General features: G+C 47.8%; 5 protein-coding genes and 2 long non-coding RNA genes across 7 annotated transcripts; 6 read left to right on the forward strand and 1 right to left on the reverse strand.

Annotated features, from left to right (window-relative positions):
- Positions 1-4,574: 4,574 nt before the first annotated feature.
- Positions 4,575-21,710, forward strand: LOC135808233 (uncharacterized). Its single transcript, XR_010552068.1, has 3 exons — positions 4,575-5,035; positions 17,741-17,884; positions 21,056-21,710. It is a non-coding gene; the product is annotated as an uncharacterized LOC135808233 (long non-coding RNA).
- A 4,469-nt stretch (positions 21,711-26,179) lies between these two features.
- On the reverse strand, positions 26,180-32,365 carry LOC135811008 (uncharacterized). Its single transcript, XM_065324373.1, has one exon. The coding sequence runs from the start codon at positions 32,363-32,365 to the stop codon at positions 26,180-26,182; it is 6,186 nt and encodes a 2,061-aa protein (XP_065180445.1).
- Positions 32,366-36,448: 4,083 nt separating this feature from the next.
- LOC135810706 (uncharacterized) lies at positions 36,449-38,641 on the forward strand. Its single transcript, XR_010552335.1, has 2 exons — positions 36,449-37,145; positions 37,718-38,641. It is a non-coding gene; the product is annotated as an uncharacterized LOC135810706 (long non-coding RNA).
- An 18,437-nt stretch (positions 38,642-57,078) lies between these two features.
- Positions 57,079-71,302, forward strand: LOC135808234 (testin-like). Its single transcript, XM_065321398.1, has 6 exons — positions 57,079-57,526; positions 60,713-60,801; positions 62,034-62,355; positions 67,543-67,773; positions 68,084-68,296; positions 69,953-71,302. The coding sequence occupies exons 1-6, from the start codon at positions 57,431-57,433 to the stop codon at positions 70,844-70,846; spliced, it is 1,845 nt and encodes a 614-aa protein (XP_065177470.1). The 5' UTR covers positions 57,079-57,430; the 3' UTR covers positions 70,847-71,302.
- On the forward strand, positions 62,994-66,989 carry LOC135808235 (uncharacterized). The gene is made up of 4 exons (XM_065321399.1): positions 62,994-64,263; positions 64,480-64,644; positions 65,074-65,151; positions 65,695-66,989. Exons 2-4 carry the CDS (start codon positions 64,633-64,635, stop codon positions 66,340-66,342), a joined length of 738 nt encoding a protein of 245 aa, XP_065177471.1. The 5' UTR covers positions 62,994-64,263; positions 64,480-64,632; the 3' UTR covers positions 66,343-66,989.
- A 9,660-nt stretch (positions 71,303-80,962) lies between the features above and the next one.
- Positions 80,963-92,168, forward strand: LOC135808236 (glycogenin-1-like). Its single transcript, XM_065321400.1, has 6 exons — positions 80,963-81,406; positions 82,930-83,104; positions 83,270-83,432; positions 83,795-83,921; positions 89,770-89,953; positions 90,754-92,168. The coding sequence occupies exons 1-6, from the start codon at positions 81,270-81,272 to the stop codon at positions 91,060-91,062; spliced, it is 1,095 nt and encodes a 364-aa protein (XP_065177472.1). The 5' UTR covers positions 80,963-81,269; the 3' UTR covers positions 91,063-92,168.
- A 17,411-nt stretch (positions 92,169-109,579) lies between these two features.
- LOC135808237 (RNA-binding protein FXR1-like) lies at positions 109,580-119,784 on the forward strand. Its single transcript, XM_065321401.1, has 15 exons — positions 109,580-109,883; positions 109,962-110,014; positions 110,113-110,206; positions 110,300-110,377; positions 112,091-112,170; positions 112,340-112,405; positions 112,682-112,775; positions 113,361-113,501; positions 113,992-114,177; positions 114,644-114,722; positions 116,437-116,534; positions 116,726-116,806; positions 117,134-117,260; positions 117,665-117,861; positions 118,072-119,784. The coding sequence occupies exons 1-15, from the start codon at positions 109,812-109,814 to the stop codon at positions 118,501-118,503; spliced, it is 1,878 nt and encodes a 625-aa protein (XP_065177473.1). The 5' UTR covers positions 109,580-109,811; the 3' UTR covers positions 118,504-119,784.
- The last annotated feature ends 8,482 nt before the right edge of the window (positions 119,785-128,266 follow it).

A 128,266-nucleotide genomic window follows, 5' to 3' on the forward strand; every position in this document is an offset into this window, starting at 1 on the left:
ACTGTCCCAGTGCTGAAGTGTACGACTACTGCACGACTACTGCACCAATACTGCTGAGCTTGGGTATACCGACTAGCATTGTTAGAGCTTGATAGGGAGGGAGAGACATAGAAAGACATCCATCATTGCATGGGTAAAAATGAGAGAATGAGAGAGAGGGGGAGGTAGAGAGAGAGAAAGAGAGAAGAGAGAGAGAGAGAGAGAGAGAGAGAGAGAGAGAGAGAGAGAGAGAGAGAGAGAGAGAGAGAGAGAGAGAGAGAGAGAGAGAGAGAGAGGGAGAGACAGCGAGGGGGAGGGGGAAGAGGGAGAGAGAGACCGCCTCCCTGATCTTCACGAAGTACAGTGAGTTCAGTACATAACTTCAAACCTGGGAGCATCATTGCAGGCAGTTCCACTGTCACATTCCGCAAACCTTGTGTAGTTATGTGGAAGACATAGGAAAGTATGACCCAAGGTGTTTGTGACACATAAGGAAATAACGGTACGGAGCAGGAGTGAATGGCATGGTCCTTTCCGATGAGACGAGCATGCCCACATGCATGCTAAAAACGAAGACAGCAAAAGTGCAAAACTACACTGCCAAGGCAAGCTAAAGAGATTCTTAGCGACGTCGAGGTTATGATCGAGGAATGCTTAATAGTACTGGTGAGCTTGGTAGCTTGGACTAGGCGTCCAGTAGAAGAATGGGCTGTGTGTTCCTTTCTTCATTGAGTGCACGTAGTGCTGCTTATCGTATGCTGCTGGCATAGGAATTGCCATCCAACCAAGATTACCGCTATATTCTGTTTCAGAATTTCGGACACAATTTCGCGCTCATTATAAACAGCATATATTTGCCTGCACAAGTCGCTTCACTTGTATATAAATCAAGGATCATTGTCACTGTTAGGAGATCCTCCCGATAGGCTATGCCTTGGGGAAATCCTTTAAATAATAAATATAGTCTTTACCAGTTCGTCTCAGCGAAGCAACATACCTCAGCGCCCGACGAAGCAAGGAAAGCACACTTCCACACACCCATTGATCGCCTAGTCTCCCACTGTGGATAACGCGATTGTAAGAGCTGGGGAAATGTACCCATTAGTAGCATTACATCCACGGTGTGCACATTTTTTTAAAGCATGTTGCTCCTATGGCCATCCCCCCCCCCCGCCCCCGCAGATGGCATTTCTGTACCTGCATGTGTGTTTTAATGTCTGTGAGATCCTTGTTGGACTTTTTATTATTATTATAGGCTTGGAGTATATTCTAGTCACCTGTGCAAACGTGAAGCTGCTCTTACCCCCGTACTCTGGAAGTTGAACACATAGATGATAATATATTTGAGGAATCGGCACCAGCGTACAACGATGCCCTCAGAGAGAGTGGATACGTGGAACGAGTCGAGTACATGGAAGAGAGGAAGGAGGAGACAGGACGAAGAAAGAAAAATAGGCGGCGCAACATCACTTGGTACAACCCACCCTTTAGCAAGAACGTGGCCACAGATATCGCACACAAATTCCTCCGACTCCTCGACACACACTTTCCTCACGGCTGCCGATTGCGTCAGATATTTAACCGCAACAACGTCAAAGTTAGCTATTCATGTATGCCGAATATGTCCGCAATAGTCAAATCCCACAACAACCATGTTCAAAGGAAGAGACAAACACAGGACAAGAACGTCCCCGACAAACGATGCAACTGCCGAGACAAAAGCACCTGCCCAATGGACGGCGACTGCCAAGTACGATGCATCGTGTACAAGGCAACAGTCCAGCATACCGGAAGAGAGCAGAGGCACGAGTACCTCGGCCTAACGGAACCACCCTTTAAACAGAGATACAACAACCACATGAGCACGACGAGGCATGAGAGGATGGAAAAAAGCACGGAGCTGTCCAAGTGCATATGGAAGCTCAAGCGGAAGAACACTCCGCACTCTGTGAAATGGGCCGTCGTCACCAAGGCCCAGGCCTACTCGAACGCGACCAAGCGGTGTCCCCTATGCCTTGCTGAGAAACTGGAGATCCTGGAAGCAGACAAAACGGTCAACATCAATAAAAGGTCGGAGTTGGTGTCGAAATGCAGACACGAGAACAAGTATTACTTGTCCAGATTCTCACCATCAGTTACGTGAGTTTTTCGACATGGCGCAACCTGCACCAGGGTTGGCGCCATGGTGCTTTCTCTCTCCCTCTTCACTCTTGCTGTGGTCTTGCGCTACCGTCGCTATCGCCTTTAATGACTCGGTAACACTGCCCTGTTATCGCCTCTATTCTCACCTTTATCCGTTAACTCTCACAAAACAACTCAATACCATTGTCCCAATGCCACGTCTTCACTTCGCACATATGCACTAACTTCCACACTAGCATCAAATATCTAGGCCTGCTCGTAGAGAATTCGATAGTGAATGCTGCTGTCTGATGATCGCTCGATGCGTGAAACTTTAAGTTACAGCTAACACAGCCTTTCGCCTCTGTTGTGTGTGTAGATGATAATAATTATTATTGTCCCTGCATGTGGAACTTTCAAAAATGATTTCATTGCCAATCCGGGAAGGGCAGCACAGGTCCGCATTACTCCTTGCAACGAAGATCTCCGTGAAATCATTCTAGAATACTCGACCATGATAAGCCTATGTTGTCGGCAACATGGGCGATGAAGTATTTTGTATCACGGGTCGTAACTAATATCCGGTTCCTAGGTTTCGCCTGCTCATGAGGTTGAACTCCAGGTAGAGTGGTGGTAGAATATGGAATAATCAGAGCGGGTCTGCTTAGTTAGCTTAGCCCTGGTGACTAGAAAGCTAAAGAGTAAAGAGGTTCATGGCCAGTCCGTGCCGCCCAGTGTACATGTAAGCAAAGTCCGATAAAGCAGCTCCATCGAGACTAGAGTACTAGTATACAGTCCGTGCCGCCCAGTGTACATGTAAGCAAAGTCCGATAAGGCCAAGTAAAAAAAAAAGCTAGATGATCGTCCCCGTCCGCCCCAGTTTTTGTCAGCGCCCCAAGAAATATTTTATTTTTTAAATCGTGAGTTTTTGCCGAAATCGTTGGTTTTTTACCGATCGCGGATGCAGGAAACATGTGCACGCTTTGTTTAATACTTTCTTTACTATATGGACCACATACTACTAGTATATCACAACGTCAGTATCGATCTGCTGAAGAAAGAAAAAGAAAAAAAGAAAAAAAAAGAAAAAAAGAGAAAAAAACCTTGATGTTGTTGTGTACACTGTGTGCATGAGAGGGTAAAAAGTAAAAAAATAAAAATAAAATCCTCCCGCCCTCCCCGATTTTTCCAAAAAAAAGGACGATCATCTAGTAATTTTTTTTACTCGGCCTAAAGCAGCTCCATCGAGACTAGAGTACTAGTAGTATACACTTGCGGAACGGCACACTGGCTCACGTGTTCATGAAAACTCTAGAACAGAATGATCAAGGTACTACAGTTATGGATATGGAAGGGCTCCTCTGCCAGCACCTACTCACCTAGTGCCTAGCGAGAATACTAAACTGCTCAGTGGCGCAACGCAACGCATCAGACCTCGGAATCCTAGCTAGTGATCAGCTGACGTGAGGAAATAGTCAGCACGATGGGCAAAAGCTAAAGATCTTGATAGGCACCTCACGTAACTGTGTCGTTGCAGTTCCTGTTCACAGTTGCTGTTACTGCTACTGATTCTACTAATCCTACTTGAAGTACAAGTAAGTTGCGGCATCCAGCCCCGAGTTAGTTGGCGCTCAAACAATGACACGTCCGCGCGCGACCAAATGCAAACTCCATTGTTCTGTTTACCGATTACACGCAACGACACGTCCATCACGTCTCCACAATAGCGCTCGTGCGATCGAGAAACAGGTGCTATTCTGTATAGGGTGCAGGTGAAAGTGTAGCAACGACAATGGAATTCGAAGTAACTAATTACTTGGTCTAATAGACTGTGTGAAGGGTGCGAAACTAACTGTGATAGCAAAGCGCAATGGTTTACTTGCTCTTCGTGCGTCAACATGCTGACCATGGATGAAAGTATTAGTTGGACAAAGAGGAATGTCTTTGCAGTTACCCTCACTCCTAGTAGTGAGTACTCGTACCCAGTTGACCGTGGGTGTCGGCGCAGTTCCTAGAATGTAAAGTGGGCGTGAACGAGTGTGTGAACAAGTGCATTCGTGCATTCGAGTGCATTCGCCTACGATCGTCGTATGAGAGAGACTGCGGTCCGCTATCGCTACACTTGTACCCTTCATGTTGGTTGACAGCATGCAACAACGTGGAGGACACCGTGTTCGCAAACAGTATGTAGTACGGTTTACTACCCGGCCTTCTTCTACAAAATGATTTTGTCTAACGTCGACGCGTCACGAACCGTACCATGCGAACGTCCGTTTGACTCAAGTCATGAGGCCGCACTCAAACTCCGCAGTGCGGTACGCACTTCGCCATAACAATGCTTCCGACCTGAACGGCACCAGTAGGCAGTACACACAGTCATCGAGTCATCATGGTATACTAAGTACTAGCAAGAGTAGATAAACATTACGTTTATCTACTCTTGCCACCAGTACTACGCTTCACAGCGCGCGGTGTATCACCAAGATCACCGTTTACGTAATGATTACGTTGCAGGAAACCAGCACTGCACTCTGTAAGAAGACCCTGGCCTAGGCCGGGTCTGTTGGGAATGCCGAAGTAAAAAACAATACAATACAAAATACTGCAGCAGTCGATCACCTGTATTGGCGTGGATCAGAACTATCTTGTCGTTGTGGTGAATCGTATCCCCAGACCATAACTTGCTGCTGTTCTTTGACCGAGCCAGTCACCTCGCTTGTTTTGGCTACCATTGTGGTCGAACTCTTGGAAAACGTATAGCCAAGTTCCAGAGACTCGGTCGGCTGTTTTCACTGTCCTATTGTCACCAACTCACTGTCCAAAATGTCTTCCTCCCCGAGCACGTCAGAAGCAGAACTTCCGGGAGATACGATGCCTTTTGATAGTTTCCTGCCGGTCTCACAAGGTCCAACGGCGCCTACTAGAACTGGACAGGGTAAGTGACGAAAGTCGAACGTTTTGCAACCTGTATGCTCTGTACACGATGTGGGTATATTGGTTTCCGGCATGGGATAAAAAATATTATTATCCTGCTAGGCATCGATTACTGCCCTTCTTCTCCGATCTATTTTCTTTGTAAATTGTTAAGAACTGGCTCTCTAGCGGCTAAGCCTGCATGAGGCTGCATGCGTTTTTTTTTTAACAATGCAACACAATATTGTGGAAAGGTCACAAACAATAAGAGACAAGATCAAAAGGAAAGCGTTACAATAATAATAATTAGGGCTGAAACGATTATACCGAATAATCGAGTACTCGTTTGATAACTCTAACGATCGAGCAATCGTTTAGATTACCGATGACGATTATTTTTGCGTTTTTTGAATTTGTGTCCAGAAAGTACTGTAAACCCTCGTTTTGTGAAGTTTGAATCAGTTTCCGCTGGGAGTATGCAGTTTCCAGGGGTATGGTTCATGTTCTGAGGTTAAATTGACTTCAAAACTGCCATGTTTCGGAGCTACCCTTTCACTAATGCAGATTTGTTGGTATTATGAAGGCATAGTTTGTGGAAAAAGAGTAATGTTTGCACAGAATTATGAGACTATTTGCTAACGATTATAATCGATTACTCGATCGTTAAGCTGAAGAGTAATCGATACGTGAAAATCCACGATCGTTTCAGCCCTAAATTAATAATAATAAAACGTAGCCTGTAAAATGTAAAGAGTCACTGAGTACAGTTTAATTCAATATCCATGTCCAGTATTTATAATAAAAATAATCTGCTGCAATGTATAGGCTGCAAGCGTGTTGGGAGGGGGGGGGGGGAGTGTGTGGGTGCATGTGTGTGGGGTTGGGGGGGGGGGGGTGACAGCTAGTTCAATTGGCGGGTGCACTTCTGCCAGAAAATGTTGGGTCTGTTGCCAACTGGCTTGCTGCTTGAAGGTGTAATGTTGTACCTGTCACCTGTGTTGGTTTCAGGGTTCATATACAATTGCACTGTCTATTTGAAGTATACATGTACATACCTGTTGGCCATGGACTGCTTCTGGCTAGATTAACTCTTGTGTAATCATGGTGCTAGTGAAGCTTGTATCAGATCCACTCTGATTTAGCCACCTACACTAGTACCAAGTATTACCTTCACTGGGGGCAGGGGTAACTGCAGTTGGATCCCGGGACGGATACCTTGATGCCGTTGGGTGGTTCAATAGCCAGTTGAATCACCTTTCCAAGATTCCCTTTGTGTGTCTCTCCCCTCTTTGGGGGAGACTCCCGTGGCCAGTAAAAGTGGGCAAGGAAAAATAGATACTGAAAAACATGTGTAGAGTGTAAAAAGAAGCCATCATGCACAGCTGCAAGTCGGTCATGTTTTGTTCACTATCAAGTAGTTAGTATCAAGGTGTTCAAGTCCACTACACCGTACTCATACTAGTACTACAGTAGCTCATGACTATATTTTTCAAATGAAAGAGAGAAAATCCCCTTTTACGGGCAGAACTGAAAAACAATGTTGCACAATCATGTACACATGCTGTAGGAAATGCTCATTTCGCTAGAAAGTTCAAGAATCTATTTATTCATTTATTTCTTATTTGTCTGAAGTCACTAACTAACTTACATTAAAATTACAGTCTTCTCAGATATTTATTTACCGGTTTTCATTCCGTTTGGCTATTGCAGACGCTCGTTTGTAGGGTGCGTCTCGTACTACGTAACTGTTTCTGCGTACCGGTAACTTCTTCAGCGGACACAGATACGTGTAACGTGTGCACGTATAACTTGTTCTACATACGCGCGCACCCCTTTGTGTGTGCATGCTGTTCCTTTTTTGCTATGCTCTTGAAAAATGAAATCATTCTTGTTTTCGAGTTATCTGCGTCCATGTCGGCAAATGCTGATGACAGCCACCTTGGCAGCTGTAGGGTAGGTCCACCGTTGAGGGATTCGACTAGCTTGTACATGGTCCTTCGAGCTTCAGCACGAGCCCGAGAAATTTGATTTGTGATTATGGCCGAGACGGAGTCTGAGGATCAGCCAAAGACGACAACAGTGTCGGTCCAACGGTTAGTTCGATTGCGTGGAGCACATCGGTCAGCTGCCTCCAAATTGGTATCTAGAATCGATGATTTTGTGGAGAGGATTTCCTATGTTACGAGGAGCTCACCCGAGTGGCAAGGGGAAGATCTCAGCGTAAATGATAGAGAGGATTGTGCCTTGGACCTGAAGAAACTCCGGGAGAAAGTGGATTTGCTGGGGCGCTTGGACTCCCAAATTTTGGACGCCATCGAGGACGACGACATTGAATCTGAAATTTGTGATGCAGCGGATTATCTTATGAAGTACGAGTCCCGCATCGGCAGGGCTACGCGAGCGATTTCAGATGCAAGTCAACTGTTGGAGAATATCGCCAGTGTACGGGCTTCCCAATCCTCACAGCCAAAGTCAGAGTCACTGTCACCCGTTTCCGGAAAGGATGAGTGCTGCACAACAAGCAAGGCCAAGGGCAATCTGGACAGTCGGGAACCAGCTCCAGATGAGACTGGTGAGGACTCACCAGTTGTCGCCCCGTGTGTCTCGCGTTCCAGTGTAGTATCTAGTACGAGTGCCAGTAGTGGAAGCAGCTTCCACCACCGGATGAAGCTGCCCAAGCTCGAGATTCCTAAGTTCAGCGGTGACATCCGAGCTTGGTCCTCGTTTTGGGACATGTTTGGGTCGGCCATTGATGGCAATGACACCCTGGATGACGTTGATAAGTTCAACTACCTGAAGTCCTTGGTAGTGGGAGAGGCACGAGAGGCAATTGCCGGATTTGCCCTGACAGGAGCCAACTACAGGGCTGCAGTTGACGTCCTCAAGCAACGATTCGGCAACGTCCAGGTCATTGTCGCCAGCCACATGGAGGGCCTCTTGAATGTTGCTTCTGTCACCAGCGAGGATGATGTAACTGGCCTCAGGAAGCTATACACCACCGTTGAGACACACATTCGTAGTTTACAGTCCCTCGGGATGAGTCGCGAGTCTTATGGATCCCTGTTGACGTCTGTTTTGATGTCCCGATTACCCGCAGAGTTCCGGCTCATTGTCAGCCGCAAGATTGCCGGGACTGAGCAGCATTGGGAGATCGGTGAGCTGCTATCGGCTGTCCATCTGGAGCTGTGTGCCAGGGAGCGAGCGGCACCGGCAGCTAAGCCAACCATCCCGATAGCCCAACCCAGAAAGTCCGCACCAGCCACAACGTCAACACTCTACACTGGTGCGCCTGAGCAACTGAAGTGCTTCTTTTGCAATGGTAGTCACACTGCCGGGAGATGCGTAACAGTGACGAATGTTGCCACCCGTAGACAAATCTTGAGGAAGCAAGGCAGGTGCTTCCGATGCCTCAAACGCAATCACATAGCAAAGACCTGTCCAAATGCATACTCTTGTGTCAAGTGTGGTGGGAGCCACAACGTAGCCATATGTAGTGGCGAGAGGCAGCAGAAGGCAGAGGTGAACACGCAGGCTGTTGCTGCGAATGCTTCCGCGGACCCTCGCAGACAGGAATCGGTATTGCTACAGACCGCCAAGGCCGTGGCTTATAATGTCACACAGTCCGATCGCAGCGCCGCTATCCGACTGTTGATGGACGGCGGCAGCCAACGGACGTATGTTACGAGCGCTCTCCGTGACGCTTTGCAACTGCCGGTCCTGGATCAACGTAAGGTCATCATCAAGGCGTTCGGCCAGGACAACACAACGTCCCAAGTAGTTGATGTAGTTCAACTTGGAATCCGAGTCCCCGACGGCGAGGACATCACGGTACAAGCCTATGCTGTGCCGCTATTGTGTGACCCGATTACTGGCCAATCCATGCACACGTCAGTGGAGTGCTGTAGTCACCTCGATGGATTGGCGCTAGCCGACACCAGATATGACACAGGTACTCGATCAGTGGATCTGCTAATCGGCGCGGACCTCTACTGGACTATTGCAACGGGTAACATCATCCGAGGTGCCGACGGACCTGTGGCCATTGAGACAAAGCTAGGGTGGGTCCTATCCGGTCCAGCCACCGTACTTCCCACGCCAGAAGATACCAGTGCACTGGCCACGCACGTCTTCTCCGTCGAGGAAGAGGCATCAGCAGCAGATCGAGAGCTCACTGACTCCCTGCAAAGGTTCTGGGAAATTGAATCACTTGCAGACCAGGACAAGACGGAGTATGAAGAACTCGTTGAGACAATCAATTTCAACAATGGACGGTATGAGGTCAGACTACCATGGAAGGACGATCATCCATTGTTGCCGGACAATTTCCAACTCTGCAAGTCCAGACTCGTCGGTCTCCACAAACGGCTCCGCAAGGATCCTGAGCTGCTCAAGTCCTACAATGACACCATCGAAGAGCAGCTGCGTACCGGCATCATTGAACCCGTGGAGACAGAAGACAGCACAGTCGGTCGAACGCACTATTTGCCGCATCATGCTGTCGTGCGAAGTGATAAATTGACAACGAAGGTGCGTGTGGTGTACGACGCGTCAGCTAAAACAGCCGGCACGTCCCTTAACGCATGTCTGAGATCAGGTCCACCACTCACCGGCAGTATTGTGGATATCTTGTTGAGGTTCCGCACCCATGAGGTCGCGCTGTCAGGCGACATTGAGAAGGCATTCCTCATGATATCGATCGCCGAAGAGGACAGGGACGTCCTGCGATTCCTGTGGTTTGACGATGTCACGAAAGACAATCCCGAGATTGTTGTGTTCCGCTTCACCCGCGTTGTGTTCGGCGTCACATCCAGCCCGTTTCTGTTGAACGCAACCGTGAGACACCACCTCAGCCAGTTCAGCCAAGATGATCCTGAGTTTGTGCAGACTCTGGCCGACGGGACTTATGTGGACGATATCAATGTGGGTGGTGAAACGGATGACGAAGTGTACATGCTGTACTTGAAATCAAAGCTTCGTCTGGCCGACGGCGGATTCAACCTACGCAAGTTTGTTACCAACTCACCTGACCTCAGACGTCGCATCAAACACAGTGAAGCCAGTCTTGCAATGGTCAGCAGCAATGGTAACTCGCAAGTCCCGAGCTCACCTGATCCAACCTATGCCGAATTGTCCCTGGGACAGCCGCAGGAGACGAGGGACTCGCTACACAAGGTGTTGGGAGTCACTTGGAACTACCAGCAGGACACCCTCATCTTCGACATGGCACAAGTGGCGCGACTCGCCAAGGAAGTGACACCAACAAGACGTCACATTGTCGGCATAGCAGCGCGCTTCTTCGACCCACTTGGCTTCCTCGCACCGGTGATCCTGCTGTTCAAACTGATGTGTCGCGATCTATGCCAGAGCAAACTGTCCTGGGACGACTCACTTGAGCCTATTCAACTTCGTCAGTGGAACAAGCTAGTCGAATCCCTCAACGGTGGACCTACCCTACAGCTGCCAAGGTGGCTGTCATCAGCATTTGCCGACATGGACGCAGAGGCCATCAGAGCTTTCTCTCTGCGGGGTTTTGCAGATGCATCCAGTCAAGCCTATGGTGCAGTCCTCTACTTGTGCGTTGACAGCGGCACTAGACGAGATGTGCAGTTCCTTGTGGCCAAGACCAAGGTCGCACCACTGACCGGGATGACGATACCCCGACTTGAACTACTAGCTGCAGTACTACTGGCGAAGCTCGTGCAATCAGTGACGACCGCACTGGAGCCTACAGTCAGTATCGAGAATGTATTGTGCTACACCGACTCGCGCGTTACGTGGCACTGGATTACCGAACAGCGTGAATGGAAGCAGTTTGTGCGACGCCGTGTTCAGGAGATACGGGAGAGAGTGCCAGCGGCAGCCTGGCGTCATTGTCCTGGCAAGGACAACCCAGCGGACGTCGCTTCCAGGGGAACCACGCTAACTGAACTTGCGCTGGACGAGAAATGGAAATGTGGGCCAGCATGGCTAAAGACATCTGACGGACAGGAAATCAGCGCTAGTAGCATGCCCGAGGAGTGCCGTGCAGAGATGAGCAGAAGAGAAATGGAAGTCGTCGACAACTCAGCCGCCTTACTGACAACGACACATCCATCGTCAGACATCGGACTGGTCATCGACTGTACCCGCTTCAGCAATTACAACCGACTTCTGAGAGTGACAGCTACAGTGCTGAAGGCCGTACAGCGCTTCAAGTCTAAACGGCAAGAGAGTGAGAGCGAACTCACGGCTGGAGATTTAGATCTCGCCGAGAAGCTGTGGATCAACCATCTTCAACTTGCGCTCCCGTCTCATCAGCACTACAAGTCTTGGCAGGCAGAATTCGGTCTGTTTGTGGACAACGGTCTCATCCGCTGCGGTGGCCGACTCCAGAACTCTGATCTGCCTCTGACAACCAAGCACCCGTACCTTCTGCCGAAGGATCACCACGTGACTGACCTGATTGTTAATGAGTGCCATGCCTAAGTATCAAGTAAGTTCATTCCAAGTCCTGAGATACAAGTGTTTGACTAAGTTTAGTTTTGACATGCATGTGTACGAAATTCTCAACATACGAATTCCGTGGGAACTGGAGGATTAACTAAATTTATATCCTCATCACTGACATCAGGCTCATGCTCATTATTCCAACAAGAGAATACATCTTGACTCTTCCTTTCAATAATTATTCGCTCCAAAGAAGTCCAAGCAATGGACGACAGATAACTCGAAAACAAGAATGATTTCATTTTTCAAGAGCATAGCAAAAAAGGAACAGCATGCACACACAAAGGGGTGCGCGCGTATGTAGAACAAGTTATACGTGCACACGTTACACGTATCTGTGTCCGCTGAAGAAGTTACCGGTACGCAGAAACAGTTACGTAGTACGAGACGCACCCTACAAACGAGCGTCTGCAATAGCCAAACGGAATGAAAACCGGTAAATAAATATCTGAGAAGACTGTAATTTTAATGTAAGTTAGTTAGTGACTTCAGACAAATAAGAAATAAATGAATAAATAGATTCTTGAACTTTCTAGCGAAATGAGCATTTCCTACACTCCCCCCAATTGGCCAGTTATGGACAATTGTGAGTAGACCCAAATTAAATGCAGTTATTAGTGATCAGCGCTTGTCTCATCTCATTTGCGTGAGCAGCTGCGCGTCTCTGCGATCTTGGTCGGCGTGCTGGAGCGTCTTCATGCTGCTCAACGTCAACCTGCTGACTGTTAGACAACTCTACGGGATAGAGGCGCTGGACTGGTCTCTTCAAGTAATGGCGCTTCCGGCCTGAACCCATCTGAAGCGTAACGGCACGAACTTGCCCGTCTCTTCCCGTGTGCAGCTCATGGACCCTTCCAAGGTTCCATTGACATCGCTTGGCTGACTCGTCCTCAATTACCACCACATCATCAAGTGACACCGCGTCCCCGGCTGTAGTCTGCAAGCTGCGATGGCTGTCGCGAAGGTCAACCAAATACTCCCGTCGCCATCGACTCCAGAAATGGGTGAGGATGCTGTCGAGGTATGCCAGTCGCCGGTTGGCGTCTCCTGGAGTTAAGTCAAAGTCCGGGTCCATTTGGGGCACAAGCTCATCCGCCTGACCATGCAATCGGTGCCCACATAGCAAGTGGCTGGGGGTGAGGGGCTCCTCGGTGTCTTCCGACGATACATACGTTAGTGGCCTCGAGTTCAGAGTTCTCTCCACTTCCATCAGAATAGTCTGCAATTCATCTAAAGACAAATGCGCGTTGCCAATGACCTTCTTCAAGCAGCCCTTCATCGACTTGATTAGGCGCTCGAATATCCCACCCCACCACGGTGCCTTCTCGACATTAAATAGCCAGTTGACCCTTGAGTTGACCAATTTCCGCGCTGCGGCCTTGAAAGTTGCTGCGTTGTCGGAAATTACACTGGCTGGTGTTGATGTAGTTCAACTTGGAATCCGAGTCCCCGACGGCGAGGACATCACGGTACAAGCCTATGCTGTGCCGCTATTGTGTGACCCGATTACTGGCCAATCCATGCACACGTCAGTGGAGTGCTGTAGTCACCTCGATGGATTGGCGCTAGCCGACACCAGATATGACACAGGTACTCGATCAGTGGATCTGCTAATCGGCGCGGACCTCTACTGGACTATTGCAACGGGTAACATCATCCGAGGTGCCGACGGACCTGTGGCCATTGAGACAAAGCTAGGGTGGGTCCTATCCGGTCCAGCCACCGTACTTCCCACGCCAGAAGATACCAGTGCACTGGCCACGCACGTCTTCTCCGTCGAGGAAGAGGCATCAGCAGCAGATCGAGAGCTCACTGACTCCCTGCAAAGGTTCTGGGAAATTGAATCACTTGCAGACCAGGACAAGACGGAGTATGAAGAACTCGTTGAGACAATCAATTTCAACAATGGACGGTATGAGGTCAGACTACCATGGAAGGACGATCATCCATTGTTGCCGGACAATTTCCAACTCTGCAAGTCCAGACTCGTCGGTCTCCACAAACGGCTCCGCAAGGATCCTGAGCTGCTCAAGTCCTACAATGACACCATCGAAGAGCAGCTGCGTACCGGCATCATTGAACCCGTGGAGACAGAAGACAGCACAGTCGGTCGAACGCACTATTTGCCGCATCATGCTGTCGTGCGAAGTGATAAATTGACAACGAAGGTGCGTGTGGTGTACGACGCGTCAGCTAAAACAGCCGGCACGTCCCTTAACGCATGTCTGAGATCAGGTCCACCACTCACCGGCAGTATTGTGGATATCTTGTTGAGGTTCCGCACCCATGAGGTCGCGCTGTCAGGCGACATTGAGAAGGCATTCCTCATGATATCGATCGCCGAAGAGGACAGGGACGTCCTGCGATTCCTGTGGTTTGACGATGTCACGAAAGACAATCCCGAGATTGTTGTGTTCCGCTTCACCCGCGTTGTGTTCGGCGTCACATCCAGCCCGTTTCTGTTGAACGCAACCGTGAGACACCACCTCAGCCAGTTCAGCCAAGATGATCCTGAGTTTGTGCAGACTCTGGCCGACGGGACTTATGTGGACGATATCAATGTGGGTGGTGAAACGGATGACGAAGTGTACATGCTGTACTTGAAATCAAAGCTTCGTCTGGCCGACGGCGGATTCAACCTACGCAAGTTTGTTACCAACTCACCTGACCTCAGACGTCGCATCAAACACAGTGAAGCCAGTCTTGCAATGGTCAGCAGCAATGGTAACTCGCAAGTCCCGAGCTCACCTGATCCAACCTATGCCGAATTGTCCCTGGGACAGCCGCAGGAGACGAGGGACTCGCTACACAAGGTGTTGGGAGTCACTTGGAACTACCAGCAGGACACCCTCATCTTCGACATGGCACAAGTGGCGCGACTCGCCAAGGAAGTGACACCAACAAGACGTCACATTGTCGGCATAGCAGCGCGCTTCTTCGACCCACTTGGCTTCCTCGCACCGGTGATCCTGCTGTTCAAACTGATGTGTCGCGATCTATGCCAGAGCAAACTGTCCTGGGACGACTCACTTGAGCCTATTCAACTTCGTCAGTGGAACAAGCTAGTCGAATCCCTCAACGGTGGACCTACCCTACAGCTGCCAAGGTGGCTGTCATCAGCATTTGCCGACATGGACGCAGAGGCCATCAGAGCTTTCTCTCTGCGGGGTTTTGCAGATGCATCCAGTCAAGCCTATGGTGCAGTCCTCTACTTGTGCGTTGACAGCGGCACTAGACGAGATGTGCAGTTCCTTGTGGCCAAGACCAAGGTCGCACCACTGACCGGGATGACGATACCCCGACTTGAACTACTAGCTGCAGTACTACTGGCGAAGCTCGTGCAATCAGTGACGACCGCACTGGAGCCTACAGTCAGTATCGAGAATGTATTGTGCTACACCGACTCGCGCGTTACGTGGCACTGGATTACCGAACAGCGTGAATGGAAGCAGTTTGTGCGACGCCGTGTTCAGGAGATACGGGAGAGAGTGCCAGCGGCAGCCTGGCGTCATTGTCCTGGCAAGGACAACCCAGCGGACGTCGCTTCCAGGGGAACCACGCTAACTGAACTTGCGCTGGACGAGAAATGGAAATGTGGGCCAGCATGGCTAAAGACATCTGACGGACAGGAAATCAGCGCTAGTAGCATGCCCGAGGAGTGCCGTGCAGAGATGAGCAGAAGAGAAATGGAAGTCGTCGACAACTCAGCCGCCTTACTGACAACGACACATCCATCGTCAGACATCGGACTGGTCATCGACTGTACCCGCTTCAGCAATTACAACCGACTTCTGAGAGTGACAGCTACAGTGCTGAAGGCCGTACAGCGCTTCAAGTCTAAACGGCAAGAGAGTGAGAGCGAACTCACGGCTGGAGATTTAGATCTCGCCGAGAAGCTGTGGATCAACCATCTTCAACTTGCGCTCCCGTCTCATCAGCACTACAAGTCTTGGCAGGCAGAATTCGGTCTGTTTGTGGACAACGGTCTCATCCGCTGCGGTGGCCGACTCCAGAACTCTGATCTGCCTCTGACAACCAAGCACCCGTACCTTCTGCCGAAGGATCACCACGTGACTGACCTGATTGTTAATGAGTGCCATGCCCGAGTGATGCATGGTGGGGTCAAGGCCACACTAACGGAGTTTCGCGCACGTTTCTGGCTCGTGAAGGGACGTCAACGGATACGTCAAATTATTCACAGCTGCAGAACTTGTCGTCGCCACGACTCGAAGCCATACACAGGACCCAAAGCACCTCCGCTACCAAGATTCCGGGTAGAGCAGACTACTCCATTCAGCTACGTGGGAGTTGACTATGCCGGACCACTACACATCCGGAACGAGAATGGTCCAGCCAAGGTTTGGATATGCCTGTTTACGTGCTGCACGACTCGAGCAGTTCATCTAGATGTCGTTAGTGAAATGTCCACGTCGGCGTTTATGTTGGCATTTCGGCGCTTGTCCGCCCGATTTGGAACACCAGCCAGTGTAATTTCCGACAACGCAGCAACTTTCAAGGCCGCAGCGCGGAAATTGGTCAACTCAAGGGTCAACTGGCTATTTAATGTCGAGAAGGCACCGTGGTGGGGTGGGATATTCGAGCGCCTAATCAAGTCGATGAAGGGCTGCTTGAAGAAGGTCATTGGCAACGCGCATTTGTCTTTAGATGAATTGCAGACTATTCTGATGGAAGTGGAGAGAACTCTGAACTCGAGGCCACTAACGTATGTATCGTCGGAAGACACCGAGGAGCCCCTCACCCCCAGCCACTTGCTATGTGGGCACCGATTGCATGGTCAGGCGGATGAGCTTGTGCCCCAAATGGACCCGGACTTTGACTTAACTCCAGGAGACGCCAACCGGCGACTGGCATACCTCGACAGCATCCTCACCCATTTCTGGAGTCGATGGCGACGGGAGTATTTGGTTGACCTTCGCGACAGCCATCGCAGCTTGCAGACTACAGCCGGGGACGCGGTGTCACTTGATGATGTGGTGGTAATTGAGGACGAGTCAGCCAAGCGATGTCAATGGAACCTTGGAAGGGTCCATGAGCTGCACACGGGAAGAGACGGGCAAGTTCGTGCCGTTACGCTTCAGATGGGTTCAGGCCGGAAGCGCCATTACTTGAAGAGACCAGTCCAGCGCCTCTATCCCGTAGAGTTGTCTAACAGTCAGCAGGTTGACGTTGAGCAGCATGAAGACGCTCCAGCACGCCGACCAAGATCGCAGAGACGCGCAGCTGCTCACGCAAATGAGATGAGACAAGCGCTGATCACTAATAACTGCATTTAATTTGGGTCTACTCACAATTGTCCATAACTGGCCAATTGGGGGGAGTGTAGGAAATGCTCATTTCGCTAGAAAGTTCAAGAATCTATTTATTCATTTATTTCTTATTTGTCTGAAGTCACTAACTAACTTACATTAAAATTACAGTCTTCTCAGATATTTATTTACCGGTTTTCATTCCGTTTGGCTATTGCAGACGCTCGTTTGTAGGGTGCGTCTCGTACTACGTAACTGTTTCTGCGTACCGGTAACTTCTTCAGCGGACACAGATACGTGTAACGTGTGCACGTATAACTTGTTCTACATACGCGCGCACCCCTTTGTGTGTGCATGCTGTTCCTTTTTTGCTATGCTCTTGAAAAATGAAATCATTCTTGTTTTCGAGTTATCTGTCGTCCATTGCTTGGACTTCTTTGGAGCGAATAATTATTGAAAGGAAGAGTCAAGATGTATTCTCTTGTTGGAATAATGAGCATGAGCCTGATGTCAGTGATGAGGATATAAATTTAGTTAATCCTCCAGTTCCCACGGAATTCGTATGTTGAGAATTTCGTACCCATGCATGTCAAAACTAAACTTAGTCAAACACTTGTATCTCAGGACTTGGAATGAACTTACTTGATACTTAGGCATGACGTCATGCTATTCTGTCGCACGCACTGAGTATATACCACTGTACTCTGTAGTATTAGGCTAGGGTGTCTAGAGGCATGCCATTGACCCAGTCGATGATACTCCTGACTGTGTGTCCATGGGTAGATAATACTACTGAAGTACGTGCACAGTACAGTATGTGTCAGTAGCCATGTGGAACGCAAGCAGTGTTGTGTGATTGTTGTCATTGCACATTGTGTTAGGTTGTATGCAACATTAAGATGAAACCTGACAGTTGACGGACTAAATGTGCCTGTGTTTTGTTGTTGTTCTGATTCCATCTGGCTAACATGTAGTAACCACATCACAACCTGTGACTGACCTAGCGGATGCTTTAAAGCGGGTGCGTTTGGAGACAGAGGGCCCGGTCCACATTGGTACATCCACAAACAGTGCCAGTGGCACAGGACCCATTCAGACTGCCAACATTCTACCTGCGGGTATGTAGCAGGGTAACTGTGTGTATGTGTGTGTGTGTGTGTGTGTGTGTGTGTGTGTGTGTGTATGTGTATGTATATATATATTATGTGTGTGTGTGTATGTGTATGTATGTGTGTGTATGTGTATGTATATATATGTGTGTGTGTATGTGTATGTATATATGTGTGTGTGTGTGTATGTATATATGTGTGTGTGTATGTGTATGTATATATGTGTGTGTGTATGTATATATGTGTGTGTGTGTGTGTGTGTGTGTGTATACTTCGAAGTATATGTGTGTGTGTGTGTGTGTGTGTGTGTGTGTGTGTGTGTGTGTGTGTGTGTGTGTGTGTGTGTGTGTGTGTGTGTGTGTGTGTGTGTGTGTGTGTGTGTGTGTGTGTGCGTGCGTGTGTGAATGTGTGTGTGTGTATGTGTCACACACATTCACACACATGCAGACACGCACGCTGTGTATCTCCATGTGCGTGTCGTTGTTGTTGTTGTTGTTGTTGTTGTTGTTGTTGTTGTTGTTTTTGTTTGGCTTTATTTGCCGTGTATGTGTGCTGTAGCCAATGAAAGTGCCGATTTGTGTGTGTGGGTGTGTGGGTGGGTGTGTGTGTGTGCGTGCGTGTCTGTGTGCGTGTGTGTGTCTGGGCGTGTGCGTGAGTGTGTGTGTGTGTGTGTGTGTGTGTGTGTGTGTGTGTGTGTGTGTGTGTGTGTGTGTGTGTGTGTGTGTGTGAGTGTGTGTGTCTGTGTGCGAGCGCAAGGACCATTAATTTGATAAGTCTGTGCTGAGGGACAACTTACTATTGTAAACTAAACACACATCCACGGGGCAGGACCACTTCAGTCAGTGTTTTCCACCATCTGACAATTCCTATCATTACATGTACTGTAAAAGCCATATAACAGCGAAGTGCTAACTTTAACTCGGATGGTGAGCCAATAATATATATAAGTGCTAACGAGTAGAAATCTGTCGTTAAAATAGAAATCGTTATACAGAAATCGATACATATACTGTCCAATTGAGCGTTGAGAATAAGTGAGAATCTTTACCTTTGGTACACGTAAACTAGTCAAGTTTGGGAAATCGTTATATATGCGCCTCGGTAGAATAATGGCTTTTACAGTAGGTCATGCTCATGGCCAACAATCGAGGACATCTGAGAGTTGTAATTTGTGTACTCCTCCGAGGTGTGATTTTTGGCCTGCTGGGCCAAGCACAAGAAAGCCTTCTGCCAAAAAAACTGAAGAACTTGAAATGGTGGTTGTTTGATCCTTTGGTGTAATCTTTGTAGCTAGTCAAAGCTAGTTGCTGTTTGGGGCAGAAACCCTGAAGCTAACAATTTTCTAACTATTTTCTGCATAACTTGTACTCATGCATGTACTCGTGTACTCAGTCTCACTCGCATTTTAGCTGTTTTTCTGGAAGGGATGCTGCTCTGCGGCCCTCGGTGAACATTACCTGTGCTCGTGGAGCAGCTGAAAAGGACCACTAGTATGTCTGGTTCCAGTCTCAGCCTCTTTTACGGGCAAAATAAACACAATGAATATTTTTTCCCAAGTGTTCCAAAAACTTCAACTCTAAGTTCTAGAAAGAAAGAAAAAAAGAAAGAAAAAACACGCAAAAAGCAAAACAGCATAATAATGTGTATACCTACTTAGGTAAACAGCAGCAAGTTCAACTTCAAGTCAATATTCCAGTCACTATTACCGCTTGTGCACGCTAAGCCGGTACCCGGGCCTCTACCACTGCCAGCGGAGCAGAGGTATCACCCACAGCCAAGGCAGACTGGCTAGAGAGCCTTCTGCACCCTCGGAGGCACATGATGCAGGACCGCAAGAGTGAAAAAGCGATCCTGCACCTGATGAAAGCCATCACATGAGAGTACTGCTCCCCTCTTTTCGCCGCCAACAGAGAGGCCACTCGTTTGTAGAGGGCCGTTGCTGCCTTGCCCATGCCTCCGCTCGCAGACATCACAGCCGGAACAAAAGTGCCATGCTCCACTTGTCTCACTCTCTCTTCGTAGTGCCTTCGTTTCTCTCTTTCGTGTCGATGATACACAGTGGTACGTGGTGCAGACTGATTTGAGCGAGCATAAGGATTAAAAACCCGGACATCAATTAGGGTTCGCTCAAATCGACTGCCCCACAAACCACTGGCAGCGACATCAAGGCGTGCATGATCCTCCACGTTGACCGTTCGGTATTGCAATCGCTTACCGGTCAGTGGCTGCAGCGTAGGCTCCGTGGACACATTGCTACAGACTTGGTGTAGGAGCTGTGCGGTAGTGTCACGAATGACATTGTGTCGTATGGTGGGAAACCCTCCATGAGGACAGGATAGTGAGTGAGAAACGCTCACCTCTTGGCCACATGAACAATGAGTCGGTATTCTCGCCGGCGTACATCCATAGCGGAGACACAGCCCGTCCCAGAACTCTTGCATCGTGAAGCTGAAGCCGTACTTCTTCAGCGGACGACGTATGTCTGGTTCCTGGTTTGAAAGTGGACAGTCGACTTTTGTGCCTTGAAAAAGGAGTAGAGAGCAATAAAGGTACATTGTACGTCTGTAGCTTATTTTTGAGTGCTCCTCGTACATTTTGATGGTGATAGAAAATTCTCAGATCAAAGTCAGCGCAGCGGTGGGCGTACAGTTTTCTTGTGGATTTTTTCGTTTTTTCATCTCGTACCTATGTCAGTATTGTGATGGTGAATTGGACAGGGTGATTTTATTCCTCTAGGCTTCATTCGATCGACTTTGCTTCGTCCTCGTTGAAAAGTGGAGCTTGAAAAAATTCGATTTGCAAAATTATGTTGATTTTCAATGTACATGTACATGTACATGTAGGTGTAGGTGTAGGTGTAGGTGTAGGTGTAGGTGTAGGTGTAGGTGTAGGTGTAGGTGTAGGTGGTGGCATGCGATTGCTGTGGCTATGTACAGTCTACTTGGCTTATAACGACACTCGGCGGCGGGGCATCAAAAAGGTGTCCTTATTCGCGAAGTGTCGTTATACCCGAAGTCTGATGATAATATTATGTATTACAGTGGGATGGGACTTTGCTCTGGGCATGGAAATTCTGTCGTTATTCGCGAATTGTCGTTATATCCGCAGTCGCTATTAGCGATGTTGACTGTATGTATCTCATTTGCACATTGTCAATTTCTGCCTTGCTCTGAAACACAGCATTCGATGGGACACATCAACAGGTACAGGCAGGGTTGCAAGCTGCTGGGACATATGTCACTCCAGTACAGCCCTACGTTATTTTAATACCTCAGCCAGTTGCAAACCAACCGCAACCTGTTGGTCAGCAGCACAGCCATATTGGACAACCTGTCAACACTGGTGGCTTCAGTAGTGTTGTGCAGTTTCCATCATACTCAAGTGCGTCTCAACTCATCATTAGTCTCATGTCATCACCAGCACAACGTGTGAGTCCATACAGTCTGCCACCCAATCAGTACGCCGCCCAACCCATGCCTACTGCTACCACTACCAGTGCAACGCAAGCCGGCGACTTTCAACAGACCGCACTGAACCATCTAGCACAATGCACTGTACACCATCAATGGAGCAACCCCTCTGCCCCTCCATTGCCATTGAATGGCGGACATCAAGGAGATCTGTGCGAATGGTGTGGCGGACATCAAGTACATCTGTGCGAATGGTGTGTAGATGACAGTCTAAACATATGTGGGTTGACTTTCTCTGATGACACCGAACTAATGGAGCATGTAACGAAAGCTCATATCCAACTGACCAGTCATGAACTTCCTGAACAGGAGGATGGCAACGTCCACATCTGAAGGTGCATTGAAACCACTGGCAGCATCAGCAACAGTAGAACTCTCTCCCATCCCCACAGCACTCTCTCCCATCCCCGCAGCACTCTCTCCCATCCCCGCAGCACTCTCTCTTTCATCCCCGCAGCACTCTCTCCCATCCCCGCAGCACTCTCTCTCATCCCCACAGCACTCTCTCTCATCCCCGCAGCCGCTGCATTTCAAGCGGTCTTGCTCACAGCAAGGTGATGTAGAAAGTGAAACTGACTGATTTGGCTAATAGAGGCGGGGTGACACTTGGTGGCGAAGTAAAAGTCACACATGCATACCACATGAGTGGGTTGCTATGCACCCACATACGGAGGCAATAGCAAAGTCACACCTTAGTGGATCCAAAATGGAAATCTGATGTCAACTTACTACAGGTGTAATCCTGATAATTCGAACCTCAAAATGCCAGGAAAAAACTTCTAATTATCCGGACATTCTAATTATCCAAACATGAACCCACAACACAATATGTACCGTATTTCCGCAAATAAAAGGCCGTCCTCGTATACAACGCCTTCCTCGTATACAAGGCCGGGGCAGGGGGCGATTGAAAAAATAAAAGACCGTCTCCGATTAGAAGACCGGGCCTGCTAAATGAGTCTTTGTTCTTGTGTTAAAAATAGAAGACCGTGCTCAAACTGTGGGAAAATACAAGACCGTGCTCAAACCGTGTAGAAGAAAATGGAAGAACGGGGGTAAAACTGTGTGGCGAGAAATAGAAGACCGGGGTCAAACTGGGTTGAAAGAATAAAAGACCGTCCTCGGATACAAGACCGTCCTCGATTATAAGGCCGGGTTAGGACGAGGTTGAAAAAATAGTAGACCGGCCTACTATTTGTGGAAATACGGTATGTCAAAATGCTCTCATGGTCACGCAGAGTTGCGCTATGGACCTCAGACACAGATTTCGCGGATACTGACCTGACCGGCACAGCCTGCTCATGCAAACTGAACTGACCAGTACAATGTACAGCGAACTTCGAATTACACTTTGCTAACTTCGAATTATCAGCACAAATCCCACACATTTTCTATGTAAGTCAGTGGAATCTGTGGGACTTCGAATTAACCGGACATATCCAGTTCGAGGTTCGATTTATCAGAATTTTTTATGTAGGACTCGTATTGATAGAAATGGGTCCTGGAAAAACTTCTAATTATGCGGTATGTTCGAATTAAAGGGGAAGTTAAGGCAAAAATTAAAATTTCACCAGTTGTAGTCTTCGGGGTGCTGAGTCGAATGGTCTTGGTCCGAGAAAGCTGAGACGCTCGCTTCCTACTTGAATCCCAATCGAACTCGCGCACTTCCACCGAAACTGGGTGACTGCGCCCTACTAGATGGGGATTTGTATGCAAAATGTCACTAAAAGCGCCATTTCGTTCTTATAAAAGCACGGATGACCGCGATTGGCCCATATGTTGTAGTCTTTTGGACGCTGAGTCGACTGGTTTTGGTCCGAAAAGGCTGCGATGCAGCGTTCCTCCTTTATTCCCAATCGAACATGGTTGAACAAGCGGTCACGTGCTCCTGCGTACACCAGTCAGCTGGTCAACGTGCCTGCACGGTACAACTTACTAGCCTGTTTGACCTTTTTTGTGTGCAGTCCTGTCACTCGAGTTCAACCTTGGTGTGAAAGTTGTCGCCTGCTGGCGTGGTGACCATGTGATTTGGGCACCCAGGAGCACGTGACCGCTTCTTCAACCATGTTCGATTGGGAATAAAGGAGGAACGCTGCATCGCAGCCTTTTCGGACCAAAACCAGTCGACTCAGCGTCCAAAAGACTACAACATATGAGCCAATCGCGGTCATCCGTGCTTTTATAAGAACGAAATGGCGCTTTTAGTGACATTTTGCATACAAATCCCCATCTAGTAGGGCGCAGTCACCCAGTTTCGGTGGAAGTGCGCGAGTTCGATTGGGATTCAAGTAGGAAGGGAGCGTCTCAGCTTTCTCGGACCAAGACCATTCGACTCAGCACCCCGAAAACTACAACTGGTGAAATTTTAATTTTTGCCTTAACTTCCCCTTTAACTTCCCCTTTAAGCCATATTCGAATTATCAGGATTCCACCTGTACTCCCTGGCCGTTTTTGACGTCAGCACTCTCAAGCCCTTGCAGCTAGCTGTCCAGCGAGGAAAGTCTCGAGTGGAGGCCTCTTGATCTGCTCGCTCATTCGCCTGGCATTCAGTAGCACTTCATCGCCAAGGACTTCAATTCAAAACAGTTTTCACACTGCGCTTCGAGCCTTTTTCCTCGTGAACTTGCTGCAAACGTATGACTATGAGCTCTGCTGCGCGTGTTCCCTTTGTGTGAGGCCCAGAAACAGCTTGTATCTCCGTACTTCCATTGGCTGGATCGATGTCGTCCATGTTCTCCTCGCTATCGCCATCACGACTATAAACTGGAGACGATTTCTTCACCATTTTCCGCAAGCAGCAGCTAGCGCAGAAATTTCGCCATCCCTGAGTGTAGGAGATGGAATCCGTTCGATCAGCTCAAAACTCTTCGTTGTGACTAGATGAGTAGCAGGGAATATTCTACCGGAAGCCCTTTGACTTCCCTGACTGCTGAAACCCTTCCTGCCATGACTGCTACTTTATTATTTCACAATCACGATGACATAGTGCCAATAAGCATGTGATGCGGGCGATTTTAACCAGCCATGGTGGGGACAACTGAGAAAAAGAAGGAGAAGAAAAAGAGAAAACAAAACAAAACAAAAGGAGTACTATAGGAACCTGGAGAGAGCAGTATGAAGATAAGGCTAGCAATGGAAAACAACGAATTCAATTCAATTCAACTTAGGCGCGGGCAGAATGGAACAAAATGCAGCGAAGGTGTCACGAGACTTTACCTCCTGCGGAAGCCGAGACCAATGAGAATAGGACTTGAACAGAGGGGATTTTAAAAGGATCGATGACCTGGCAAGTGGGAAATGGAGAGAACATCTAGTACGCGAGCTATTATTGAACCAGCTTAAATGCGCAAGTGCATGAGGAGGAGCAAGTTGAAGCTTAATACGGTGAATGAATTTGCATGCCGAGTGGGGAAAGCGTTCTGAGAGAGGGGAGGAGGAAGCCAAAATGTATAGCGTCTGAGAGGAGGTCAGAGGGGGCATGCGAAATATTAATCGAAGTAATTTACGGTGGGTGACTTCTAACCGATGCATAAGAGCGGAGGATAGACCGGAAGACCAAACGAGAGAGCAGTAATCAAACAAAGGAAGAACATAAGAGTGATAAATTTGTATTCGACAACCATGGTGTAGATGGGAGATGTGAGGAGAAATGCAGCCTATCGCGGAGCAGACTCGCTTTTCAATATAGGTTACGTGCGAATCCCAGGACAAGTGTTCATCAAGAAATATACCAAGGTGTTTGTGATATATTTCTTGATGAACACTTGTCCTGGGATTCGCACGTAACCTATATTGAAAAGCGAGTCTGCTCCGCGATAGGCTGCATTCTACTTCTTCAAACAAGCGAGATTCTCTTTGGTTCCACTTCACTGCACTCGATCGAGCGTCGACGCGTCCACGCGCGCGACACAACTTTTTACAAAACATTATTTTTCTCAAAAAAAAATGTTTTCACCCTAAGCCTGGTACATGGTCTTCGCAGAAGTAAAAAAAGTGGGCCATTTGAGTACAGTACATATTTGAGTATAATGCCACTTTTGCGGAAATGTAGTGTTATAATGCTAGCATAATGCTCGTTGCAAATCGCACACTATAATGCTACTGCTAGCATTATCCGCCCAGGCCTAGCTACAACAGCATTTTCCACAGCAGCCAACAACTATTCAGCCATTATTATTTTTAACACTATTTTAATACGAGTTCGTATTGTTGTCCCTCACGCGGACGTGCGACTAGTTGTTGGAGGTGACAGCGTTGTGAATAGCTATACTGGCTCTCAACGTCTGTGTTTTTACCTCTCGTCTTGATTCACCATTCCACAAACGTAACGTCGTTACTGTAGTATTAGAAGACTGTATTATTACTCTTTCATTCTCATGCCAAACATGACACAACAGCTAACTCATACTAAAACAAGAATGACCAAAAACTAGTGACCTGCACCACCGAAGCAGGAACCTAAAACTCTCCCACACACCAAGGAAAACAAGCCCCCTCTACGCCTACGGATCACGGACTACAATCCCGATCCTAGCCTAGCGGCAAATGATACATACTCAGTACAAGTCGATGACAAAAGCGGTGCCGGTGTTAGGTGACAGCTGCATACGAATGCATGAAAGGGGTCAGACAGTTCATGTATCATGTGTACCGGCAGTTGTAACTGGAGCCGACTGAAAGTCAATACATCAATAGCAGTGTTAGTCATACATGAAGCCCAAACTACAGAAAGTGTAGCAGTGGATACAAAGTAAGTTGCATACGACGGGTGTTGCTTGTCGCCAACGTCGCCTACGGGGGCAACATCCTCTCCCCAGTGACGATTTATCCGTCACTAACACAACGGACGTCTAGCACGCAGAGCTTGGCTACCGGCCGGCGGAACACACCAGTCTGGGCCTTGACATCTGCTACCCGCACCAGGCCGTCTCTGCCGGGGATAGGTCGCCGTCACTATCCCCTTCGGCCATGTGTTCCTCACTGCGTTGTCGTCGGCGATGACCACCACATCACCTACTTCCACCTTCTTCTCTGTTCTTCCGTGCCATTTGGTTTGCCGGGCTAGCGTTGGCAAGTATTCCTTAATCCAGCGGCGCCAGAAATGGTCTGCTAACACTTGCACGATGCGCCACTGCCGGCGCAGATGTAGGTCATCACCACTGAATACTCCGGGCACTGGTGCTGCTGCTGGCGTCCCTAGGAGGAAGTGGTTCAGCGTCAGGCTGTTGTCGTCAGTTGGGTCAGAGGACACATGTGTGAGCGGGCGGCTGTTGAGTATCGCCTCAACCTCTGTAAGTAGCGTGATGCGTGTATCCTCACGCGGAGCACGTTCCTTGAGCACGGCTCTCAGGGCGGTTTTCACAGACCTCACTAGTCGCTCCCACGCTCCCCCCATGTGCGGGGCTGCCGGAGGATTGAACTCCCACTTGATTCCTCTCGGTATGAGCTCAGCTGTGAGGCGTGTCTGGTCCAGCTGGTCCAACGATTCCTTGAGTTCTCTTGCTGCACCTCGTAGGTTGGTGCCGTTGTCCGAGTAGATGACTCCAGGGCATCCTCTGCGACTGATCAACCTACGAATTGCCATGATGGTACAGTCTGTTGTCAAGTCGTGTGACAGCTCCAGGTGTACAGCTCGGGTCGTAAGGCAGGTGAATATCACGCCGTACCGCTTCTCGTGACGTCGTCCGATAGTGACTGTCAGTGGCCCGAAATAGTCCATGCCGCAATGTGTGAACGGGCGGATGAACGTGGCAACGCGTGCGTCGGGAATCTGTCCCATCTGAGGTGGTGTTGGCTGCGCGCGTTCATTTTTACACTGCTGGCATACGGTCCAGGTACGGCGGACGGCTGTGCGTAGTTTCAAGACCCAATACGTCTGGCGGACGTCGTTTGCCACACTGTCCTGACCATGGTGTCCATGCCAGACATGGTACTGCTGAAGGAGCATCTGTGTGAATGGGTGCGACGGGTCCAGGATGACGGGCTCGGGCGTCAGTGGACTTCCGGGTGGTGCACTTCGAATTCGGCCATGCATTCTCACCACACCGTCGCTATCTAGCACAGGTGAGAGGTCTCGAAGTTTGCTGCTGCTGCTCACATTGCTGTGCTTCTGCAGGTCGCCAATTTCCTCCCGGAAGCTGTCTTGCTGTGCTTTCTTCCACCACAGCTTCTGGGCCTGCTGGTACTCCGATGGCAGCAACTCAGAGCAAGTGACTGTGGGCTTGCTTGATGCTTTCGCACGCAGGTTGTTGACGTATCTGACGATCCATGCTGTCGTTCTCATCAGCCGAATCCAGGATGAGAAGCGGCTGATATCTGGCAGGGCTAGCTGCGCTTCTTTGGTGACTACCGCAGTAAACTCTGCCTTCATCTCGGCTTGGTCGTCGCTGGTGGTAGTGTCTCGCCCAGGATTCTCTACTGGCCACTCAGACTCTGGCTTGGTCAGGAACTCAGGACCATGTGTCCAGATGTGCTGCGCTGCTGATGTCTCAGGTGGGGCTCTGGTTGCTGCATCTGCTGGGCTGCTGTGTGTCGGGACCCACCGCCATTGCGATACATCAGTGAGCTCCTCAATCTCTCCGATACGATGTGCTACGAATGGCTTGAATCGACGGGCGTCTGCTCGGATCCATCGTAGGACAGTCATAGAGTCACTCCAGAGCACGATGCGGTCGGTAGGTAGATCATGCTCTTTCCGGACGGTGTCGGCCATTCTGCTGGCCATCAGTGCAGCTTGCAGCTCCAGCCGCGGTATGGATACAGGTTTCAGTGGTGCAACTCGGGACTTGCCAAATACGAATGCGACTCTGGTGCTGTCGTCAGGTAGCGATAGCCTGAAGTAGGCAGCTGCGGCGAATGCCGACTCACTGGCGTCTCCGAACACGTGAAGCTCCAGGTCCTTTCTGTCCGCAATAGCCGTGCAGTAGCAACGCGGAATTGACCTGCTTCCGAGGTTGTGCACTCCCGTCCACCAGTCCGTCCATCTTTGGACGAGAGGTCCTGGTAGGGGCTCGTCCCATCCGACGCCTGTGCGCCAAATGTCTTGTAGCAGAATGCGAGCCGACGTGGTGTAGTAGGTGAAGAAACCAAGGGGGTCGAACACAGACATCAGCTTGCGTAGGACTTCACGTTTTGTCACTTCTGTTGTGCTGCTTTGCTCCAGTCTACGGCTAAGACTAAAGCCGAACGCGTCTTCTCGTGGCAACCACTTCAGACCGAGTGTCTTCTCCACTACAGTCTCGTTGTCGCTGCTAATAGTGACTACCGATGGTGAGCATATATCTGGGGGTACGGCAGCAAGAGCATCAGGTGAGTTGCTGACCCAGCCTCTGATGGAGAAGCCTCCGGCTTCCTGGATTTGACTCACTTCCTTGATCCGTTGGGCTGCTTCTTCTGCCGTCGGCGTCGAGTCGAAGTAGTCGTCCATGTAGTGCTTGTCATGGATTGCAGTGACCGCATCTGGCGCGCTGTGCCGGAATTCGTCTGCATTTCTTCGCATTACATACTGGGCTGATGCTGGCGAACATACAGCGCCGAATGTCATGGCTCTCATCTTGTAGACATCAGGTTCACGGTCTCTGTCACTGCCTCGCCAAAGGAACCGCTGTGCAGGCTGATCGTCAGGTCGGATGTGCACTTGGTGAAACATCTGTCGGATATCCCCTCCGAACCCCACGCGATGTTGTCTGAACTTGAACAGCACACTGGTGAGAGGGTTGAGATAGTCGGGGCCTGGCAGCAGGGCATCGTTGAGGCTGACCCCGTGGCTTGGCGCAGCTGCATCAAATACTAGGCGCAGCTTGCCTGGCTTGTTGGGGTTAGTCACTCCAAAATGTGGCAGGTACCACACTCTCTGAGAAGGCATCTGGAGCTGGGAGGGTGTGAGCTTGGTGGCGTATCCGTCGTCAATATACTGTGCAATCTTGGCGCAGTACGCTTCAGAGAATGCAGGGTTCCTGTCCATCTTGCGTTCAATGGACAGGAGGCGGCGCGTTGCTGACGTTTTACTCTCCGGTAGGCTTACGTCAGCGTCTCGCCACAGCAAGCCGGTCTCCCATCGTTCCCCGATACGTCTCGTGGTGGATTCCAGGATCTTTTCCGCCTTCGCTTCCTGTCGCGAGCGTATTTTCTCGCTGCGGACTTGTACACCGAAGAATTCTGTGGTGAAGTAGTGCTTCACCTGTTGGTGGAGACCGATATCCGTGTCCTCAGCACTGCCTCCTTCCGCTGTGTCAAGTCGGGCATGCAGTACCTGATCAGCGCCACCGAGTTGGCCGTGTATCGACCATCCCAGCTTGCACCGGCTCAGTGTGGGTGCGTTGGGTGGGCCCTCGATCGTCTCCCTGGGCAAGATAACATGGCAGTTGTCTTGCCCAATCAGCAAACGTGGCTTCTTTGTCGCGCTGAGCGGGATGTCTGCGCTGCTCACGTGTTGCCAACGCTGTCGCTGATGGTTGATGTCGACATGCTGGGCTGGTAGGTGCAGCTCACGCACAGTCCGGGCCGACAGCTGGAGGTCTCCGTCCTGACCGCTCACGGTGATTGTGACCTCCCTGGAGTCAAGATCTTGCTGGCACATATCGTTCGTCCATGCTAGCGTCAATGGCCTACATGGCCCTTCTGCGCCCACCTGCTTTGCGATGTCTGAATCCAGCAGGGTGACCGTTGATGCTTCATCCAGTAGTGCGGCCGTGTTCACCACACCTTTCGGTCCGCGGATTGCTACCGGCACTGTCCTCAGAACGACTCTGCTTTGCTGCTGGGCGCTAGCTAGGTTCGTGCGTTCGACATCGTCCTTCCTCTTTGGTGGGTGCAGCATCGGATGGTGAAGCCGGTCACAGCCATCCTTCTTACAGGGTGTACTGTCAGGGCACTCTCTAGTGCGGTGGCCCTGGCCAAGGCAGGTGAAGCATCGTCGTTCTGTCTTGACCCATCTCCAGCGTTCGTTGCTCGTCTTGCGTGCGAATTCTCGGCACTCAGCCACCTTGTGGCCTGCCCGTCCGCAGAAGTCGCACTTTCTCTCGCTGGCCACGAAGGCAGTCTGCCGCTGGCCGCTCTGTCGAGCAGTCGGTGGCGGCTTCATATTGCTGCCTGTTGACACACACTTTGCTGCCGTCGTGTCGATTCTCCGAACACAACAGAGCGCATCTGCTCTCTTTGCGAGCCACTCTGCCAGTGTTTTCATCGTCACTGGATCTTTGCACTCTGCTACGTGCTCTCCCCATTGACGGGTCAAGCTGCTCGGTAGTTTCTGCACGATCTCCTGGCGGAGCTGCGGGTTAGCTAAGTGGCCTGTGCTCTTGAGGAGCTCCATGGTCGACACCAAGTTGCTAACCGAGTTCGCCAAGTCAATAAGCTGCTCGAAGTCGTCGTCTCGCAACTTAGGCATGGTCTTGACCTGGGCAATCATGGACTGGACCACATGGTCCGGCTGGCCGAACCGCATCTGGAGAGTGTGCATCACTCGATCAATGTTGTCCGGTACGACGAGCATTGACTTCACACTGTCCAAAGCCTTTCCCTTCAAGGCTCTCTGCAGACGGGTCATATTCTCCTGGTTGGAGAAACCACACTCTGCAGTGGAGGCCGTAAACGTCCGGTTGAACATCGGCCATGCTGTCGGATCACCGTTGAAGGCCGGCAGGTCTTTTGTGGCTGATTGTCTAGCCATCATTCTCCGCAGGTCCTTGTCCGAGGTGTTCTGGTGGGCTGGAGTGGTCGCCCTTGGTGGCGTCAGCTTGTCCGACAATACCTGGGCCAGCTGTGACACTGCCGATGCAACAGCTGTCTGTATGCTGTCACCTGATGTGGCCTGCGTCTGCAGGCTAGCAGGTCCATCAGTACTTGCTGGTCGTTTCGGGGGTCCATCGTCACGGCACCCTGCTCCCGCGCTCTTGGACGAAGGTAGATCGCATGTGGGGGTGTCAGCACCGGCCGCACCACGTGGCTCACTTTGCGCTTTGGTCTGCAGCTCGCACCTTTCCCGGTTGGAAGGTGCCATGTCCACCTGCATGACTGCTAGTTGAGCTCTGGTCTCCTCCAGCTCGTACTCTAGATTCTGCACTTGGTCCTCCAGGTCGCATGACGTGCTGGTGAGCTGGCTGATGCGATGGTCTCTAGCTACCAAGTCACTTTGGAGACGGTCGTTGCTTGCTTCGGCCTTGGCAAGATCTCCCTCCAGGGACTTGATCACCTGCACCTGGTCAGCATGCCTCGCGTCTTCCTGGAAGATCCGCTGCTTCAGGGTTGCAATCGTCTGTTGCTGTAGCTGGAGTTCGTCTTTCAGTCGTCTTTTTTCTTCAAGCTCCACAGTGAGCTTGTCGTCATAGGCTCGCTCAATGGAGCCAGTGTTCTGTCGGCATAACTTCAGCTGCCCCTCCAACTCCTGGATCCTTATCTCCGCAGCACACAGAGGCTGCACAAGGCTGGTGGCTGGAATTACTGCTGGAGTAGCCGCGTCATGTGGGTCACTGTCCGTGTACCCCTGGGCTGGCATGACACTTTGAGTCACTTCGACCTCCTCGTGCTGTGGGTGCTGTTCTGCGTCTTGAGCAGATACTGGTTCTTCACCGTCCCTCACGAAGTAGTGTGACTCCTGCATGTCCATTGCCCTCTCGCTGTGGCCGTAGTCGAGCACGGGTGCTGCTGTGCCTCCGTTGTCGACCTCCTCGTCGGCCTGAATCGCCGCCAGGTCCGCGGCGAGCTGGAGATTGGAGAGTCTCTTCTCGCTTTCCAGCCTACGGCTTCTCGCCTCCTCTTCAAGTGCAGCCACACGCTGCGCTGCCACCAGCTCCGCTTTCCGCTTCCTGGCTTCAGCAGCACTGCTCGAAGAGCGTCGAGAAACACTCGAGAATCGGCTAAGTGTCGAGGAGGAGATACTTTCGGTTTCCTCCGCGACGCTGCCTGCGACAACGTTACTGATATTGTCGCTCCTGCTGCAACAAGTCGGCTTCACTTTCCGGCCTTTGGTCTCACGTTGAGATCGCCTGACCTGTTCACTGTGCCGCTTGTCGACGTCCATTATCTTTCCGTCCGGCTGGTTCGAATCCGGCTCGAAGGACCAATGTTTTTACCTCTCGTCTTGATTCACCATTCCACAAACGTAACGTCGTTACTGTAGTATTAGAAGACTGTATTATTACTCTTTCATTCTCATGCCAAACATGACACAACAGCTAACTCATACTAAAACAAGAATGACCAAAAACTAGTGACCTGCACCACCGAAGCAGGAACCTAAAACTCTCCCACACACCAAGGAAAACAAGCCCCCTCTACGCCTACGGATCACGGACTACAATCCCGATCCTAGCCTAGCGGCAAATGATACATACTCAGTACAAGTCGATGACAAAAGCGGTGCCGGTGTTAGGTGACAGCTGCATACGAATGCATGAAAGGGGTCAGACAGTTCATGTATCATGTGTACCGGCAGTTGTAACTGGAGCCGACTGAAAGTCAATACATCAATAGCAGTGTTAGTCATACATGAAGCCCAAACTACAGAAAGTGTAGCAGTGGATACAAAGTAAGTTGCATACGACGGGTGTTGCTTGTCGCCAACGTCGCCTACGGGGGCAACAGTCTGTTTAGCACCACTCCATGAGCGACTCTGACTCACGCTGCTACCTTGGGGCTTCACGAGGTGTCTGTCGCGCTGGAAACAAAGACATAAGTGTCTCTGTAAGTAGTTTGTATCCCTGGTGATGGTTTGGCCTGGAGTCAGTGGAGAGCAGATAAGTGGTGCTTTTCAGGCACAATCTTCCTCAGCCTACTCAAGCTCAACTGATGAGGGGTGAATTCCCCGAAACACTGTGTATTGAGCAGGGAGTGGGGCTTTCTTGCAGGTTTGCCGAGTGGAAGGTGCAACGTGCTCCTTGTGTGCTCCGGATGGGATGGCAGTCGTGAGTCAGTCAAGTGTCAAGTTCGGCAAGAAGCGTGTGTTCCTAGTTGGAACAATCAACTAACTTACTTCATGACTATTATCGCCGAAGTCACAACTTCTAAGTAAATAAAATAAATAAATAAAATAATACATCGCCTATACAGTATACTGCTGCATGTATTGACTCAGTGTGATTTTGAGCGCATTTTTAGCATTATGTATATGTTATCGCATGGTTGCAAGGGCCTTATGGCATATTATTGCCCCGAGAGGTTAGCCCGAGGGCCGTAGGCCCGAGGGCTAACCTCGAGGGGCAATAATATGCCATAAGGCCCGCAGCAACCATGCGATAACAAATTTATCACATGGCCCACAGAGCAGACCATTGGGCTGCTGTTGAAATTAGCCCAAATGCCAACACATTATGACCACAATGTATATTGATGTGCTATCATTATCAAAACAGGAAAAATGAAGATATTTCTCCTACACCCTAACAAAAAGTCTTCTACAGGCCATCAGAGAGTATACAGTACTGAAAGACGGAGACAGAAAAAAATGCCGGCACCACATCGTCATAGCAATAGACATGGCAACGACAATAAAATACAGCAGAATCATAATTTCAATTGAAAATTAAGAGTGCTACCACAAAGAGTTTCTTCATGTTTACATGTGTATCAGGAAGTTGTCAAATACAGTACTGCAACAAGTGCAAGTATTTGACGACTCCCTGGTGGTGTGTAATAGATGACTTGCACAAAGATCCGAGCCGCGAGTGAGACGGGGCAAGTGCACCCAGGCTACACTGCGGGCACCCTACAGAGTACAGAACGAGTACACCGTCCGTAGTGTACTTTTTTTGTCAGCATGAATGAACGGTGCACGGCATGTACATGATGTACATGTACATGATCAGTACCGTCACTGTCTTCAGAAGCTCATGAGTCATGTGCACTTGTAGGGTTAGTGGAAGTACATAACTGTATATTATGTGAAGAGAAGCCAGGCGTCCAAACCAACCCAAAATACTCTTGCCATATTTTTCGGTGAAACAGTTATAAAAAAATTGTCTTACTAAACAACAGTGAGCATAGAAGCAACCTCGATGCACCCAATAATATGGCATCCGGGAACAGCAAGTGTTGCACGAGGATCCCACGAACACGTCAAGTTCCATGCAACCCGCCGCCATCAAAAGAACGAAGGATAACTGTGCTAGCCTAGTTCATATTCAATGTAACGCTATTGGTACGGGATATAGGAGCCTGTTGGGAAGGCGTGGGCGAGCTGTTAAAATCTTGTACGGTTCGTACAGCACAACATACATGCAGCAGTTATTGCGACGGTTAACGTCGATGGACGAGAGTCATAAAGCACAGTCCATGGGGGTTGACGTTTCTGGGCTTCCTTTCCGAAAGTAAATTTTTATTTCTTCTCAAATAAAGCAGAATCATGCTGATTATACCAGTCTGTTATGAAGACAAGAAAGCAGCCATGGACATTGTGCCACACTAAAGGAACGACAGGTAAAAGATAAAGCACTTCATTTGAAAACTCAAGGACTATCCATAAATACAGCAAATGATAATCCTAGCCTGGTAATGTCCAACTCCGTCATGTGAGCCATTCGATGGGAAGCATAATGTTCGAAATGCTGAAATTTGAACAGTTGCAGTTGTGTTCGTCGCCACACAATGCCCCCGCCAGTTCACATTCGAAATGTAGCCATTTTTACGCTTGTGTCCCTGTACACGGCATGGAAGGCTGAACAGATTCAACTCTTCCATCGCTTCCTGGTCTGTACAGTAGTGCGGTTGCGTTCCCGTTACTGACACTCACATCCGTCTCCGCTAACCAGCATCATGAGCACTCCAATGGTTCCCGCCGCTCCTTCTGTATCGTCCCAGCGCGCCCCGTCAAGATGTGAATTACTATAGGCAACGGAGCCAGTGTATGATGAAGGCGAATGCACTGTTTGATGATGCTCCAACAAACCCTTTCACCGTTGTATGGAATTTGTAAGAAGAGTAGTGGCTCAACTGTAGGTCCAACGCAGAAGGTACCGCACAGCGCAGTTATGTTACGTCCACAATAATGAACATACTCAGCAGACTGTGATGTGTATCAGACACACTCTGGCATTATTTGTTCCACATTCTCCCAGGAGGAGATGAAATGTAGTTCAATCATGTCTTCAGTACATGGGGTACCGTTGCCTCGTTGCAACTAAACAGGTATGCAAGTTACTTTCCCATGAGACCCAGCCGGAGCCGCATCGTCGCCATTACCAGCTAATCATGAAGAGGTATAATATGACTTTCCACCACTCCCTGATTCAATCATAGTTTGCGAGCCTGCACCAAACTGCTTTCTCACTGGAGCCAGGCATCGGATACATATGGCTTCAGTAAGGTTTACAATGCTATGTCTCTGGCCTAGATCCAAGTCTAGATACAGCTGCTCAGAGTAAGGGCTGATGAAATGTTCATATCGGAACAAGTGAGACTTCAACAGTAGCTAGTACACATCAGGCCTGAGGACTTCGCAGCGTTTCTCCAGCACACTTGTTCTCTCCTTCAACTCAGATACTACTTAAAGTACTACTAAAGGCCATCTGGCTCTCATACTCAATCCTTCCACCCTTCATTTTCGTGGTTTAGGCTTCCACTCGTCACTCGGCAGGTTCCTGGCCTCTCCGCAGTCTGTCCTCAGGAGAGGGTCGATCTGGAGCTAGTGCAGCCGATTGAAAGGGAATCGAGTTCTTTCTCAGACGTCCACAAACTTTCGTTGTGCTTCACTTCGCTTCCACTGCGGGAAAGTAGTCACACTTCAGGACCACGACGTGCTTGTTGTTGCAGCCTACACCAATGATACTAAAATAATATTCCCTCATTTTTCTGCCTCCCGCCCGGCCGGCTCGGAAAGGAACGTATGGAACGGGAGCCTCAGTTCCATCTCTCGTCTGCTAGTTCATTCAGGAGCGCAGCAGCGCTTCGGCATGACGATACAAGTCGAATCAAAACAACTCTACTCTCTAGCCAAAAAAACTAGCTCAGCGTTCGTCAGGCAAAAAGCGAAACTTCGAAAGTCACGAACTCAAAAGGTGGGGAAGTCAGAGCTAGAGTCAGAAGGTCCACTTGCCCCGTCTCGAACCCAGACAATCTTTGTGCAAGTCATCTATTCTGAGCACAATTTTTCTTCTTTTTTTCAGCTCCAGATAGCTGTATTTTTCATTGCAAAACATTCCTGAATTGTTGTGTTTGTTGTTCAAGCAAAGGTGAGATGAGCCTGGTAAGAGTTTTGCGTGGCACATGAAGACCACACACAGGCAGTGACTTTGCGAGGATTTGAAAACGCACGACGCTGAGTTGAATTTGTGTTATTTCAAATAATTGTTTGTGATCACAGTACCACTTCGAGCAGAACTGAATCTTATCCACAAGCTTACCGACGGTCAGGCTGCCAACATGACTGAACAAATGATCCCTGCAAGCACCACACGGCAGACGTCCGAGGCCATGTCCATTGCCGGGATGTCCATCTCCATCTTCGTCTCAATCGGCTACACTGCGACTCGTCGTACAGTCCGTGCGCCAAGGCCCTTGAGAGACCGATTTTCATTTTCTCGCGGGAATCGTAGCCTCCAAGGCGCCGCACCTGCGGGCTTGTTTTCTGTTGATTTCGCCTATCTCCGAATGGTGAATATTTCAATGAAATTTGCTGCTTAGAGCCCTTCTAGTCTTGTCAGGAGACCTTTCCTACACTGGAGAGATGGCTCGGAGTGATGTAGACACCTATGGCCGTACCCTGGAAAATTATTTTGGAGCTTGCAGTTCGTGAGCAGCCACCAAGGACGAATGTCTCACTTTTGTAATTGCTGAAACGAGGAATATGGTCACCAATTTCACACCAGGTAAGGCATTTACCTATCGCGGACACTAAAGCCGCTTTGTGGGGTGATAGACCAAAGCTTTATCTTTCGAATGCACGAGAAATTAGAGTGATACCTATGTGCCCCACAATTGCACCCGAAATAAACCACGCACAGGCAATATTGTGATTTTATGAGAAGAGACAATTGAGCATGCTCTAAATCGTCATGACCTGTTGTGTTACTTTTCAAACACCACTCCGAGTGAGCATCTACCAATCCTTTATCAATTTTACAGGGACATTTGAGCTTAGGGGATAGAGGTGGGATATTTCACCAGCTGAAGTACTAGATTTTTTTCTGAATTTGTTGACTACTAGGCCATAGGTTGCATAGTGTAAATATGTCAGTATTATGTACATTATTGTGGTGAAATTCTGAGCATCTAATTATTATAGGCACAACAGCACTGGTGCACGCCCTCTCCTAGATCCTGCTCTCTGACTTTTTTCTTGCATTGCACGGCTCAAATTCGTCGAATGAAATGAAGGAGTAAATTTGTTGCTGCCAATTAACTGCATCAGTTCTGTTTTCCTCTGCTGTTCTTCTTTCAGTGTGGTGACTTCTGATCCATGAGGCGATGGCATGAAGTCAATAGTTTGCAGTATGTGCAATATGGGGCAGTCTCTCTGTCAATGGACCTGTGACAGCTGAAGCCCAGACGTTGCAGTTTGATGTCTATGGCCAGCAGCAATCTAATGTTGTTGCACCTTTCCTTCCACACACAGCAATGCGGAATATGTCATGGACAGACATCGCTAAACTGCCTCTTTTGAAGAAGCATCGCAATTCTTGTCTGCCAATAAACAACAGACTAGCCAGCTATAATTACAATTTGGAGGTCGGAGACGCGATCCCGTGAACGTATTGCGCCAACTGCAATGAAGAAGGCCTTAGTGATCTGGATTTATTACCATTCTCGTGTGGATAACTGTGGCGTTGTGATCCAAGTCATGCAGACTATAAAATGCCTTAGACGTGAGATAGTGAAGGTACTGCCGACAGCAAGCCAACAGTGGATATGAACCACGCCGCCAGCATCATTCTGCACACCAGGAGAATCCAATACATATAGCTGCCAACTCTGATGGTATAGACCCGATAACTTGTTTTCTTACTCTAAGATTGGTATACAATTATACATGTACTAGTGCAATCTCTATCCATAATATGCGTAATGCACTGTTTTTGTTTCCGGTGACTGGAGGTAGTTTATCATAGCACTGTTTTATGTCCTGGTTTTGTTGAAGATAAGCAATATCCAGTTAACTTGCTGGGTACCGTATCAGTCAACTCTTTCAGCATTTGGCTTTGTGTCAGGGGTGGTTGGCGGTGTCGCGGGTCATTCCACAGTCCGCAAAGTTGATGTTCTCGGCAACGGAGCGACCCAGTAGGCAATTGATCACCAATAAATATACTGTCATTGGTATCACGGTGCACCACAATGGCATAATTATGGTGTGAATATCATTATGTTATTCTGCAGCGAGTCCTTGTCGTGTAGCTTGCGAAAGTTATTGCATTCGGTCATTACGTGCATAATGCATAGTACTGTGTGTACACTCAAGTTTCAAGTCCAGTCCATTTTTTGGAAATATGGGCTGGACACTAACGAGGGCCTGGTGACGTGTTCATAGGGCTGAGTTATGCCAAATGGTGCCATTTGCTGGGAGTGAAAGCCTTGCCCCACGCCTGCACCCTAAAAAATGTTTCGAAAATACTCAAATTCGACGACGGCTGAGAATCTAGGAAGATGCCGGACCACAGCGAAACAAGTCATCTGGCTGAAACACGGAATACACCATTGCGTTGCCACGGCTAAGGGCAATTTTTAGGCTCACCACACAGGTAGCGAAATGCCAAAACAAACGAGCCATAGACACAAAACCATTTTCCAAAATTGTCCACCATTGAGAATGCGACTCAAAAAGTACCCGCAAACTGCCCAGTGCGGAAAATGAAAAGTCAACTTTTAGACGACTTTTTTGAATCTGGCGCACGGACTGCGTAGAGTCGTACAGTCTACAGAGTCGACTCGTCGTACGATCGTAGTCACGCGATCACTGAAATAAACTATTTTTTTGCGGGCAAATAAACAATTTTTTTGCGGGCAATATCGCATATTATTGCCCGCGGCGCGAAAGGTGCTGATTCGCTGGAGTACGGGCAACAATCACGTGCCATGTGATAAAAGCTATAATACTCTAGTACGTTGACTTTCAAAGTCATAGTAATAATAATTATTATTACTTATAAAAAGTAAAAAGGACCAAGGAACTACAGTAGGTATCGGTTATAGCGTGGGTGTTTGAAAAACGACATTTGATTCTTATTGCCGATATTTCTTACACGCGATAAATCACGTGTGACATATCATAATGCACATTATCATATGCACGTGTGACATATCATATGCGCGCATTGCGCGCACGTTTGGCATGTGGACACGGAGTCTACACCGTCATGATACACACGGATCAGACTCGCAGTCGTGCTAGGCGACTGCGGAGCAGCAGATACGAGAGAAGTCGGACGAAAGAGTCCGACTGGACAGAAAAAGGGATTTTCCAATGCTCCCTTGGACATAACTCGCTTTTTGTGTTGACTATTATTGTATTGAGTATGCACAGAGCACAGATGTTATTACTACAGGCGATACACTTTGCACTAATCTGGCATATGTTGCTGCACAAAATCCATTCTTAGGGCCGATATATTCTACTATGCGATAATACTGCTTGTAAGAATAAATATACACATAAAATATGTGTTATGATTATGAAAAAATGAGTGTTCATTCTTGTAGGCAGTATATTCTTGTATACGACCACACTATAACCGATACGCACTGTACAAGTAAGTTACACTATAATGTCCACTAACACCACCAGTTACTAAACAATCAGCTCATGCGATAACATGCGATCCTTGGCTCTCCATCCGAGTTCATTATTATTACTAGTATTGTATGTATGTATGTATAACTCATAATCACAAGGTGATCGTAGAGGCATTAATCAGCGAGAGAATTGTGAATGATGTCTCTGAATCCAACTCTATCGTGTGCTGCATGAGAGAGAGCATGCAAGGGAAGACCCGTCCAACTTTTAATGTTAGAAATCCATGATGTCGCGGGCCTTCCTCTCGGTCAAGATCCAGGAGTTGATCCTTGCAGGAAGGGCTTGGAGAAAACGTCATGTCTCGTAACATGGCCAAACCACATCAACGTAAATTTCTTGACTTCGTTCGCTAGCCGCATCCTTGCTCCGATGATGTCATTGATTTCTTCCAGGATAGATTGGTTGGTACGCCGGTCGTGGTATGTTACTCCTAAGAGTCGGCGGAAGCATTTCATCTCGAAGGATGAAATTCTTCTCATTGATGAGGCAGATAATGTCCAAGATTGGCATCCGTATAAAACAGTCGCTAGCACAATAGACCTAACAAAACGAAATTTAGTAGGCAAAGAAAGTGATGGCGATTTCCAAATGAATTGAAGCTCAATGATCTTTTGCTTCCCTAGTGCTAAGCGTCTTCTTATCTCCACATCGGACTTGCCATCCGACGTGATTACGGCACCTAAGTATTTAAACTGGGATACCTCTTCTATTCGCTCATTGCCTACTTGAATGAACCCCAGATCACCACCGCCCTCCGACGCTGCCATTGACTTGGTCTTGGGAGCATTGATCTGCATGCCTAGTCTTGTTGCACTCGTATCCACGCGCTCGGTCAGGTCCATCAGCTCTTCCACAGACGATGCGATTAGATCTATATCATCCGCAAAACGTAGGTTGGTCACGCACATGCCGCCGATACATACTGACCCATCAAACTCCTCCAAAGCGTCAGACATGATGTACTCCAGGAATACGTTGAACAGACAAGGCGAGAGTAAACAGCCCTGCCTGACACCCACTGACGTGGTGAACCAGTCGGTGATAGTGCCATTAGTGGATCCAACAACGATGGCAGCTTCAGTAGTAGCGTAAAGCGCTTCAATCAGGTCCACAATTCTTGCTTCGATGCCATGCGCTCTCATAATCTTGAATAGCGCTTTGTACCAAACCCTATCAAAGGCCTTACGGAAATCGATGAAGCAATGATACACAGCCTGCTGATGGTCACGGTACTTTTCAATTAACATTCTGAGGTTGAAGATTTGCTCCACTGTGCTTCTTCCCTTCCGGAACCCTGCTTGCTCGTCCGCCAGCAAACCCTCCACTTGCGGCTGCAGGCGCTTCAGCAAGATCCTCAGTAGCACTTACAAGATCCTCAGTAGCACTCAGTAGCACTTATTACTAGTAAAATGGCAATAAATAAGATAAATTGTGCACTCATACCAACAGCAAAAATGAAGAAAGTCAAGTTCCATAACGTTTTCTTGTGACTGTCATCAGTGGAACGCCGTCACATAAAAATGTAATAACTAAAACACACACTTATATACATGTAGCTAATATCATCTCATTTATCAATTTGAATGCCGACAATGTGGTAGTCGGTATGTTGGCAGGACGCTTCAACACTTGTCCGAACGCATCAAGCAGCACGTCCCATTATCATTGTTGTCCCAGGCTGCCAGGTTAAGGTGGGACTATGCCTTCGCGGACCGGCATCGGCAAACGGAACGTAACTTCAGTCTCCCTCATTGGAATTGCACAAAATTTTCTGTGCTTTCTTCTAACATATCACACCGCACTCTGAGCACATGCCAATGAACCAAACTGGTCACTCTATGTACAAATTAGAAATTCTTCGAAAAATCACGCATACTGAGCTCTAACCGCAAAATGAAGAAAACCATGTAGAGAAGAGAGGAACAAGTTGCAAAACACAATTGCTACTATATAACTTGAGGTGCTAAACCAAAGAAAGGATTGATCTGTTGACAAGGAGAAACACAGTACCCAGAGCAAGAGATATACAAATTCGCGCACATTGACAACGCCTCCTTCAATGAGGTAAAAACATCATAAAACTTGCAGTAATGCATGGAACAATTGGTTTAGCACCTAGCCAAACATGTCACAGAGTTCAGAATATATACATTGTGGGGTGTGCCATGCACTGGCATCCTGCAATCGTGGTTAGAAGCTGCGGAACACCCCTAAAATAGGACAAAAAAGGCACTCCAAATCTCAGCATTTCACAGCATGATGATGTATTAGTGACCACCTGCCACATAGGGAGTGCCTTCTATCTCTTCTGCTGCATCCTGTCCACCCTTCCTCAACCTCCTGCGCTTTTTCCTGGACAGCTTGATGTGCCCCAACTGCTTTCTGGCTGCACCTGACCTTCTCTTGGCATCCAACAGCACACTGGTGGAGGCGGTGTATTTGCCTACGGGTAGACCCATCTTGCAGAATAGCATCTCAATGCTTGCAGCACCATCGTTGAACCAGCTTGCTGCAATGTAGACTGCAGTTTCTACAGTCAGAGCGGAGCAGAAGCTTGTCTTGGGGCAGAGCTGCCACACAATTCCGTTGAAGCATTCGTTCTGGTTCTGTGTGGCGCCACGCATACAGCGCTCGAGTAGTGGGCGTGCGGACAGGTCCATGAAGATCGGCTTGATTACAGAGAAGATTGCTTCAGGTGACGTTGTGGTGCTCGTAAGACGGTCCACCAGCTTGCTGTTGCTGCCACTTGCACCAGCTCTCCAGTCCCGGTGGGCAGTGCAGATGTTGGGGCTTCTCATCAGTTGACACTCGGTGCATCACGGAAGCCCATATGGCTTTGGCCATGGACTGTAGGTCGCCCTTGTTGCTGCGCACAGCCATACCATAGTAGGCTTGTAGTTTGTCTATAAGTTGGTCTGTGAGACGACCACGACCACTGATCCTGCCACCATCAGCCAACTTCTTCCCAGAGAGGTCCTTCTTCAGCTTCCGCAACCGATGTCCAACGCGTTTTTGAACATGGCCCACGCATTCTTCTTTTGTGATCTCCACGTCTTCGCCGTATGGATATGAGTCATGCACTGCCTTGAAACTCTTTGTATCTCCGTCCCCTATAAAGACACTGTGCCGAAGCTTCCTCGTTTCTCTGGATCTCCTCCATATCTTCAGGGCAGCTTCACATTCCATTGCGGGTGCTGAGCTCTGGGTGTTGGCACGGCATTCATGGTTGTCCAGCTTGTCCTGCAGTTCAGCATTTGTCAACTCTTTCTTTGCATGCTGGTTCTTGAAGTGGGCGCACTGGTGGCAGAATCGGGATAGAACTTCAACGTCAAGGACTTTGCCTGTGCCCAATGCCATGGCCACAAAAACACCATACAGCGATGCATAGCCTCTGCGCATCCAGGTTCCGTCATACGTAACGGCAGTGTCGGCAATAACGACATCTCCAGGTGCATTGTCCAAGACTTGTGTCGCTACCGCACTCATGCTATGCTCAGCAACAACCTTGGCCGATTTGTGTAGAGCCTTGGTATGTCCTTGGTATGCGGAGAAGGTCATGGGCACAGGCATATTCAAAGCAGCTCCCAACTTCAGCATTGCTCCGTGCCCGCGACCGATCCAGCGCATGCCAAACACAGCTCGTCGGTTTACATCCCAAACACGCTTATGTTTGTCTGACATATACTGCGATGTGTGAGCTTCACAGGTTTGACAGGTCAGCTCCAGGCAGGATGCAAACCCTTGCCTCTTCGGCTCACTCAGAGTGACTGGTGCATGACAAATTTGCAACACACAGAAGCCAACAAAAGAGTTTGAAGGCACACCAAGTCGACGAGCCTGAATCCATGAGGTAGTTCTGCATCATTGTCATCGTCCGAGTCTGAACTGGATCCCGAACTCGAATCGCTTGTGCTCAGGTCATCCTCGGAAGAAATCTCAGCATCATCAGAACTAGAAGGCAAATAATCGTTGAAATTTGGCAGAGATTCAGAATCGTCAAGATTTTCTGGCGCACATGCTGCAGCTTCATCTTCCGATTCGGCTCTCAGCGCCGGTTGATTTCCATGAAATTTTCTCTTTCTGGGTCTGCCTGGTCGGCCTTGAGCTCGCTTCTTCCCCATCGCAATAAAAAAACAACGCCTGCAAGCTTGTACAATTGTCACAGCTAGTACAGAACGAAACAACAAAGACGTTTCCATCAAATAATTTATTTGAATCAAATTTGAATTTGCGCATGCGCAATCACTCTGACGCCTGTCATGGTAACCAAACCCATGCGCAGAGGTCGCCAAATCACTCCGCGCACTGCTCCTGAGATTTCCACAAAATTTGAACTATATCAAGGAAGGTTTTTATCATAACACGATTGATTGCGTTCTAAAACGAAAAGAACCAATTGCAAAATCAAAATTGTGAAATTTGCAGATCTATCTCGATCTTTGAAATGCTCTATCTCTGAACTCCTTTGAGCGAATCCCCTCAAATCTTCAGGAGTCGTGCTTCAGCACAAGAGCTATCGTTTGAGATAGTTTTCGACGCTTTCTGAGAGATTTTCATTTTTGACCTTCTGAAGGCATAGTGCCACCTTAAGCAGGCCGAAGCGTGGGAGACCACGAAAACATCCGCTGCCTATTTCTACACCTAGCACGGCTCACAATTCGGAAACAGAAACACCGACTACTTCCATGGAGAACGAGCAGACTAATCTGGTTCCCCCCTCGGAAACCGGACCACGGCAAGGGAGGCCGCCAGACGGTCGCTCCTCGACAAACCATGTTGCTACAACGGTAAGAGCGGAAGGGGAACAACTTGAAAACAGAGCAGAACCGAGGAGAAGCAAGAGACTAGCAGAGGCACGACTGAGACTAGTGGAGAACACAAGGCAAGGAGACGCAGGAGGAAGCACAGGCACGGCACAGAACGAATCAAGGAGAGGGAAGCGGTGTCGCGAGGAGATGGAGACTGATGACGACGAATACGAGTGCGATGGGATGGACGGCGGCATTGGAATGGAGGTGGAGGATGAGAGTAGTGATGAGGAGGAGCTTGATGTTGACAAGAGGAAGTCTGCAGTGTACAAGCATTTGGTGTCCAGTCCAGAATGTCGTAAGGTGTTTGACGATTCCTGGTTTAGTGTTATTCGTTGCGCACGTTTCTTCAAGCAATTGCAGGTGTTGGAAGCTGTGTATATTCGTACTCGTGACCCTGTGCTATGTAAACAGAAAGAAAACGTTGTATCACTCACACTCTTCAAGTAATACACACGCACCATTACATTCATTCACACAGTATCACATTCATCTGCCACTACCTTTCTCACATACACTATATTCACACATTGCAAAGGTGCAAACTTCGCTTTTTGTACTTGTTAGCTGCTGTATTTCTACCTGAAACCATATTAGCTACATGTATATAAGTGTGTGTTTTAGTTATTACATTTTTATGTGACGGCGTTCCACTGATGACAGTCACAAGAAAACGTTATGGAACTTGCCTTTCTTCATTTTTGCTGTTGTTATGAGTGCACAATTTATCTTATTTATTGCCATTTTACGACTATTGTCTCCTCGTCGATTGTTTATTACTAGTAGGTAATAATTATTAGGAATGGGTTTGCTCCCACACTGGAGCTCACGCTATTCCGCCGACTTGACTCACGCTGATATCTGGTGTTCACGAGGTGTTTGTCGCGCTGGTAACGGAGCGCCTCTGTAATTTTGTATCCCTGGTGATGTTTGTGCCTGGAGAGCACTATTATACATGTACATGTAAGTGGTGCTTTTCAGGCACAGTCTTCCTCAGCCTACTCAAGCGCAACTGATGAGGGGTGAAATCCCCGAAACACTATGTATTGAGCAGGGAATGGTGCTTTCTTGCAGTGTAGCGTCTCTGACGTTCTCGCATCATGACATCATCATTTGTTTGCATGTACACGTCATATTTTCCTCATCATCACAAACACTGATTCACCATACTCTCGCACACATTGTAATACCTACTACACGTACTTCTCTACCATAATAATTACGTAATGTTTGGCTAGCATAGTTCCAATACACATTACGACATCTTTTGATGTTAAGCACTCCTCGCCTACAACGCTATTGTAGAAAAGTAGTCTTTACTCATCTCTTGTAAGTTCTGTTTGCATCCAAACACTTCTTCCAAACAGCACACGTCAGATATCTAACAAAACAACAAACTTCATTGCACAGTCTTCTATCACAATCTCTTTCCTATATAAACCTCCTTTCTCTTCACTTTCTTCATGACATTTAGTGTTCGCCAGTCTTGTAAAGATCTTGGAAACTAACACTCGTTGCACTGTATCTAGACTACTAAATTGGTGACCCCCGACGTGAGTAAAGTGCAATATGTCCAGCGACGCTGGTTCTTCCGCTTCCGCTCGCTTTCGGGCAGTAAGTCTCTAGACCCGACTATCCTGCGCGAGCTGTTTGTACAGCGTTTGCCCGTGACGGTCCGCCTGATTCATGGCTGCAACACCTGCAAGCCTCAACCTGGACGACCTCGCCGCGCTTGCTGACAAGGTGGTTGAAAGCACGTGCTCAACCCCACTCACCGGTACAAGTGTTCACGCTCTGAGTGAAGCCCCTAGCCCTGCTCGGTCTAGTACGGCCTTATCATGTAGATCTACAGCGTCCACAGATGCGGAACAGGCCTGCACCGCTGACAGGGCTGAGATGGCCCAGCTCCGAGCTGAACTCGCCAAGCTGACGTCCGCTGTGAATGTGATGACCCGTGACACCGGTGCCCCTTCCCAGCGTGGCCGCCAACGAGAGCGTAGTCCCGGGCCACCGTCACGCCACCCAAGTGCCTCCAGGTCTCCCGGCCGTGACAATCACGACGACCTTTGCTGGTATCACCGTGCGTTCGGTGCGAAGGCGAACCAATGCCGAGACCCCTGCCGATTCCTGTCGGGAAACGGGAAGGCCAGCCACTAGTCGCGACCGCTAGTGTGGTTGGCCCCTCGAATACCGCTACCGGTCGCCTACTATTCGTCAAGGATCGCTCCCAGTCCGTCGAGTTCCTTGTCGACACCGGCGCCGCCGTCAGTGTTCTTCCTCCGTCATTCGTAACTCTGTCTCGTCGTGTTCATCGCAATAGTCCTCGTCTCCGTGCAGCGAATCAGAGCAGCATCGCCACGTACGGTCAGCAGCTGCTAGATTTAGACTTAGGTCTCCGACGCACTTTCAAATGGGTCTTCGTCGTTGCTGACGTCAGCTATCCGATCCTGGGTGCGGATTTCCTTGGCCACTTCCAACTCACTGTCGACCTGGCCGCCAGATGTCTCCGGGATTCCACTACTCAACTTGCCGTTGTCGGATCCGCTTCGGATGTCAGCACCTCCGCTACCAACCTGCTGCACACTGACAGCCCTAGTGAGTATTCTGCCCTGCTGAGTGAGTTTCCTGACCTTGTCCGACCGACCACTGGTGACTCGCCTGTCAAGCACAATGTGACACACCGCATAGTCACAGATGGCCACCCCGTCCACGCTAAGCCTCGCCGTCTGGCACCCGACCGCCTTGCTGTCGCTAAGTGTGAGTTCCAACACATGTTAGATTTAGGCATTATTCGTCCCTCCTCTAGTGCATGGTCATCCCCTCTGCATATGGTGCCAAAGAAATCCGGTGACTGGCGACCCTGTGGTGATTACCGAGCCTTGAATGACTGCACGATCCCCGACCGCTATCCCATCCCGCATATTCAAGACTTTACGTCCCACCTGCATGACAAGATCATATTCTCTAAGATTGACCTCGTCCGTGCATACCACCACATTCCTGTGCACCCTGACGACATCTCGAAAACTGCCATCACCACCCCCTTTGGACTGTTTGAGTTTGTCCGCATGCCCTTTGGCCTTCGCAACGCAGCCCAGACATTCCAACGCTTCATTGACCAGGTAGTTTCAGACCTTCCCTTCTGCTTTGCATATCTGGATGACTTGCTCATTGCTAGCGCCTCACCCGCTGAACATATGGCCCACCTTCGCTGCATATTCTCCCGCCTTGCTTCACATGGCATCTTGATCAACGTCCGGAAGTCGCAGTTCGGCCAGGATGAGCTTGACTTCCTGGGACATCACGTGACTGCCTCAGGTATCCGACCTCTCGACGCTCGCATGACCGCCATTCGTGAATTCCCACAGCCAGCTAGTGTTCGTAAGCTCCGTGAGTTCATCGGCTTCGTCACGTTCTATCACCGATTTCAGCCACATCTTGCTGCTAAGCTCGCACCTCTGCACGCTATGCTTGAGAAACGCCACCGCACCAAAGGCGCGCTCGTCTGGTCCGACTCGGCCATCGCTGCTTTCAATGATGTCAAAGCTGCGTTCACCGAGGCCATCACACTTCACCATCCTCGCCCGGATGCCGCCTACAGCTTGATGGTCGACGCTTCAGACATTGCTGTTGGCGCCGTCCTCCAACAAGAGCTAGATGGTGAGTGTTATCCTGTTGCCTTCTTTTCACGCAAGTTAAAGCCTGCAGAGACACGCTACAGCACCTTCTGTCGAGAGCTCCTCGCTATTTACCTAGCCATTAAGCATTTCCGACACTTCCTGGAAGGGCGTGTCTTCCATGTGTGCACCGATCACAAGCCTCTGACACATGCCATCCACAGCCGTTCACAGACCCACATCCCGCGTCAACAGCGCCATTTGTCGTACATTGCTGAGTTCACGACAGATATTCGTCATGTCAAGGGTTCTCAGAATGCTGCCGCTGATGCACTGTCACGATGCCACCTACCCGATGAGCCCGTCTCTGCCATCACTGCCATTGACACAGCTTCCTTTGCCGCCGCTCAACAAGATGATCCAGACTTGCCCAGTCCTGGTAAGGATCCATCCACTTCGCTATGCTGGCAATCTATAGCTCTGCCCATGACTGATCACTCGCTCATCTGTGACACCTCTACTGCGTCTGCCCGCCCGTATGTACCTGCCAAGCTGCGCCGTGCTGTTTTCAATTCGCTTCACGGCCTCTCCCACCCTGGTACCCGCGCTACCAGGCACCTGATTACAGCTCGCTACGTCTGGCCCGCGATGAACAAGGATATTAGTGAGTGGTGTCGTTCCTGCCACGCTTGTCAGCAGTCTAAAGTTCAGCGCCACACCACATCTCCCGTGAGTGCATTCAAGCAACCTGATGCCCGTTTCTCCCATGTCCATGTCGACATCGTAGGCCCGCTTCCATCTTCTAGTGAGTCTCGCTACCTCTTGACGATGGTAGATCGCTTTACTCGCTGGCCCGAAGCAGTACCTATTCCCGACATTACAGCCGAAACCGTCGCTCGCCAGTTTGTTGCCACCTGGGTCGCCCGATTTGGTGTTCCCACTGTGCTCACAACCGACCGAGGTGCCCAATTTGAGTCATCCCTGTGGTCATCGCTCATGTCACTACTTGGCACATCTCGCATTCGTACAACGGCTTACCACCCTGCTGCCAACGGCATGGTAGAGCGCTTTCACAGACAACTGAAAGCTGCACTCCGAGCTTCCGACAATCCACAGCGCTGGACGGAACATCTGCCACTAGTCCTGCTCGGCATTCGCTCCTCCCTGAAGGCTGACCTCAACTGCTCAGTTGCAGAAATGGTCTACGGTTGCCACCTCCGCCTGCCAAGTGATTTCCTCACTGACGAGCCTGAGCCATTTCCGGATCCGACGTCCTATGTCAGCCGCCTCAAACAAGCCATGTCCGAGCTCCGCCCTACACAACCCCGCAAGCCACCCACCCAGCATCCGTTCATTCCAGCTGACCTCTCGACATGCTCTCATGTCTTCATTCGCACAGATGCAACACGAACGCCCCTCCAACGTCCTTACACTGGTCCACACCGAGTCCTGGAACGTCATGATAAGTACTTCCGCCTCGACCTCAACGGCCGCTCCGACACAGTATCCATCGACCGACTCAAACCCGCATTCCATGACAACCAGTCTGTCGACCATTGCCATCCGACCAAGCCGACGCCATCGCTCGCATTCGACGTGCCTCCGCCACGCCAAACACGAGCTGGTCGTCAAGTCAGATTTCCCGCCTATTTCTGACACTCTCTCGCTTATCCCATTTGCTTGCTCTCACTTTATCGCGCTAGTTATCGCTCATTACTCATTCACTAGGAGGGGAGCTCTGTAGCGTCTCTGACGTTCTCGCATCATGACATCATCATTTGTTTGCATGTACACGTCATATTTTCCTCATCATCACAAACACTGATTCACCATACTCTCGCACACATTGTAATACCTACTACACGTACTTCTCTACCATAATAATTACGTAATGTTTGGCTAGCATAGTTCCAATACACATTACGACATCTTTTGATGTTAAGCACTCCTCGCCTACAACGCTATTGTAGAAAAGTAGTCTTTACTCATCTCTTGTAAGTTCTGTTTGCATCCAAACACTTCTTCCAAACAGCACACGTCAGATATCTAACAAAACAACAAACTTCATTGCACAGTCTTCTATCACAATCTCTTTCCTATATAAACCTCCTTTCTCTTCACTTTCTTCATGACATTTAGTGTTCGCCAGTCTTGTAAAGATCTTGGAAACTAACACTCGTTGCACTGTATCTAGACTACTAAAGCAGTTTTGCCGAGTCGAAGGTTCGATGGACTTCTCGTGTACTCTGGATGACAGTCGTGAGTAGGGTCTAGCGGATAATTTAACTTACACGTTTTTTGCCCTTTTTCAAAACGGGGTGCAAATCTCACGTAACGACATTACGTGTAATTTTTAGAGGTCAAGTTACACGTGCGACGTGACGTGAAATTTTGTCTGGCGGATTCGGGTTTAGTTCGCACAAATATCAAATCTTCCAACAAACTTGATAAACTCGATAAAATTCCGGAAACTCGCCCAAATTCGGTCGGAATAACCAAGTGAAACTTCCAAAAACTCACGTCATGAACTTACGTCCGGGACAGTCAGCTCACGTAAAACACGTCAAATTTTACGTGAGTTTTTTCACTTTTTGACACACGGATGTAAGACTTTTACGTGAAATTTAACCTCTCTAATACTCCGAAAATGTTCGTATAATGCTAATCACAATGCCCCAAAAACTACCTCATAATGCTGATCATAATGCTTCAACAAGGGCTATAATGCTCTTGGTTTGGAACAAAAATGGAGAAAAGGCTGCACATTGTCAAACTTCCAGGAAAGGATGCATATTCGATCTGTCTCAGGGGAGTACGCAGGATCCGGAATGAGGGGGGGGGGGGGGGGTGCTCCAACATTTCCCCAAAGAACCGTCTGGTCGACCTGTCTCTGAAGCTGCTACATTATCTCTCACGAGCTCCGTCACTTCTTAGCACTATAAGACATGATCGCGTCTCCATTGGCTGCTCTCCATTGCAACTTTGATGTAGGGCTGGGGCTGAATAATGGGTGTATCAAATCTTTTCCCTTGCTTATCCATGTAGTGAGAGGTGAGTGAAACAATTATTGCTGGTGATCATTTGGGTGCTGGAAGATTATCATGGGAAGTGATATTCCTGCCTGCAGACAAGCTGTCACTGCTTCCACTCTGTGAAAAATGTTTTCATCTGAAACAGCTCACGTGAGACCAGTTCCTGAGAGACGATCTCAGATCGAGACCCCTCCCATTTGCAGAAATCCTGAACACACGTGGTCAGATGTTATTTTGCCGCTCTACATCCTCTGATTTTGCTGTCTTCTTCTCCTGAGGTTGCGTGGAGACAAATGGTTGGCCACAATACTCTTCTTTTCTGATAGCACTCGACTGTAGGCCTTGCATTACAATCGTCCACGACGAACTGTGCGTGCTTCACCAGGAAAGTAAGACATGCTCTGCTGAGCACTCAAATCGACTTGGTACTGCGTCCATGAGAAATTCTAGTTCTTTTCGAGCCTGCTGAGCTGGACTCAGCAAAGGCAGTTATTTGGAACAAGCTCTTTCTTTCTATAGCCGCTCCTTCATCCCGGTCCAAATTTATCATTGTATCAGTGTTTACTTCAGTATCGCAAGAGATGCTATGGCCAGAGCCGATGGCATAACACTTTTATTAGGATAATTCTTCTTCTTCTGTTTGATATTCACTTCCCGTAGGTATACTTCATGGCTAGCCGGCTCTACATGATTTCTAAAACAAACTCCTCGTAAATCATCGTTACGAATTTTGTGTAACAGCCTCAGTTGCAACGTTGGGCATGCTACATCACATGTACATTTACCTGACTGCATTGCTACATAAAGACTTTATGTAGCAATGCCAATGGCATTACGTGGTCAGGTATTAAAATGTAGCATTACCGTTAGTGCTAAAGGGACTTAGGTGTCTAAAAGTGTCTACACACTCGCAGTCATTTTCCGGTAGAGGGGACGGTTCGAAACCGGAACGGTTTGACAGCCAAACTTGTATAGACCCAAACTGATCATCAGCGTGGATTGTTCACTCGAAATATGTTCGTGGAAAGGATACTGGCATGTTGAAGTAACTCTGAGGCCAGAGTCAATCGATCTGAGCCACTCCTTTGTGTTGTCCCATTGCCTCCAAGTTGCCCAATGTTTCGCTTCAAATCAGAGGTGGCTCCAAACCGGAAAGGTTTTAGAGTGCACGTCAAATTCACTCTGAGTTCTGAAATTTGGTACTTGCTATCGCTCCACGACGGCCAGTACAGAGTAACAATAAGCCTTGTGTGTGCTTCCATTAGTTTTCATTGGTATAAGGTGCTTTATTGGCGAGATGCGAGCCGCTGTGTACCTGCGACAAGAAGTTGATTTTTCGAAAGACGTGAAACTCAAGTCGTAGTGCGAAACAGCACGGCAAAAACTCACCTGCTTGGTATGGCGCTTCTGGTCATCGCAGAGCCATGAAATTTTGGCTCGGAGTAAAACACATCGTAGTCTCACTGTGACATATGTTTTCTAATCAAAATACCAAGAGAGAAAGTGATTTTTTATTTTTTTTACAAAATACACAACTCACCGGCAGGCACATGCGTGGGGCTAGCATGGGGTGAGATGGTGCTGGTGGGGCTTGCCATGCTCAACTGGCCAGAGGTCTCGGCATCTTCACGTGGCATGCGTACCGAATTAGGGAGGGAAGCATAAGCATGAGGGGAAAAAGCACAGGAGAAAATGGAAGATTTAGAACGAAGGAGAGGATCTAATTTTGGAACACAGCAGAAAATAGCAAATAATCAAACAGATAATAGGAGTGAAAGGAGAGTGTCAAATGCAGGGTGCAATAGGGTAGCAGTGGAGATTGGCTACTCAGAATTGGCGACAATTAGGCTTGGGGTGGGAGAAGCAGGGGCATAATCCTGGAGGAGGCTAGAGGCGGCCGGTTGCCCAATCCCAGTCAGACTGCCTCAGGTGGTCATATACCTTCTTCTTGAAGGTCTGCATCGACTTCTGGGAGGGGCGAGCACTGTGGATAGAGGCTGGGAGGCAATTCCAGGTGCCAATCATACAGTGGGGGAAGGACCGAAGGACATTGTTCCGAGACTGAGGTGGGACAGTCTTGGTCAGCTGGAACGGATGGTGGCTCGCAATTGTGCGCACGCTGGCTCGGGTGCGGGCCCGGGCTGGAGCTGGCAGGGGTAGGAGGGCTGTGATCATGGTAGGGCTAGTCAGATAGCACTAGTGGAGCTTGAACAGGTAGCAGAGGGCAGCAACAGAGCGACGGATATCCAGGCTGGGCAAGTAGCAGCAATCACCGATGACGTGGAGTACCCTACGTTGGATGGCTGTGAGCTTGGCTAGTGTGGAGGGTGCTGTGCTCATCCATACCAGCGTCCCATACACCAGGATCGGCCGAACAAACCCACGGTATACTACGGCACGGCATCGTGGGTTGAGAGCCATGGCAGCCTTACGGAAGAAGCCGAGTCGCTGCGCACCGCGTATTGCGAGGGACCGTATGTGATGCTTGAAGCATAGCTGGCTGTCAAATGTTACTCCTAACAGGCGGAGCTGATCCACCTCAGGTGCGTCTGTCCCCTGGAATGTGATAGAGGGAACTGGGTAGTGGGGATCGTCAGTGGGTGATCGTGAGAGCTTGCGACTTTGTCGGCTCAGATCTGATTCGCCAGAGGGTGCCCCAGCCGGCAAGTGCGTCAACAGCCTGCTGGAGCGTTGCGACTCCATCTGGGAAATTGGCTCGGGTTGTGATACACTTATATACCGTGGTGTCGTCGGCATATACTGCGAGTTTAGCCTCTTCAGGTAGGTGGTCCTCTGCATCGTTGAGGTAGATCAGGAACAGTGTTGGGCCGAGGATGCTGCCCTGCGGCACACCTGACTGGATGTCACGGGTAGTAGAGACCTGGCCACCTACGACACCTTTGATCTTGCGGCTAGTGAGATACCTCTGCAGCCAACAGAGCAGGGACCCTTTGACACCGTATTGCTCTGCCTTGTGAAGGACTCCTGGGTGTGAGACCTTCGGCGGCTTGTCGAAGGCCCCAGCGATGTCCACTGGCACTGCGAGCACCCTGACAAGGCCTCCCGAGTCCGTTCCGGTTTGCGACATATCTCGTATTAATATTTTGAAACCGTCTCCTCTACAATACATGTCATTGCACCTCATGGCTTTAGCCGATTGTTGCCAAAAACCTGAGATTTCCCGACATTATCCACTATGAAACTCGGCATGCCGCTCAAACCTCCCATACTGCTCGTCTTGTTCCTATCTTATCTAATGCTCGGATAGTCTCATAATGCCGAAAATAATGCCGGCTATTAGTATTAGTATTACGCTGAACACCCACGGTCAACTGGGTACTCACAGCTCGGAGTGAGAATAACAAGGATGCAGTTTACAGGGTTATGGGCGTTACAGTTACACACCCGATTGGTTGAGAGACTAGAGAGGTTAATTAAGATGCACGTTATTTCCGACGTGACGCGAGAGTTCAGCTCGCGTTATTTGGCTCGCACGTCGAAAAATCAACGCGAGTGACCTGCAGCTCACGTCGAAATTTGGAGTTTTACGCCAAATTTGACGTGAAATTGCGTGTCACGTCGGAAATAACGTGCATCTTAACGTCTCCACTAGTGTCACCTCCTAGATCCTCTCCCCTGACTCACTTGTGAGGTCTGAATTCACCACTGCACTACAAAGCGGTGAACAGGCATAGTGGTGGCCTGCGGATGCGAAGGCTAGTTTGTGTGTTTCTGAACATTCAAGCGATGCCTACGCGGATCCCGCGAATATTTATTATATTATTATTACGTTGGACCCAACCGCGCCGGCCCGGCCGGCTATTCTCTTCTATGACAATACTTATAATATAAGTTATAACAAAGATTTTTAAAGTGCTCCCAAACAAATAAATTAATCTTCGAGTGCATTTTCGACCTCGCTCCCGCGTGTCGAATATTTTGCTGAATTTCTTTGGTGTTCATCTTGCATGCGCATCACCTGATCACCGGGCCGAAGATCATCGAAGAAAACCGTGGTTGCAGTACTATACATAACCGTTAAAGGGGAAGTATACCCTGAAATCAAATTTTCACCAGTTGTAGTCTTCTGGGTGCTGAGTCGAATGGTCTTGGTCCGAGGAAGCTGCGACGCTCCCTTCCTACTTGAATCCCAATCGAACTCGCGCACTTCCACCGAAACTGGGTGACTGCGCCCTACTAGATGGGGATTTGTATGCAAAATGTCACTAAAAGCGCCATTTCGTTCTTATAAAAGCACGGATGACCGCGATTGGCCCATATGTTGTAGTCTTTTGGACGCTGAGTCGACTGGTTTTGGTCCGAAAAGGCTGCGATGCAGCGTTCCTCCTTTATTCCCAATCGAACATGGTTGAACAAGCGGTCACGTGCTCCTGGGTGCCCAAATCACCTGGTCAACACGCCAGCAGGCGACAAATTTCACACCAAGGTTCAACTCGAGTTCAACTCGAGTGACCACACACACAGGACTGCACCCAAAAAAGGTCAAACAGGCTAGTAAGTTGTACCCTGCAGGCACGGTGACCAGCTGACTGGTGTACGCAGGAGCACGTGACCGCTTGTTCAGCCATGTTCGATTGGGAATAAAGGAGGAACGCTGCATCGCAGCCTTTTCGGACCAAAACCAGTCGACTCAGCGTCCAAAAGACTACAACATATGGGCCAATCGCGGTCATCCGTGCTTTTATAAGAACGAAATGGCGCTTTTAGTGACATTTTGCATACAAATCCCCATCTAGTAGGGCGCAGTCACCCAGTTTCGGTGGAAGTGCGCGAGTTCGATTGGGAATAAAGGAGGAAGGGAGCGTCTCAGCTTCCTCGGACCAAGACCATTCGACTCAGCACCCCGAAGACTACAACTGGTGAAAATTTGATTTTAGGGTATACTTCCCCTTTAATGTTCATTTCGTTGTTTCATCACTGCAGACGTAGACCTACATGTATGCCGGCATCGATTGGTTTATTTGTACTTCAGAAGTAGCTACACTGTACTGTAGTGATAATTAGGGCTGAGTCGGGTGGCATTTTCTTCGGGTATCGGGTCCGGGTAGTTTTCCACGGGTAGCACGGGCCCCTTCCCGATCCCTTGCGCACTGGGTACATGGGTAAACATGCGCTTATTCGTGAATTATGTGTACACGTACACGTGCACTGTAGTCTACATGATGTCATCTGCGACCTCGGGTTTTCGGGTACTATTCGGTACCCGACTACCCGAGGTCCTCACGGGTAGCACGGGTACCCGACTACCCGTGCACACCACTAATTTAGTAATTATTTTGAAACTACATTTTGTACTTCTCTGTGCGCGGAGGGTGCACGAAATTTCACTTCCATGTACATGCGCCTACATGTTGTAGTAACTGTTGCTTTTGTTTGAAGCTAGAAGTAGAAGCTACTGTATATCCGAAAATGGACTTCCACGCCTGTCGCGAACACGACCGTCGCTGCCAAATGTACGTCACTCCCCAACCGCTGCTTGTTCGAAGTTGTCGTTGTTCTGACAGATTTTACCAACGTCTTGTTCACTTGGTGGCTTGGTGAGATACTAGTACGGACGTACCGTTCAGGGCCAACGACTACCTCTGTACTGCAGAATGACGACGGACGAGACTGAACTAAGCCTGCATGCTGTTTATCATGGTTTGCTGACATGTCGAACCGAATCGGGCCAGTCCACTAGTGACTTGCATGGTCGGCCATGTTACAGTTATCGGACGGGACACAGATCTGAGAAGACAGGGCGCGTGGAGTGCGCTTGAACCTCAAATCAAAGCTGGCGTAAGCCGTTACTAACTAAGGCGTTAGGTGCACAACATCACATCGCTCAGCTGCGAACAGGTGGAAAGAGGTACCCGACGAGCGACATCAGTGGGAGGAGGAACAGCAGCCATGAGTGGGGGCAAGGCAGTATCGCGCGGAGTTTCGCGCGATCGAATGCTTACAACTCGCACCCTTGGCTCAGTGCGACGTCGTCAAACGAAGCAGGTAAGGCGAGAAGCGGTTCTAAGAATTAATGTAAATAATTCCTGTAAGCGCTCGCGCACCTACCGGTGGTCCTTCCTTGCCTAAGTCCTTGCATGAATGTATGCGTGATGAATCAGTGGTAACGGTACTTCGCCAAGTACACTAGTGGGTCATGCGTGAGGTGTCTGCTGTGATGACTTCGGAAATATTAATTACTTGAGATGAATCTCGGCTGAGTCTCCGGAAGGAATGCTGTGTGCTGCGTACATGCGTGTGTATCCAGAGCAGAGGTGTGCTTGAATGAGGGACAGCTGGATGGTCTGTAGCATGTGTACCTCTCAGTCCGCCAGATGGCCATCTCCACACCACAGAGCCAACTACAGTCCTGCTCCATGAAATCCGTTCACGTCACTCAAGTTTGCGCCTTGCACCATTTCGCAGCCCAGTGTTCGCAGGTCTAGAGCTGCGCAACGCCCGGCGTGCACTTGAGTGACACAACTTTCCACTGGATTTCATTGGGCGCTTTCGATTACACGTTTACACAATTCTGGAACTGGTTTTTTTAATTCTGGAATGAGCGGATTCCGGCCTTGTAAACAAACGACTGGAATTCACAACGCATTTTTATTCATGTCATGTCACAAACAAACTTGATGAATTGTAAAAAGAGATAACGTACACCCTCGCGCGCACGTGGACCCAGCATCGCGCACACGCCGGCCAGGGAGGCTCTTCGCTCGCTTGAGTCATGACCAGACCGGTAACACACCGACTGCGCAATTCCAGCGCCAGAATTAGAGAAATTCCGCCCTCTCTTCAGAATTGACGGATTCGACGGAATTCTGTCGCCGGGGAAAATTGCGGAAAAAAACGCAAAAAACGCGGGGAAAAACGCGGCATAATATGGCATAATTTGCGGTGAATTTGCGGTAAATATGCGGTGGATAATAATTGATGTGCGGCAATTTTCAGTGAGTATGTAGTGAAATCAATCAGTTACAAGTCTCTGGTGTAAGCACTCGTCATATTTGAGTAAAAAGCCGCCACGATGAGACGTTGCTGACCGAACAGTGCACTGTGTGTACGTGTAGTGCAACAAAAAAGTTCAAAAAACGCGGGAAAATCGCGGAAAACGCGGTCTTTTAAAAAATCGCAAAAAACGCGGAAAAAAACGCGGCCGCGGAATCGCAATTTTCCCCGGGGACAGGGAATTGGATGAAATCAATTCTAACGACGGAATTATTTGTCACTTTTTGTGTAATCGAACTGTGCATCAACATAACAAATTCTAGAATTGACCAAAATGCGTGTAATCGAAAGCGTCCTTTGAGCAGCACTGTACAACTCAAGATGCATACTCCAATTTCAGAAATTTTACTATGTAGGTGCAATGTAAGTGCTCAATATTTTCAGTATGAGGACATGCAAAAGGCCAGGCTAGGGGAGCAGAAGTTTTAGGTACAGAGAAGCAGTTCCCTATTGGATTATGTGTGTTAGTATTTGTTCGGTGTATTGAAATTTATGTATGAAACAGACGCACCGAAAGTACCGAAAGTAAAAGTACGCCGAAAATTTGTGAAATTCCAGTATATCCATGGTACTGCGACATGCTACTAGTCCTTGCAAGCAAGAAGAAAGCATGCTGACTGTGTTGATGGCTGGGCAACATCACAATCATGTATCACTGTGTTGATGGCTGGGCAACATCACAATCATGTATCACTGTGTGTACAGTGTGAAGGGTTGTACGTACAGTCACAGCATCAGAAACAGTCTGCACTGGTGCAGTGCATGGTCTACAGGCATTCAGTTAGACTGAGTGTGAGTACTACTACTACACTGAAACCTGTCTAAGACGACCTCTCAAGGGACATTCAAAAATGTGGTCTCTGTTACCAGGTGGTCTCCTTATCCAGGGTCATTTGACTGGAAATAGCATCACTCGGTCCTGGTTTCAGTGGTCTTCTAAGACAGGTGGTCGCCTTATCCGAGTGGTCGCCTTGACAGGTTTTACTGCACTAGTAGTGCATGGTTCCTGTGGGCGTGATGCACAGGTTCATGCGTGACTTGGTAGCAGCCAAGCTTGCAGCATTGTTGTGCACCAGTTCTGCATGGATTAGGATGCGGCGTCAGAACTGAGATCTAGCTAATCTATGTCCAATGTTGACAAAGGTATCGACTGTTTGCAGCTAAGACAACAAGATAGACTGGGGATAGAGAAGGAACACTAAAAATCTTGGCCAGGGTTGAGCTGGAATGTTTTCAGAAAGGCACCTGACCGATGGTGCACTAAGTAAGACGCAGAGGAGGTGTTGGCTGGACTAAGACAGGGGTACTGCATTTGCAGTATGAGCTCGACTCTAAAAGTTTATAATGGAATACACACACTGCTGCACTGCACCGCACTGACTCAGATGTATAACCACCTGGATCGGCTGCATGCGGCATCCACAACTTGATCCACTTTCCAGTGGCCCATGTGACTGTGTATGTGCAAACTTGGGAGGCTGGAAGCCAGCCTGGCAGATACTTCCTCTGCAGCAGTGCACAGCCGGCAGAGCTACGTGGGTCAAAGGAACAAACCGCTGGTCTGCATAGGCCAGTGTGTGCATATCACTGCATGTTCGTATCTGTGTGTGGAACGAGTACTGAAAAACAAGGCTGGAATAAGGAGCCCAGTCTAGCTGTGCCGGTGTGTGTGTGGGGGGGGGGGGTGTGTGAATGCGTGTGTTCCCACCAAAGTCATGATGTACAGCAACACTTGAAATCAGCACTGAAGAGTGAATGCTATTTCCCTTTTTGCAAGTTGTGGGCATTGGAGACGTGCAGATACACACACACACACGGTTTGAATGCGTAACACACACACACACACCTAAGCTGCAGTAACCTGCCAGAGGATGTGCTGAGTATCACTGCTTCAGTCTAGAATCCACACTACTCTCAGTCTAGTGTAGGCGGTGTTGCCGTGTGGGCATTGAACAGAAAAGCATCAAGAATATGTCGGTAATCTCCAGAACCACTTTTTTGTTAATTTCTCATGGTAATAAAAAACAAGTAATGGTTTGCATCTTTCCCTCAAACCGATGAATAAAACAATGTTCTGAAGGAGTTTTTCGGATACCAGATTGATGCATAGAGTATCATTGTTGCTAGCTGCTACTGATGTACTTCCTGCTGTTGCTGCTGGTGCGTGTTGTTGTCCAGGGCAATGTTCTGCTGCAAGATGTTGACGCAGGCAAGCCATGCCTGGCGTGCAAGAACTGCAAGGAGGGATTTGCATTGCATGTGTGGCGGTAAGTCCCCTATGTCGTTACAATAATTTTCTCACAGATCTCAACACTGTACTGTGGCATGCAAAATAACTGCTGCACTTTTCTGGTGTGGAACCTAAAGCAAAATTAAAGTTGGAAAACCCTGTCGAACTGCTGCTTCAACGTGTCTTAGGTTGCATTTGTTCGGTCATTCCCGAATGGGCATGGAATGACGCTCGTGCCCATCGCGGAATCGGAATGAGTGTAGCAAACAAACGCGCCGGCATGCATTCGGGAATCTGGCAAAGTTTTGCGACACTCTGGAAACGAAACAACGGTCGAATGTTTTTGGGGTGTTTTTTAGTATGAGTATTACCTGTTGTTTGCAGCCTTGCGAAGACTACTACATGCCAGTCCTGGTAGTTGCTATTTGCTTCCGCAAGTTTCTGCATGTCCCGACGACAGTCATGATGAAGGAGCGGCCAAACACGGCGTAGATCTACGAGTACAAGTAGCTAGGGTGCCTGTAGACGGCGTTAGGTCTCTACTTCATCATGGTAATCGACCTCGTATCAGTCACAGAAACGTCTCTGGCTCTCGTGTATATTTGACAGAGACGAGGCACTGTTGTAAGAAGAAGTGAAGTGGCAGGCTCGGTGCCTCTTTGGGTCTTGGGTCTTTGACTCGAAAAAATACCTCCCTGTGATTCTAGAGGCCCTGCTCGACGACGATGAAGAGCTGAGGTGCGAGTGTATATTTCCAGTTCATCAACGATCCCGGGCGAACACTTTCTCAGGCAGCGAAGGCTCAAAATACCACGAACAAATTATTATGCCGAGGTTACAGTACCAGCCTATACCCTGGACGATGTCCGCAAACATACTATATCGATAATCGTGTTTGAAGCTTTGTTGGAGAGGTATGCAGCAGCGACGAAGCCCCTCAATCCACTTTTTCTTAGGAATCGCCAGAATTGATTCTGCCCCCTTCATTCCGCGACCGGAATAGGAATTGCACCGAACACACGCTGTCCAGTGCACCAAACAAACGCTCCGGAACCAAAACACGGCGGAATGACTTTGGAATGGTGGCGGAATGGCATCGAACAAACGCAACCTTAATAATGTATCTTAGGATTCCGGACATGTACTTAACTCAGCATGGATGGTGCACCATGCGAAATCACTCCTCTGCCTAATTGGACGCTTTGTTTAAACCTATGGTAATCATATGCCCTCTGTTTCTGCTTCCCGTATTCTGTGACGCGTGTGCAGCAAAAGCTGTAGGAACTGCTACTGCAAGAGAGAGGACCATGATATCGGCATCGTGGTGGACGATCCGACGGACATTCCCAACATGCACCTCAAGCACATGCAATCCGGTTCTGCGGACGCGCCGCCGGAGGTGAAGCGTACCGGGCGTAAGTGGAGGCCGCCCAGCAAGAGCCAGGTACCACTCGGCTCGGTCTCTGAAGAGCCAGAGGAAGAAGAGGAAGGTCTGGATGACGCGTTCGCCGGGACCAGCCTGAAAAACGATATTGTGGAGGAGAATGACTCGCCATATGCATGGATTCCAGATGGGCTTACAAAGAGGCAGGTAAGAATGATGCCTGAATACTCGTTTGCAAGAGACCTTCACATGACATCTCATAACGCGACATTAGATAATATCGCATCACATAATAGGATAGCACATCTCATCCATCATAAATGCCATGCCAGTGCGTAGCAGACTAGCACTACATCATAGAAGTTACATTTCAAGAGCCCCGGGGGTTTTCTGGACCTGATTTATTGTATCCTAAGCTTGGATGAAAATGGAGAATTGCTAGTCCGTAGAGAGGGAGACGTTAAAAGTGGCCTCAGATATAACAATAACTCACAAAATAATATCTTCAAACTAAGTAACCACCTTAATGGTGTGCATACTCCACTATAGCCACAGTTCATGTTTCACACAGTTATGCACCACTACCCCAACTGTCTCTCGGCTACAAATTCTTCCAAAAGTAGTTAATTAAATAGAATCCAAATTTTCAGGCCAGCTCCATCTTCAGGAGGGGCTGGAAATTTGGATGTTGTTTCATTAATTACTTTAGGAAGAATTTGTAGCCGGGAGATCGTTTTAGGGTATTGGTGTATAACTGTGTAACAAACCACTTGACATGCATACTTTTAACCTCGAAATAGCGACAACTAGCAGTACTTTCTCATGGTCCATCGAGGGCCGTTATACTAAGTCTTGGGTAATCAGTTCGAATTGTTCCGTTGCACCGTACCGATCTTCCACAGGTCACTTGCAGTAAAATCCGAATGCATAACTCGAAGTTCGAAAAGCAGTCTCGTTGGATACTTCAAAGTTTTCTGTTATACAGAAGGGCAGGTCACAGTGCAAGCACATTCACTATGTCCTTCGTGCGCTTATTTCAAAGTGGGCGGGTATACTTGAGATTCACCGGTAATTCTAAGTTCGTTCTCCTCTCGTCTTCCCGCTGCCGGCATAGAACCTGGCTTTGTTTCATGCGTTCCAGCTTCAACAGTAGCATCCAAGAAAACTTCGTCAAAGTACGTTTCAAAAACGTGTGAGGAAAGGTCCAAGGCGCTTCAAATGGTAGCCGACGGGAAAGTCAAAGCAAAGGTGGCTGAAGAGGTCGCCGTGCCCCTCAACACCGTGTTGGGTTGGTTGAAACACCGCTTGGAAACTGAAGCAGCCGTCGAGGAGCACCAGCTTGGGACTCGGCGGAAACGAAAGCGAGAGGCAACTTTCGCGGACGCCAATGGCGCACTGTTCACCTAGCTCCTCCAATTAAGCCTGAGCTTAAAAGGAATCAGTTTGTGTGGCCCGCTTCTTTAGGAGAAGGCTCTGACGTTTTCTGAGCAGCTGGGGTTTAGGGATTCTCTACATCGTCGTGTGTTGGCCGACGTGTTTCAAATCCCGGCATGGACTTACCTTCAAGTAACTTCATGTGCGGCGAGGAGAAATCCGTCAACAGCGATTCAGTCGACACGGCTTGGACAACTACAGTGCTGGGGGTAAGTGAAGTCGTTCATATTGTTGAGTGATCGTTGCTTGCCTTCGGAGAACGCTTGTTGGCGTGATCACACCACTCAAATATTCTGTTCCCATGTTCCATTTGGCTATCGTTTTACATTTCAGGATTTGTTGAAACGCTACTCGCCGGACGATCTATACAAAGCCAACGAAACAGCGCTATTTTATCCAACGTTGTCGTCGTCCAAGTCTTTGGTCGAAGGCCGCAGTAGGGATAGGTGCAAGGGTAAGAAGCAGAGTAAGGAGCGGGTAACGGTGCTCGCAGCGTGCAGTATGTCTGGCGAGAAGCTGCCCTTGTTGCTGATCGGGAAGATCAAAAATCCAAGATGCTTCCGTGGCATTCGTAACCTTCCCACGGAGTACGATGACAACAAGAAAGCCTGGATGACCGGCGCTATTTTCGAACGATGGGTTCGAATACTGGACAGCCGGATGGCAAGTCAGAAGCGTAAGGTGAGTTTGATCTTTCGATTCATTGACTGCCCGACTTTTCGTAGTGTTCACTATGGCTTCTAAACAAGTTGTGTTTTGTTTCGCATAATTATATTAGTTTTTTGCTTCAGGAATTCGTGAATTTGTGTTTGCTACATAGCCCATGTACTGTCTGATGTGCATTGTGTGCTACGAAGACTGTTCTTGTTTGTCTCTGATTGCTGGTTGCTCCACTAGATCTGTTTGGTTATCGACAACTGCTCGGCGTAGCCCCATTTACAAGGCCTGGCGAATGTGGAGTTAGTCGTTCTGCCACCGAACACAACATCCGTCAAGTAACCCCGCAATGAAGATATTATCCGCTGCCTCAAGGCGCAGTACCGGAAGAGAATGATGCGGAAAGTGAGATGATGATTTTCACATATTCTGTGTGTTCTCTTTATAGTCTCTTCTGTGTACTTGTACATTGCACTTTGTTGCAAAAGGATGTTGTATGTATGTACGAGTACAGTGAGGTTTTTTTGCAGCATAAAGATCGAATAAACTTTTAAAACAGAGGGAAAACACATGGGACGAGTTATGAAGCAATATCCACGACTGTGAAAAGATAATTAGCCGTCAGAAAGTGTGATAACAGGGCAAAAAAACTGACAGGCCACTGAGACATTCAACAGCCTGAGACAGTCTTCTTGCAGTCGTGGATGTTGCTCCATAACTCGTTCCCATGTGTTTATCTTCTATTTTACATTTTATTACTGGCTCAGTATCCGAGTTAAAGAATAAACTCATTGCAAATGTTGTCTATTTCCCCATTTGTGCGTGGTGCCGCAGGTGATCAAGCACTTTGATGATGGCAAGCCGATCAATGAGATTAAAGTCACACTTATCGAGGCACTTCGGAGCCTTCAGGTAAATGACCATTATCCCTATATACAGTAGAGTGCCAATTATCCGCACCCCCCCCCCCCCCCCCCCCCGGGTCTCCAGGGGTTCGGATGAGGAGAAAGTTTGGATAAGGGAGCAGTCAAACATCCATTTATGACATGCACATTCCTTCATGTTCCCATCTTTTCTCGTTCTCTTCGGCAGTTCCACACAAACTAGACACACTCTAGCTCCTCAAAATGACTCTACGGTGAAAAATTGTCACTCCAACCTGTTCCAAAACATCTTGTGCATTGCTTGAATGGTGCTTGAGGTGGGGAAAATGAGCAGAACTCATTGTCGTCCCTTCAATTCAATGGAAACTGGCATTTCAGATAATTGATCCTTCGGATAGTCGAAATTTGGATAATCGGCATTCTACTGTAGTGGAATCGTTTCTAATCTTTGTTCTATTCTTCTATTTATATTCTTTTGTGACTGGGCCTGCATGCGCTCTTCCTGCCATTTTCATGAGCCTATTCCTTGCCGTGACTGAACCTTTTCCTAATTCTTAATCTTTCCTTGCAGGATGCTTGGAGCAATGTTGAAGAGTCGACGATCCGTGCTTGTTTTCGGCATTGTGGCTTCACCATCACGGATGGTAAAGGTGACACCTTAGCACCTGATGAGGAACCATACACCCGCAATCGTGTGGAGGAGATTGTTTCGCTGATTGAGTTGCATGGCCGGTCACAGATTGATGGCAATCTTGATGCCACCGGATACCCCGCGGCCGAAACAACCAAGGATGTTTGCGACACAGCAACAGACGAGGACATTGACCTGAGTTTGGCCAAGGCTAATGAGGAGCAAGATGATGATGAAGACGATAATGATGATGAAGATGTTGATGAACAGGTCGTGTGCAAGCCTGTGAATCGTGCAGAGGCGCTGGACTGCATTGCCAAGGTTCAGCTCTTCCTTGAGCAATCACTGCCTTCACCCAGGCCTCATCCAAGGGATTTGACCTCGTTTCACAACTCCGCCGTCATGTCGAAGCTTCACCGGCAGCTCCAGTACGACAGTCTACCGTGTTTAATATCTTCTATCAGAAGTACAGTAAAACCAGTAACTAACGACCGCCCCCTGGTTCCAAAAAAAAGTTGTCTATCATGGCAGGTGATCTTTTTGTTGGAGCTTTGTACCCCGTTGCTATATATGGATCCCATTGTATGATATGTATGCCAAAATGCAGCGCAAGAATTTCTCCACCAATTGCGCAATGCCATTCTTATCACAGATCACTCAACATTTAGAGAGAGAAATTTATGTTTTATTGCTGATATCAAATTCAGTTGCTACTTCTGAAGCCAGGAGCCAAGCATTTCCTGGCCGCTGTGGAAGTTTGGCGTGGCGCTGGGCTTCAAATTTGTTGATGAAATCAGTAAGTTTATCAACATCCATTGCAACGTAACCCAAGCCATGCTGCAACATACAGTAGCATGCTAGCATTACAGTGCTCATCTGTGCGACTGGGGTATGCGATTGGACTTCAACAGAGCAGCTCAGTCTTTGTTTATCCTTCGAGCAGTAACAAGGACCAGAGAGCGCTTTCGATGCGCTCTCAAAGATGTTTCCCATCATGTTTGGTTTTTGATTTTTGAAAGCACTTGGAACTATGGCAGGCCAGTTCACAGCCAAAAGAATCTCCGTCCATTTTTCACTCGCATTATCGAAATATACCGATCAAGACCATTGAAAATATACAATATTTCAAAGAAGGAGCTTCGAACAACCTTTGATTTCCCACATCGCGATCGCTAGTTACGGGTCGAAAATCGACCTTGGGACAAGAAAAGGCGGCCGCTGGTTGCATCGAGCCAGTAGTCGCTAGTCTCAGTGCATTACGAAAGGGAGGGTATCCGTGCCTGGTGAAGTGGTTGGTGGTCGGTAGTTACCAGGCTGGTCACTAGTCTCGGTGGTTGGTAGTTACCCGTTTTACTGTACTGAGAACTCAAACTGAATGCTGTCTGAGTGTCGTTTACAACACAAACACATTGTTGACACGTCTCTACCCATGCATGCACATGCACATAATTTTATGGCTGGATGTGTTTTCAGCCGTGAAGTACATGTGCAGGGATAATGATTTTGCAATTCTGAGCAATTTCAAATACATACTGGTACGTGGGGTGGAATTTTGGATATTTAGAAGTTGCGGCCCGGCAAACCAAGGTTCGAATTTTATTTTATTTTATTTCACCGTCCAATGGAAGAAGCCAATGCAAAGGAGGGGGCGTTAGCCAGCCATGTAAAGGAAGTCTACCTGTATAGAACTCTTGCGAAGGCAATACTACATTGTACAATGCATTGCGGCTATAGCTAGACACTCCAAATCTAAGTTTCTCTTCTGCTGACTGTTTGTAACACTGATAGGTTGAGAAGTTCATGGACATGGTACCTGTCGACGCTCGGCCTGAGAACACGCTGGAGGGACAGCAGAAACGAGCACGTCGCCGCTTGCATCAGCTTCCTCCTCATGACTCCGACAAGGATGCGTGCAGTGGTGTGGACAATGAGGCGGCCGAAGTCATGCAGAACTTTGTGGCGAATCGCGACACCAAGGATTTGGGCAAGGGAAGCGTGGCCGAGCAGGAGGAGATAAAGGTACGGGTGGAGAGTCACTTGGCTCAGACCAATTCTAACGTTGTCTAGCCATGTCTGTGTGTTAGCGTTAGTGTACGGTCCTCTATCTAGTCTGGTCATAGTCATTTTAGTCTGACTCATACACATCCAGGGAAGGCTGTTATTCCAAGTGATAATCTCGTGCAGTTCAAAGACCTGCTTGATATGTACCTGAATCAATATAAAGGCACCTGATCTGACGCTCAAACAAATGTGGGATCTCCAGGGTCACTCCCATGCAAACCATGGATGTTTTCTCCCTTGTGAATGTGGCTGTTGTTGTATTGCTCAGAGCTGCGCTGACTGCAGCCAAACGATTGCCATAGGGGACATGTCAGTGACCAGTGGCCGTCTTCCCGGACAACATTTCCACCCGCAGTGCTTTGTGTGCACCGAGTGCAAGCAGTTTCTGGTCGACCTCGTTCACTTTGTTCACGAGGGCAAGTTGTACTGTGGGCGCCATCACGCTGAGATGATATTTCCCCGCTGTGGTGGATGCGATGAGGTAAGTACTTGAAGTAGTCCTTAACCTAGGTGATGTCATGATTACAGGATGATACCTAGGTGATGTTATGATTACATGTAGGTGATGTCATGACTACATGTAGGTGATGTCATTATTACAGGATAATACCAGGGTGGCAGATGCAGCGCCTAACTGCGAGGGTGAGGTGGTAACTCTCACAACCAATGCCTCCGCAGATAAGTACTAGTACAGTGCGTATCGGTTATAGTGTGGTCGTATACAAGAATATACTGCCTACAAGAATGAACACTCATTTTTTCATAATCATAACACATATTTTATGTGTATATTTATTCTTACAAGCAGTATTATCGCATAGTAGAATATATCGGCCCTAAGAATGGATTTTGTGTAGCAAAATATGCCAGATTAGTGCAAAGTGTATCGCCTGTAGTAATAAAATCTGTGCTCTGTGCATACTCAATACAATAATATTCAACACAAAAAGAGAGTTATGTCCAACTGAGCATCGGAGAATCACTTTTTCTGTCCAGTCGGACTCTTGCTTCCGACTTCTCTTGGACTCTTGCTTCCGACTTCTCTCGTATCTGCTGCTCCGCAGTCGCCTAGCACGACCGCGAGTCTGATCCGTGTGTATCATGTGTAGACCTACATGATTGTACGTGTCCACATGCCAAACGTGCGCGCATAATTATAATTATGATACCTGTATGTCACACGTGCATATGATATGTCACACGTGATTTATCGTGTGTAAGAAATATCGGCAATAAGAATCAAATGTCGTTTTTCAAACACCCACGCTATAACCGATACCTACTGTACATGTAACTCAGCTTTCAGTATCGACGGAAGACCATTTCACCATATTCCCTGTATCAACATCTGGATACACAAGAGAGAGAGAGAGAGAGAGAGAGAGAGAGAGAGAGAGAGAGAGAGAGAGAGAGAGAGAGAGAGAGAGAGAGAGAGAGAGAGAGAGAGAGAGAGAGAGAGAGAGAGAGAGAGAGAGAGAGAGAGAGAGAGAGAGAGAGAGAGAGAGAGAGAGGAGAGGGAGAGAGAGAGAGGGAGAGAGAGGGAGAGAGAGAGAGAGAGGGAGAGAGGGAGAGAGGGAGAGAGAGGAGGGGGGGGGAAGCTGTGTTGCAACTCCGAGTTTCATGTACATATAGTCGCAATCATCAGGCAACCGAGGGCTCCGAAGGCAACCGAGGGCTCCGAAACGGGAAGCCTGAATATAAGAGAGAGCAAGGTGAGAAATACTGAGGGGAATCATAGCATGCAAGTCAGGTGCAGGCAGGAAGTTGCTAAGTCTTTTGACTTGGGGCTATGCAGCAGCAGCAGCAAATCCACAATCATGATGATATATCTCCCTGTTGTACACTCAGAGTGAGCTGCAGCAGCTCTGAAGAGTGCTCGACGCACCTACACTGCTGGCCAAAGAAATCCAATCTCATGAATAAAATAGCCCCAGGCGCGACGTCGCCCTAGCACTGGGCACACAGGTCTGTGCACTCTAACGCTGCGCTAATGGTGGCAAAGACACACCTGGCACAAGAGCAGTAAACTACTGCAGCTACATTGGAGTCTTGAAATTCGTTCTCCTGGACATCATATTGTCACATAGGTAATCCACGCGATTTTCCTTTTCTCCTGGTGTTTATCTGCGTTGCACAGCTCATCTTCAAAGGTACCTATACCGTAGCTCAAGGCAAGAGGTGGCATCCGGATCACTTCTGTTGCATGGGATGTGACAATCCGCTGGCGGCCGAGAAGTCCGAAGAATTTGTGCAGACCAAGGGCAATGTGGTGTGCGTGCCGTGCTTTGAAAGCAAGTTTGCCAAGCACTGCTTGATGTGCGAAGCTAAAATCGGGGCTGGCGAAGAGCAGCTGAGCAGTGGAGAGTACCAGTGGCATACCAAATGCTTTACGTGCAATGACTGCAAGGCCGTACTCGATCCCAGTCAGTTCCTGCTTCGCGAAAAGAAGCTCTTCTGCCAGAAGTGCTACTCTGGCAAGTTCTCGTACAGCTGCGCCAAGTGCAAGGATCCCATCGATGGCACCCAGCGCTCTCTGGGAGTCGGGGACAAGAAGTGGCACTCGTCCTGCTTTGTGTGCAGTGGCTGTCAGTCGGAGCTCGCCGGCAAGCCGTTCGTCGACCACAGCTCTGGTCTCTTCTGTGTGCCTTGTTACGAGAAGTCGCACGCCACCCGCTGCAAAGCATGCAGCAAGGTGATAGGCGAGGCGGGTGGACTACGCTACAAGGAGGATGTGTACCATGAGAAGTGCTTCGTTTGCTCCTACTGTCAGGTTCCGTTGGCCGGGAAGAAGTTTGTGCGCAAAGATGATAAGTTCTGTTGTGAGAAATGTTTCGGTGAGAAGCTTGCGCCGAAGTGTTTCGCCTGTCGGAAAGTCATTGTCAAGAATAGTGATGGCGATGACTCGTTCATTGCCCACCAATCCAACAGCTGGCACATTCCCTGCTTTGTCTGCTCCAACTGTGGAAAGAAGCTGGATGGAGAACGCTTCAACTTCAAGGACAATGCACTCACTTGTGGACTTTGCCTCTAATCTAATCACGGTCTCTCTCTCTCTCTCTCTCTCTCTCTCGTTCTCTCTTGTGCCATACAAAAATCACATAGCCATTTTTATGTTTGGTCGAATAATTACTCCTCCCATTGCGCTTGTTGCCACTATGATTTTAGCCCTATTTCATTGCACGTGAACGTATTTTTACAACGCAGGCTGAAGATGTGTCTCGGTGCAACGCCATTTTTCAACTCGGTTCTAGAAATTCTCTATGGCATGCAATATTATCAAAGGTATGGACTGACCGTTGTGATCAACTTATTCAGTGTCTATTTTTGCCCGCAGCTCAATTTTCGCTTCTGTTCCTCTGGGCAGTGGCCATAACAGCGCTGTTTACTGCACTGCTTCTAGCAGGCTAAAAGGTGTGTATGCTTCTGATGGTTGGCTGAATATTTGAAATGAACGAGAAGCATTGTTCTTTCGAATGACGAACTTCTACGATGCGTGTGTTTTCTGGTCTTGCAATATGGCTGTTTGCAGCCAAGCCCTGCACTAGGTATGGCTGTTGTGAGGTGTGACAAAGAAGCATATTTTGCTACTATGATGACACGACTATTGTGTCTCTTACAAGTAGAAAATAATAGAAAAGCTGACAGGATCGCTTTTCTAAATATACATTGTACACTGCGGTTCTGAGTGTCTTGGAATTTTAATGATTCAGTTGTACTCTGCAATGGCGTGGGTAGGGATCAAAGCATGGCGAAGTATAGCCGTGAGTGTGGATTGTGTATAGCACACTGATGAAGCAGCAAGGCGGACTGAGATCTAATAGATCTAGCCAAGTGGCCCGGAACATTGACAATTTGACATACATTTACACAGTACATGCGCCGGCTATAATATCAGTATTACTTCGCCATTGCCGAGCCACCGTGCTCACAGCAGAGACTTCTGTGTGTGTTATTGTTGTGAAAGTGGACCACAAAGACCTTTAATCACTGTAATACCGTGTACAAATATTGACAATGGACATTTTCAATTTTTCATGAAATCACTCATCAAGACAAGATTTACACGAAGAGAAAACGTTTCGTTTATGGGTGGGTATACATGTACGGGTGAGTTGAGGAGAGTTGATTATTGATATATTGAGCTTTGATAAATATCCACACTCATTAGTGACCACACCATCAACAGTATCAAATTCAAATAAGTTTGCTTTGACTCAATAAATACCCCACTGCACGTTTTCATGTAGCACTGCACTTTTCCCTAAAAAGGAGTATTTTATATACAGTATTGTACCACTAAGACCAATAAAATTAATACTGTTTATTAAAATACTCCTGTTTAGGGAAAGGGCAGGTCAACATACCGGTATGTACATGTATAATAAAATTTATGTAGTTGCCTCAGGATTTATTGCAATTACGTACCAGTTATAAAAACCGAGGTCCCCGAGGTTTTTCTACTGCCAGTACTGGTATGTAATTGCAATAAATCCTGAGGCTCTCCATTTACATGACTGTATTATAATACAGTACATGTACGTACCGGTACATACATACACTGACTGGTCTGTACTAGTACTACTGTAGCTGAAACATCAATCCTAGCTCTAAATTACGTAAAGTCAATATTAAATTTTTTCGTTAGCCTGAGCATGAGATTGTTTGTGGACCTTGTGCTAGCATGCTGGTACTGGTAGAACTATTAATTTTAGCAGGGCCTGGCCTAGGGAGTCGTATATTTTTCTCCCTGGTTTTTACAAACGACGTGGCACTCGGTCGTTCGTGCGCGCTAGGCCAATAGGAGTAGGAGTGTGAGTAGGAGGAAGAAGCTACTCATACATCACCGGCTTTTCCAAAGGCAAAGGAGAGTTCTTGAGCGGCCATTGGGCCTTGAGGGCTATTTCTTTGGAGAGCATATCCCTACATCAGCGCATGCTTGTATTTGTCATAGGTATAGTAGTAATTATTTTGCATTTGTCTTCGTGGATGTGCGGCAGCGGTCGTATGAGTAGCTTGTGGAGCGTGTGCTCAGTGCCATTTTGGTCGACATACCGATGCCAGCGATGGGATATCCACCGGTCAAATGTCACCAGTGCAAAGCGCTAGAATGAATAACCACACACGCTTGGCACCCCAGACAAGCTAGTAGTAGATCTACCGGCGGCGGAGTGTGGCGTTCGGATTCGGGAAACCAAGTGGTGTGTGACAGAGCTAGTGTTTCGCCATGTGTGCGTCTCCTCAGTCCCTGCCGTAAACTCAACCTGCCACTGCCAGACGACCAAGCAGTCAAGACTCGGACTCAGCGGCCTTGCCCGGATTTCAAACAAGACAGCAGTGGAAACGGACCTGAACTACACAAGGTCGATGACCACCAGCTGTTGGCAGACGGACAGTCTAAACGAACCACTGTACATGTAGTCTTGCATGTACTTTGTATCCAAAACCAAAGGTCTTGGCGTGGTGAACAACTGGATGTGCAGTCAGTGCCCGCACAGAGACGCATAGCATTACCGGGTCTAGGCATACATCAGGCAGACGTGGTGTCGCAGTCAATCTAGGAAGGTGAGAGCAGGTCCATAGTCCGGTTGCACGCAGTGGACGAGGCAATGATCGCAAGGGAGGTAGAAATCAACGTTCGCCATCACAGGGCTTTCCTGCAGCGCCTCAGCATGGGATGGCACGAACTATGTAAATCTCCCAGAGCCTCTTTGCCCAAACCTACGCCCAATGTTGCATTGGAAGTGTGGACCGCCGTGTCTGGCGGAGGATGGCCAGAAGGAATGACGGACACCATGTACAGTGATATTACCTTTCCGAGTCGTCACGGCATTGCTCCCACCAGGAAATATGGCCGCAAGGCCGACGACGACGACGACGACGATGGCGACACAGACATGAGGTTCTTCCTGTTTCGTGTAGTGTGCAGTGGTGATGTCACGGTTCTCAACAATATGTGCAAGACATTCAGTGAGCTGAGCAAGAGCAACCCTGAGAGTACAACACACACAAGTAGCCCTGCTGGTGCTGCTGCTGCTGCCTTTACGTCACATATGAATCAGGTGTGGAGCTACCAAAATCCTGAAGACAGCTGGGTGGACGTGGAGGGGGACGGTGTTCGAAAACCAGTCCCGCAGCCACCCCGCCAGTGGTATCGCCACGTGTTTAAGCACCGGCTGGCTTCCAAGCATGAACATTCGCCCTGCACTGGTGACGCTAGTGATTCCGAGTATACGCTGTGCACCGTGTACAAAGCACCGAAGGTACGTCATCTCGTCAATACACGCATTTCCGGTTTCCCCCTGCTGAACTTTGCCATCGTGTGTGGACATGTTGATATGGTTGAGTGCCTACTGCGCTGGGGAGCCGATCCATTTTGGCTGGCTCAGGACTCGGAGAAAATGCGAAGCCCATTTAGTGCCCGTATCTACGGGCCGCCAGCGGAACAAGTTGGTGAAACGTACAACGCACTATTCACCGCCATCATCTTGCGCGAGCCACATATTGTGCGTACGTTGATTCGACACAGCGCAGAGCGCCGTCTAGTTCCCGAGCCCTGTTTCTTCTGGTACAATCATCACATGGATCACCTGACATTGTTTGAAGCGTGCAGCGGTGATGTGGCTGTACTTGATGCCCTCTGCTCTGACCCTCGACTCCCGTTACCAATAGAGGAGGCGTTCTGTGCTTATAAAACTGATGCCAACCAGGAAGCAGCTGCATTACTTCTGAGTCATGTTCGCTGGAACGCTTCATGTACCACCGGCATCAAAATGGGAGAGACTTTGTCGTTCCTCGATTCTCGCATTGCTCCAGTTTTAGAGGCACCATGTTACACAGATGTAGAATTTACCTGCAAGAAGTTTTTCTGCTTCGCTGCCATGCTGCGCCTATGTTCATTCTATGCTCCTCCATCAGAGCGGCGCGGTCAGATGAAGTGCATGCAGATTTTATTCTGCCAGGGAGCAAGTCCGAGTGGCTTGCCGCTAGCAAAGGCGAGAAGCCTCTTTCGGAAGTGGTTAAATGCGAAACGCCGCGAGGAGCTGCACAGATACGTACCGAGTCCATACACCTTTGCCACATCTGGAGTCTCATCTGTAGCTGAGTGGCATATTCTTGCACCATGTGTGCAAGGCATTGTACGAGAAAGAATACTGCTCAAGCTCCCACCATGCTTGCGCGAACCACTGCGAGCGAGCCATATCCCTGGAGTATTCGATATTTTCCCGGCTGTTCTGCGGCTCGTGTGCACAAGGGACTTGAACGATGACGTTCTCCAGCTCCTGATCAAGCATGGAGGTATGCCCGGCATAGGTTCAGTTGCGGAGATACCCTTTGTCGACAATCAGCTGCACGACGGGCCAACCTGTGAGTGCAGCGTGAAGCTCACAGCTGAGCAGCGAGAGCACCGCCTGGAGGACGTGATCTGTCTGCAGAGGCAACCGCTGCAACTCGCACAGCTGTGCCGCTCGACAGTCATCGACGCATTCCGTGGGGCCATCAGCGAAGACGCGGTCAACGCACTGGGCCTCCCGCCAAAGCTCGCGGCCTACCTGCGCTTCGAGTAAATGGACTGTGAGGGGCTGGTGAACAGAAACACACACACACACACACACACACACACACACACACACACACACACACACACACACGCGCGCGCGTATTGGTTAGCTCTGTAAAACGTGTTATTGCAGTAGTGGTTACAGTTCATTCGAAATCTGTGCTTGGTTTCAACATTCCGCCTATGCTCATGCCAGTCGGTATCGTGGTAGTGTTAAGTGGTATGTATAAGAATCAACACCGTACAGTCTGTCATCATTGCTGCTCTCAGTGCGCTGTCCGCACAACCTCCACAACAGTGTGTTGCTGTGCGTTACTGTGTGTTGCTGTGCGTTACTGTGTGTTACTGTGCGTAGCTGTTTGTTGCTGTGCGTAGCTGTTTGTTGCTGTGCGTAGCTTTGTGTTGCTGTGCATAAGTTAGCTGTGTGTAGCTGTGTGTTGCATGCTGCGGGCACTGTCCCTCTCATTCTATACAGCTGTGTGTTGCTAAGCGTTATCCCTGTCGTTGGCTACAGAGTATAGTGTACTGTTCTGCTCCGGTTTTAATCATCATAATTATGCTGTCACTGAAGAATAATTGATCTTTTTTTGGCTCCCGGTATGTTCAATATGCCGGGGCTGTGTGTTCAGAAATTTTCAAACTTGTGACATTGTATGCATGGCTGTATGTGGTCACTACTTCAACTGCAGCCTGTAGTGCTCAAGTTCAGTGCTGCTGCTCAGTCGGAAGTCCGCTTGCGCGAGTCAAGTTTGCACACTAGGGAGGTTAAGATGCACGTTATTTCCGACGTGACGCGTAATTTCACGTCAAATTTGGCGTATAACTCCAAATTTCGATGTGCGCTGCAGGTCACTCGCGTTGCTTTTCGACACGCGAACCAAATAACGCGAGCTGAAGTTTAGCGTCACGTCAGAAATAACGTGCGTCTTAACCTCCCTATTGCATCATTTGGAAGCCCGGTCACGGTTCGCAGGAATCGCAGGTCTTCCAGGGCTGTGCAAAGCCCAGCGTGAACTTGAGTGACTCAGCGGCGGATTTCATTGAGCTGTACTATACTATGTGCACATGTAGTAGTGGCGGTCTCAGAGTGCCAATACTTATTATCTACATGTACCGTGATGTAGTACTGACTGAGTACGAGGTCAATAATACATGTAGGAAATAAAGGACGAGTAAAAGACCGAGGCGATGCCGAGGTCTTTTCGGTGTTTTTTTATTTCTGAGTTTGAAGTGTACGGACGAGTAAAAGATCGAGGCGACACCGAGGTCTTTTCGGTGTTCTTATTTCCTATACTGACCAAGCACACAAGTCAAGAGAGAGATTGGAAGCTTTCTTACAACTCTGAGATTCACGTATTACAGTCGACCTACCCTTATAACGATATTTGCGTCACACCAAGAAATATTGTTATAAGGGTAATATTGTTATAGGGGTAGCTGGTTCATTTCATACACATAAGTCATAATGCATGGATTTTGTTCATTTTTTACACTCTTCATAGCATAAAAAACTGACCTACATGCACATTATGTGCACAGAAAGGTGCCCATTGGTGCCCCATTGCATTTCGTCATGTCCCAACGACTTATCAAGTGAAGCTTGCCCTACCTGGATAGTAGGCTCTACATATTCCCTGCTAGATATTGTTATAAAATGGAAAATGTCGATTGGTCAGCCTATTTTATATCGTTATAGGGGTAATATCGTTATAGCAATATTGTTATAGAGGTAAGGCATTGTATACACAAGTCAATGGAGTGATTTGGTTTGGCAGAAAAATATCGTTATAAGGGTAATATCGTTATAGAGGTTATCGTTATAAGGGTAGGTCGACTCTACGATCATCAGGCAACTGACTATACTGACCAAGTATGAAGTCAATATTAGATTTATCACGACTAGCCAAAGCCTGTGTTCAATCCCTAAAAAGGAGTCGCAGTCAAGTGATAAAGTCATAAGAACAAAATAACGTAGATCTATAATGTAGATCTAACAAAAGATAATGTAGATAATGTAGATCTAACAAAATAATGTAGATCTAATTGTAGATCTAATTTTGTAATAAAAAAAACAGGGCAGGATCAGGATCTAGGATTAGGAATGGAAGTAACCAACCAACGACTACCACATACGCGTACAGCATGTGTCATTGTAAATTTGTATACATGTACTACAAAAGTACAATCATTATTGTAGTAGTTTGAGTTGTCTTGTCTCCGGGTCAACGGCTGACCGCTCTGGCTCGCCAAACTGTCAAACATTGTTGTTGACTGTTGAGTGTAACTACTAGTGTCGAGTCCCAGACTGGACAGCGTTCATGTTGTCTAGGCAGGCCATGCCTGCATGCCATGCCATCATGACCCATCTCGCATCCGGATATACATTGTATATCCGTAACTACCGATACTACCACTCACTACACTAGTCTAGTCTAGTACAGAGACTACAGTCAGTAGATCTACGAACAGCTGTAGTTGAGATGCACAGCGCTAGCGTTGCTGCTCGCCCCGTGCTGGTTGACTAGCTAGCGTAGCTGTAGAGTGTAGTGTAGCCGGTAGGCGCTACAACGAAGTAGGGCTAGCTATACACGGCTGTCCGCGGCTGACCAGATTACAATATGGCGTCGTTCCACCGGGTTTTAGAGAAGTTTTGGAAACTCGATGCGAATCGGTAAATTATTGTGAATAGTAACAAAACCAAGTTGGTTTTCAGTATGATTCGACACAAAAAACGCAAACAGTTGAAGATCGTTTGAAAATTTGAAAGAGGAGCATGATCTAGTGCTCGTGCTTCAAATGTTTTTCTTTGGAGCGTTGGAAATACAAACACGAAGACAGACATTGCTGTCACCACGCTGTCTTCTTACCTGTTTACGAGGAGACTGAACCTTGGTCCTCGGCTTTCCTCTTCTGTGGACGAGGAGCCAGCGTACTGGCTTCTTTGGTGGTTGTTAGCAGATGCTGCTCGGCGACAACTTTCAGCCTGGCGAGGTCTCCTGGTATGTTTTTCTAGATGGCGTTGAGGGTGTTGAGACTGGCGTGCAAGCTCTCTGCCCCTTGCTCCGCGAGCAGGCCCAGACCAACGCCAAGTTTCCTGATGAGCGGCACCGTATGATTCTCTAACAGGTGAAGTTTCGGCGTGATGTTTCCAAGTCGCCGTGCCACAACGTGTCGTCTGCACATACTCAAGAAACGCCGAACTTCAGACTCCAGCTGATCCATCTCGTCTGCTGAAACTGCCTGGCTGTGACTGAAGATAGCTCGACAAGAAGCGTAGCTGTTCATCAGATTCTCGTGTAAAGATGCTATTGTTTGGGCCTCCTCCGCCAGGACTGGACACCTGGACGTGAGGACTGGTACGTGAGCATGGCTGATGGCAGTGACCACGGTGGGCTTCAAGGCTTGGTGGACGTGATTGCCGATGAAAGCACCACCGTGGTACACTTGACGTTCGATCTTGTGGTGTTGGAGAACAGGCTCCACAGAGGCTACGCATGGGCCACTGAAGTCCTTACTGCAGCATAGCTTGGCGATTTCGTCCTTCAAGGCGTCGACAGTCGAAGTGTGTTGCTGGGTCTTCGTAACTGCTGCCGTGCCTGAATGCCATGTCAAGCTTTCAGGCAATCGTGCCTGTCACTCTCATTGAGGATGTCGAGGAAGTGCATGACAACAGCGACAAGGTCTGGAAAAAATACAGTGGCAGCCATGGAGACATCGCCATTCCGCTTCGACATCGGCAGCTCTGTAGCGGTGTAGCTGGGCAGCGTCTTCGTGATGAACTCTCGTATAGAACACTCAGACTCCAACTTTACTCCGAAGACCTTGAGCCACTGCCGCAGCTTCCTCAATTGGCTCCATGGCAGTCGAAGGTCTGCCTGAGCTCCTCCTGTGCAGCTGATGAGAGCCGCTTCAGCCCAGCAATCATTTGCACTCGAGCTCCATCCGATCCACCACAAACGGACTCTGCAATTCGGGTCAACTCAGCAGCGCGGCGTTTGAGTGTTGATGCAGACGCATCGGTTGACGGTACACTGCACTCTGGTGTTAGCTGGTAAACTTGCGGTTTGCCCCTGCCTCCTTCGCCAGTTTTCACCTCCAGCCTGCCACCCTCTGCCCTAGCCGTGACCAGACGTGCAGTGAGGTTGGTTGCCACATTGCCCTTAAACTTCGACAGAGAAGCACTGAGAACCTCAGCCACTGTTGACGATGGGCGCACAGAGCGGATAGGTGTCGTGCTCGGCGGCGGGCTACGTGCTGTGCTGCATGATGGCGTCTCTGCGGGATTGAACGGGCACATGTTGACATGACGTTGCAAGTCATGCAGCGGCACGACTTCAGGACATCCACGTAGCGATGGCTCGTGGAAGTCGCAGTGTATGGACTGGCTGCTGACAACCCTGGTTAGACTAATGCTGGGCGTGCGCATCGATGATGCAGCCATGTCAGCGCTGCAAGACTTGCATGTGTTATTCGTGCTGATGCATTCGCTTATGCACTCTGCACAACTCGGATCATTGCAGCATGCTGTTTCCAGGATACCGTCTGCGGTAGTCTGACAAATGATGCAAATTTGCACCGCATTTCTGTCTAAAAATCTGTCCCTGTCAAGCGGCAGTGTTGCACGATGTTGTCGCGCTGCTCTTGATTGTATGCATTCTGCACTGTTATCTAGACCACTTACACTGCTGGTGGCTGGGTGCTGCCAGGAGTGCGGCACCTCGCAATGCTGTGTTCGGTTTTGCATGGTGCGCGCTTGCGCCCCTTTTTTTCTGGCTTGCACACACAGAGCAGTTTGTGCGATGGTGTGGCTCCCATTTGGTGACAGGTCCACAGCCACCTCCACAATGTTCTGCCTTTCTACTGGCTCTCTTTAGGGGTCGCTCGCACAGAATACAGATGTACGGTGGGTGGATGTCTGAGCAATCTTTCGAGATTTCATTGCCATGTACATATTTCAGCAGATCACTATATTTTTCCACACTATATCTGGTAGACTGCTGGAAACAGGAAAACTTTCTGCCACCGACTCGGCAGACTTCTTGCTGTAGCGATTTATGCTCATCCATGATCACCCTACGTCCTCACAACGACTGAAGAGTAACACAATTGCAGTTACGATCCAGTAAGTGTGGGAAATACCAAAAGTTTGGGAATATTGCAAACGCAAGTCACACGGAATTGATGCACGTCACGGAACGAAATTTTCTACAGCACCAGAACGGACACTTACCTACCCGATTCCAAATTATCTAAACGATACTCAAATCTGGGGATACTATTTGGGGCACAAACGTTGGCTCAAATTCTGCACGACGAACGTCCCAGGAGAGGAAAACAAACGTCCTCCAGAGACAAGAAAACAAATCGAAGCAGTGGTCGCGCGGCATGTACGCGGAGCTGAGGGAAAGGCAAAGCCGAAAAATCGAAAACTCAGGGCAAACCAAGCTGATTGGAGACGAAAAGTGGCGAAGTCTGTGGAATACTTAGCTGTCTAAAGCAATTCCTGGACGAAAATCATGAATTTTTACGCGTTCTCGGCCGCCATATTAAATGGGCCAAAATCGCGCAAAAAAACAGCCGTGCGCTAGGGCGCTGGAGCTCGAGCACGCATGCAGCACGCAAGATGAGTGTGTTTGTCTGAAACGAATCAGCTCCCTTATAATCCCAAACTCAAGGGCTTCCTGCCATTGTTTTTGTTCCTATCGGCATCGATGACATGCAAAGCTAGTCCTGACTTGTTTGTCACTTGTAGATATTTTTCACAAACCCAATCCCTGTGGAAGTGTCCTGGTGTTGTCCGATGGCTCCTAGTCGCTGAAAATATCTAGAGGTTAGATTGTCTATTTAGAACGTCATTTGAATTTTAGATTGTGTTTGAACACAATTTCTTGGAATAATGGAGGCGTTCGTGACGTTGACCACCAACGCTGCTTACAGCAAAGGTGCAGTCACGTTGGGCCAATCATTGCGCAATGTCGGTACCACGCGAAGGCTGGTGGTTCTGGTCAGCTGCGGAGTTCCCCCATCTGCTCGGTACGTTTGCACTCGAATTGAATTGAATTGAATTATTTGCTCAAAACGCTCCGTCGAGTGCTTTTCAGTTCCACGTTGTAGAAACGCGTGGAGAGAGCACGCATAATACTGCGATAATCTTTGATTGACAAAAGACCTGGTACTTCTGCGGCAGTGCACAATACATACACGATGCTGTAGGCTCAGTGTAACCTTACTGTCTTCATACTCAAGTGTTTCCTGTACCTACACAGGGGCGTCGGAAGGTATTTTAGGGTGGCACGGTCAGTCATCTGAAGTACCGTTTACTTGTGGGGAAGGGATGGCGGAGGCGAAATTTTGGAAATTTAGAGTCCAGATCAGTGTATTTTATTGATTCACGGGGTACCTGGGGCAAAAAGTGGTACGGTCAATACCGTAGTGGCCGTACCGTGTCCGACGCCTCTGCTATGACAATGAGTAGACATTGCATCACCAGTACACCAGTACATGTAGGAGTAACATAGTCGTTAGCTGCACAATCATCATGTACATGTGTTGAAGGGGAAGTTAAGTCTAAAAGTTAAGCCTAAAAGTTAAGCCTGAAAATCAAATTTTCACCAGTTGCAGTCTTCGGGGTGCCGAGTCAAATGGTCTTGGTCCGAGGAAGCTGAGACACTCCCTTCCCCCTTTAATCCCAATCGAACTCACGCACTTCCACCGAAACTGGGTGACTGCGCCCTACTACAGTGCTGGTAACTGAAATCCGACCCCCCCCCCCGGGCGGTGGGTTCACATTCTTTGCGATGTGAGCTCACCGCTCAGGGGGTCGGATTTCTGTTACCAGCATTGTAGATGGGGAATTGTATGCAAAATGTCACTAAATCACCATTTCGTTCTTATAAAAGCAAGGATGACCGTGACTGGCCCGTATGTTGTAGTCTTTTGGACGCTGCGTCGACTGGTTTTGGTCCGAAAAGGCTGCGATGCAGCGTTCGGGCCTTATTTCCAATCAACCATGGTTGAACAAGCGGTCACGTGCTCATGCATACACCAGTCACCTGGTCACCGCGCCAGCAGGCGACAACTTTCACACCAAGGTTCAACTCGAGTGACAGGAATGCACCCAAGCAGGCGCTGATCTTAATAGCGGCATGCATCTCGTGCCGGGCAGTATTGTGGCCCGTGTACTCTAGATGTGTTCTTCCAGAGTCATTTTCGTGTAATCTTTCATGGGCGGCGCACGGGTAGTAGGTAATAGTCATGAGGCTCTGCTGTGCGTGAAACGTAGAGAACGGGTATCCGCGTTAGAATCTACGGCTTCGCGTGTTTTGAGTCCAGATTTCTACGCGGAGATGAGATTCTCTGCGTTGTGGCACGTGCAAAGAAAATGCGTACAGATCTCCTGGGCGGCATTCACGTCAGGGAGAAAACTACCAAATTTGGAACGGGAAAGTCCCAGTACACATTCCATGTGATTTCTTTTTCGTGAACGCAGAGCGGAACAAGTTTCCTATACGTTACGGGAACTCATTGTATTGTCTGCCCTTGTCTGTGGTGTTCAGGGATGACTTGGCAAGCGTCTGGGATGAGCTGATAGAGGTAGATGTTATGAACACACCCAATCCGGAAAATCTCGACCTGTTTGGTCGGCCAGAACTCGGCGTGACTCTGACCAAGCTCTATGCTTGGAAGCTGACCATGTACCAGAAATGTGTCTTCCTTGACGCCGACACCTTGGTAAGTGCATAATCATGCTAGAGTATGCATGGAGCACATGTACTTGGTTCCGTTGGTGTTTTCTTTAAGAAAAAGAGAGTAAATCCTAGTAACAACATCTCTCCTGTGGTTATGCCTGAAAAGGAATACTTTGCTGTTGTGTCGAACATTGTTCTCTGACGCTAGGTGTTACAAAATATCGATGACCTATTCACGAGACCAGAGCCATCAGCCGCTCCGGATGTTGGCTGGCCAGACTGCTTCAACTCTGGTGTTCTAGTTCTCGTGCCCTCACTGAAGACATACGATGAATTAATACGATTGCTGGCACAGAAGGGAACGTTTGATGGTAGGTTTGGAATGCCACTGCTGGGCCACTGTAGTTGCTGCGGTAATCCTCGCATGCATTACAACGCAGCAGACATGTGTCTGTGTGCGTGCCGGAGTCCGTGTGTGTGTGTGTCGGAGTCTGTGTGCGCGCATGTGCCATTGCTGCTTTTGTTCAAGTTATGGAAGATGCTGTTGTGAAAACTATCAAGATGTTGCTCAACAGCCTGAAGTGTGTTCTTCTCCTTAGTACTGTAGATACTGCTGTCATGGTAGATAATGCGTCCTTGCTTCAAGTCAACCACCTGCTGCGGCCCTTGTTTGCATGCATTGTGTTGCCACACAAGTCTCCACACTTTCAACTGTTTCTATGTTTTGTCATAGGTGGCGATCAAGGCCTGTTAAATTCCTACTGGAGTGACTGGTCGACGCTGGGGGCCCGCCATCGGTTACCGTTCACCGACAATCAGACTGTTTCGCCAGTGTATACATACGTGGCAGCGTGTAAACAGTACGTAATGATCAGAGAACATGGGGTTGTATGTGTCCCAATGCTTACACAGTAGAAATGTTCCTCCGCTTACGCACACACCTTTGACCTTTTGACGCCCATCGCCGGAGGCGATGATAGCAATGCTACGGCAGAAGCCATAGCAACTTGTGCTGGGATAGCACCATTCAACAGCTTGCAAGGCTGAAGAATTGACCGTCACTATTCAGCCTGGTCTACACCATACAGCTATTTGAACTTTGAAGTGACTTTTTCTGGCCAGTGAACCCCTATTTTTGGTCTTTTCATTTTTTTCCGCACACACCACATATTCCGACATGCACTGGCTGTTGGTGTGTCCCACATGGTGCAGTGTTATGTGCAGCGATTTCCGATCGATAGGTTGCGGGTTCGATTCCCGACGATTATGGTCACACACGTCTTTCTTCTCTTTCTCAGGCTCTTCCTGACTTTTCTTTCATTCTCCTGGGTGGTTACCAACGCACACACACACACAAATACACACAAATACACACACAAACGCACACACACACACACACACACTCAATGCCGCAATGGACAGAGCTTCCTTGCAAATATGTAGAACGAGGTTTTATTGTGACTCACGCTTACGCAATAATCAGGCGAAATCAAGTACAGTACAAGTACATGCATTCTAATATCAAACGGGGAAAGCGGGCTCTTTTTGTTGCAAATAAAAAGGGAAAGGGAGTGAACGGATTGCTTCAAGTAAAACTAATAATGATACTTGTACATGATGCCGATTGCAACTCTTTCAAGCTTATGCAGCACAGACAGCGGTACAGTGTCAGTATACGTGTTCTCACATGCTTGTCACACACTGGAAAGTCGCTAGTTTATAATGACGTTGAGATTGGACGACCATGCAACAATGCTATCAGTACATCAGACGAGACCAAAATAAAATCGAGATTCCTGGGCAGGACTCATGTGAAATTGGTGCGGGCGGGCGAATTTTTATTTTTTATTTTTTTCCCATGACTGTGTGTATGCGCATATGCGCATGCCATGCCGAGCTTTTTTTTACAGTATTTTCCAGTAATTTTTATTTTTTATTCAAATTTCACAAAAAAAAACAGGCACGCGGTTTACCCGTTCCATTTTTCCGTATTTCGGCCAACGATGGTCCTGATCTGTACATCAGGGAGTCGTACAAGCTCGGGTTTGTGTGACTCTACGTCACAGATCTACTCACACGATTAGTACTGTACATGTATACGAACTGTAAAGAACTCTTCCTCTTCCTCTATGAACTGTTTAAAAAAATTGGCTTTGGCTCGATTTTGGTGCGGGAGGGCCCGGGAATCACTAATTTTTTTGGTCTCGCCTCACGTGCTTTTAGAATTTTTGTTTTCGAAGAAAAATTCGTCCCACTCACCACTATCCTGATTTTTCCAAATCTTTCGGACTGTGGGCGTGCGTGTGTGTATGTGTTTGTGTGTGTGTGCGTGTGTGTTGTGTGTGTGTGTGTGTTGTATGTGTATGTGTGTGTGTGTGTGTGTGTGTGTGTGTATGTGCAGACCATCTGGTAAAAGGAGAGCGATCGCTCTCGCGCGCCTTCGCTCTCCTTATTTTCTTTTAGGGCGCACTTTTCGTCGCGCGCCTTGAGAATTTCGAGCGCATCCGCATCACTATGAAGTTCTGAAAACACTCAAATATTTCGTAACTCGGCTTTCACTGAACGGAATCGAGTAATCGAAAGGTCTATTCGCATTAGAAAGTTCTCAGCTGTCGGCTCCAACAAATTGAAAGTCAATCCGAGGTCCAATAGTGGAGGTACGGCACTCGCAAGGTATTTTACGTACCGTTGCAAATTTTCACTTCCGCACTTGGGCGGCAATCATAATTTATTAGTATTTTGATATACATGTAAAGGATTTCCCTCTGTTGCGTGACAGTCCGGGCATGCATAGACTTGTGTGACGCCAGGCAAAGGTCTTTAGCGGTCAGCTACAGAAGAAAGGAGCGCTCTACGATGAATACTACAAAAATGCCATGGATCTTAGGGCCTGGTCAGACTGCGGCAAATTTTGGTTGCCTGACGAAAAAAGAACAGCGTCCAGAATTTAAATCGCGATCACACTACACATGTGTGTATATGTGGGGAGAATGAAAATTCAAACTTCATTTCGAGCGTCAAGTGGTAATCTCCACGAACGACGTCAAATTCCTTCACCTTGTGGATCGCCAACACCTTCAGTGCAATCCTTGCAAACATCCTTATGAGTTTTGTTGTTGTCCGTGGCCAATTAGCTCCTCGATATCGAGATGAAAAAATCAGTGATTATCAGCGTCAATGGCGTATCAGCGTCAAATCCTGTTTGGAGCGGAAAAGGTTGGTCCGTTCTTGCTTTTTTTTTTTGGAGCGTCAACTCTCGCTTTTGCCGCTCTGGCGGCAAGTTAGGGACCATCGCAAAAGTTCGCAGAAGCCCCCGAAACGAAGACCGTGAGTTTCGGGCCTAACCCCCCTCCCTCCCCCCCTCAAACGAAACGACAGTCACAATATGGGCTTCATTTTTTCACTTGGATGCTCACACATAATAATTATTATAATATACTACACAAGCATTGTTGTATCAGTGTGTAACAATGTACAGCACTTTATAAATGCAACGATGATATCACCTTGCAGTGATAATCCTACAGCTCCTATAATTATGTCGTCAATACTTTTTTGAATTGAAGCCCGGTTTGCGATTTTCGCACCGACTCCCCCCCCCCCCCCCCCCCCCCCAAACGTATGCTCTTCGTTTCAGGGGCTTCTGCGAACTTTTGCGATGGTCCCTTACTATGGAGATTCGGATTATAATCCCAGGATTATTTCGATTTTGCCGCAGTCTGACCAGGCCCTAAGCGAATTGTCTCAATTTCCCATTGCGTGTGTCATTGTCTCTGATGAAGGGAAACTAAAGTTGTGGTCCGAACAGCTTTCATTTGTAGTGCGTACAGCGATTTTCCAGAACGAGTTTGGCAGCTAATGGGTATTGAATCCGATTGAGGTATGGCAAGATGTTGAAAAGCCCGTATTGTGCTCGCCTTGGATAGATAAAGCTACAGTCAGTTTCAAAAAGATTAGCAATCCTGGTGATCGCCCGGGGAGTTTGCCGTCTTACCGTATGAGCGCTCGAGCGCTGCCCGGAAAAACTCACTGTGAACTCGAAGAAATATTCCGCGCGAAAGCATGAAAAATGACAACTCACTCAGGTCGATGTCGGTACAGTCGTGTACGTCTGGTTCACAACAAACGAGTTATTATTATTATTATTTAAATTTTGAATAGGGCAATCCCCACAGGCCTAAGGCCTTTTACAGGGTACCCTATGTGATCACGTACAGATTTGCGGAATAGTGAAAGCGAGGAGCAAGAGCGAATGTCAGCTGGAAGAGAATTCCAGCGGTCAGAAGCCAGAAAGCTCAAAGCGAATAAGCCATAACGATTGCGTGCTTTAGGCAGAGCAAGTGAATCTATGGACTGGGAACGTGTACGGGCAGCTGTGTGTGTTGCGGCAGAACGAAAGCAGAAGCAATCAGAGAGCAGAGTGCTACACATGCCACGTAGGGCCCGAAAGACAAGAATATACAGTTTAAGCTGATAGCGCTGTGCAATAGGAGCAAGGCCATATCTGGTGTGTAAGACTGAAACATCATAGTGCCAAGGGAAACCAAAAACAATCCTAACAGCGCGGTTAGCAATACGAGTTAGTCTATCATGTTGTGTGGTGTGAAGGCAGTGTACAAACGCATTAGAAGTACCATACTCGTTCTTCCTCGTATCGATTATGGAGTTAGAGAGGACATGTCGAAAGTGTAGTAAATGCCGAGGCTGACGAGCGGCATGGGTCCCAATACGTTTTGTGACCAAATAGTTTCTTTGAGCTGCGATGCAATTTACTCTCACCATGTGACGAAAACGACATCGACACAGACTCATTCCCAAGGCCATGACTTGGCGAAGCTATCCGTATGACTTCGACAACATTTTGAGAAAAGCAGACGCCTGTGGAAGCTGATAGAAGACGGCGTTGACTTCTAAATTCAAATAAATTGGCGATCTTGAAATACTAAAATAATCGGCCTGGGGTGTCCCCAGCCGTCCAGGCCAACAGTGCCTGAGGTGGGGTATTCACCGACAGGAGACTTGGTCGGATAGTTACGATGCCGACACTCTCCTCGTCGCCCCCACCTCAGAGTCCTTCGCGAGGCCTTGCAAGCCCGCGAGTGGAGCAAACTACCGCACGAAGACGACAACTTGGAACGACTCTGAGCATTGGCTCATGGAATGTTTGCTCTGTTGTGGAGAGTGATGGACCAGTTCGAGCGGCCGCCGTGAGAGGAATCGTTTCCGATAGTGGTGAAACGAATGTCAAAACCTAGTAACCGAATATTCTTTGGCTTATCGAACGAACGTACGAATATTCTTTAATTTCTTTTGGTATAAACAGAGATGCCATCACATGCCCTCCTCTCAGTCATTTGATGGATATTGTCATTATTATTAGGTATGACAAATGGTAGTGCCACATAAAATGCACTGCCACATAAGGCTACTTCGAAGTTCATATGTTTGCTACATTGGCAGTCCAGTATTCACATGCATGAGAAAACATGGAGTACAAAGTCACATGCAGGCTGTACGCACTGCACTGTATTGTGTTCGGTGTGCTTGTATATACATGCACTGCATTCGAAGTGACGTAACGAATACTCGAATGTGACTTAAAGAATATTCGAATGTGACAAACCGAACGAATGTTCGAATATTCGAATATTCGTTTCACCACTAGTTTCCGACGATAAGAAAATCTTTCAAATAGTTGAACATCTTGACAATGTGTGTGTTCTCTGCTCTGGTGGAGGACGGTTGTACTTTTCCGGGCTCTTGTTTCTGGCCTCCGTCCGTGCTTGTTCTCGCCGTTGTGGACGGCCTGGGGTGTCCCCAGCCGTCCAGGCCAACAGTGCCTGAGGTGGGGTATTCACCGACAGGAGACTTGGTCGGATAGTTACGATGCCGACACTCTCCTCGTCGCCCCCACCTCGGAGTCCTTCGCGAGGCTTTGCAAGCCCGCGAGTGGAGCAAACTACCGCACGAAGACGACGACTTGGAACGACTCTGAGCGTTGGCTCATGGAATGTTCGCTCTGTTGTGGAGAGTGATGGACCACTTCTAGCGGCAGCCGTGAGAGGAATCGTTTCCGATGATAAGCCAGATCCATAGCTGTAGGAGATGGCTCTCTCGAACATGGTCCCGCTCGTCGTTCTATATTGTCGGCCCCGTAAGGGGACACGTGACCGTAATGGCAGTGTTTACCAGGACCAGGTATGTGTGTTAGTCATAGCCCAAATTTGCTAGCAATTCTTTGAGCAAAATATCGGATGCGCAAGTTGCCGGCAAGTTTTGAGCAAAATATCGAGTTTTGGTGGGCTTTTCGGAAAATCCAAGGCTTCTTAGGGACTTTCCCAACACAATCAGTAATCAAGGTTTAAAATGAGCACAAAAGTTGGACAAAGCAGACTCGTGGCTACATTTTTGTAGAAAGGTGAGCAGCAGCAGAAGCTCAATCAAAAATACCGGCGCCATCAGCGACAATTATCGTTGAGTTTTCCTTGAAACTCATTTTATCTCGAGCAAAACCAAAGCAAAATACCGACGGAGAAAGGAAATGCCAAGCAGAGTATCGAAAATGTTGTGGCAAAATTGTGCGGCAAAATATCGATGAAGGCTGAGCAAATTTGGGCCATGACTAATGTGTGTGTGTGTGTGTGTGTGTATGTGTGTGTGTGTATGTGTGTGTGTGTATGTGTGTGATGACATTGCCGGTGTGCATAGGTATGGCCATCGTGCGCGAGTACTGCACTTCTTGGGCACACTGAAGCCCTGGCACCATGCGTACAGCTCCAAACACAGACAGTTGTACTTGAACGCTGACTCCGGTCCTGATCAGCGAGGTTCGGTTGAGCAGTTGAAGAAGTGGTGGTCTGTGTATACTCAGTGGGCCGACAAAACCGACCAGGTAAGAAAGGCAGCAGCTGATACACTTCATACACCCATTCATCAAGTTCTAGACTCGTGACTTTTTGGATGTACTGTAAAGTACCGCGAGAGCGCCCCACCATCTCGTCCTGTCGTGGTCATATTGTGGCGGTGGTGTTCTGTCTGTAGGTCGGACGATACGAACCTTATACACACATTGCACGTTGTGCAGTCAATCCGTACTCGAATTTATCTTCGAGTGGACACGAGCTCCACACAATAACCTGCAAAGTGTTACCTACGTACACTATGGTTCTCACACCGTACAAACTTCGTTGCATTCTGCCATACAATTTTCCTTTCCCTGGCTGTAAAATCAAGGCAGGGCGCTCTCGCGGTACTTTACGACACATGTTGTAGTATATGACACTCTGTACTGGTGGTTGTGTGGCCCTGGCTGCTTTTTATCTTTCCGTTCCATTCTTAACACCACTCACAGTACATGTACCCACGTGTTTAGATGTTTACCGTTACGAAACACGCCAACATGTCCTCTTCTAGTGATATAGAGGTTATGCGAATGATGTCAGAGGGGGGGGGGGGGGGGAGAGAGAGAGTCAGCAGAACCGCTTATGGGCGCTGAGTATTCAGTATGAGTTGCTAGTGCAAGTGCAGCGCTGTGCTGCGACTGCGCTACAGCATCTCAAGTTCTCAACTGATGATGTGATGGCATAACCTCCATATGAACAAGTACGTAGAAGGTTTGGCTAAACGTCCAGACAAGTGTTCAATGCCGTGAATAAGGAAATAAGTGTGTTGTTTGCTTGAATGTTGCTATAGCCATTGTCAAGTGCTGGTCAGCATTCCAGCGTGTCAACACTTGAAGTTGCCGCGTCATCCCCGTCATCCACCAGTACACCGGCACCAGCATCTAGTCGCATGGCAATGCAGCAGTCATCATCGCGTGCAGCAGCAGCACTGACACCAGCGCCGACTTGGGACGAGCAGCGTGACCGCGACAGTCGACAGCGCTGGGAGCAGGGCAACCCGGACTACTACGGCCAGGAGAACTTTGCCAACGTCCAGGCTCACCTGCAGAAGATGCTGTCAAGTCCGCCAAGTGACCATGGTGCTGGTAGTGGACACTAAGATGCTGTCAAGTCCGCCAAGTGACCATGGTGCCGGTGGACACTAATTACCGTAGTTGTGCAGCGTGCATTGGCAGCAGCCTGTGCTCTGCATCATGAACTAGGCACCGACTAGTAATATATTTGACCGACCGGAGAAGTGGATCCGTTCATCTTAGTGTTTGTGCGCCGTCGCCGTGGTCACGAATAGGACTGGCATACGTGTGTGTGAATATCACTTGTGTTGTGGCTGCTGCCGGTCTTGTCTCTGGAGTGCCACGTTTCCGTGTTCTGTGATGTGCCGGAAATGATGCTGACTCTTGACATGACACTGGACAGCGCTTCTACACACAATGGAGTAGGTTGCTCGTGACCTGTCTGTCTTGCTCACAACTGTATCCCGTCAGTCCCCTCCCCCCCCCCCCCCCCCCCCCCAGCAATGGGACGGCTCTTTCCGATGACCTGATGCCGCACTCCGGGAACACAGTCTCGACGTTTAGGCTAATCGTTTGGCACCATCACACACGTTGTCTTAACTGTGTTGTCCTCGCGTCCACAAGCCTGAGGGGTTGGGCAAGATGGCCGTAGACTGCCTTAGCGGTTCTTTTCCTAGTTTTATGCGTCGGTGTGCGAATGTTGAATAATAGGTTTATCTAGATCCCATCCCCGCTTCCTTTTAGCACAGGCCATGCCCAGCAGCACATGAGCTTGGGTACTAGATTCATTTCACATGCACTCGCATTAGCACTGTGTTTATTTTTTATTTTTTTTATTTTTACTGAGTGCAGCAAATGCTTGCATGCTCCATGCATTTGTTTCTTATATTATTTTATTCTATTACTGAGTTTGACCGGCCTTTTAGGTGCATACGTCGAATCACAGCCGTATATTTCCAATTGTTCAAGTACTTAACCCTGTATGTCTTTTATCAGAATTCTTACCGTACTCATTCGAATTTGCCAACCCAGCGGGGAGTAGTAAAATACCGGTATCTCACTACTCCCTGGTGCATAGCATGATTTTGGTTGCATTTTCTAGCGCCGGCGCGCCATTCAAACTTTTGTTCCCCTTACATGTACATGCTTGTATTCATAATTATTAGCATGGAATGTAGCCAGCCCGATGTCAGCCACCGTCGCCTGATGATCAGTGCTTTTGCATGACTTGAAGCATGGAGTCCTAAAATATGACTCCCCGACTCGAAGTGCAAGGGACACGTTCACTGTCACCCCTCCCCACTACTGCACAGCACTGTGACACATGTAATTACAACCAGCAATGTGTCATGTTGTTGGTTGACGGCATGTTTCAAGGCGGAGGGCGTACTGTGTTCGGAAACAGTGCCCCTTGCTACAACCCCCACGGTTGTCAGAGTCCTGGTCTTGCAATCATTTGAACCGTATGGGTGTAAACCCTGTTTCTGACCCTCATTCTGCTAGGGAGTTGTTTGAGTCTTCTGGGTTTTTGTTTGTTATTGAACTGTCAGGCGTGTATTCGTCGCTCGTTCTTGGATGTCTTCTTTTTAAAATTCCTCTTGATGCTTAGTCCTTTTTGAAGCATTTGTTCTTTATTGTTTCTCTTATGTGTGTTCTTCTTTCTTTTCTTTTTATGCTCTGTACTGTATTTCTCCACCTCCTACCCATGGTGTCCTTCTCTCAGCCCGGCTAGCCCGGCGGCGTCAGCTGACACCAGTTCCAGTCACCACCATCACCATGACAATGTCGTGAGACGGTGCTCTCTGTAGATGAGGTTGGTGATGTCCCAACGCAGCCATGGCCATATGGGTAGGCCTTCACCATGCACGTCGGAATACCCCATTTACACGTTGGTGTTGTCCAATATTTGGCATTATTTGTACATCAAAATTCCTGCATACAGTGTACATGTATTACCGTAAAAGTCCGTAAATAAGTACCTGCCCGAGAAAAATACCCCCTTCATTCTTTTGGCTCTGTCTGTTAAAGTCAAGTCAAGCCCGATAAACATACTGCCCGAGATAAGTACCGGTACGGTGCGCACATGCAGCACGTAGCATATACATCGACATGAAAATGACTTCTCCACTACACACAAGTCAGGTCCGAAAGTTAGTTCGCGCCCGAAAGTCAGTACCCGCCCGAAAGTTAGTACGGGTGTGGTCACTAAATTCGAAAGTAAATACGTACTTATTTACGAGTGATAAAGCCTCTTGTACGGGCAAACGCAACACAATGATGAGAAACCAGGGTATGATAGGAAGATAATATTAAAAATACTACACAGGTGTGGAAAATATGTCTCCGGAATGGCGAGAGTCACACTAAAACACAAATGGTTTTAGATCCGGCTTTCAACCACTGCCAGCTCCCTGAGCTCGTTAGCTGGACGATGGTATGCCGACCGAGACCCACGGACACACATGACAGCGGACCGGAGCAGCGCGAAAGACAGCCTGCAGCGCACATATGCAACATGGTGTGCATAGGGCATGCTGGAATCAGCCCTGGCAAGCAAGCCACAGAGGCGCTTAAGTTAAGGAACCTTTCACATTCAGGGGCGGCAACACCAGAAGTTGACAACACCAGCGGGCTGAATGTGCCACGATCCACATTGAGGATTCGCTCTCCGTACTGCAGCTTCTTCTGGCGCTCGTGCTGAAGCAGTAGGGCATCCAGTGGTTGGGCCGAGTAGGACGCCGCATCAGGATGGAAGACGCGTACATCAAAGAAAGCATCCTGTGCTCGGGTCCAGAAGCCACGGGCACGGACATCAGCGCGGGCATCCTCGGCGGTGTTTGTTGATGCAGCCATAAACACCTCTCCAGAGAGCGGGGCTAGCTGAGGCTCGATTGCCACTGCGTGGCAGACCTCCGTGAGTAGCTCCCCTACCATGTCACGGACTTCGTTATGGCGGATTGTAGGGAAGCCACCCCGGGGCAACACATGGCATGAGAAGTGGAGAACAGAACTCCGCAGGCACACTTCGTGGGGACATCGAGGAGAGGCCAGTCATACCGCAATGCAAGGCCGTCCCTGAACTCCTGCTTCGAGAGGTGGAACCCATGTTCCTTGAGAGGAAGAGCAGTGAGCCAGGAAGAGGGGCCTTTGCGGGCTTATTTACGGACTTTTACGGTATACCGTACAAATTTCTTTCTCAATGTTACTGGTATACATCAAAATGATCTACTGAAGTAGATCGCGCCCCCATCCTACCAGGGTGTAGTAAGATACTACTCCCTGCTTTGTGCTACCAAGAGTGTGATTACTCTTGGGACTCAAAAGTCCCTGGCACACCTTGGCAGATAAATGCTCGAAAATTGGCCCGCATGGCAGATTCTGCTTGAAAACGTTGAAATTGGCCGAGAACCATACAAAGCCTCGGGTAACAGGTGTACAATGTATCATTTTATCAGTCATTACGTATGAGTGTGATAATAATAATAGTCCATGGACCCCGTCTACAAAGCCTCGGGTCAGTTCATCTCATTGAAATAATTAATTCTTTTTCCATATACATGTACATGCAGCAATCATGCATGAAATGATTATTATTATTATTATTTCGAAAGAAAAGGTGACAGCACCGACGCAATCCACACAGTCAAGTAAGCCAATTTCGTAACCGAACGTTTTCGTTCCCTTCTCATCATGGGTAAATTCAGGGAATAATGGAGATATGTCAAATACAGCAACTTATAGAGCAAAAGCATACAATGTAGATTGAGAACTCATGCTATACGTGTGGAAAAAATAGAATTCAGCTGAACAAGTCAACAACAGTGTGAAGGTGAAGAAATGACTAAAACATAATGAAAACATCAATGAGAAGAAGCATTCCTGACACTTTCACGAGGATTAGCGCCAAACAGCTGAAGTGACAAAACATTTTCCTTCTGGACACACAGTTCAGGGGACAACTTGCGAATATAACGCTTCCAAAACAGACAAATGTAATACAGATCTGCCACGGGCCAAAACTGAGAAAACATCATCTCTGTACAACGTTATTCGCTTCGAATATATTATATTCTTAATATATTATATTCGAAGCGTTATATATTCGCGTTATATATTCGCAAGTTGTCCCCTGAACTGTGTGTCCAGAAGGAAAATGTTTTGTCGCTTCAGGTGTTTGGCACTAATCCTCGTGAAAGTGTCAGGAATGCTTCTTCTCATTGATGTTTTCATTATGTTTTAGTCATTTCTTCACCTTCACACTGTTGTTGACTTGTTCAGCTGAATTTTATTTTTTCCACACGTATAGCATGAGTTCTCAATCTATGCTTTTGCTCTATAAGTTGCTGTATTTGAGATTTCTCCATTATTCCCTGTATTTACCCATGATGAGAAGGGAACGAAAACGTTCGGTTACGAAATTGGCTTACTTGACTGTGTGGATTGCGTCGGTGCTGTCACCTTTTCTTTCGAAATTGGATACTCCTCCAAATTTTTTCCTTGCATTACTATTATTATTATACCAGAGAAGTACCAAGTGCCAGTTTTTATACTGGCATTATTTACGAAGGCCTACTGAACAACAACAACAATGGTGCCATCGTGAGAATAAAGAATTCAAACAACGAAAATTTATCGAGTAGTTTATGTTGAAAGGGTACATACCAGAGAGTCTTAGGGTGCGTTCTTAAATCCTCTCGGAAAGGTTGGAGACTCTCCGGAAAGTAAGTTTGAGAGCTGTTCTTATATCCTCTCCGACTTTTAGGAGGCTCTCCAAAGCTCTCCAAGCTTCAGAGGTGGTTGAAACTTGGAGATTCCCGCGGTTTGGGATCAGTGCATGCGAACTACGACTAAAAGCCACGTGTTCATCATGAGTGTACGCATTTCCCTTTTCGCACACGTGCATTGTACATGTATACATTCGTGGCACTCAAGATCGCGGCCCCTTTGGCGCTTCATTTTGCTTGACATGTGCAAAATAGGGCGGTTTTGCTCTACGGAATTACGTATGAAAATAACGTAGGAACTGCACGGAATTTTCATACGTAAAAATCAGAGCTGCTGAGTTTCGCTCTACGTGATTTATCCACGACTGCTAAACACGGGTTGTTGCTTTGGAGACACGTAGGCTGCATGCGCCCACCGCATGCACCATGAACCGAAACCGCGTTTTCCATCTTATTTTGCACGTGGTGTACGGTGGTTGTACCTTGTGTTTCGCGCGGCTTGAACGTTGCCATGGACAAATGCGGAAAATGTGAAAAATATTTCAAAAAGTCCTACGGAGGACCCAACGTAGGAAAGAGCTTTCCTACGGAAATCCGTAGAGAGATTTACGTATGAAAGCTGTCCTCGCTCCCCGGCGCGTACGACATACGGATTTTCATACGTAATTACGTAGAGCGAAACCTCCCTAATATCTCCGAATCCTTCGAGACCCGTTCTTGAATAATCCCAGTTTCTTCGACTTCTCTCTTCTTCTCCTTCTAGAAGCTAGGCTGCGTTTACATGAGGCGTTTCAACCCGGGTTGAGTTCGACCCGGGTCAGATTTCAACCCGCCATGTACACAACATGAATGGCGCATTTACATGACGCATTGCGCTTGACCCACAGTCAACTGGGTTCTTGTGGCCAGGCACAAGGGGTACATGGATGCAGCTAATGGGGTCGTTCTCGGCACTTGTGCCAGTGGTTGTGAGACTTATCCGGATATCCACTCACCCCCACCGTTAGGCGCTGCATCTGCCGCTAGGATTTACCGGGTGCTAGCGGCCGTCGTGAGTTCCCTTCCATGAACGGACACGATAACTTACTTTTTTTTTACTTACTTTACTTATTGCGCTTGACCCGGGTTGAAATTTCGCCCCGGGTTGATTTCAACCCTCCCCCCCCCCCAAGGGGAGGGTTGAAATCAACCCGGGTCAAGAAAATCGTACAAACGTACTTCTGTGCGTATCTCACGCCAGGTTTGAACAGCACTGCAATTTTGCGCGAACGGATTCACGTGACCATACAGGACTCTAGAAGTGGACTTTTGGCGGCATATCAGTATTTGACCCGGGTCAACTGTTTTCATGCAAGCGCTCACCTATTTTGTCTATCGTACAGACTTTCAACCCGGGTTGAAATTTCTCATGTAAACACAGCCCTAGAGAATATAAGGCTGCGTTTACACGACAACGCTGGGGTTGAAAACGCAAGAAAATCCTTTCGGATCCATGGTTCATTTACACGGTACGAAGAGCAAAACGTAAAAGTTGTACACCAAAACGGAAGAAAACCAAAACGCTGGCCAAGGTGGAAGAATTTGAAAACGGAAAAGTTCTGCCGGATAAATTTGGGTGTGTAAACAGTCGAAACGGTATGCTGGCCTCGTTTTCCGTCACGTGTTTTTCGTTTTCGGCCGTTTACACGGATCCGACAATCAAAAAAATTGTTTTTATAATTTTCGTCATGTGACGAGTGTTGTTTTGTGGCCTATTCCTGGAGTGTGATTGGTGCTTCCACGACAACACTTGGCACATGACGAACTTTTGCGGATCCTTTGCTCCCGTGTAGACGCGCGAAAACGATACAAACGGAGACCACCTCGGATCAGCTTTGATCGTGTAAATGCACGAAAACGAAAAAAGAAATGCGGGACTGAAAACGGAAAACTGGCCGTGCGTTGTCGTGTAAACGCAGCCTAAGAACGCACCCTTACAAACCCGAGTTTGTACGACTCCCTGCTACTAGAAATGAGCTTGCTACTACACGGAGTATGAGCTGAAGGGGGGCCCAGGGTGTGTGTGTGTGGGGCGAGGGGGGGGGGGGGTTGTACATGTACTCTTGATATGAGGGTACCATGACTACTATCACATGTAGAATAGTAGCAAGAGTACATAACCCCCCAGAGTGTGCAACGCCGATCCAGCTCTGTGTAGGGTCTTGGTCGAGCGGAATCGGATCTTCTGATGTCATGCGTACACTTCACACCAGCGCAAGGCCGGTCTCGAGGCAGGGCACCATTGTTTTTGATCCAAGAGTACCCGCGACTCCCCGGGTTCCCCTCAGATGTGTACGGTATTATGACGCAAAGATCCGATTCCGCTCGACCAAGACCCTATGCAGACCTGGATCAGGCGTTGCACACTCTGGGGGGTTATGTACTCTTGATAGTAGTAGTAGTAGGATTTATTATTTTGATAGGGAAGGCCCTACAGACGGTGCCGTCTTGTTACAGGGAACCCTGTATGTGTACTGTGCTTTTTTTAATTGTATTATTTTTCATTTTACTTTGGTACTCGTACTGAGTACAACTAAAAGGAGAACCGAACCGGAAACAAATATAAATGCAGTCATGGCGACCATCAAGTGCTTACTGACAGGAAGTTCTGTACAACTGCAACGAAAACTTAAGGCCAATTCACATTACAACTTTCTGCGACGCGATTTGCGACAGTTGCGACCAGAAACTGCCTGTCGCGGGCTGTCGCAAAGCACCTGTTAACATGTTGCAGAAGTTGAAGAAAGTTCAACTTTGCGACATGCGACAGGCGACATACACAAATCACTGTCGCAGCTCGTCGCAGGTGTCGCAAGTCGCATGGCGCGTCGCAAGAAGGTTTTTTAATATGTTGTGACTTGTGAGGTGTGCAGGAAATTATACTTTTGAACAGCAAGAGTGAACAAGTGAGAGTGTACTCTAGGCCTTGACAGATTATGCTAATATTTTCGTGAAATTATGCTTTTTGCATTGCTGAAAAAATTGCAGAATTATGCTATTTTTATGCTAAAAGTTATCATAATTATTATGCCGCATTATGCTCACATATGCTGCTAATGTATAATGGTTCTGTGCAAAATAACAGGGGAATTTGTTTGTAGAGGGCGTTGTACTGTAGTAGCAAAAGTTCAACGGGCTCAACGCACCATCCGACCTACAGTGTTGGCCAGAAGTTTGGGCCTACCTATAAATTTTTGGGGTTTGGCACAATACAGTGGTGCTGCCAGGTTGTGTATCTTCAAACCTGCTGCACTGAGCCCGATGAAAACGCGTGAGATAAGTTTTCTACAGCGCACGTGCGCTTCAAAACAAATTTTCAGGTGAAAATCATGAAAAAGCTAGGGGCGCGTTTGGTTGGTACGAACTAGAACAGGATTCACCAGAACAGCGCGTTTGGTTGGGACTGCACCTGTTCTGGGTCGGCCAGAACATGTTCTGCTTGCTCCGGCCTCGAGGCCAGAGCAGACCGAGCAGTTTCACTTTTTCACAGTGAAACCTGGCGGGAACATCGATTTTGTTCCCAAATGATCACGTGCATACGCTTTTGGGTTGAACTCGTCGTACCGTACAAAGTGACCATGGTGACCCATACACATTTTGAAGAATGCATGCACCAAGTAAGTTTGGCACATTTTTCCACAAAAATGTGCTCTGTTTCTGGAGTACCGTTTGGTTGGCATGAAGCTGCTCCATGTGCACCAGCTGTTCGATCCTGTTCTAGATCGTACCAACCAAACGCACCCTTAGCCCAAATTTTTGGCCAAAATATTTGAATTTGTACGGTACCGTACGGTACAAAAATGTGTGATGCAAAACCAGCGGGAAATTCAACTGCACAGCACGTGGTGGTCCTCATGACACGGACAACAAATTTTAGTTGCTGTTTTTGACATTTTTCCTTCACCATGGGTCGATCCAAGCACCTTTGGCTCTGACGTGAGGGAGTTGACAGTGAAGATGAATAATGATGGCCTCTCTTCGAATGATATCGCCAATTTGACCCGCGTTTGTGCGCGCACGGTGAGAAAACTGTCACCAGGTTCGCAGTGATGCAAAGCTGCAAGAATTAGCCTCGTTCTGGTCATCCAAGGCTGACGTCTGCTCGTGACGACAGGTACCTCAAGGTGATAACTCTGGCTAGCAGAAGGACTTTGTCGTGGGAGCTCAAGACAGACTGGTGCAAAACCGTGGCAAACATGTCCCGAGTCGTACGGAACGTCCCAGACTGCTGAAAGCTGGCCTGAGAGGCTGCAGGACCACAAAAAAAAAACCGTATATCAACCAGAAAATTGAAGAAACAACTGGTCTTTGCCAGGGCCCACCAAGGATGTACTGTGGACCAGTGGAGCAACGTACTGTGGCCCCACGAGTTTAAATTTAATATGAGAGCATCAGATGGTGTGGTGTATTTCAGTTGTTGACCAGGTGTACAACTTGTGCCAGAGTGTACTGTTGGCACAGTCAAGCACAGCGGTGGCTGCATCATGATACGGGACCGCGTCGCCGGCAACGGGGTCGGGCGGCTCTACAACGTTAACGGAGCGATGAAAGCAGACCAATACCAAGGAATACTGCAGAACAGTAAGCAGCCGTCCATGGTTGATGTGTTGCGCGGTCTGGATGATGTATTTGCGCGCGCACACGCGATAAAGGCGTAATTGGCGGACCGCCCATATCGCGCACTGGGGCGGCCGACGCAGTCGCCGGACCTATATCCAACTGAGGATTTGTGGGAAATGCTGAATTGTCTCTGCCATGATGTTCCCCAAGTCCCATCAACAGAAACACAGCCTGGGGAAGTGTGCAAGACAGCGTGGCGGAAGATCAGCAGGGACAAGTACGCGAAACCCGTCTCGACCATCCCGGCGCGCATGGAGGCTGTCGTCAAGGCAAAGGGAGGACCTACTAAGTGGTAAAATTGGGCAAACAGTTCACTGATAGGTTCTTAGCATGGAAACAAATCATTTGGATTAGATTTAGTTGATATCTATTAGCTATTCACCTGGATTTTGCTGTTTTTTAATTTTGGCCGTAAGTTTGGGCCTACGCTTTTTCGATTAAATTGACTTTATTTTATTTTACAACTATCTAGCCTTCGAAAGATGGATCAGAGTATGATCTCTTCGGTAGATAGCCAACTTCAGTAGTTTTGTTCGTGCACTATACAAAGATTCTCTCTAGAAACCTGTTTTCTCTTGGGTAGGCCCAAACATTTGGCCAACACTGTAGCTACGACCGTCACTGATTGTAGTGTACTGGACATGTTATCAAGGGAGTCGTAAACCTACACCTTTCTGGTGCATCTACTTGTACTTGTAGAACATGTACAACTGTATGGAATTTGGTGCGAACAGGCGGATTATTCCAATTTTATGCGATTCGTATGCAATTTGCCTCGAATTATGCGATTATTCGATTTTGGTAGGAATTATGCGAAAAATTATGCTAGCATAATCTGTCAAGGCCTAGTGTACTCTGGGTAACAAGTGAGAGTGTACTCTGGGTAACCATGGTAACAAGCGGGTACATGTACAGTGCTGCTAAATGAAATCCAGTCACAGTGTCACTCATGTACGCGCCGGCAAGAGTACATAACCCCCCAGAGTGTGCAACTCCCACATACCCTGTTGTCCCGACAGAATTTCAAGTTGACGTCATTATTTATGACGCAATGCTCCTTGCAGCAGTGATTTACAACATGTGTACGGGTGTCAACGCATCACACGTTTTTCTTTGCAATAATTTGTACAGGATCGATCGGCTTCGGTCAACCACAGGTTCCGGATTCGTCTGATAATCCGTGTACAGTGCGCATTGCATCATCAAAATGACGTCAACTTGAAATTCTGTCGGGACAGCACCCATAGTGGAGTTGCACACTCTGGGGGGGATTATGTACTCTTGGCGCCGGGCGTTGCGCAGCCCTAGACCTGCGAACACTGGGCTGTGAAATTGTGCAAGGCACAGACTACAGAGTGACGTGCAGGACTGTACATTGGAGAAGCAACTGGGGGGGGGGGGGGGGGAGGAGTCGAGTGTACATGTACCGTAAACATGTGGTTGGTTGACAGCATGTAACACGGCGGAGACCACCATGTTCATAAACAGTGATCTTACTACAACCTCCGTGGTTGGTAGAGCCCCGGTCTTCACGACCATCTGAACCGTATATGGGTGTTAGACCCGGGCCCACCAACCACGGAGGTTGTAGTAAGATCGCCGTTTCCGAACACGGCGGTCTCCGCCTTGTTACATGCTGTCAGTCCACATGTTTAAAAAAAACAAGGTTTACTTTAGTATCCAATATGTACCGTAAAGTACCGAGAGAGCGCCCCACCATCTCGTCCTTTCGTGGTCACATTGACATTGATTGTGGAGGTTGTGTCCTGTCTGAAGGTCATATATGGCACGAACCTTGTACACACATTGGACGTTGTGGAGTTAATCCGTACTCGATTTACATGTACCTTCGAGCGAACACGGGCTCCACAAAAACCTGCCAAGTACAGTACAGTTTCAGGCTGTCCAAGAGAGTGCTCAATACGGAGTGGTAGAGCTGGTTCAAACAATAGGAGGACAGAGAAAGTGTTTTTACTCCGAGTTTCACGCACTAAGCGATCATCAGAAAACAGTAACAGTACAGTTTCTATGGTTATAGTGTGCCGGGGAATTCCCTATGACCTTCATTTACTTTTGTATTGATATCAGTTTGTTTTGTTTCACACCGTACAAGCGTAGACGTGACTTGTTTGGTCTCTGTCAGGGAGTAGTATTCTGTCCCCGGAGAAAATTGCAATTCCGCGGCCGCGTTTTTTCCGCTTTTTTTGCGATTTTTTAAAAGACCGCGTTTTCCGCGATTTTCCCGCGTTTTTTGAACTTTTTTGTTGCACTACACGTACATGTACACACAGTGCACTGTTCGGTCAGCAACGTCTCATCGTGGCGGCTTTTTACTCAAATATGACGAGTGCTTATACCAGAGACTTGTAACTGATTGATTTCACTACATACTCACTGAAAATTGCCGCACATCAATATTATTCACCGCATATTTACCGCATATTTACCGCAAATTCACCGCAAATTATGCCATATTATGCCGCGTTTTTCCCCGCGTTTTTTGCGATTTTTTCCGCAATTTTCCCCGGGGACAGAGTACTATACTACTCCCTGGTCTCTGTCGGCATTCATCAGGGAGTCGGGTATTTGACGACTCCCTGGTCGGCATACGATTTTCCTTTTCCTGGCTGTAAAACCAAGGTGGGGTGCTCTCGCGAGACGGGCAGGGGCGCTCTGGCGGTACTTTACGGTACATGTGCGTATGTGCGTGGGAGTGTTAGGCCTAGCCTGGTTTCTGCTTGTGGATGTGACTGCCTCAACTCTGACACTTTCAACTGACAAAACAGACAAAACCAAGAATTTCTAGGAGTACCGTATCATCGCTGACTTCTTTTTCACCTTACGTCCATATAGTTGTCCAGCTCATAACGAATAGGGTCCAGCGGATAATGCTCCGAAAATGTTCGTATAATGCTAACCATAATGCTCCAAAAAAGGCCTTATAATGCTGATTATAATGCTTCAGCAAGGGATATAATGCTCTTGGTTTGGGACAAAATGGAAGAAAGTCTGCACATTGTCAAACTTCCAGGAAATTATGCATATCGTCGATCTGCATCTGAAGTTGCCACCTTATCTCTGACGAGCTCCACTACTTCTTACCACTATAAGACATGATCGCTTCTCCATTGATTGCTCTCCATTCCAACTTTGATGCAGGGTTGTGGCAGAATAGTCGGTGTATCAAATCCCTCCCCTAATTATCCATGTAGTGAGAGATGAAACCATTATTGCAGGTAGTCATTCATTGTTGGGATGAAGTTAATCTTGGCGAATAGTATTCCTGCCTGCAGACAAGCTGTCACTGCATCCACTCTGTGAATAATGTCTTCGTCTGAAACACCAGACGCGAGGCCAGCTACTGAGATCCGATCTCAGATGGAGAGCCCTCCCATTTGCGGAAATCCTGAAAACACGTGGTCAGAAGTTATTTTGCCACTCTACATCCTTGGCTTGTGCTCTCATCTTCTCCTTGAGATGGTGTGTAGACGTATGGCTTGCCACAATACTCTTCCTTCCTGATAGCGTTTGACTGTAGGCCTGGCATTACAACCGTCCACAACGAACTGTACGTGCTTCATAAGGAAAGTAAGACAGGCGCTGCTGAGCAATCGACTTGGTACTGAGTCCATGAGAAATTCTAGTTCTTTTCGAGCCTCCTGAGCTGGACTCGGCAAAGGCAGTTCTTTTGGAACGAGCTCTTTCTGTTTATAGCCGCTCCTTCATCCTGGTCCAAATTTGGCAATGCATCAGCGTCTACTTCAGTATCGCTAGAGATGCTATCGCCAGAGCCTCTGCCACAACTAGAAAACTCTTCTTCGTCTGTTTGATATTCACTTCGCGTATGTCTCCTCCATAGCTCTCCCTTATTCTAAAAGTAAAAGAAGCCTCGTAAATAATTTCTCCGGATTTGTGTCACTTGAACTGCCTCGGCCTCGGTTGAGCATGCTTCACAAATGGCTTGTATACATTTACCTGACCACATCGCTACAATCATAACGTTTTTATGTAGCAATAGTTATGTAGCAATAGTTATGTAGCGTTACCAGTGCTAAGGTGTTACGTGTCTACACAATCACAAAGTCATGCGCGCTGGTACAATGCATAGTGCTCAAATGCCCGGAATGGGCGGAGCGTAGTACTAGTATGCAAGAGGTACACAAAAGGAGTAAAATAGGGCTGTTTCGTTGTTACTCAGAGTTTCGTGGCAAAACCAATCATCAGAAAACGCCTCATGATCATGATTGTAGCCGATTGTTGCCAAAAACCTGGGATTTCCCGATATTATCCACTATGAAACTCGTTATGCCGCTCAAACCTCACATAATGCTCGTTTTGTTCCTTTCTAATGCTCCATAATGCTCTGATGCTCGGATAGTCGTATAATGCCGAATATAATAATAATAACTTTATTAGGATGACCCAAAGGCTATAATGCCGGCATTATCCGCTGGACCGTAATAACGAACACCATCCTCCGCCTCATCATCACCTTCACTATCCGTACTCGATGTAGTCACTGCCGTCGTTACTACCGTCACCTATTCATGCCGCATGGTCAACTAGAAGTAGAACTACTTCCCGGGGTTTCTTTCGGCCTTCTGAAGTAAGTAATAGTTCTGTCTCCTCTCATCACCAGGGAGTCGTCACCTCCGGTATTTGACGACTCCCTGCTCATCACACTTCGCAGTCACGAGTAACCATGGTCACCACAGTAGCTAGGCCGGTCAGACTCATAGTCATAGTGACAATACGCAAAAATAGCGCTTCCGTAATCATGGTAATCGGCTTCTTTAATATAAGTAGTTCTTATGTTCTTGCAATCTTGGCCGCTTTGGTGGTAGGGTGCCGGTGGTGGCGCTGCCTGGTCTGGCTCTGCCTGTCTCACGTCTCACCGTGCCTTTTAGGCCATTACTCCTTTTAGTAAAACTTTAGGCCGATTCCACACTACACCAAATCCTGTCTAAAAAGCCATTTTTCAGGCACTTTTCCGGCAAGTTGCCATGGCGATCACTTTGAGAAACGCGCGAAAGTTGTCTACAAAGCAACACCAGCACCCTCTTTCAAGGCAACTAATGATTACGTTACTTTTTACCTTTTCAGGACACTTTTCTGACTTTTCTTCAGCCTTTCGATTTTTTTCCGAATGTGTTCCCTGTCGTATCTTTCAGTTGTGGTGAGTTGTGAGCTGTCAACAATGCCTCGGGTCATGTTTAGCCAGGAGCTTGAGGGCAAGCTGATCGAGCTTTGGAGCGGACATTTGAGGCGACCTCCGGGCGGTACAGTTCGCAGGAGCTACGCCGGAGGAGATCGCCATCAAGCGGAATTTGTTTGCTGAACAGCTCCGGGAGGAGGCAATCTATACTGCGTCGATCGTCCATTCCAAAATCGACAACATGAAAACGAAGGCGAAAGGACTGTACGAGACATACACAACGAAAACTGCCACCGGAATGCCTGTTGGCGAGGTTGACAAATATTCGACCTATGATCTGGAATCCGCCTACACAGCGCGCGCTAGCGTGGTCAAATTTCAAGCTTGGGCACGCGAAAATGGGTGGTATTCGAGGATTTGGACCAACAAAGAGCCTCTCCACTACCGCCATTGCTAGATCAAGCACAGGAAAGCCTCACAGTCTAACCTTCAAAGCAAAGTCCCGTGATCGACACTTGTAGGTGTGAATGCAGCTTCACTTTATAAGCCACTTTATGCCTTCAAGGCAAAGCCACTTTCGGCGTAGTGCGGAATCGGCCCCAGGCTTAGGGCTACATGTATATCGACCGCTTATATTTGACTCATTTTACATGATAAACCATGGCTGGTTAAAATCGCCCGCATCACATGCTTATTGCCATCGTGATTGTGAAATAATAATAAAAAAATAAAAAATAAAAATAAAGGCCTCTTTTACGGGCAAACAGAATACAATTATTGACAGTGGTATGGCGAATGATTAGAACACAACACCAAAAAATGAAAACAATTGTATGTGTGAAAAAACGCAAAAAAAACGAGAAAAATACATGTAGTATAATAATTATGGGAAATAAACAGACCTCGTAAAAGACCTCGGCTTCGCCTCGGTCTTTTACTCGGCTTTTATTTCCTATACAGTGAAACCCCGTTTAGGAAGAACACTGATAAGACAAATGTTTGCCTAAGAAGAACTAGTATTCGCAATTGTATTGGATAAAACCCGGTGTATTCACTGGGTAAAACATAATAAAATATAATGGATAAGAAGAACTCCCGTTATTGCGAACAAATATCATCGGTCCCTTGATGTTCGTCCTAAAGAGGTTTGACTGTAATATTATTATTATACTACATGTATATTGACCTCGTACTCAGTCATCGGATACGTACTACAGTAGGTTATAATGCCCACAACAGACAGTCTGTCATGGACGTCGGACATATAATACATGTAGACTAGACATCTGGTTGCATGTCTAGTCTAGATTAGTAGATATCGGCCCCTGCCCACAGGGCGCTGGCCATGCGGCCGTGCACGCGGGGGTACACGCATAGGCCATGTTATACAGCTGGAACCTACTGCACTGACACTGACAGTGACCAGTGACACTGAGTCTGTTACACTGTAGATCTACTACTGTTTACAGCTAGCATGGCAGGTCTACATGGTCATGGTGCAACCAGTCCAGTGTGAGATGTCCCTTTCAATGTTTCATTTCAAATCCGGACTATCTTCTCGAGAAGTCGAGATACAGAAAGTGAAACAACATGAAAAGGCATCCAAACATGTCATGTGTACAGTAGGAGAGCTCAGGCATCCAAACAATCATGTCATGTGTAGGAGAGCTCAGCGGCAGTTTGCTTTCAACACAACCAGTGACGCCAGTACAGTGACGGCAGCTCAGACTGCTCAGTCGATTTTGGAACGTATCGCACAGACTCAGTACGAGTACGTACAAAATAATTAATTATAGGTCTTGGAAGATCTATCTACAATGAATCAATACTACAGTAGACAATAGTACAACACAGCAGCACAGCTCCTGTGGCACTGTCTTGACCATGTTGACGGGACGCAACTACCGGTACAGTACTTGGCACGGTGTCTATCTGCTTTCCGCCAGGCTGCAGTTCCCTCGTACACCCCCGACTCGCGAGCTCGCCCGAGACACGTCACACTAGTAGATCTACCTTTCTCATTTCACTTTCAGTCTTCTTCCTTCTGCTTCTCGAAAGTCGACAATGTAGGGTATACTGTAATAACTGATTGTGGTGGTGGTGAGAACTGAGAAGAAGAGCTTTGTGCTAGAATAACTTTGCAGCCTAGAGAGCGTGTGTGGGCAGGCGTGTATTAGTATTATAACAAGGAACGAGTGTATATAATTATTATAGAGATACACCAGTATGAACTGGTGTATATATCTCGATACACGAGGTCCCTTTGTTATTATTATTTATGTCTCTCCATACTCAATCTGAAGACAGCATGCTGTTTCGTTCTCCATATTCACCGTGTGTGACCTCCTAAAGGCTAATGGCTTGTTCCTCGCCCACAACTACTGCTAGTTTCCCTTAGCGGTGTATATGGAGATAATATACCACTAAGGGAGAGCATGCCTAAGACTGTAAGTGTATATGGAGTGAGGTATAAATTAATCTCGATATACACGAGGTCCCTTTGTTATAATATATTATTTTATTATTTATACCTCTCCATATTCACCGTGTGTGACTTCCTAATGGCTTGTTCCTCGCCGACAACTACTGCTACTATTACTATTACCGGTAGTATTAGTACTTCCCCCTAGCGGTGTATCGATATATACACCACTAAGGGAGAGCATGCCTAAGACTGGTAAGTCACTTACAGTTTTTATACCTCACTCCCTATACCATGTATACACCAGGCTAAAGTGTATAGGGAGTGAGGTATAAACCGCCGATATTGCCAGGTGTGTATTTACCGCCATTTGAATCAAACAAACAAACAAAACAACTCAGCGCGGCGCGGTCAGCGCAAATCGGGACTCTGGATATACGGTCGGTACCTGTACGCACCACTACTCGTAGTCTACTAGTACGAGCGTAGTCGGTTTGGAGCAAGACTACTACGACTAACAGTACGAGTTGTAGTCGACTACCGTTGCTAGTTTTGTTTTGCATACTACAGTACTAGCATAGTCTATTACTTATTAGCAAGAGTACATGACCCTCTCTAGTCAAGATATTAGTAAGCAGCTCTTGACTTGAGTCTTTCCGACTCTGAGCTACTTGTTTTGCCCGGCTTTTCTGCGAAAGGCTTCGGGATGTGCACGGCGACGGTCGCGCGATTGGTTGAACCGATTCCTCCCAAGACCATGCTGAACATGAAACTGTTACCACGAGTTTGTTTTTGATAAGGCCGGCAGTGCAACATAGGATGTAGGAGCTAGGAGCGTATCCGGTGGCTGCATTGTCGACATGTCGCTGGCATCCCGTGCCTAAGCCTGATCATATGATATCCGGAAATGAGAATCAGAAGATGATCGGCTGTCAATGGGTCTAATATGGACATCAATACTCTAGCTCGGTAATATCCTTCAAAGCGGTGAACCCCTCTATAGGCGACAAGCCGTCGGGTCATCCAAATAAAGATATTATTATAACAAACCCACAAGGCAACAAACCCTCACAAACCTCATATCTCATGGGTGTGCATCGACTTTTTTACTTTATCAATTGGTACAATAAAACTTATTTAAATGTTCATTTCCACAAACACTGAAATAATGACCACATGTACATATGTATGCAAGAGTTAAAACTCCTGAGCTTATTTTATTCTTGAAAAGTAATGATGTCATGATGTAGGTAATCATGGACAGTACTACTAATAAAGTACTAATAGTCCTGTTTCAGTGTTGTCGTGGTTTTTTACATGCACATGTACAGTCATGTATGTCATCATGAAACCTTGTCGCATCCCCCTTATGTTGCGCTCCCACCATACCCGGCTCTGCATCTGATCTGGTTGGCTAGCTACTTCTCCGCGCACGGCATGGACGCCTTCCTTTCACGTCGGCGCTGCGCGATTGATCCTTTGCCAATGCGCATACGCATATACGGCTAGCCGACACCAAAAGTGCCCAAGCGCCTGGGCGCAAATTCGCACCCCTTGTCTAGACAGCAAGCCTGCGACGCAAATACGGACCATTCGCGGTGTACGCATATGTACAACCACGAGGTAGCACGTGCTACCCTGGACCTAGCCCTTGGGCCTTGTTCGCGAGGTTGCCCCTACTTTCCGTAGTGCCTTTCCGCCGTTTTTGCTCTGAATTTTATCCTTCCTCCAAGGACACTCCATTGGTGGTTATCCATCCTCCAGCTCCTAGTTTTCTAGGCAGAGCTCTTGTTTTAGTGGAGGGCTCGCCCTTGCTTTCTGGTCCAGTGTAGCAGTCTAATATCCTGACGGACTACAAGAAGACAGTCACGCACAATGGATATGGGTGACGCCGTTGTAGGGTGCTTGGAGGTAGAAGTCCAAGGACTGAACGGAGCTTTCTACCGGGTGGGTTTGTCTTTCACTCTACAGCCCCGAGCTATCTCAGTGCTTTGACCTCTTATTCTTTCTGTTGCTCCGCCTCAGGCTTTCGTTCTAGACCTTGTTGAAAATGACGTGGTCATTGGCTTCGAAGATAAGTACGTCCCAAATGCGTTCCTAATTTTCTGCTACTAGTATCCTTGCTTTTATGAGCTCAACTAATTACTTTCTTTGTCTCTTCGTATGCTCTTCGCAGCTGGCTTCCGAACAAAAGAGTACCTGTCAGCCGAATTCGCCTCCCTGACCACAGTGAACGTCAACTGAGCTGGGAAAGGAATGAAGACGTTGAGGTAATTGGTTGCCTTTATGGTAATACAATTCGATGCGTTCATGTATGTTGATATTTTGTGCGCCTGTCCATCTTTCCCCTGTATTTTGGACAGGTCCTTTCCAGGGCGAAGGATACTGAAGCCTGCGGCTGGTGGCCAGCCATTATCTTGGACTGGTCAAGAGGAACTGAGGTATGATTTGAATAGAACGAGGGGGGGGGTGGGGGTGGGGGCGTACTTTGCCGAATGGTAGTTGTACCGAATGCTAAGCTGCATTCGGCGTGTTCTTTCTTCGAATAACCTCAAGAACTTTAGGTCTGGACTGTCTTTAATTTGTCAATTTGTCTTCCTTCTGACTTTTGCAGTGACTTTGTTGTATTGTATTTTCACTTTCAAACGGACGTAATTATTTGTTCGGTCACGAGTTTTTGAATGAAACCAAGAAACAGTCTTTTCACCAAGCGCTAATATGGTGTCGTTGCGTTGGTTCTCGTACAATTCCGCTTTCTAAATACGGCGGAATCGTCAGGAATCAGCCCTTTGCGATATTCACCAATTCCGCTGTGTAACTTCGAGGGCCAGTTTGTGTGTTTCATCTCATTGTATTTCCTGTGTTTAGCCATTAGTTTGATAGAGTTCTTGTGTTTTTAGTGAAGCCTTGAAGGTTAGGGTAGTTCAAGCCTCGTTGGAGTTTTTTACAGAATAAGTGTTCTTTTCTTGTTTAGACACTGGTAACTGGTATGTAAAGACCCTGGAAAAGATATTCATATTGGGATAAAAGCGAAGTTTTGCTCTGCGTCATTACGTATGAAAGTCCGTATGCCGTACACGCTGGAAAGCGAGGGCAACTTACACATGTAAATCTCTCTACGGATTTCCGTAGAAACGTTTCCCTACGTTCCGTCCTCCGTAGAACTTTTGGAAATATATTTTTGCATTTTCCGGATTTATCCATGGCAACGATCTAGCTGCAGAGCATGCACAGAACAGCCTTCACTTTCCTCAACATCTACAAGGACGTGAAGGAACACAACAGGCGAGCTCCATCTTGAAAAACAAATGGAATCTCGGCTCCGCAACAAATACCCGTGTCGCCACCACCACATTAAGCACGTATCACTACTCACCCGAAATGTTTCTTGGAGCGAAAACAAAAAACATTTTCATTCAAAAGTTCGGGTTCATTTTTCAGTTGGTCGTGAGTGCACTTGAAAAGAAAATTTGATTTGCTAATGCTCTCTATTCAAGCACAGACATAAGAAAGCTTTGCTGCAATGTCTATATTGGACAGTTTGCTGCATTCTTAGTGCAAAACAGTTTGGGGTGCATCTCTGGCCTTGTTGTGCCAGAGTTAAAGTCAGTTTCATTGCTATTTCTCCCATTTCCTTTACACACCCTGCTCGTCTCCATGCCTTCAAACCCCTATTCGTTTTTCTTGGCTCTTCATATTGGCCTCTGTTCTCACTGTGTCTTGATGTAATAATAATTATTACAGAATACGATTGCAAAATGCAAGTAGTATTGGTCTATATTAGTGCGAACTGTAGTACCACCTTGATTAGATAAAGGCAAGCTACCTTTTTTCTGGCTGGAGAGAAGGTGGGCCCGATGCCGTGAGATGTAGAGTACTATGCTAGCAAATCGCTCTTCCTCCTCTCTCTCTCTCCTCCCTCCCCCCACCGTCGCCGCCGCCATGTCCATGGATTGTGGTTTCTGGGTGGGCCGGAAGTAACAAGAGCGAAACCAGTTTGTGCTACCTTAGCCATCACATAAAATTGGCCACAGTATAACAAACATGACCCACTATAAACTTAAATTAACTGTCTAAATCAATGCTGGTAGCTGTGCCTGTTAGATCTGTGATGGCAGAGTGTTAAGATTGATATTTTCTTCATCTCTTTGCAGATCTGCACCATCCAGTACAAAGTCGACAAGAATTTCACAGAAGTTGTAAATGTCAATAGACTCCGTCCACCGAACAAGAAGTGAGTGATACATATATGTATATAGCGGATTGTTAAAATACTGTACGGGGAGATTGTTAACAGGAGGTGCTTTTAAATGCTTGTCCTGACTCGCTCACATTACTGTTGATGTGTGTTCTTGCATGTTGCGTGTGTGTGCATCTGTCTGTCTGTTTGTTTCACCTTCCAGTCCACCTTTGCAAGCTGAATCTTTTTTCAAATGCGTTATTGAAGTTCCCGAGGAGGTGCGCCATGCGTAAGTATGGCTTTGTTTGTCAAATATCATTTAGAGAAGCAAGGGAAGCAGATCGTACTCCAGCTACTTCACAGGGTATAACAGGTTGAAGATTCCTGGGTACCAAGCAGTCCGCCATGGATCCATGCTATGATAATGCAGAACGGTTGCATTCCACGAAGCTCATTCTTTTCCGATTGAGCGTTGCTGCTTGTGTGTGATTTGCCCATCACTTGGGCCGATGCTTTGAAGGTTTTCAGGATAATCATAGCGATTGTTTCTGTTCCCTTCATGTAGGTGTGAAGATATGGCACTCCATCGTGACCTGCTTGTTGCATGCCGGGCAAGTATCCTACGCGGTGACAACAAGACGGGTACCCTGACACTTCTGGTAAGGGCTTTCCCGACCAAAGATAATTGAAGAGAAGCAAACTTATCATTACACCAGATAGAACAGATTTGCTTGTTCCATGAATGGACCCTAGTAAGGGGCCATCCATAATTATCGATCTTTTTCCCCAAAGGAAAAGTTTCGTTCATGGGTGAGTCAAGGATTGTTTCGTTTGGAAAAATTATAGATTAGTGAGACATCAGTACATGCTACCTGTCAAGTCAATCTATTTTTTTCGTTCAGGTGGATGGGGGAGGGTCCTAACTAGACTTTTTCGTTTCGTGAAAATTATCAATAATGCCGAATGGCCCCTATTAAACTTCACTCCACATTCCCATTATTTTCAAGGAGCGACAGAAGCTTTACTGTTTTATGAGCTGCATCTGTGCCTTTATACTTGAAGTTGGCGTGGGTGTAGAAACTTTGACAACGAATTATGAAGTGGGTTCCTTTTGTCTAGACTAAACTGGCTGTGTTAGCGACTCATGAGATAAGTCCTGGAGTTGCCAGCAGCAACTACCAATATCGATTGTGATCTTGTGTTGTCTTTGTGTGTGGACGCGTACATGGATTTGTATACTGCAGTCAACGTCATCAGACACCGTAACACGCGCTCGCATGTTGGCGGACTTGCACGTCCGCAGCCTGCAGACTAAGGTGATGCTGAAGCAGCGTGGAGCTGCTGCCGCCGCAGCTAGCCTCATGGGAATGCCACAGATGACTCGCGTGAGTACTGCTGGTGCTTCACTGCTTTATTGATTGTGAAGAAGAGGTTGGCGCGACTTCGGCGATAGTAGGGGAAGAGTGTGTTGCTCCCTACATGGGAGCTCGTGGTTTTCCCTGCCGACTTGAATTCTCACTTGACTGACTCACGACTGCCATCCAGAGCACACAAGAAGTCCATCGAACCGTCCACTCGGCAAACCTACAAGAAAGCACCACTCCCTGCTCAATACACAGTGTTTCGGGGAATTCACCCGTCATCAGTTGAGCTTGAGTAGGCTGAGGAAGATCGTGCCTGAAGAGCACCACTTATATAGATTGTGTTCGTGTTTATTGGCATTACTGAGTCGTGAGTATCTTTAGATGTTTATTGGGCAGTGTATTTGTCATATTTTCAGTGCTGCAGCTACTGCCCTTTTACTCGTCTTTACTGTATTTCAGCTGCAGGATCACTTGCGTACTGTACTGTCGCTTCTCTCTGTTACCCATACAGCCCTTCCCACTACCCGAGATTCCAAACAATCCCAGACTGGTCACAGAGACGTTCTCCATCGAGCCTAGTCTCATGGGTCTCGCCATCGGAACGAAAGGATCTAACATCCAACAGTGTCGTAGCATGCCGGGCATACATTCCATTGAGGTCAACGAACACACGTGTACATTCAAGATTACTGGAAATGTAAGCGGCTTAGGTGCTTGACTCGTCATTCACTTTTAGCATGCATGCAGGTTACAGAGACAGAGAGAGAGAGAGCTGCCAAGACAATACCATGTCTGTGATCACTGCTTTGCCCACTGTGTACTGGAGAGCTTATTGTCTGCCAGACAAATTGAACACTAATAGTCTTTTGCGTGGAGTGGAAAATATGCTCCTGCAGTTTCCGCTATTGCTGAGAGGACTTGCATTCCCTGCGTTCTTTTAAGTTGATTGTTCCAACTAGGAACACACGCTTCTTGCCGAACTTGACACTTCCCAGTTGGGACAATCAACTTCATGACATGACTATTACCGCCGAAATCGCAACAGTTTGCGTTCTTTTAGTATAAACTAATTATTGATTTTCCTCATCGGGGAAACTAGCAACTAGGTCTGTATTATTTTATGCTGTTCTTTTGCACTTTCTACTTGTGTTTTGTGTGTTTAGACGACCCGCGAAGTGCTCGATGCCCGCAAGCGCTTGGAGTACCATTGCGAAGTTGTCTACATTCCCAAAGCGTATACTGGTACGTGTGTAGTGTAGCGTATCTCTGTGGGTGCTGTCCCAACGGGTATGGGCATCCAAGGTAGCTTTCTGCAGTGTTGCTGTATAAAATCCGGTCTAGTGAGTCGGCTCTCCTCCCTGCACCAGTTCACACCCCGGGGTTTGCATATCTAACGCTGCACAATGCCCGGCGTGCTCTTGACTCACTCGCTCGGATTTCATTGAGCAGCACTTTAGTACAGGGCATAGATTAACAGCCGGACATTTTCCGGCCATTTTCGGCCACTGACCGGACGTTTTCAATTTCACCGGACATAGTGTCCGGTCAAAAAAGGAAAAAAAGAGCAGCGGCCTTTCGACCTTTTTATGCAGAGTTGGGCTTTCTTCGGAGCTTCGTGCCAAATGCAACTTGCATATCGTACAACTAACACGTACACCGTAGTCTCAGGCGTAGACTTCACTATATTTACTTGATCCGCCTGTAGCAACGCGTTGTTGCTAGTCAATTCACACTTTCGACCGTTGGTGTCGACTTCGCACTTGAATCGATGGGTTGGACTGCTAGTGCAGTTGTTCGCACCTGAGAGGAAGATGTCATCTTTTATTTTTCACTCTTTCACTGACCAGGAATGCAGATAGTCTTTTAGAATGTCTTCTGGAAAGCGAAAGGGAGATTCAGAGGACTTGCCGCCGGGCAAAAAAGTCCGTGGTGTGAAGGCCGCTACTTGCGATAAGTGGATCTCGGACAATGATGCAGCGCTGACTACTTCCGCCTGGCTGATTTATGACCGGCAGAAGAGCGATCGGCTGTTAGCAGAATGTTTGAAGTGTTCCGTGTGCATCAAGTTTGTAGACAGAGTCCGCAGTTGTAAAACTTCAGTGAGGCTTTCATAACCGGATCCAAGAACCTGAGCACATCAGCGTTCAAGGATCATGCTGGAACGGAGATGCATAAACGAGGAATGAATCTTTTCCGCAGGCAAGAGTGTCCCGCTCGAAATGCCCTCGAATTCGCTCCAATTGCGAAGGCACTGTGCGAGATGGACGATGGTGCTGCCGCTATTGCACGACGCAATTTCGAACTGACTTACCTTCTCTGCAAGGAGCATATCACGTTCGCAAAATTCTTGACTGCAACGCTTTTTTGTACATACATTTGTCGTCAGTAAATAGTTCAGTTTCTATTATACAAATAAATTGGCGAATTGTACATAGTAATGTGTGAGATAAGTCCACATAAGGAGTCATTGTGAATATACTTCAGTACTACTAAAAAAGAAGAAGAAACACCCTGAAAATGTGTTGTGGAAAATGTCCGGGCATGTCCGGACAGATTTCAAAACGGAAGGACATTTGTCCGAGCTAAATGAAATCCTTAAGCTATGCCCTGTAGTACCTGCATTTTCAGTCCACTTGCTTGCCGCTTGTCACTAGTGTCGAGTACAAGGAGCAGCGTGTTGTGTCTGTTGATTAGTACAGTGTTGCTCTACGAACTCTGGTCGCGTGAGTACGCGCCGTCATCCTGCAGCCCTAGATCTGCGAACACTGGGATTGTTCACTGATGCAAGGCGCAGAGCTGACTCGTTCGATCAGTTTCATTGAGCAGAACTTTAGTTGCCCATTGCTATGTCCAGTCCAGCCTTGTTTCTGTCCTTGACGAATTGTATTTCCTGCACTATACTTTTCCAATTCCAATGTGGTAATGATGTTCACCTTTTTCACCTCTGAACCTGTAGGACGTGTCATTGGAAAGAATGGCCAGAAAATCCAGGAGATTGTCGCAAAGTCCAATGTGCTGAGAGTCAGCATCGAGTCCGAGGATGAGAATGGACAGGTAACACACGCCCACACACACACTCGCGCACAGCTGATCTGCTGCATCTATGTGTTTTGGGCATAGCCCCGTTTGGCAGCCATGCGCCCTCTTTTTCAATCCTATCCACACCCAGTGGGATGTGGATTCTTCTCTTGCTACTCCTTCCCATTCACATATTCACCGGTGCTTGTGTACCTCGGTCTGTGCAGGTTCCCTTTCAGTTTACTGGCCTCAAGGAGTCAGTGGAGACAGCGAAGATTGTTCTAGAGTATCAACTGGCAAATTTCAAGGTAAGTTGAGCCAACTGTTTGGTGCAGAACGTGCACTGGACAGGCGCATGCTGATAATGAATGCTTTGCGGTGTGGGGTTGTGCATTTGCGTGCGGCTACCTCAAGAGTAGTGCATTGGCCTTGAGCATGCAAGGTCTTGCCATGCTCTTTCAGGTGAAAGCCCTTGCTAGACTCCTGAGCAGTTACATGTGCTGCTGTAAGCAGACGTAACCACTGTGGTTGACTGTGGCCTCTACATGCGAGCGTCTTCGTTTTGGTAGGGTCCTAGACATTGCGTCAAGGTCCAGTGTGTCATTCCTTTCCCTGTTTTACATGGGTTTGTGCAGGAGCTAGAAGCCTTGGTCAGCCCGTCGTCCAAGAACGCCCGTTTCTCGCCACTGTCTCCGAACGCACCTTCTTCAGTTGTTTCAACCGATTTCCCAGACGGCACTCTCTACAAGGAGGGTGTTGATGGTGAGTTAATTCATCACAGCAGTGCAACTTTGATTAACTAACCCCCGCTGGGTGCAAGTCACAATGATGTCCAGCAACTTTGATTTGCTAACCCCCTCTGGGTGCAAGTCACACTGATGTCCATGTCATTTCGCTTCCAGTGCTTGTTACTGGCACTAATATGATTGAGAAGCCACGTACTCACTGAATGGACAAGCTCATCATGGATGCTATGTGTACATGTGCGCGTATAGAGCGATTAGCGTAGTCTACACGTCACCACACAATAGAAGTACTAACATGGATTCTCCAGTAACAGAGCACCAGGATGAGCAGATCTTCACGTTATGTACCTGGTACTGCTGCTTCATAGGCATGAACTAATATTATGTATGTGTGCGCGTGTCTTCATCTTGATCGTTTAGGCAAAGCCAGCAGAGGCCCCGCATTCCCTACCCGTATGTCATCTGGCAGTTCCGACGCAGGAGCAGGTGTTTCCACGCCAAATGGAAATGGCAATGGCATTCACGACGCTCAGGATATCTCGGCCCTGACTGGACAGATTGCTGGAGTCAATTTGACAACAAACAAGGATACAGGCAGCTCTCCACGCAGCCCGGCCGTGAGTAGTTTGCTATTGAGGTGTCTGGGTGTGGGGAGAGCTTTTCTTGAAGTGTGCATGATTGTACTCGTCCTTCTTAACCGTCTTGTTGAGGCTTGTGCTGTTATCGTGGAGCTGGGGGTTGACAACGTCTTCATTAAGGCTTAGCGGGTTGTGAATGCGTGGTTCTGTGTCTCATCGTGTGTGTGTGTGCATGATGTCCTGCTGCAGTCTGGAGACGGGACCTATCATGCTCATCCTCGCGCTACTGCTATGCGCAGCATGTCGGCATCCACGGGCGTGATGCCGGGCAGCCACAGCCCGTTCAAGCGCACCGCGTCCACCTCGATCCTGCCGGAGAACTCCGACTACAACCCATCCACACCAGTGGTGGTGAACATGACCAATGGCTCTACCACCCAGCGCTACCCACTCACCGCAGCCACCAAGTCTGCCACTATCAACGAGGAGAACGGAATTGCCTCCGTGTCAGCCGCCGACAAGGACGGCATCGCGAGCAACGGCATTTCACCGTCACCGCACAACAAGGAGAATGTTGATGTTTCCGCCTCTCCCAAAGCAGGTGACATTCCGCAGGCTTCCGGTTCCATGGTGGACGTTGTTACCCCAGCCCCCGCAGCCGTCAATGGAGAAGTCCACTGAAAGACGTTTGATCACGTTCCAGAGTAACGTACGACGTAAGTGATCTCTTCTGTGGCAGTTACCGTCGACCAAAAAAATCCATTCAATACTTCTGTTGCCATTACTCAACGACTGGTTCTGTCTCTTGACTAAAAAAACAAACTCAATCACCTCATAATTATCCTGTGCAATTTCATCATCTACTGGATCTCGTGTTGCGTTCTTTTAATCGGTACTCTGAAGTCTGTCTCTCGGCGTTCCCCGTATTTACACCTGTTTTGATGGAGTTGGGTTCGCAATCGTTACCATGTATCTCTTGTACTTCCTTTTTTTATTTCTGAAATTCCCAAATCAACTGCGGAGAGAAGAAGATTGATCTTACTGTTAGAGTACGCACGCTCTCCGCATATACTCGCATGATAGACGATCCTATACTGCCTACCGATCAGCCAACTCCAACCGATGCCCTGTTTCAAAATCGTTCATGACAAGCACATTAGTTGTACTGACGGTATCGTCCTCTCACTTCTTCTTCTTCTTCTTCTCTCTCTCTCTCTCTCTCTCTCTCTCTCTCTCTCCTCTTTCTTTCCGCGGTGCTTATAAAACGGCATTCTCTTTGATGGGCATGAGTAAATCACATCTATTTGAGTTTTTATCACTTACTGTTTGTTTGCCTGAAAAGCTTCCAGCATTCCTCTGTTTTAACAAGATGAGCTGATTGCTCTGTTTTCGCTAACCAATTCCATTTTTTTTCTTTTGAACCCTATAGCTGTCGTTGATTGCTGCAGCAGCTGGTGAGGTCCCGTATTCCGACGGGGACGTTTCTTTCCACAATTTTTATCATTCCAAGCTGCTGTTTTAGTAAATTACCCCGCGTCCCACCGCACATGGTATTCAAACCTTCCTCTCAGCCTGGGTTCTTTCTCATAGTTCCTGCAACCTTTCACACTCTCTCTCTTTCTCTCTCTCTCAACCGGTGCAACCATTCCCTGCTGTTTTTTTTAATACTTGACGGACAACATTGTTCCCATTCTAGCTATTGGTTCACTTTGCTTTCCTCCAGATAATCCTTGCTCCACTGATGTTGGCTGCTGCTCTTTTTCTCCAATTTCTGTTTTCACCGACAACTTGTAGCTCCCATTCTCGAGTGTTGGCTAATGATGCTCGTGGATATTTTTTTACCAATTACCGTTCTCGCTCTCAGATAAAGCCATACTCCAAACTGGCATTAGGCAATGTTATTAGCTCTAGCCCCTGTCACTGTACCGGATCCATCTGCAATAGGTTTTACCCGATACTGATGGTGCGTGTGTGCTTTGGTCTGTGATTGCTGCGGGCTGGTGGTGGTGGTGGTGTTTGCATGTCTGCGGAACATATGTGTACCACTGTGCCCTGTGATTTGTGGCACTTCCACTCGCGGACCTTGTCGAGGGGTCCGAATCCAGGAAATCTCATCATCGAAGCTGATTGCAGCTTGGCTCAACTGTTGCGATCCGAATAATTTCTTGTATTTACTCCTAATGTAGAATTGTGAATGTCATGCTGACATACACCCAGGCCAGGCCACACTGCAGGGTGTATTCAGCTTTGACAGTCACTGAGTGTTGAGGCTCATTAGCAAAGCGAGTTTGCATCGCACTGCGTCGTCGTAGATTACAGTTTCATACATGTCACGTGCCTGTTGTCAGGTCGTTGCTAGCATTTGGCCAATCAGAGCAGCACCGTACCAGGGCATTATCAGACGATAATGCCCGGGTACGGCGTACCCATGCCCATTAGGAATGACCCCAGGCGTACTACGTACGCTGGTGCACTGCCAAACATGCACCAAGCCTTTTGGGCAGTGACCTGGTACATAATTGGCAGTACTCCAGCGCACATTGAACACATGGGACCATTCCTAAGGACACCACATGCACTCGCACACACCACACAAAACGAAACTACTTACGTGCACCGTCCAAAACAATTATATTTTACTAGCAATGTCGACATAGGAGAAGTAATTTATAACAACGTGACAATAGCACACAGGGTCAGGGTTAGGGTTAGGGTTAGCCGTAGTAGTAGTAGTTACCATGCATTACTAAATTCAAGTCAATTGAGACGAACAAGTCAACAGGTGAACATGCATCACAAAGTTACCTATCTGGAAGAGATCCGATTGTATCTCGAACTCCTACAAAATATACAGTTACATCTACATATACCGGTACATGTACTTCAAATGTACCTAGCTACATGATTGGCCAGTGTCCAGTGTACATATTATGGACCTCAAGTAAACTGAAAGCAATGCGAACCAAATCTCAGATGTATGAAAGTATCATTGTTCCGAATAAGAACACTTACAATGTACTCTCAAAACTAGTCTAATTACTAGTGTCCCTTGGTCAAGGATGTTTGCGGCCAACGTTAACGCCAAAGCAGCAGCGAATCAGCTAACTTCCGTACCGCCCAATAGACTCTGATGATCTACACCTAGTAGTGAAACCGGTCAGCCAAAAGTAAACTTTAAAAGAATGTCACACTTGTTTGTGCAGTTTCTGTCGGGGGTATATCACTTCATTAAGAACACCAACATGCAAAGACATATTCCTGGAACTGCAAGTAAATCTGACACAAAACGTTCTATCATTCCACGGAGAAAGCTGCTTCCGATCTTGTTCGACCCTTCATTCATATGACAGCTGATTGGAACCTTCCTCCTCCCTTGACCATGTTTACCTTATTTGTCTACAACTAGGCACGTGGCATGTATGAACTATAAAAAAACACATGGTGCGTCGTGCACCGTAGGCGTAGCCCGCGGTAGTCATAGCCCAAATTTGCTAGCAAATCTTTGAGCAAAATATCGGATGCGCAAGTTTCCGGCAAGTTTTGAGCAAAATATCGAGTTTTGGTGGGCTTTTCGAAAAATCCAAGGCTTCTTAGGGACTTCCTCAACACAATCAGTCACCAAGGTTGAAAACAAGCACAAAAGTTGTAGAAAACAGACTCATGGCTACATTTCAGTGGAATGGTGAGCAGCAGCAAGAGCTCAATCAAACATATCGTCGTCATCAGCGACAATTATCCTTGAGTTTTCCCTAAAACTCATTTCATTATTATTATTTATTATTATTATCAAATTTTTGATAGGGCAATCCCCACAGGCCTAAGGCCTTCTTACAGGGTTCATCTCGAGCAAAACCAAAGCAAAATATCGACGGAGAAAGGAAATGCCAAGCAGAATATCGAAAAATTTGTGGCAAAATTGTGCGGCAAAATATCGATGTAGGCCGAGCAAATTTGGGCCATGACTAGCCCGCGGGCCTGCGGCCCTTGGGCTACGGTGCACGACCTCGGGCTACGCACTAGGGCATAAATCAGCCATGGAGACTGCGAGGCTGTGCGAGCCTGGTGGGACATGCTCGGTGTCGAGGGCTATGGCTACTACCAAGAGTACATAACTACACACTACCAAGAGTACATAACCATACTCTTGCTACTACCAAGAGTACATAACCCCCGGGAGGGGTTATGTACTCTTGGTACTACCTGAATGCCACCAAATCAGTCCTGTTGGTCAAACCACAACACGAGGAGTTGGCAAGAGAGATCTTCAGCGGCACAGACATTGTCATCAGAACGGATGGTCAACGCCATCTTGGGGCGGCTCTCGGAACAGAGGCATTCTGCAACGAGTACGTGCAGCTCAAGGTTGATGGGTGGTGCACAGAAGTCTGCAATCTGGCTGCTATGACACAACCGCAAGCAGCCTATGTGGTCTTCACCAATGTCCTGCGCCATAGATGGTCCTTCTTAGCAAGGACAATGCCGGGTGTGCATGAGCATTTTCACCCACTGGAGCGGACTATTGCAACGAAGCTCATCCCGGCTCTGACTGGTCGATCACCACTTGGAGCAGAGGAGCGGTCAATTCTCGCAATGCCCTGCCGACACGGAGGTCTAGGGATAGTCTCCCCTCCCTTGCTGACCGCCCAGTTTGGTGCTTCCGTGAAGATCACTGCTTTGTTTCGCGCTCACATAAAGTCTCATTTAGGGTTCCCAGTAAAAAGGCAACATTAGACACCCTTAGCAAAAAACGTTATGTTGTAACGGTATTATCGTAAGGGGGAAAATACCGTGATTTGGGTTCGACCTTTAGCAAGATGCACGCTATTTTTAGTACGCTGTTGCCACGAGAGTAGCTTTGATTTCGCGCGGTACAACCATTTTTGTCACCATATACGCGATACAAGGTGAAATGCGTACGGACTATGCAATATTTGGCCAAAACACGTACCGTTGGTCACAACGATAAATCAGCCCCCATAACGTTTATACGCTGCAGCTTCAACGCTATTTGGGTGATCAAGGTACGAGTACCGTAAAAAATAGCGTTACCGTTGTTTGCTAAGGGTGTCTATTGCCTGTTGGGAAATCCCTAACAAAATAAGAAGAAAAAAATAAATAATGTAAAAGAGAAAAGGACATATGGATACGAGTTTAGAGTAACTCTCCATCACTGTAACATGATACTATATACAGTCAGAAAGTGCAATAACTAGGCACAAAACTGACAGAGTACTGAGACATTCGACGTCCTGACACCTAACTTTAACACATCTCCGTAGCGCTAACCGACAGCCTTCCAACTTGGAAGGTTCAAGGTTATGGAAAGACCAAAGAGGGGACGGCAAGCGCAACGAAAACGAGCAAAAGCTACAGTCCCAACGGAACAAAGAATGTCGATTGTTACTGGACGATGACGAGACCAGTACGATATTTGACAAAGCGGTCTAACTACAATTCGAAGCAGCAAAGCAGCACACCACCCAACTTGGGTGGGTCATAAATATCAAAGATAAGTAAAGAAAGGGAAGCTTTGCGAAAACGAATTGTACAAGCCGAAAGCCAAACTCCTACAGTACTCCTCATGCATGACATTGTGATGGACTAGTTAACTACAAAACAAGTTGTTTCACACGACGTACGTTTCGCCGTATGGTTCGTGACGGCTCATCAGGTGTGCAATTTGAAACTCGGATGTTGAGCCATAAATAAAATGTAAAAGAGAAAAGGACATATGGATACGAGTTTAGAGTAACTCTCCATCACTGTAACATGATACTATATACAGTCAGAAAGTGCAATAACTAGGCACAAAACTGACAGAGTGAGGTCCCGTATCGATTGTTACACTTTGCACTTTCTTTCTTTTTTTATGGCTCAACATCCGAGTTTCAAATTGCACACCTGATGAGCCGTCACGAACCATACGGCGAAACGTACGTCGTGTGAAACAACTTGTTTTGTAGTTAACTAGTCCATCACAATGTCATGCATGAGGAGTACTGTAGGAGTTTGGCTTTCGGCTTGTACAATTCGTTTTCGCAAAGCTTCCCTTTCTTTACTTATCTTTGATATTTATGACCCACCCAAGTTGGGTGGTGTGCTGCTTTGCTGCTTCGAATTGTAGTTAGACCGCTTTGTCAAATATCGTACTGGTCTCGTCATCGTCCAGTAACAATCGACATTCTTTGTTCCGTTGGGACTGTAGCTTTTGCTCGTTTTCGTTGCGCTTGCCGTCCCCTCTTTGGTCTTTCCATAACCTTGAACCTTCCAAGTTGGAAGGCTGTCGGTTAGCGCTACGGAGATGTGTTAAAGTTAGGTGTCAGGACGTCGAATGTCTCAGTACTCTGTCAGTTTTGTGCCTAGTTATTGCACTTTCTGACTGTATATAGTATCATGTTACAGTGATGGAGAGTTACTCTAAACTCGTATCCATATGTCCTTTTCTCTTTTACATTTATTTATGGCTCAACATCCGAGTTTCAAAATAAATAATAATAATAATAATCACAGAGGCCCTGGTCATGAAGATCCGGAGACAAGACATGTCGCTAGAAGGTGTTTCTGAGCAAACTCGCATAGCCAAGTCTGCTGTCCGGGAGGCTAATAGACAACAAGAAGAGCAGCACCGAAAGGATGTCTTCAACAGCGTCTCTCCCGACCTGCAGCGGTGCATGGAGCTTGCGGCGGAGAAGGGCGCATCCAACTGGCTAACCTGCCGCCCTTTGGCACGGTTTGGCTTTGCGCTCTCCAAGGCCGAGTTCCGGGATGCCCTCTGTCTGCGCTATGGCTGGCAGCCCAACAATCTCCCCACCAAGTGTGTGTGTGCGGGCAGCAGTTCACAGTCACCCATGCTCTGTCTTGCCCCAACGGCGGCTTTCCCAGCATTCGGCACAACGAGATCAGGGATGTGTTTGCAGAGTGTTTGGTGAAAGTCGCTCATGCAGTGGAGATCGAGCCACATCTAGAGCCCCTTAGTGGAGAGCATCTTCAGCCACGCACCGGGGTGAGAGGCGACCAAGCTCGATTGGATGTGGTGGCAAATGGCGTGTACGGCGGTCGTTTTGAGCGTTCATTTTTGGATGTAAGGGTTTTCAACCCCTATGCTCGCTCCAATTCACAGATTCATCGTCGTCCATTGCCTCTGTCTACCGCAAACATGAGCAGGAGAAGCGCCGCTTATACGAAGCACGTGTGCGAGAGGTGGAACATGCCTCCTTCATCCCTGTCGTCTACGCCACATCTGGTGGAGCAGGTCGAAGTGCTAATGCTTTGGTGAAGAGAATCACAAGTCTCATGGCAGAGAAGAAGTTGCAGCCCTACTCACAAGTGATGGCTTGGCTGAGGCCGAAGATCAGCATCTCTCTCGTCAGAGCCTCTATCCTGTGCCTGCGCGGTTCAAGACGTCCTAGGGCACGCATCCATCTCAACCCAGACAATATTGGTCTGGAGGTGGTTGAGGCTCGGCTTTCCTCATAGACGGACTCATCTTCTTCTTTTGTGATCAGTGTGCAATTGAGCTGTCTTTTTTCTTTGCTCTGTTTATTCCGCTTTTTACCAGGTGTGGGCCATCCCCTGGACTATAAAAATGGGTGCCTTATTATTTTTCTGTTTTTTCATCATGCATTCATCAAGAAGGATTATGTATCTATTTAAAACTGGTGATGGTTTGGCCTGGAGAGCAGTAGTGGTGCTTTTCAGGCACAATCTTCCTCAGCCTACTCAAGCTCAACTGATGAGGGGTGAATTCCCCGAAACACCGTGTATTGAGCAGGGAGTGGTGCTTTCTTGCAGGTTTGCCGAGTGGAAGGTGCGACGTGCTGCTCGTGTGCTACGGATGGCAGTCGTGAGTCAGTCAAGTGTCAAGTTCGGCAAGAAGCGTGTGTTCCTAGTTGGAACAATCAACTTCATAAATAAATCAGCCATATAATTATATGCATAATGCCCTCCGTACCATATGTTATTATTTTATTTATTTTATTTATTACAGCATCTCATAGCACAGTGAGAACACCGGCCAATACAAAGAGAGAGGGTGTTAGCCAACCACGGCAAGGAAGGGAGAAGGGGAGGAGAAGAAAAAAGGAACCGGCATGGATATTATACTTTCTGCCTGCACTCGAATGATACCAAGAGTACATAATGTACTCTTGATGATACCCAGCAGATCCGTACGCATTTTCTTTGGTTGCTCTCTGCGTGATTTCTCTACGTTTGACGGCAATAGGTGGTCTATACAGGATATATAGACCTCGTAAAAGACCTCGGGGGACCTCGGTCTTTTACTCGGTCTATATATCCTGTATAGACCTCCTAATTGCTTCTGGGAATCCCGCTACAGTCACCTTCGTGTGTGGGCAGGCGTGTGTTTACCGCCATATTGTCAGGTGTGTCTTTACCACCATATTTATCAACCATAAGTACAGCTGCAGTGGTGGTCTTCAATTTCATTCTCCCGAGTCAAGCTCCGTATGAAGACATCCAAGAAGAAGATTGCCTGATGAGTCCAGCGGGGACGAAACGTACGTCGCAATCGAGCTATGTCGTTGCTGTGTCATCATCCCCCTATGCGCTACTTGATGTACCAGCCTGCTATGCCGGATGCCGCCAGCCATGCATCGACCAGGCGCGAACTGATGGTGGTGGTGGTGAGAAGGAGAGCTCCGTGCCAGAACTTTGCAGCCTAGAGAGCGTGTGTGGGCAGGCGTGTGTTTACCGCCATATTGCCAGGTGTGTCTTTACCACTATTTATCAACCATAAGTACAGCTGCAGTGGTGTCTTCAATTTCATTCTCCCAAATTCTAAGGAGTCAAATATAACTAGTCAAATATATTGTGTATTTGACTAAGCAGTGAAATACGCGATATATTTGACCGCTTAGGTATCAGGGAAATTAGTGGGGTCAAATACTAAGAAGGCGATAAGGAGATATATTCACCAGTTATAGATCACAGGAATTAGTGGGGGTTAATATGAGCTGGGTATAAATTTAGAAGTTGTGACTTCGGCGGTAATAAGTGTAATAAGTTTGTATTGTTGTCCCTCACGCTGACGCGCGACTAGTTGTTGGAGGTGATAGCGTTGTGAAAAGCTATACTGGCTCTCAACGTCTGTTTATCACACTCCATGAGCGACTCTGACTCACGCTGCTACCTGGAGCTTCACGAGGTGTTTGTCGCGCTGGAAACAAAGCGTCTCTGTAAGTTTGTATCCCTGGTGATGGTTTGGCCTGGAGAGCAGTATATAAGTGGTGCTTTTCAGGCACAATCTTCCTCGGCCTACTCAAGCTCAACTGATGAGGGGTGAATTCCCCGAAACACCGTGTATTGAGCAGGGAGTGGTGCTTTCTTGCAGGTTTGCCGAGTGGAAGGTGCGACGTGCTGCTCGTGTGCTACGGATGGCAGTCGTGAGTCAGTCAAGTGTCAAGTTCGGCAAGAAGCGTGTGTTCCTAGTTGGAACAATCAACTTCATGGGTATAAATTATTAATATTATTATAACTCCTGGTGGTGACAGTCAATTTTTTCTTCAGACTTTTCCCGTTTGTCTCTTTCCCTCAAACCAGTTAATTATTATAACTCCTAACATTTTGTCCTTCTTTTCACAAAAATATTGTTATCAAATGTTTAAGGCAATCCCCACAGGCTTGGCGTGAAGGTGGCTTGCTCTGAATTTTGCTGAATTTGGTAGTCGTACCGAACCTTATTTTCGGGGCTGCGCTGATCGAGCCGTCACACATAGAAAAGCAGCCGAAACACCCGCTCATATCACGAAAAAATATCGGAGGTCAAAAACCACTTTCTGTCCGATTTTGTTCAAATTTTCAGGGTTGAAGCATCATGAGGGCAAGCTGTGAATCCCTAAATTTGGCTAGTGTGCAATGAATCGTTCCCTACATTTGGGGCCTGTGAAAGACGCCGCGAAATAAGAGAAAACCTACTTTTGCAACCAGGAGTTCGCTTTTCATTTTCATTTGTTTCTATGAGGCAGGTTTGTACTAAACTATGATGTAAGTGCATTTCAATTATTTTTCTGGAATTCAGGACCACTCTACTCACACACTGTTGAGGCAAATACACTGGAACCAATTATAACTCGTTCTGGACACCTATAGCATTGCAAAAAATTATTCGGAAGCTTCCAAGCTACACACATGACCCACTCACTCAACTATCCCAACAGGGAGTAACAAACATTACATACCATGAACAAAGAGATGGACAAGAAGAAAACCGGAAGACCTCAATGGGGAGAGATACAAAATTAATAATGTGCTTGCACTGGCAATGTACTTTTCAAAGCCAATCTCCGTGCGCCGCCATACACATACCGGTGTGTGCAGCAGTTTCCAACAGCCAACAGCTGCTGGACATTTCATGGGTGTTGACACACATAGTCAAGAAAACGTGACGTAAAACAGCACTAGATGTACTTGAGACAAACAACAT

This window comes from Sycon ciliatum, chromosome 2, assembly GCF_964019385.1.
Source record: "Sycon ciliatum chromosome 2, ocSycCili1.1, whole genome shotgun sequence".
NCBI lineage: Eukaryota > Metazoa > Porifera > Calcarea > Leucosolenida > Sycettidae > Sycon > Sycon ciliatum.

Excerpts from the sequence above, each read along its gene's own strand:
- LOC135811008 (XM_065324373.1), bottom strand. The coding sequence starts at position 32,365 with ATGGACGTCGACAAGCGGCACAGTGAACAGGTCAGGCGATCTCAACGT.
- LOC135808234 (XM_065321398.1), top strand. The coding sequence starts at position 57,431 with ATGAGTGGGGGCAAGGCAGTATCGCGCGGAGTTTCGCGCGATCGAATG. Across the intron at positions 57,527-60,712 it reads GACGTCGTCAAACGAAGCAG|GGCAATGTTCTGCTGCAAGA; the intron begins GTAAGGCGAGAA and ends GTTGTTGTCCAG. Across the intron at positions 67,774-68,083 it reads CCGAGCAGGAGGAGATAAAG|AGCTGCGCTGACTGCAGCCA; the intron begins GTACGGGTGGAG and ends TGTATTGCTCAG.
- LOC135808235 (XM_065321399.1), top strand. Across the intron at positions 65,152-65,694 it reads AGGCACTTCGGAGCCTTCAG|GATGCTTGGAGCAATGTTGA; the intron begins GTAAATGACCAT and ends CTTTCCTTGCAG.
- LOC135808236 (XM_065321400.1), top strand. The coding sequence starts at position 81,270 with ATGGAGGCGTTCGTGACGTTGACCACCAACGCTGCTTACAGCAAAGGT. Across the intron at positions 83,433-83,794 it reads ACAGAAGGGAACGTTTGATG|GTGGCGATCAAGGCCTGTTA; the intron begins GTAGGTTTGGAA and ends GTTTTGTCATAG. Across the intron at positions 83,922-89,769 it reads TACGTGGCAGCGTGTAAACA|GTATGGCCATCGTGCGCGAG; the intron begins GTACGTAATGAT and ends CGGTGTGCATAG.
- LOC135808237 (XM_065321401.1), top strand. The coding sequence starts at position 109,812 with ATGGATATGGGTGACGCCGTTGTAGGGTGCTTGGAGGTAGAAGTCCAA. Across the intron at positions 110,015-110,112 it reads GTCATTGGCTTCGAAGATAA|CTGGCTTCCGAACAAAAGAG; the intron begins GTACGTCCCAAA and ends TGCTCTTCGCAG. Across the intron at positions 117,862-118,071 it reads GCTCTCCACGCAGCCCGGCC|TCTGGAGACGGGACCTATCA; the intron begins GTGAGTAGTTTG and ends GTCCTGCTGCAG.